Raw genomic sequence first — 104,467 nt, 5'->3', positions numbered from 1 at the left:
AAAACTTCTCTAAAAAATAAAATGTATTAAAATTCATTGCTTTAATAATTTTTTTTAAACAGAAAAAATAAGTGATAATTGAGACAAGACCAAAGGTAGAAACATGGGTGTTGATTAGATGAAGTGTTGGAATGAGGCTCAGACTTCCCTGGCAGTCCAGTGGCTAACACTCCACACTCCCAGTGCAGGGGGCCTGGGTTCCATCCCTGGTCAGAGAACTAGATCCCACACATTGCAGCTAAAGATTCTGCACACTGCAACTAAGACCCAACATGACCAAATAAATAAATATTAAAATTAAAAAAAAGAATGAGGCTTGGACTTCCCTGGTGGCGCAGTGGGTAAGAATCTGCCTGCCGATGTAGGGGACACTGGTTCGACCCCTGGTCCTGGAGGATTCCGCATGCCGCAGAGCAGCTAAGCCCCTGTGCCACAACTACGGAGCCTGTGCTCCGGAACCCATGGAGCCACAACTAGAGAAAGCCTGCGTGCAGCAACAAAGACCCAGCACATCCAAAAATAAATAAATAAAATTATTAACAAAAATAAAAATGGAGTGACTGTGGCTCAAGCATTCAAATAGAGCCAGGTGGCCACTGTGGATGGATGTCGTTTCAGATACGTTCCTCCATCACAGAGAACTTGAATTTTCAAACTCAAGAGAAACTGGATGTAGAGGAAAAAATGCTGCTGCCACTAAGTCATGTCAGTCGTGTCCGACTCTGTGCGACCCCATAGACGGCAGCCCACCAGGCTCTCCCGTCCCTGGGATTCTCCAGGCAAGAACACTGGAGTGGGTTGCCATTTCCTTCTCCAATGCATGAAAGTGAAAAGTGAAAGTGAAGTCGCTCCGTCGTGTTCGACTCCTAGTGACCCCATGAACTGCAGTCTACCAGGCTCCTCCATCCATGGGATTTTCCAGGCAAGAGTACTGGAGTGGGGTGCCATTGCCTTCTCTGAGAAGAAAGAATGGAGGACCCTAAAGCTGAGAGAGAGAAAGCGCACCACATAGAAGGGCCTGGTGGGTTTCCTTCATGTCACCTTCACCTGCACTTGTCAAGAACCAAACTTTCATTTCTTTCAGCTCTGAAGTTTTCACCTACTTTGCAGTGCTCATGAGCCTCTCCTAATATAATCTGCAAGAAGTTGCTTCTCTGTCTAAATTGTATCCCTGGTGGCTCATATGGTAAAGAATCCTCCTGCAATGCGAGAGACCTAGGTTCGATCCCTGGGTTGGGAAGATCCCCCTGGAGGAGGGCATGGCAACCCACTCCAGTATTCTTGCCTGGAGAATCCCCACGGACAGAGGAGCCTGGCAGGTTGCAGTCCATGGGGGTCGCGATGAGTCAGACACGACTGAGCAACTAAGCACAGCACTGTCTAAATTAACCAACGCCAACTTTTGTGGTTTGCACACATGATCCCTGACTAATAGAGCATGCCATCGGGTTGAGTTTTAATTCTGTATTCAGGCTGAATCATTTAGAGATGCAGTAAAGCATAGGAAGGGGTTGACGGCACTTACCCTGCAGAGAGCTAAAACTGGATTGCCAAAATCCAGTGTCCACCGATTAGTATGGAAAACTCGCTCTTTACTGACTGTCTCTAACTCTCTGGGTTAGAGTTTTACCCTATAGCATTGCCATGAGCAATATTATAGAAAAAGAGATGAACAAAGATGCATGAGAGAACATTTTTTTTCTTCTTTGAAGCCAGAGAGAGACAAGCACCATATTATTTCATTTATATGTGGAATCTAAAAAAGCTAAACTCTTAGAAACAGAGAGTAGATTGGTGGTTACCAGGGACTGAGAGAGTGGGGGAAATGAGCAATGTTGATCAAAGGGTACACATTTTCAGTTCTGGATAAACAAATTCTGGAGATCTAATATTGTGTAGTTGTAAATTGATAAGAAAGTCAGTCTTAAATGCTCTCAACACACACAGACACAAACGGTAACTTTGCAAGGTGATCAAGGTGTTAAGTAACCTTATTACGGTAATCATTTCACATAATATATGTATGTATTGAATCATCACATTGTATACCTAATCTTACATAGTTACAGATCATTTATATCTCAGGAAAACTGGAAAAAAATGAAACATATGTAAAAACAGCAAATAGATTAATCACATACATAAAATAAATCTCATCCCCTCAAAAAAAAATTCCCTTTAACTTCCAAGATGAGGTTTGACCAAGTATCTGAGCACCATGGCCCAGCCAAGTTGACCCATAAAATTAACCCATAAATAAGGTAATCAAAATTCAGACTGCAGGGACTTCCCTGCAGTCCAGTGGTTAAGACTTCACCTTACAAAACAGAGGGTGTGAGTTCAAATCCTGGATGAGGAGCTAAGATCCCCTATGCCTCGGGACCAAGAAAAGTTTTTTAGATACTGACTAGGAGGCAGAGTTTCAGGAGGAAGGGAGAATATCGTCCCCTGTGGTTTTGCAGACTTTCAAGATTCTATTTACAAGAACAGCAACACAAACAACCATTTGCGGAACACTTGTAAGGAACAGTACTCAGTGCCAATTGACTTACACCCTTTTTAAGGTCCTCGGGTAATCTCTGGGTACATTCAGCTTTGAGCCTCTCTGACCCACCCTGTTCATATGTCATCACAAAGGTACATTCGCGTGATTTCCCTGCACTGAGTCTTCCCGCCCTGTTCGCATTTTCTTTTTCTTTCTCTTTCAGTTCAGCTCAGCCGCTCAGTCATGTCCAACTCTTTGCGACCCCATGGGCTGCAGCACACCAGGCTTCCCTGTCCTGCACTACCTCCCAGAGTTTGCTCAAACTCATGTCCATTGAGTTGGTGATGTCATTCAACCTCTCATCCTCGGTCACCCCCTTCTCCTCCTGCCCTCAATCTTTTCCAGCCCAGTTCATGCAATGGGAAAAAAAAAAAAAATCCCATTGGCAGAGGACATCTATTTCCTAAACACCTGTGATCTTCCTTAAGAATTCATTGATGGTCAAAGAATATATTTGCAGCAAGCATGTCATCAAAGGGATATATTTACTAATCCAGACTGTGCCACTTATGACAGGCAATTTCCTTGATCTCTCTAAGCCTCGGTTTCCTCATCTATAAGGACAAGGACTTCCCTGGTGGTTCCGTGGCTCAGATTCTGCCCTCCCAAACGCAGGGGGCCCAGGTTCAATCCCTGGTCTGGGAACTAATTCCACATGTCGCAACTAAGAGTTCACATGCCACAATTAAGCCCTGGCAAAGCCAGATAAATCAATATTTAATCAAATAAAATGAGAATATTGCTAAAAATAAAATAAGCACGGTAGACGTCTCATGGCTCACCGTGCACATAAAACGATATACTCCATTCCCATTATTCACCATAGTTATGCTCAAAAAAGTTGCCATGAATGCTGAGTTAGTGACTCCTGACTCAAGCCTCCAGAGCGAAATACGGGGTGACACGTTCACAACATGGGCACCAACTGAACAATACACAGCTTGGGTTTATGTGTTTCTGTTTAAAGACAGCTTATTCCATACATATTGTTGGTTCACTCACGCTGAACTCACAGCCAACAGCAGCGTAACTGAAGCCTGAAGGAATCTCATCTCACACGTGTATTTTCTCCAGGTAATGCATCACAGCCTTCGTGGGCTTAAGACACCAGAGTGTGTCAGCACTATACTCAGAAGCGTTTTAAACAAAAAAACACCAAGAAGAAAACACAACATACACACTGCGAAAGGAACCATTTATAGTAGGAAGGCTGAAGCAGAAAGGTGGAGTTCGGTTGTCTTCTTTCTCAACACTGAGATCCCCAAATGTATCATTGCTCTGCTTTTCTGTGAAGGACTCTAAAAAGGCAATGCGTGCCTATTGACTTGGTAGTTCTTAATACATTCCAGCAAGCAAGTACATCTACAAATGTGGGATCCATGAATGATGAGACCCACAGAGGATGCAACTGTATCACGCATGCTTCCTACCACTAGAAAGTAATCAATAAATATTAGCTATTTTTGTTACTATTGAAATAATTAGGACCTAGATAGATAGGCACTTCCCTCCTCATAGTATTGATGTCTGCAGGCTTCCACATATACACAGATATGTCAGTCAGTCAGTTCAGTCACTCAGTCATGTCTGACTCTTTGTGACCCCATGGACCACAGCACACCAGGCTTCCCTGTCCATCACCTACTCCCAGAGCTTACTCAAACTCATGTCCATCGAGTTGTTGATGCCATCCAGCCATCTCATCCTCTGTCTTCCCCTTCTCCTCCTGCCTTCAATCTTTCCCAGCATCAGGGTCTTTTCCAAAGAGTCAGTTCTTCACATCAGGTGGCCAAAGTATTGGAGCTTCAACTTCAGCATCAGTCCTTCCACTGAATATTTAGGACTGATTTCCTTTACGATGGACTGGTTGGATCTCTTTGCAGGTCAAGGGCCTCTCAAGAGTCTTCTCCAACACCACAGTTCAAAAGCATCAATTCTTCGGTGCTCAGCTTTCTTTATAGTCCAACTCTCACATCCATACATGACTACTGGAAAAACCATAGTCTTGACTAGATGGACCTTTGTGGGGAAAGTAATGTCTCTGCTTTTCAATATGCTGTCTAGGTTGGTCATAGCTTTTCTTCCAAGAAGCAAGCATCTTTTAATTTCATGGCTACAATCACCATATGTACCAAATCATATTTTAAAATGTATTCTTACTGACAAATATCATATGATGTCACTTACAGGTGGAATATATACATATATAAAAAACGAGCTTATTTACAGAACAGAAATAGACCCACAGACATAGAGGTTGGGATTAACAGAAACACAGTAATCCATACAAAATAGACAAAGCAAGGACCTACTGTATAACACAGGGAACTATGCTCAATATTCTGTTACAACCTATAAGGGAAAAGAATCCAGTCCATATATATATATATATATCTGAAATGGAATATATATGTATTTATATGAACCACTGTGCTACTCACCTGAAACTGACCCAACGTTGTAAATCGACTATACTTTAATTAAATACAAAAACAACAAACTAGTTAATTAATTAAATACTGTGGAGCATGGTTTTTTAAAAAAGAAAGTCTGGAAACAGACTTTCTTCTTTGTGGACCCGGAAGGCTCGTAGTTTTTCATGAGGGATAGGTGATCCTCTAAAAAGAATTCTTCTGATTTGTCTTTCTAGTCTGGAATCGTTGGTAGAAAGAATAGTCTTCGAAATGGGTTTAACGCTCTCAATGGAGATGGGCAGAACCTGCAGTGAGTGAATCCAGGTGCTAGTGATTATCCTTAAGGTGCAAAGAGAGCGCGGTAATTACGCCAGGCAACAGGGAATCACTTAACTAACTAGAGCTTAGGGAATGGTGGACCCTTAGAGACCTCTGGGGGTGATAATCTAAACAAAGGTTTTTCAGAAATAAAAACAACAGCTCGCTAAAAGACCTATGACATGGAAGATCCAAAGGGCCAAACTTGAGCCCCCATGCTAGGATCAAAGCCTTTCACCTAATTTCTCAGCATGAGTCAGTTCATAGACTCAAAGCCTCTTGAATGAAGGGGAGGCTCCATCACCATGAAGACACACAGTGATGCGAATCCATAGGCGTACACTGTAATCCTCCTTGGAAGACTTCCCCAGAGGGGCAACAGTGTTTGGTGCACAGGAGAAAGTTGCTGTTGTTCAGTCACTAAGTTGCGTCTGACTCTTTGCGACCCCATGGGCTACAGCATGCCAGGCTCCTCTGTCCTAATTCATTATCTCCCGAAGTTGGCTCAAACTCACGTCTACTGAGTCGGGGTGATGCCATCCAGCCATCATATCCTCTGCCACCCCCTTCTTTTGCCCTCAGTCTTTCCCAGCATCAGGGTCTTTTCCAGTGAGTCGGCTGTTTGCCATCAGGTGGCCAAAGTGTTAGATAATGGGAAATACCTAAACTTTTCAGGAGCTACTGAATACTGGTTTTGAGCGAGGGTTCATTTTCAATTGAATACAAAAACAACAAACTAGTTAATTAAATACTGTAGATCATGGTTTTTTTTAAAAAAAAAAGTCTGGAAACAGCATCTTTGTGGACCCAGAAGGCTCGTTGTAGTTTTTCATGAGGAACAGGCGATCCTCTAAAAAAAATCTTCCATTAAAAATGGAAGATCCAGTAATTAGAACGGATGATTCTAGGAACACGAGATTGAATCCTGACCCAAGTTCCCCATGCTCTTGGCTCAGTGTGATGCCAAGTATCCCCTGTAATGATTTTTCCAGTTACCGGGAGTAGTAAGGACTTTCCTGGTGGCTCAGCTGGTAAAGAGTCACCTGCAATACAGGAGACCCAGGTTCAGTCCCTGGGTTGGGAAGATCCCCTGCAGAAGGGAGTGGCATACTTGCCTGGAGAGTTCCATGTATACTTGCCTGGAGAGCTCCATGTATACTTGCCTGGAGAGTTCCATGTATACTTGCCTGGAGAGTTCCATGGCCAGAGGAGCCTGGAGGGCTGCAGCTCATGGAACCGCAAACAGCTGAACTTGACTGAGCCACTAACACACTGGTGTCATGTGACTTACTTCACTCAGCGTGAAGCCTCTGGGTTCATCCATGTTGTCCCAAATGGCATGAGTTCCTTCTTTTTTAAGGCTGAATATTATTGCATTATATACAGCTGAGCACAGCACACAGGTACAGTTATATGCATATAATGATATTTATCATTTTCTTTATCCATTGATTCATCATTGGAGACATTGTTTCTGAGTCTTGGCTGTTGTGAATAGTGCTGCAATGAACTTGGGGTGAGGCACAGACATCTCTCCAGGGTAGTGACTTTATTGCCTTTGGCTATATAGAACTCCGGGAGTTGGTGAAGGACAGGGAGGCCTGGCATGCTGCGATTCATGGGGTCACAAAGAGTCGGACACAACTGAGCGACTGAGCTGAACTGAACTGAACTGATATACCCAGAAGTAAGATTGGTGGAGCATACGGCAGTTCTATTTTTAGTTTTTAAAGAAACCTCCAAACTCTTCTCCACAATGTCTGAAATAGACATTTTTTCAAAGACTTACAAATGGCCAACAAATATGTGAGAAGGTATTCAACATCACTCATCATCAAGGAAATTCAAATCAATACCACAATTAGGTATCATCTCTCATGGGTGGGAATGTTATCATCAAAATGTCAAAGGTTAAGTATTGGCCAGAGTGGGGAGGAAAGGGAACCCTCCCATGTTCTCCTCAAGAAATCCACTAGGGGTCAGGCTTGAGCCCATCACCGTTCCAGCTCCATGTAAAAGAGAAAACTACTTCACTGTTGGAGTAAAGCATGATTTTGTGAACTTGGGAGGCCCTTTCCAAGAAGGTCATGTAGTATGGAATCAGACAACGTGAGACTGGAATTCCCAACCCACATTTTCCCAGTGGTTACACTTCAGACAAATTGTGTGTTTTCAACCTTGATTTCTCCATCCACAAATTGGGTTCATACTGTTGCTTACCTTACAGAGACTTTGATTGGATTATATAATATGGTGATGATTTTTACATACTGATTTTATTATTAGCTGTCATAACGGTTTTTCTAACAGTGTGTAAATGTTAGTTATTCAGTCGTGTCCAACTCTTTGCAACCTCATGGACTGTAACCCATCAGGCTCCTCTGTCCATGGGATTCTCCAGGCAAGAATACTGGAGTGGGTTGCCATTCCCTTCTCCAGAGGATCTTCCTGGCCCAGGGATCGAACCTACATCTCCTGCAGATTTTCCTAGCAGTAGCAAAGATTAAAGAAAACAATTATTGAGCACTTACTCTGTGCCAGGGAATTGTTTTAATTGCATTACACAGAAGAACCCTTATAATACAACAATCTTATAAATTAGGTGCTATATTGTTTTTTTAAATATTTATTTTATTTCATTTATTTATTCGGCTGTGCCTGGTCTTAGTTGCAGAACATAGAACCTTCGATGCAGCATGTGGGTGTAACTCCCTGACCAGGGGTTGCACCCAGGCCCCTGCACTGAGAGCGCAGAGTCTTAATCACTGGGCCCCTAGGGAAGTCCTTAGGTGCTGTTGTTATTCCATCTTATATGTCAGCAAAGTGAGGCATGAAGCAGTCTAGGTTCAAATGGAGGATCCAGGAGCTGAATCCAGGCAATCTGACAACAGGAACAGAGTTCTCAATCTCAATCATTACTTCAGTTCAGTTGCTCAGTCGTGTTTCACTCTTTGCAACCCCATGGACTGCAGCACGCCAGGACTCCCGTCCATCACCAACTCCCGGAGTTTACTCAGACTCATGTCCATTGAGTCAGTGATTCCACCCAACCATCTCATCCTCTGTCATCTCCTTTTCCTGCTGCCTTCAATCTTTCCCAGCATCAGGGTCTTTTCCAAAGAGTCAGTTCTTCGCATCAGGGTGCCAAAGTATCAGAGCTTCAGCTTCAGCGTCAGTCCTTCTAATGAACATTGAGGACTTAACAATGACGATTTTGCTCAGGGGCACGGGTTGGTCTGCTTGTTGCACGTTAGCTTATAAATCCCTCCCACCAAGCCTTTGAGAGGGGCACACCCATTCATTTGGAGAATCCCCTGATGATCCAGTGGTTAGGACATTGTACGGCCACTGCACAGGGGGACAGGTTTGATTCCTGATCAGGGAATTAAGATCCCACAAGCCAAAAAACAGACAAGCAGAAAAACCCAAAGTCTGAAACAATGGTTGCTGAGCACGTATTATTATTTATCTCAGGCTGTTTCATTCTACTGGATATAAAGTATTGATCAGGAGAAAGACTGCCTCCTGAGTCCACACTCTGGTGGAGGAGAGAGATAGCAAGCATTAAGCACATGGGGTCCTGTATAAGGATATCTGGGCATGAATGTAGAGAATCAGGCCAGGTGGAGATAAGCCCTGTGCAAATCACTAACTCAGGCTAAGAGAGAAGGAGAGATCGAGCTCTGGGATCCAGAATTTTAGACAGAAAGACTAAGGAGGCTTAAAAAAAAAAAATAAGGAAGTACAGTTGATTTACAGCATTGTACCAGTCTCTGCCAGAGAAGGCAACGGCACCCCACTCCTGTACTCTTGCCTGGAAAATCCCATGGACGGAGGAGCCTGGTAGGCTGCAGTCCATGGGGTCTCGAAGAGTCGGACACGACTGAACGACTTCTCTTTCACTTTTCACTTTCATGCATTGGAGAAGGAAATGGCAACCCACTCCAGTGTTGTTGCCTGGAGAATCCCAGGGACAGGGGAGCCTGGTGGGCTGCCGTCTATGGGGTCACACAGAGTCGGACAAGACTGAAGCGACTTAGCAGCAGCAGCAGCAGCAACCTGTCTCAGCTGTGCCGCAAAGTGACTCAGTTTGACACATATATACACTATTTTTCTTTTTTTCTTTACATTATTTTTCAAAACTTTTTTTTCCATTGTGGTTTATCCCAAGAGGTTGGATATAGTTCCCTGTGCTCTACAGTAGGGATCTTGTTTATCCATTTCTTTCCTTTGTTTAAAAAATTTTTTTTAAATTGGAGTATAGTTGATTTACCCTGTTGTGGTCATTTCAGGTGTACAGCACAGTGATACGACTTTATATATCTGTGTATATGTATTCTTTTATATACATGTAAATATAAGATATTTTTTCCTTCAGATTCTTTTCCATCACAGGTTATTACAAGACATTGAGTATAATTCCCCACGCTATACAGTCAGACCACGTTGTTTATGAACTTATATATTATATATGGCAGTGTGTTTCTGCCAGGCCCAAACTCTGAACATATCTCTCCCTCCCCTTTCCCATTTGGTAACCATAAGTCTGTTTTCTGGGTCTGTGGGTCTATTTCTGTTTCAGAAATAAGAAGGCTTTTCTGAGCAGCTGGCCTTAAATCGTGGAGATCTGAAGAAAGGGACTGAAGTCTTGCCCGAAGCATTGGAGAAACAGAGTCTCTGGAAGACCGACCGGCAGATATAAAAGATGGTGTGTTTAGGACGTTTGAGGAGTAGCAGGGGGCAGCTTGCTTTGAGAGAGGGTTTGGGAGGTCAGATCAGGCAGGGGCTTTGGTGTTCTTTCTGAAGTCGTGGAAGGTTATCATCCTAGAAGGAACTGGATCTCGGGACTTCCCTGGTAATCCAGTGGGTAAGATGCCACATTCCCAATGCAGGGGCCAGGGTTCGATCCTTGGTTGGGGAACTAGATCCCAAATGCTACAACTAAGAGTTTGAATGCAGTAACTAAGACCTGGCACAGTGAAATAAATACTAAAAAAAAATTACGGGAGACAGAGGTAAAAATCAGGGAAACTGGTTAGGTGGCTGTCGTGATTCAGAGGGATAACGACTGTGGCTGGATTAGAGACACAGCATTGGCAGAAGTGGGAGGTGGCTGGACTTGGGATAGATTTCAGGGGTAGCATCTGCAGGACTGGCTGGAAGATTGGCTATAGAGAGTGGAAGAGAGGACGCTAGGGTGGCTCCAGTGGGACCCATGCATCCCGGGGAACGGTTGTATCATGTACAGAGATATTTGGTGGGAAAAATGAAAAATACTTTCATGACCCCAATTTTTAAAAAGGATTTATTTATTTGTTTGGCTATGTGAGATCTTTAATTTGAGGCATGTGGGATCTAGTTCCCTGACTTGGGATAGAACTCCAGGCCGCCCCCCTCCCCTGCATTGGGAGCCCAGAGTCTTCACCACTGGACCACTAGGGAAGCCCCTGATAACCCCAATTTTATAGATGAGAAAAAACAGATTAGAACAGGTGAATCCAATTTTCTCAGAGTGTCCCTGTGAGAAAGAGGTAGATATTACCTTCAAGCCCAGACATTTCTGGCCCTGAACCAAATGCTCACCCAGTATCTCTTCAATCAGTGAATTCTCACATCTCTAGTTCTCTCTCTCTCTTTTTGTTTTGCTTGGTTCTGGGCTCATGGCTCATGGGATCTCAGTTCCCTGGCCAGGGACTGAACCATTGGACCACCAGGGAATTTCCCCTAGTTCTCTCTTGAAATTATCAACTGCATGAGAGCTGCAGGTTAACATTAAGTTCCAGTTGTCTACATGAGGGTATGGGTCAACTTTTCCAGGAATCAAGACATCTTTGCTCTTTTACGTTGACTGACAATTCAGGCCCATAACCTCAGATTCTCCCACGGTATCAGTGAGGCTGAGACCAACAATCTCACTTTGCAGAGATAAATCAGGGTATTAAGGACTGGGTGGTGTCTCCCCCCAAATGCACATGTGTCCCCAAAGAGACACCAGAGATCTCTTTTCTTTGCCCTCTCTCTCTCTACCCACCCACCCTGCCCCGTCATATGAGCACAGGGCAAAGACCTTAAATTCAGCAAGAAGGTAGCCTCCACAAGCCAGGAAAACAGGCTTCTCCAGAAATACAATTCACCAGCACCTTGGTCGTGGACTTCTAGTCCTCAGAACCACGAGCAAATAAAGGCATGAGGTTTAAGCCACCCTGTCCATGGTGTTTTGTTATGGCTGCCCCAGCAGAAGTATACAGCAGGTTTCAGGATTCACGTATCTTATTTACAATGACTCAACTCTTAAAAAACAACAGACACCAGTGAAGGCTGAACACCTGTTCTTCCTCGTGTGCTGTGCATCTATGAAATACAGATCTTAAACAACCCTTATAAAAAATAGTTGTTACTTAGCTAACAAATCAGCGTCCCCAACAAGTCAGTGGGAAATTCAGGATTCAAAAGTTAGTGTCCCTCTGACATGAGTGCTCATGTATTTTCTGCTAATTCTAGAGTTGGTATTGCAAGAATCTAAATCCAGTGCCACGTATCTTTCCATTTTGGCAGAAGATAAAGCTGAGCCTCACATCACCGCCTTGCTGCTAGAATCATTGTCAATTTCTGTTTCCCTGTGGTTAGAGGCATCCATGTTGAATCTCTAGGATTTCAAGTCCAGCGCTGCCTTCTTTATTTTTTTAGAGTTATTTCTTTCTTTCTGGCGGTGCTGAGTCTTCGCTGCTGGCCCCACTTCTCAGTGGGCGGGCTTCTCACTGGGGCGGCTTCTCTTGTTGCAGAGCATGGGTTTAGGTATAAGGGCTTCAGTAGCTGTGGCGCATGGGCCTAGTTGCTCTGCGGCATGCGGAATCTTCCCAGGCCAGGGATCAAACCTGTGGCCCCCCAACTGGCAGGCAGATCCTCAACCACTGGCCCACCAGGGAAGATCCCCCCGTGCAGCCTCTTGGTATGCTCATGACTTTGGTCAAGTTTTCCTTCCATCCTCACCCCATCCCTCCCAGTACTGCTGGCTAGACACCCACTTTGGTTTTGAAAAATAGTTTATCACAGTTGGTTGAGTGCCTCGGGGCATAATGACTCTTCAGTTGAGCAGGAGAGGAATAATGGGTTCTCTTTAACGTCCACTTCGGCCCATCTAGAGCGTAGGATGTTCTCGGCCCTGCTCATAGCGTCCCGTCCATGACTTTAGGGTGTGGGGTGGGATGGATCCCTAGAACGTGCCTCACCAACTGAGCACACCTTCATTGCCGCCTCCGAAGCCTCATAAATATTCAGGAGTATAACCTCCCATTATCTTGGGGAGAAGTTAGAATTAAGAGTGTTTTTAAAAATTCACCCGAAAAAGAGAGAGACAATGTCAAAGATCCACAAGCTATCTTCCCTAGTCAATGACAGATATTATCTGCCAGAAATATGAACCTATTAAATAATAGGCATGCTGCTGTGTTGCTTCAGTCGTGTCCGACTTTGTGTGACCCCAGAGATGGCAGCCCACCAGGCTTTGCCATCCCTGGGACTCTCCAGGCAAGAACACTGGAGTGGGCTGCCATTTCCTTCTCCAATGCATGAAAGTGAAAAGTGAAAGTGAAGTCGCTCAGTCGTGTCCGACTCTTAGCGACCCCATGGACTGCAGCCTACCAGGCTCTTCCATCCATGGGATTTTCCATAGAAAATAACAATTATAATAGGTATAGAAAATAATTACTGAAGAATTGATGCTTGCAAACTGTGGTGTTGGAGAAGACTCTTGAGAGTCCCTTGGACACCAAGGAGATCAAATCAGTCCATCCTAAAGGAAATCAGTTCTGAATATTCATTGGAAGAACTGATGCTGAAGTTGAAGCTCCAATACTTTGGCCACCTGATGCGAAGAGCTGACTCATTTGAAAAGACCCTGATGCTGGGAGGGATTGGGGGCAGGAGGAGAAGGGGACGACAGAGGATGAGATGATTGGATGGCATCACCGGCTCAATGGCCTTGAGTTTGAGTAAACTCTGGGAGTAGGTGATGGACAGGGAGGCCTGGCGTGCTGCAGTCCATGGGGTGGCAAAAAGTTGGATTCAACTTAGTGACTGATCAACAATAACAATAGAAAATAATAATTATAATCGATATAGAAAACTGACCTCACATTCCACTGATTTTCTTGGTAGGTATCCGAACAGTAAGGGTAATAGACTATATGGTGTGATGGAATTACTCAAAGGAAGAAAAAGCATTCACTGGGCTCTCAAATCAGATGTAGGTACCCCAGATGTTTTAGAGATCTGGTGTGCAAGCTCAGAAAGCAAAAGTAATTTTGCAGAGTCTCTCAACTAGCAAGCGTCTGAGATGAAGTAAGTTCATGGGTAGAGAGTAAGAGTTGAACCTGTGACTCTGGAGAGACCAGGCTTCCTATGAAGGGACTGAAAGGTCACTGTGAACAATGGGGTGTGAAAGAGCAAGATGGCTTGACATCAAGGTGAGTGCGTGCATGCTCAGTCGGTCTGGTCACAGTCGACCCTTCACAACCCCATGGACTGTAGTCTGCCAGGCTCCTCTGTCCTTGGGATTCTCCAAGCAAGAATACTGGAGTGGGTTGCCATGCCCTCCTCTGGGAGCCTGTGTTGAATCTGTGTCCTTCCACACCTGCACCAGCCACGTAACTCTGACAAATGATGTTGCCTCTTGGAGCCTCCGTTTCCCCAGATATCAAACCACGAATCCAATTCCCTTGCCACACAGTTGCGTGAGACTTCTCTCAGCTCGTTCGGGTGAAGCGCTGATACCAGCCATGTTGCTTACTCTTGATTGACAGGTGACCTCATTAACTGCAGAGAGGCCAGGCATCTGTCAGTTCAGCAAAACAGAGAAATAGAAAAAACAAAAACCTATGCATCACACAGGAGTTCCCTGGTGGCTCAGTGATAAATAATCTGCCTGCCAATGCAGGAGACTCGGTTTTGATCCCTAGGTAGGGAAGATCCCCTGGAGAAGGAAATGGCAACCCACTCCAGTATTCTTGCCTGGGAAATCCCATGGACAGAGGAGCCTGGCAGGCTATAGTCCATGGGGCTGCAAAAGAGCTGGACCCAACTTACACAACAGCATCAATGCATCAGACAAGAGAGACTCAAGCTTCTCCATGCCTTTATCAGTTCCCCCACTTCTCTTGTATTCTGTTTTCTCATCTCTTTTTGGAAAGGGCACACCTATGTCTAAGCAGTCCCCCATCTCCATATGTTTTGCAAACGGGGCAGAAGGGAAATAACGTCTGAAAAGGTCTCGGCACAGACAAGATCTGCAGGATGAGCGTTAAGTGCCTCCCTTCCTGACGTTGTCATGATACTTGGCCTCCAGGACAGTTTCTTCCTCATCTTGGATTGCCTCGGGGAGTCCAGCAAGACACCCGCCTCCTTCGGGGAAGTCACTCTTCTAGTGTCTTCTCTCTTATAAAGCACTCTTCCCAGATCCCTCCAGAGATGGCAGGTGGGAGAGGAATTCTAAAGTGGACTAAGATCCATCCTTTCCACATACTGGCTGACCACAAGGCACGATGCCTAGCCTTTCTGAGCCTTACTTATTCAGGAAGCTGAAGATGACTTTCCCTTTCTTACTAGACTTTCTCTCTCTGTGTCTCTATTTTTCCCCAAAGTTCAGGCTGAGAAACTTTGGTTAAATTATTGCAAGAGTTTCTATTAAATCAGGGATAGAAAACAAATACATTTTTCTTTTGGAAATTCTTAATGATATTTCTTATTGGGGTATCGTTGCTTGATATTGTTGTGTTAGACTTTTTTGTTTTTTATAATCAAGGGAGTAGATGATATGAAATGGATAAGGAAGTGTGAAGCAAGCTTTAAAGCAGTGGTTCTCAAACTTTTTCGAACACTGGACTCATCTGGAGGTGAGTTGTTGCAACACAGGCAACCAGTCTCAGCCTCGGTGTTTTGGCAGGTCTGCTGCGGGGGCCAAAGGACCTGCATTTCTAACAAGTTTGCAGGTGAAGATGGTGGAGCTGGTCCAGGGACCACACTTCCAGACTGCTGCTAGAGAGCTTTCTGAGATGGTTGTTCCTGGTTTTTGTAGGCAGCCTGGGATTCGGGGCATGGGAGAAAAGGCTGTGGAGTGAGACTGTGAATAGTCGGAAGAGCAGGGGTAGGAGGAGCAGAAACTGGAGGGCATAAAGCCAGAAGCGACGCGCGCTACTGGGCAGGCCACCTGCGGTTCACTGGGAGTGATGGGAAACCCGGTGAGGTGGCTGTCCCTGGCCCTCTGCCTGCATGGGCTGAAATCAGGTGAGAGCACCAGAGGCATCAGGGAGGGGAGGATAGATGAGGAAGGTGAGACCTAGGAGGTGGGGGTCTGGGGCGAGATGGGCAGGAAACAGATTCTAGCCAATGTTCATGGTATCTTTTAAATAGAGCCTAATGGCTAGTGCCGAATCGAAGATTTCAAGTACCCTGGGTTCAAATCCTGGCTCTTCCTCTTGCTGGCTGGGTGATCATCAGTAGATCACTTTGCTTCTCTTTAAGCCTCAAGCTTCTCATCTGTATAATGGTTATTTAAGCCTCAAGCTTCTCATCTGTATAATGGTTATCATACTTTAGGAAGGAGGAAGCCTGGACGTCCTGTCGAATGGAACGGCACAGATGAACCCGGGGGACGTAACGCCAAGTGGAATAAGCTAGTCACAAAAGGACAAATACAGTGTGTTTCTACTTAGATGAAGTAGCTAAAATAGTCACACGAATAGAATTGGTGAGAGCCAAGGGCTGGGGAGAAGGGGCAATGGGGAGTTTGCTTAATGGGTGAAAGATTTCCATAATGCAAGATGAATACGTTCCAGAGGTCTGCTGGAAAACATGATGTCTATAGCTAGCAGTTATTGGTTTGTGCACTCAAAAGTTTGTACAGAAGGTAGATCTCATGTGAAGGGTTCTTACTACAACGAAAGGGAGAGAAGGAAGGAAAGAAAGAAGGAAGAAAGGGGAGAGAAAGAGGAAGGAAGGAGGAAAGAAAGAATGAATGAAGCTTATTATGTATTGCTTTAGAAAGTTTACCAAGATCTTTTGTTAAGAGAGTAAGCTTCAAATAAACAGTATGTAAGCCAAGTTCTCCTTTGTCTAAAAAGGGAGTAAAATGTTATTGATACATACATCGAATATTCATGACCTATCTCTGTAGGTTTCATAGGAATTACAACATGGTTATCTGTGGGGAGGCTAGAGTTGGGGGTGGCTGAAAAGATGACATGATTTCCCTTTCATAATCCTTTGGAAGTTTGAACTCAGTGTATTCCCTCTCCAGAAAACAAATTCATTAGAGGGCAAATGATCTTTATCTCTTATCATTGTTGTAAGGATTATATAGAAAAGGTAGGTAAAATCGTTGAAACTGTCAATGACCTGCATCTAACCCAAGCCCACCAGGAACACAAGGGTGCTGAACAAACTGGTTTCTCACTCATTGGAACCAGGAAGACCACACGGCCTAGGATATACCATGGGGTGTCTCAGGAAGAGGGTGTTAGGATCTATTCTAGGGTTTGGGCTCCGGGTGGGAGACTGTAGCGGGAGAGTCTTAGATTAAGGAAGCCGGATCTCACCCAAGATCGGATGTGATCAGAAAGTGGAGGCAATGTTACGCTTGCGTATCTCGGTTAATCTTCTCTGGAGTGAAGACAGAACCGCATGGGAAAGGTGTAATTGACAAAGAGGCAGCGGTCACTGTTTTTGGACAAAGGGAGGAAGGGTCTGGTAGTCTGTGACCCGGTGAGCATGCGTTAGTCTGTACTTCCACACAGTGCCCAAGAGCTCTTGCCTTATCTCATTTTCTCATGATCTCAGAGTACGCCTGAGTGATTGATGCCTGGTTGGAGAAGCATAGGGCTAGCAAGCCCCGAGTGCTCAGTCAGCCTTCAGATGTCAGGGGGCTGGGGTCGGGGGGAGAGGGCTGCCTTTAGCTTCCTCTTTCTCAGAACACACTGGGCATACTGGAATTCCTCAGTCGATTGGTGGTGGCATTTATTCTCATCATCAGCTGGAGCAAGAGAAGGAGAAAGAGTGGGGAGGGAAGGGGGAGAGAAGAAGGAAAGGGGAGGAGAAGGGGATCTGATGATAAAAATGGTAATGTCTGCCCAGGCATACAATGTGATGAGGGCATAAAGCACAACCACAGAAGATCTGTGAGGATTTAGTTTTGTTCATCAGTATTAGCAGATGAAACGTCAAAGGATTGTTTCCAGGTTTGTAAAACAAATAACTTATTTCCTGAAATCAGACAGAGCTGGGCAAGAGTTCAGGCTGCATTGCATTTTTTTTTTTTTTGACTGTGTGGGAAAGGTTTAAGTGAAAGTCTCTTTCTGCTCTTTCATCTGTAAAATGAGGAGAAGGCCATGAAGATTAAAAACTGTAGAGATAAGAGGGTGTAAAAGTTAACTGCCGTGGCTGAACAAAGCAGAAAACTCACCCAGCTACTGTTAGCATTTATAACGAAATTTAAATACCCATAGAAAGAAAAGAAAATGTAGTCACTCAGCCATGTCCGACTCTTTGCAACCCCATGGACTGTAGCCAGGCTCCTCTGTCCATGGAATTCTCCAGGCAAGAACACTGGAGTGGGTTGCCCTGCCCTCCTCCGGGGAACCCAGGGATGGAAACTCGGTCTCCCACATTGCAGGTAAATTCTTTACCATCTGAGCCACAAGGAAAGCCGCTAAGTACCCATGGTTTTATCCTAAAATGACCCTTATCTGCCCAGAGTGGAGCTTCAGCTTTGGGGTGGCACCACCTGGAAAAGGTTCAGAATTGGAAACAGCAACCCCATAGAGGCAGGACTATTTCAGAGGCTCATTTTCTGCAGCCAGAGTATGTGGACTGCTTCTTAGTTCTCTGGCTTTTTTTTTTTTTTTTTAAATTGGAGGCTAATTACATTACAATATTGTGGTGGTTTTTGCCATACATTCACATGAGTCAGCCATGGGTGTACATGTGTTCCCCATCCTGACTCTTCCTCCCACCTCCCTCCCCATCCCATCCCTCAGGGTCATCCCAGGGCACCAGCCCTGAGCACCCTGCCTCATGCATCGAACCTGGACTAGCAATCTATTTCACAAGTTCTCTGGCTTTTGAACAGTGATTTCCCCCGCCCCCTCTCTAAGCCTCCACTGCAGAGATCATCATTAATACTCTGCAATCTATAAATATTACTGTCCTGGCATGTGCGAGGGTTGGAAAAGAATTTCCAGACCCGAGGCACAATGAGAGGAGAATAGAGTTTATTATAGTGGGAGATGCTGGTGGGCTAGTGGCCAATTTTTATAGCCTCAAGATAGAAAATTCCAACAGGAGGGGTGGCATTGAGTGAGTGGTTAGCATGCTATAAGGTAGGTACTTTACCTAATATGGGGTCAAGGAGCTGGTCAGTTTAGGTGAGTAGGCTCATGGCAACAGTTGCTAGGGGGCTTGGTTAATTCTGGAAATTTTTGTCCTGTGACCTTGGTATAAGGCTCCACATCTGTGACCCTAGTACAGGGCTCCACAATAACACATAATAATACCAATCTTACAGTAGTGTTGTAAGCATGATTTCTGTCAGATAATTAGCAGAAGGCATTAAGCACAGGAAACCACCCAGAACAATCATTTATCTAATCACGACTTTGAAAACGTAGACAACTTCTCAGCTACTTTCTGAAGAGCAGGTCTGCTACTGGCTAACACAGATGACGTATTCACCATGCCGTAGCCCCTGAGGTAGAGAGTCTCGCACAGACCTGTAAGTTAGCATCACCATATCAAAGATCAGGAGAGTGAAGTATATCGGTTAAGTCACTTGCACAGGTAGGTGACAATTCCAAGATAATATCAATATTGTGTCCAGAACGCAGTCTCCGTAGCAGGACTTCCTGGGTTGGAACCTTGTTCCCACCAGTCAGTGGTCATATAACTTCCAGTAGTTTCCCGTTGCCTATGATTTCACCTCCGTAAACTTTGGTGGGGCAGGGAGGAGAAGAGTGTTCTCAATTATAATCTCTCCTTCATAGAGTTGTTATGAAGAGCATCTGAGGACAATGGCTGGAACATAGGAACGGCCAATCAAATATAAGCTAATGTTGTTGGTTAACACGTCTGTGTATCTCCTTTCTAGTCTTTAATTGGGTCCAATCTGACTTTAGCGCTACCCTGCTAGCTCAGCTGGTAAAGAATCCGCCTGCAATGCAGGAGGCCTGGGTTCGATCCCTGGGTTGGGAAGATCCCCTGCAGAAGGGAACAGCTACCCACTCCAGTATTCTGGCCTGGAGAATTCCATGGACTGTATAGTTCATGGGGTTGCAGAGTCGAGCATGACTGAGTGACTTTCACTTTCAACCTGACTTTTATGACAGTGGAAATGCCGCTGAGACACTTCCTGAAACAGGCTCAGGGATGATAAAAGAGCAAAATGACGTGAGAAACGAAACGAAACGAAATCAAACAAAATCACCAAGGCTCCTATAAATATTCAGCCTCTGGCACTGAACAGACAAACAGGTTGTTTTCCTGCAATGCTGGCATGTGGGCAAAAGCTAGATGTTCCATCCAGCTTTCAGACCTGTGGAATTTCAACCAATGGGTCAAAGTTGAGTGACCTTGGATGGGGTGGATTTATCCTGACTTACACAAAGAAAGACCTGAGGAATAGTGAGTGCTCATACCTGAATTAATGGACTGTCCATCCTGGAATGTGAAGTCAAGTGGGCCTTAGAAAGCATCACTATGAACAAAGCTAGTGGAGGTGATGGAATTCCAGTTGAGCTATTTCAAATCCTGAAAGATGATGCTGTGAAAGTGCTGCACTCAATATGCCAGCAAATTTGGAAAACTCAGCAGTGGCCACAGGACTGGAAAAGGTCAGTTTTCATTCCAATCCCAAAGAAAGGCAATGCCAAAGAATGCTCAAACCACCGCACAATTGCACTCATCTCACATGCTAGTAAAGTAATGCTCAAAATTCTCCAAGCCAGGTTTCAGCAACATCTGAACCGTGAACTCCCTGATGTTCAAGCTGGTTTTAGAAAAGGCAGAGGAGCCAGAGATCAAATTGCCAACATCCGCTGGATCATTGAAAAAGCAAGAGAGTTCCAGAAAAACATCTATTTATGCTTTATTGACTATGCCAAAGCCTTTGACTGTGTGGATCACAATAAACTGTGGAAAATTCTGAGAGAGATGGGAATACCAGACCACCTGACCTGCCTCTTGAGAAACCTGTATGCGGGTCAGGAAGCAACAGTTAGAACTGGACATGGAACAACAGATTGGTTCCAAATAGGAAAAGGAGTACGTCAAGGCTGTATATTGTCACCCTGCTTATTTAACTTATATGCAGAGTACATTATGAGAAACACTGGGCTGGAAGAAGCACAAGCTGGAATCAAGATTGCCGGGAAAAATATCAATCACCTCAGATATGCAGATGACACCACCCTTAAGGCAGAAAGTGAAGAGGAACTCAGAAGCCTCTTGATGAAAGTGAAAGAGGAGAGTGAAAAAGTTGGCTTAAGGCTCAACATTCAGAAAACTAAGGTCATGGCATCTGGTCCCATCACTTCATGGGAAATAGATGGGGAAACAGTGGAAACAGTGTCAGACTTTATTTCTCTGGGCTCCAAAATCACTGCAGATGGTGATCGAAGCCATGAAATTAAAAGACACTTAGTCCTTGGAAGAAAGTTATGACCAACCTAGATAGCATATTGAAAAGCAGAGACATTACTTTGCCAACCAAGGTCCCTCTAGTCAAGGCTATGGTTTTTCCTGTGGTCATGTATGGATATGAGAGTTGGACTGTGAAGAAAGGTGAGCGCCAAAGAATTGATGCTTTTGAACTGTGGTGTTGGAGAAGACTCTTGAGAGTCCCCTGGACTGCAAGGAGATCCAGCCAGTCCATTCTGAAGGAGATCAGCCCTGGGATTTCTTTGGAAGGAATGATGCTAAAGCTGAAGCTCCAGTACTTTGGCCACCTTATGCGAAGAGTTGACCCATTGGAAAATACTCTGATGCTGGGAGGGATTGCGGGCAGGAGGAGAAAGGGACGACAGAGGATGAGATGGCTGGATGGCATCACGGACTCGATGGACGTGAGTCTGAGTGAACTCCGGGAGTTGGTGATGGACAAGGAGGCCTGGCGTGCTGCGATTCATGGGGTCGCAAAGAGTCGGACACGACTGAGCGACTGAACTGAACTGAACTGAACTTGGGTGGACATAAACCCCCCGTCCAAGTTAGAAGCAACCATAAGTCATCCAAAATGTGACAGTTTTTCTGTAACAGGAGATCAGTTGGCTGCATCAACTTCAAGGTACCTGTAATCGCCATTTGTCTGGGAATAGAGTATTTTAGGAGGTGGTCTAAATTTTGCCTTTTTTTTTTTCCTCTTTCAGACTTGATTGTCCGTATCTCTCCTCCATTCCCAGGTAAGGAGACATCTTTTTTTTTTTTTTTTTGTTAGCATCTCAAATGCGAGGCCCCATCTCACCCCACCCAGGAAACAATGTTACGTTTCGAAAGTTCCTGGCACTTACTCCCCAGCTGTTGTACTCTCATTCACTGTTCTTCTTTTTTTCATTCATTCTTTCTTTAGCTAATTATTTTGGCCTACACTGCCCACGGCAGAAGGACCTTAGTTCCCTGTAGGGGGATTGAACCCATGCCCCCTGCCGTGGAAACACTGAGTCTTAACCACTGGAAACCCAGGGAAATTCCTCATTCACTGTTTTTCTGGCATAAAAGGCTCTCCCTGATCATGGTAGCCAAACCATATATTTCAAGACCCAGTTAAGTCAGCCCTCCAAGATCCTCTCCCATGCTCCTCTGGAAAAGTACTCTCTTCTCCACTGAAATTAACATCAGCATTTGTGGATTTTATCATTTGTAGGTTAAGTTTCTTCTCTGGACCAGTCCTGACCTGTCAGTTGATACCATGGGTCTATCGTTGAACAATATATATGTGGTCACATCTGACAAATGAGAGAGACACTGAACGAGTCACTCCATGTTAAATAAATACGAGACCTTATAAGAAGTATAAGGGAGCTTGTAAGGAAGTTCTGTGCAAGTGGATCCGGTACAGACTGGATGTTCAAGGGAGTTCCTTGGAGATTTACATTTAGGATGAACGTCAGGGGAGGGTAAACAGGCAGAGGGTGTGTGATGTTCTTGCCAGTCAGAGATCACATCTATAAATCCCCAAGACAAGAAAGACGGCGGTACACTTGGGAGACCTTACAAAGCTTGAGCAGAGAGAGCCCAAGGAAGGGTGGTCCAAGGTGAGGCTGGAGGTGCAGTTGGGAACCGGGTCAAGTAGGATGTCATAAGCCACTTCAATGTTGTTTCTTATCCTAAGAGTAATGGAGCGACTTCACGGCTAAGACTCCATGCTCCCAATGCAGGGGGCCCAGGTTCGATCCCTAGTCGGGGAACTACATCCCACATACTGTGCCTAAGAGCTCACATGCTGCAATGAAGACCCAGTGCAGCCAAATAAATAAATAATTTTTTTTTAAGAGTAATGGAATATGAACAGAGCTGTGGCAGAGTCAGGTTGGTATTCAAGAATGAAGATAGTTGCTGCAGTGTGAAGAAGAGCTGGGCCAAATCAGTTAGAAGCATCCAGAAATAAGTCACTGAGTAGTCAAGACAAGTGGTCAGCTTTGAGAGATACCTAGGGACAAACTGTGACAGGCTAAGAGGTTTCTTTTCCTAGGAGAGAGAAAAACGATGCTAAGAAAGACTCCAGAATTGCGTCTTGGGTCCTGTGCACAGTGGGTAGAGGACTTCCATGAAAAGGAAGCCAGGGGCTCCAGTCTGCTCCCAGGCCCGGGATGAAACAGGCTTCCTCTGATACTCACTTGGCTATTTTTGTGCCAGACCCCGAGGAGGCAGGGAGAGAGACGAGCCACGTGTGAATGTGAGGGAGGTGGGTGCCATCAAGTGTGACAGACTGAGTCAGAAAGTCAGTTCCCTTTAGTCAGCGTGTTTGTTTCCTCTTTCCCAGTGTTTCATAACTATTCCTGTAACTTTCCATTCGTGTACGATGACATCATCTACTACAACTGCATCTCCGTCCGCAGTGACTATGCCTGGTGCTCTATCGACAAGATATTCCAAGGTAGATGGCGGTACTGCACCGCGGAAGGTGAGCATCCCTAGGGTGCGTTTAGATGACTAGGAGCCAGGAAGCAGCTGGCTACATGGTTTTTGCTGTCAGATAAACCTGCGTCCAAATCCTGACTCTTTACAGGGTGGTGGTTGTTGTTTAGTTGCTAAGTCGTGTCTGATTCTTTGTGACCCCGTGGACTGTGGCCCGCCAGGTTCCTCTGTCCGTGGGATTTCCCCAGGCAAGAACACTAGAGTGGATCACCGCTTCTGTCTCCAGGGGATCTTCCCAGCCTAGGGACTGAACCTGTCTCCTGTCCTTCCGCATCGACAGGCGGGCTCTTTATCACTGAGCCAGCCCAGAAGCCCTTGATGAGGTTTCACCGCCTTGAAAACAGTTCTGTGTGGTAGAGAAAGCGTGTGTTGTGAGCGCAGCGAGGGTTAAGGCTAAGACTCTTTATGCTCATGTTTCTCCTTCTGCTCCACCCTTTCTTTGCAGATCCCCCAAGCTGTACCTTCCCTTTCTTGTTCAGAAATAAATACTTCTATAAGTGCACCAAGGAAGGCTATGTTTTGAGTCGGAGTTGGTGTTCACTGACAAGAGATTATAACAAAGACGGAAAATGGAAACAGTGCTCCCCTTACCAGTAAGCTGGTTGCGGAAGGGTGCAGTGGGGGGTCTTATAGATATCTTAAAGGGGATCCTCTGGGTTAATGGAAAGGGAAGCTGGAGGTCGAGATTTTCTTGTGATGGCTTAGATCAGGGGTCAGCAAACATTCCCTGTCAAGAACCTACTAGTCAGTAATTTAGGCTGTACAAGCCGTACTCAGTTCTGCCGTGGAGCACAGAAACAGCCACAGGTAATAAAAATAACAACAAATATGGGTGTGTTTCCATAAGATTTTATTTATAGGCTGTAAATTTGAGTCTCAACAAAATTAAAAATAAACTATAAACAAGAAGGGACTTTGCTGACAGTCCAGCGGTTAAGACTCTGAGATTCCACTCCAGGGTGTGTGGGTTCGATCCCTGGTCAGGGAAATGAGATCCCGCATGCCCCAAGGCATGGCCAAAAAATAAATACATAAATGAATCTCATATAATTTTCAGGAGTCACAAAATAGCAGTTACCTTGTGATTTTTGTTTTCCTTTCAACCTTTTAAAAAATATATATTATCTCTGGTTCTTTATTATATTACCTTTTCCTTCATTGGAAGTACAACCATTGTTGTCAACCACTCAAAAATGAGAAAACTGCTAGTTCACAAGCCATCCAGAAACAGATAGTGGGTTGGATTTGGCCTGCCAGCTCTAGTTTGCTGCCCCTGGCTAGGATGATTTGTCTGTGATCTCATTCAAACGAAGAATTGAAAATTTTCAAGTTTCCATTGAAAAGAAGATAGGAGAAGAAGTGTGGTCAACAGACAGGAGAGCTTACGCATTTCTGGGCTTTCCAGGTGGCTCCACGGTAAAGAATCTGCCTGCAGTGCTGGAGACGCAGGAGACACGGGTTTGATCCCTCGGTCGGGGGAATGTCAATACACTCCAGTATTCTTACCTGGACAACCTCATGGACAGAGGAGCCTGGTGGGCTACAGTCCTTGGGGTCACAAAGAGTCGGACACGACTGAGCACACACATACCACACCAAAGAGCCACTAATTTGGAAATGCCTTTGGGGTCATTGTCAACAATACCAGTAACAGGAAGACAAAGAGCCCGGGCATTCCCTATCCACATTGAAATTCTAGTAAAGGATGGGGCTGAACTTTCTTTTCGAGCTTCCGGAAAAGTCGAAGCCCCGCTGGCACCCAGGCATAGAAACGATACTGTTTTGCATGTGCAAGGGGCTCCACTTCCTCCCCCAGCTGATTTGGATTGATCCTTGAACCTTCCCTGGAGCTCGGTCAATAGTCGTCAATTCCTGGGTTGATCTGCAGACTTGCTGCTTGGTCAGATGCCAGGAAGCTTCCGTGGTTTCTAAACTTGGCCTTCAATTGGATGTTACCTCATCTGAGAGCTCTTCATTACCTTATAAAAGGGTATCAGTGGTGCCTGGCTATAGCTCTCCAATTCCATCATTTCAACAACTTCCTTAACATTGAAAATGATCAATTTAGGAAACGTGTTCAGATAATGGGTTACATGTATATACGCTCAGCCACTTCTGTTGTGGCCAATGCTTTGCCACCCTATAGACCGTAACCTGCCAGGCTTCTCTGTCCATGGGATTTCCAAGGCAAGAACAGTGGAGTGGGTAGTCATTCCCTTCTCTGAGGGATCTTCCTGACCCAGGGATCGAACCTGGGTCTCCTGCATTGCAGGCGGATTCTTTACTGCTAAACCACCAGTAAACACAATCTATGCAAGTCAGCAACTTAGAATGATCAATAGTGGCATATTGGATTTGAGAGTGAGAGAGAAATACACCTTCCCTTTGTTGTTGTTTAGTTGCTAAGTTGGTTCTCTTTTTCGACCCCGAGGAGTGTAGCCCACCAGGCTCCTCTGTCATGGGATTTTCCAGACAAGGGACCTTCCTGACCCAGGGATTGAACCCACATCGCCTGTATTGCTAGGCGGATTCCTTACCGCTGAGCCATGCTGTTCTACTTATTCATAGATCTTAGATATATCTCTAGATCCGTAGATCTTAGAGATAGACCAGATCTCCCATCAGGGAGAAGCAAGGATTATCCTATCTTGAGGGTGACAGGCTGAGATACTGATGGTAATCTCTCTTTTTTCACCCACAGTCAATAAGTCTTGGTGTTCTCAAAGAGGCAGAAGTTACAGGATTCTTCAGCTGCCTCTCAAAATGCATCCTTTCCCTGGTCATTCTGACCAATAAAGATTTCCTCTGTCTTCCGTGTGAATGGCTCTTTTTCTCCAAAATAGATACAACCAAAGCTCAGTGGTGGTCAGTGCACTGCTGGCTGGGGCTGGGGTGGGAGACCAGCGGTATATTTATGGAGAAGAACTTGCATTCAAATAAAAATCCTGATGAATTGCTCACAGCATAATCTTTGGCAAGTTAACTAAATTCTTAGAGAAACCCACTTCCCCTTAACACAATTTTAAAATTATGGTATACACTTTTAGCTTTTTGAGATAAAATTTATGATATACAATTAACCATGTTAAAGTGAACAATTCGGTGGCATTTCGTACAGTGACAATGCTACGCAATCATCATCTCTGTCTAGTTCCAAAACATTTTCACTATCCCGAGAGGAAACCTTGTACCCACGAGCAGTCATTCTCCAATCTCTCATCCCTCCAGCCCCTGGGAACCATTACCCCTAACCCTCTCCTGGATATTTCAGGTAATATGCGACCATCAGTGTGATGGGACTATCAGCGGCTTCTTTCACTTAGCATGATGTTGTTGAGGCTCACCCCACATTGTCACACGTGTCAATATATTTCATTTCTTTCCATGGTTGAGAAATATTCCACTGTCTGGATATACCGTGTTTTATTTATCCATGGTTGCTGTTGTTCCATCCATCAAGTCGTGTCTGACTCTCTGTGACCCCCACGGACTGCAGCACACTGGGCTTCCCTGTCCTTCACTGTCTCCCAGAGTTTGCCCAAACTCATGTCCACTGAGTCGGTGATGCTTCTAACCATCTCATGTAGATTTTATAAAGCACATGCGTCATATGTATAGAGCTAGGTGAATTTCCATTAAACACTCCGTGTAACTGACAACTGTATTAAAAAAAAAATCATTTCTAGCCCTGCTTCATTCCCTTTCCCAGGCACTACCCACCCAAATGGCACCAATAGACTTGCCAGTTGAAGCAGGGTTGCCATAAATCTTCAATTTGTTGAAAAAAAAAAAAAAGAGGGGACTTCCCTCTTGATTCAGTGGTGAAGACTCTGCACTTCCACTGCTGGGGACCAGGTTTCCATCCCTGGTCAAGGAACTAGATCCCACATGTGGCAGCTAAGACGCAGCACAACCAAATAAAATTTTTTTAAATGGGGAAGAAACAATGGAAAATAACCTCAATAAACAAAGAAGCAAAGAAACAAGACAGGACTAAGGAAACAGAAAACTGTTGAAAGGCTGCAAGATCAAATGTGTTAGTGATAACAGTCAAGGAAAATAAGTTAAATACCCGAAATTTTTTTTAAAAAAGAGAATTATTTGAAAAGAACAAATCATTATATGGTGCTTCCAGGAAGCACTTCGAAAAGGGGCAGGGATGGGATGGGACACAGGATATGGCTGTGCAGGCAGCAGAGAGGATTGCAGGAAAGCCTTGTGAGAAAGCAGGTGTCCCTGATCACTAGACGATTCACCACGTGGCTGTTGCCCAGCGCTGCTGACCATCTCTGCAAACCTAGTAAAATAGTAACACGATGGCCTTTTGGTTCTCAGAAATCAATACCACTCTGTGTCTGATGAGGGCTGTGTGAATGTCGTTAAGGTTAATGAAGTGGAGAGGAGGGGAGCTTAATGCTTTGTTCTCTCAGATGCCCCCTAGAACATTCTGTTCAAAGCAGAGATGGGACTCCTTCTGAAAGTACCATTACATGGCCATCACAGGTGCTCTGGGGGCGAAGGATGGCCTAGGGCCATCTCTCCATTCCACCCACTTACTGCTCAAAAGTTTGCTCTCACCTAGAATTCTCTGGTAGGGCTATCTGCATATTCTGCAAATTTCCAGGCAAAGCGACTGCCGCACAAAGCTATACCAAAATCTCTGGATTTCTTTCACATGCCGTGTATCGTGTGTTCCCTTTCGTGTGGCTAAATGATTGTGCAGAATAAAATAGGCAGTGTTCAGTTGCTCAGTCATGTCTGGCTCTTTTGCGACCCCACTGACTGTAGCCCGCCAGGCTCCTCTGTCCGTGGAATTTCCCAGGCAAGAATACAAGAGTGGGTTGCCATTTCCTCCTCCAGGGGATCTTCCAGACCCAGGGATTGAACCCATAGCTCCTGCATTTTCTGCATTGCAGGCGGCTTCGTTATTGCTGATTCACCTGAGAAGCCTGTACAGAATAGGAGAGAAGTTCTAAATTCTGTTTTGAGAACATCCGAGATGGCTAAGATTCTGAGACAGTCTCAGCTTTGCACAATGAACTTGATGGGCACCACCTTATAGGGAAGAGTCACGTAGCCCTGGAAGAGCGGTGTAGCATGGAATCAAAGAGCTCTGTATTAGATCTAAACATAAGGCCAGATACTATAAAACTTAGAAAAACAGGCAGAACACTCTCTGGCATAAATTGCAGCAAGAATTTTTCTGATCCACATCCTCGAGTAATGAAAATAAAAACACAAATAAACAAATGGAGCCTAATAAAACTTAGATCTTTTGCACAGCAAAGGAAACCATAAACAAAACGAAAAGACAGCCCTCAGAATGGGAGATGATATTTTCAAAGGAAGCAACCATCAAGGGATTAATCTCAAAAATATACAAACAGCTCAATATCAAAAAACCCAATCAAAAAACTGGGTGAAAGATCTAAATATTTCTCCAAAGAAGACATGCAGATGGTGAAAAGCCACGTGAAAAGATGCTCAATATCACTATTACAGAAAAGCAAACCAAAACTACAATGAGGTATCATCTCACACTGGTCAGAATGCCCATTATCAAAAAAATCTACAAACAATAAATGCTGGAATGCATGCTAAGTCACTTCAGTCATATCCAACTCTTTGCGACCCAATGGATTGCAGCCCACCAAGCTCCTCTCTCCATGGGATTCTCTGTGCGAGAATACTGGAGTGGGTTGCCATTTCCAAATGCTGGAGAGGGTGTGGAGAAAAGGGAATCCTCCTACACTGTTGGTGGGAATGCAAACTGGTACTGCCACTATGGTGAAGAGTATCAGTTCAGTTCAGTCGTGTCCGACTCTTTGTGACCCCATGAATCGCAGCACACCAGGCCTCCCTGTCCATCACCAACTCCCGGAGTTCACTCAAACTCACGTCCATCGAGTCCATGATGCCATCCAGACATCTCATCCTCTGTCGTCCCCTTCTCCTCCTGCCCCCAATCCCTCCCAGCATCAGAGTCTTTTCCAATGAGTCAACTCTTCACATGAGGTGGCCAAAGTACTGGAGTTTCAGCTTTAGAATCATTCCTTCCAAAGAACACCCAGGACTGATCTCCTTTAGGATAGACTGGTTGGATCTCCTTGCAGTCCAAGTGACTCTCAAGAGTCTTCTCTAACACCATAGTTCAAAAGCATCAATTCTTTGGCGCTCAGCCTTCTTCACAGTCCAACTCTCACATCCATACATGACCACAGGAAAAACCATAGCCTTGACTAGATGGACCTTTGTTGGCAAAGTAATGTCTCTGCTTTTCAATATGCTCCCTAGGTTGGTCATAACTTTCCTGCCAAGGAGTAAGTGTCTTTTAATTTCATGGCTGCAATCACCATCCGCAGTGATTTTGGAGCCCAGAAAAATAGTCTGACACTGTTTCCACTGTTTCCCCATCTATTTCCCATGAAGTGATGGGACCAGATGCCATGATCTTCATTTTCTGAATGTTGAGCTTTAAGCCAACTTTTTCACTCTCCTCTTTCACTTTCATCAAGAGGCTTTTGAGTTCCTCTTCACTTTCTGCCATAAGGGTGGTGTCATCTGCACATCTGAGGTGATTGAGATTTCTCCCAGCAATCTTGATTCCAGCTTGTGCTTCTTCCAGCCCAGCGTTTCTCATGATGTACTCTGCATGTAAGTTAAATAAGCAGGGTGACAATATACAGCCTTGACGTACTCCTTTTTCTATTTGGAACCAGCCTGTTGTTCCATGTCCAGTTCTAACTGTTGCTTCCTGACCTGCATACAGGTTTCTCAAGAGGCAGGTTAGGTGGTCTGGTATTCCCATCTCTTTCAGAATTTTCCACAGTTTATTGTGATCCACCCAGTCAAAGGCTTTGGCATAGTCAATAAAACAGAAATAGATATTTTTCTGGAACTCTCTAAGTTGCTTTAAAAAATGAGAATGGAGCTACCATGCTGCTGCTGCTAAGTCGCTTCAGTCATGTGTGACTCTGTGCGACCCCAGAGACGGCAGCCCACCAGGCTCCCCGTCCCCGGGATTCTCCAGGTGAGAACACTAGAGTGGGTTGCCATTTCTTTCTCCAATGCATGAAAATGAAAAGTGAAAGTGAAGTTGCTCAGTTATGATCCAGCAATTCCACTCCTTGGCTTAGATTTGGACAAAATCATAATTCAAGACATAGGCAACCCCTATTTTCAGGGCAGCACCTTTCACACTAGAATGAATGTGAAAGGTGGAAATAGTGTCCTTTTGGAAGGTGGCATCTATTATAAATATACTTCCAAATGATAGTTTAGTCCTTTCTCTCTGCCTCCGGCACACTGGCGCTTACCCTCTTAGCCTGCATAACTTGTCCTCTTTCTTGAGAATATCAGCTTTCACACCCTTTCCTCTAAGAAACTGAAGGCTTCCCTGGTGGCTCAGCGGTAAAAAATGCCCTGCCAATGCAGGAGACGCGGGTTCGATCCCTGGGTCTGGAATATTCCTCCGGAGAAGGAAATGGCAACCTGCTCCAGTATTCTTTCTTGGCAAATCCCATGAACAGAGGACCCTGGCAGGCTGTAGTCCATGGGGTGGTAAAAGAGTCACGACTTAGTGAACAGCAAAGAAACTTGATTTTCAACCAGGAACACTTTGGTTGTCACAACTGAAGCAAGGGGCGCTACCGCCATCTAGTGGGTAGAGGCCAGGGATGCTGCTAAGCATCCGGGCCCAGTTCAGCTCAGTCGCTCAGTCGTGTTCGACTCTTTAGGACCCCCATGGATCACAGCACATCAGGCTTCCCTGTCCGTCACCAGCTCCCAGAGCTTGCTCAAACTCACGTCCATTGAGTCGGTGATGCCATCCAACCATCTCATCCTCTGTCATCCCCTTCTCCTCCTGCCCTCAATCTTTCCCAGCATCAGGGTCTTTCCCAATGAGTCAGTTCTTCACATCAGGTGGCCAAAGTATTGGAGCTTCAGCTTCAGCTTCAGGCCTTCCAGTGAATATTCAGGGCTGATTTCCTTTAGGATGGACTGGTTTGATCTCCTTGCAGTCCAAGGGGATGTCCACCTTGCCCAGACTGAGGTCTAAGACAGTCTAGCTCTAGCATCTCTCTCACAAGGCTTGGGTAACGGAGCCCCCTGGGGCCTTCCTCAGGCCCTTCGATGCTCTGATCTGCTACTTTGAAACTGCCTACATTCTCACTTTCGCCCCTAGAAGTTGAGGGAGAACAGGAACATATTTCATATCGATTTCGTATCCCTGAAGCACATGTGTGACATTGACTTGCACAATTTCCTTTATAGAATAAAAGAAAAAATTGGCTTTTGCTTGCATATCACATACTCTCGGCACTATCCGTGGAAACTCTCGACCGAAGAAAAACGCCTGCAAGGTTGTGTGTTGTTTTGTTTGGGGAGCTTACTGAGGACTATAGCCTGGGAGACAGCATTTCAGATAGCTTTGAGGAACTGCTCTAAAGAGGTAAGGGAGGAAGCAGGATATACAGCAGGGTGTTTTTATTTTGTTTGTGTACTTGTTTTTGTTGGAAGGAAAAAAAATGTAGTTGAACATCAAGAGAGTACTGTGAATTACAAAGAGCAGATTTCACAAGTTATTAAGTTTAGGGCTTTTTCATGTCTGAGAAGATGCAAGAATCTGGATTCATTGAAATTATTCCTCAGATGTGCAGTCTTAACTACTGAGGGTCAGTGTCCAAAGCAGAGAATTCTTCCTACTTTTCTCCACCCTGAATTCCCCTGGAGGTGCACTATCGGCGCACAGTCCTCATGGCTGAAGACTTGATCCTTGTAGAACTGGGATGGTGGGCAGCCTTCTTTGTTTACAGCGCCCTCTGTTGGTCATAAGTGGACTAACGTTTGGGAGGGATTGGGGCTGCCCTTGTGCCTCAGACGGTAAAGCGTCTGCCTACAATGTGGGAGACCCGGGTTTGATCCCCGGGTTGGGAAGTTCCCCTGAAGAAGGAAATGACAACCCACTCCAGTATTCTTGCCTGGAAAATCCCATGGACGGAGGAGCCCGGTAGGCTACAGCCCATGGGGTCGAAAGAGTCAGACACGATTGAGTGACTTCACTTTTGGACTTCAATCTAGTGACCAGTTAGTCCTACAACTCTAAGAAATATCTTTCCTAGGTCAGACGAGATTTTGGTCATAGGACACTCTATATGCTATTTTTGAATTAAGCCCTGTTGATAACCTAAAGTTCTCTGGATTGTCTGTCTTAATATTCTGTTATGAGTCCAGTAATGTTTGCCCTTGTTTCTACCCATACTAGAGTTGCACCATTACAATTATTCTATATAATTATATATGTGATTAATTGCCTTAAGACATTTAGCCATCATTCATTTTGTCAGAGGCCTACATGTTGGGTAAAACAAGAAACAACAATCTTATAAAGTAGACAGGATATAAGTCATAAAGTTAGAGATGTTAATAAGGTCACAGTATGCTAGAGAAATGGAGAAGGCAATGGCACCCCACTCCAGTGTTCTTGCCTGGAAAAATCCCATGAATGGAGGAGCCTGGTGGGCTACAGTTCATGGGGTCGCTAAGAGTTGGACACGACTGGGCAACTTCACTTTCACTTTTCACTTTCATGCACTGGAGAAGGAAATGGCAACTCACTCCAGTGTTCTTGCCTGGAGAATCCCAGAGACGGGGGAGCCTGGTGGGCTGCGGTCTGTGGGGTCGCACAGAGTCGGACACGACTGAAGCGACTTAGCAGCATACTAGAGAAAGACACCAAGCATAAATAATTTGAAAACTACAAAGAGAACAAATTAAAACACTGATTGTTATAACCAGTTCTGGGTGGTGCAGCGGTAAAGAATCCGCCTGCCAATGCAGGAGACGCAAGAGATGCAGGTTCAACCCCTGGGTCTGGAAGATCCCCTGGAGACGGAAATGGCAACCCACTCCACTATTCTTGTCTGGAGAATCCCATGGACAGAAGAGTTTGGCAGGCTACACTCCATGGGGTCACAAAGAGTTGGACAAAACTGAGCACAAATCTGAATTGCAGTAAGCCATCGAGTCCAGAGAGGACTCAGCTGGAGAAGCCAAAATCTGGAGGGATCAGGTAGAGAGAAAAAGATAAATATTTCATCTCTGTTTGCAAAGATATAGTCTGCCATCTTGCTGTAGTATGTAATTAGCATAAAAGGCAAGGCTTTCTGGAAAACAAAGATGAAAAGCCAGCAATATTTCAGACAATCAAGGATACAGTTATGAGACATATTTCCCATGTCATTCAGTCACATGTGCTTAGTCACTCAGTCGTGTCCGACTGTCTGCAACCCCATGGACTGCAGACCACCAGGCTCCTCTGCCCATGAGGATTCTCCAGACAAGAATACTGGAGTGGGTTGCCATGTGCTCCTCCAGGGGATCTTCCCAACCTAGGGATCGAACCCAGGTCTCCCACATTGCAAACAGATTCTTTCCTGTCTGAGCCACCAGGGAAGCGCATTCAGTCCCATGCATATAATGAATTCCTGTTGATTTAGATGAAGCCAGCAAGTTTTCCATTAGAGTTTCATAATTTTTTATCTCATTCAACAGTATGATCTGAAAGTCATCAGAAACATGTGTCCGAAAGTCTTTTTATGAACATTCTTGAAGATCTTCATTTGGTAAAAACCTCAGAGTAAAACAATAACTATAAATGACTGAAAACATTGATCTGCTGCCTAAACGATACTAAAAAATGGAATTACCCAACCATATTTTCTTCAATTCGCTTTTATTAGTACCTGAATATAAGTCTCCAGTTTTAACTTTTTATTGTGTGGGCTCAGCTAACCCTGTCGCTTTCCTTATACGTGCTCAGTTCTGTCCGACTCTTTGCGACCCCATGGACTGTAGCCAGGCTTCTCTCTCCATGGGATTTCCTGGGCAAGAATACTGGAGTGGGTTGCCATTTCCTCCTTCAGGGGATCTTCTAGACCCAGAGATCGAACCAGTGTCTCTTGCATCTCCTGCATTGGCAGGCAAATTCTTTATCACTGAGCCACCTTGGAAGCCCACACTGAAGATTCCTTTAGTATTTTTAATTAATGTTGCCTGAGGGGCAGACTTATAAGCCCTGTTTTATAACATCAGGCAGGGGAGCATTCCCCCACATAATGTCTATCCCACAATATAATTAGAGATCCAGGTAAAAAGTATCCATTTTACATTAGCAATGTAACAATCTCACATAATGCCCTTTCAAATACACCAATCATTATAAATATTTTTCTCAGTCCTATTAACACTTATACCCTTACCTTTAGCCAATCAACAAGTCTTGGTCTTACAAAGAGTCCCAGAAAGTTTCCTTTAAAAAGAAAAAAGATTTTTTTTTTAATGTGGACCATTTTTAAAGTCTTTATTGAATTTGTTACAATACTGTTTCTGTTTTCTGTTTTATTTTGTTGGCCTCTAGGCATGTGGGGTCTCAGCACGCCAACCAGGACTTGAACCTGCACCCCCAGCATTGGAAGGTGAAGTTTTAACCACTGGATCACCATGGAAGTCGCAAGAAACTTTCCTTTTTAGTCCCTCAGCCATTTTATTCATTTCGGGGTGTAAGGCTTTAAGGTCCCCAGTGAGGGAGTCAAGCAAAGGGAATCAGAACCTTTTGTCAATCTTGAACTTGATTAACTGATTGAACAATTGCCCCAAAACAATTGCCGGGCTGGTATCCCAGTGTAATTTTCTTTCAGCTTAAAAAAAAATTTTTTTTTAAACTGGTTATAAATAGAACAGACTTGTTTGGGGCCTGATGGCTCAGACGGTAAAGCGTCTGTCTACAATGCGGGAGACCCGGGTTCGATCCCTGGGTTGGGAAGATCCCCTGGAGAAGGAAATGGCAATCCACTCCAGGACTGTTGCCTGGAAAATCCAATGAACAGAAGAGCCTGGTAGGCTACAGTCCATGGGGTCGCAAAGAGTCGGACACGACTGAGCGACTTCACTTCACTTCACTTCAATGTTGGGGTACCAAGAGAGGGTCCTTTTTGAAACCAACTCCCCCTGTTGAGTTTATGATTAATCTCTCAATCCAAAATTTTATTCCCTTTCTTATCCCACCCCTGTCCTCCTCAGGACTGAAGTATCCAGAAAAGGGGGCTATTAACACTGCTCCCTGTGGGACCCTCCTGAGTACAAAGCCTCTCCTTGATTACAGTTTCTAGTTTGTAGAAAGGACTTTAGTCTCCTAGCTCTTCCCAAATTCCAAAGAGCTGATTGAAAGAGCTGCTAGTTAGGGAAGTAAGGGAATGCAGAAACAGAGGGAAAGCAAAGAGTTCAGCCGTTTCATTCCTTTTTATGGCTCAGTAATACTCCAGTATGCATCCGTACACCAATCTTTACCCATTCCTCTGTTGACGGACATCATGTTGCTTCTGTGTCCTGACTATTATGAGTGGTGCTGCAACGAACATTTGGATGCATGCATCTTTTCGATTGAATTTTTTGTAAGTAAATTTCAGCTCTCCGTATCTTTGGGCGTCCTTCAGTGATAACTGTCGGTGCAGTGTGTGGACTCAAGTGTCACCTAGGAATAACTGTAACCCAGTACAGATCATAGAGTCTGGAGACTAAGTGGCTGCCTATGTCTCACCCAATAATTGATTGAAAGTGAAAGTCGGGTCTGACTCTTTGTGGCCCCATGGACTATACAGTCCACGGAATTCTCCAGGCCAGAATACTGGAGAGGGTAGCCGTTCCCTTCTCCAGGGGAATCTTCCCAACCCAGGGATCAAATCTAGGTCTCCCACACTGCAGGTGGATTCTTTACCAGCTGAGCCACAGGGAAGCCCAAGAATACTGGAGTGGGTAGTCTATCCCTTCTCCAGCCTATCTTCCTGACCCAGGAATTGAACCAGGGTCTCCTGCATTGCAGGCAGATTCTTTACCAACTGAGCTATCAGGGAAGTCCCCAATCATGAATTAGCTATCATCATTCTAATAAAATTAAACATTCCAATAAGATTAACAGTTTTATTAGTGTTCCATGACTATGAAGTGGGAGAAGAACACAATTTCCTCATTTAATCTGCATATTCAGTGTTAAAACTAAAGAGGAGTAGCGTGTGAAATGATCTGAGTATTGTTGACACGTGTTCACTGCCAATAATTATTGGTCACTCACAGTATCATTTTGATTCTTGTCACTAACTAGAATTATTTAACAATTATTTAGCAACCACAAGGAATGAAAATATAACTTTCACTCTCCCTATTGTTGATTGTGTGAACACGTGAAGGCTTTGGTCCTCAGAGAGATAGAAGGCAGGTACAATGAGGTAACAATGGCTATTATGAATTTTCAATGTGGCAGACATGAAAATTCTCTTAGCCCAGCCCCTGAAACGTGAAATCACTTAATACATGCTCATTATGTTAATGATTGGACCTCCTGGGGGCTCAGTGGTAGAGAATCCCCCCTTTCCAAAGCAGGAGACAGGTTCTATACCTGTGTTGGGAAAATGCCCTAGAGAAGGAAATGGCAACCCACTCCAGTATTCTTGCCTGGAGAACCCCACAGACAGAGGAGCCTGGCAGGCTACAGTCCACGGGGTCACAGAAAGAGTCAGACACGACTTACTGACTAAGCAACAAGAGAAAATGTTTGTGGTTAAACGGCAAACAAGAACTGCCTCCTGTAGTCCACGTAGTTATAATATAAATTCAGCCCCACAGCCTGTGAGTCTAAAGCAAGTTCTTGACTCCTATGTTCAAAGAGAGAGATTTCAGGGACTGCCCTGGTGGTCCAGCGGGTTAAAACTCTAAGCTTCCGAAGCAGGAGATGTAGATTCGATGCCTGCTCAGGGAATTAATATCCCATGGGCTACGCAGTACAGCCAGAGATTTTCTAAAAATTTTTAATTAGATTGCTATAAAAAAGAGAGAGAGAGAGATCGTTGTCCACCTGAAGCTAGCACAACATAGTTTCTTAGGCAGCTATAGTGCGGTGTTAGTCGCTCAGTCGAGTCTGTCTGACTCCTTGCAACCCCATGGACAGTAACTCCCCAGGGGCCTCTGTCCATGTCTCCAGGCAAGAATCCTGGAGTGGGTTGCCATTCCCTTCTCCAGGGGATCTGCCCTACCCCAGTACAAAATAAAAATTTTAGGGGGAAAAAAAAGAGAAATCTTACCAGAAATACACAAAAAATTCTTGTATATAATTCGCACAGATTCACCAGTGGTAACGTTTTCCAACATTTGCTAGATTTTGTTCTCATTTCTTTCACTCTCATGGATAATATTAACATTTTTAACCGTTTGAGAAAAAGGTACCGATACCATTTCCTTTTATCCCTCCGCACTTCAGAGAATATTTTCTAAGACCACAGATATTTCCTTTATAATCTCAGAAAAATGATAGAAATCAAGGAATTTCGTACTGATGCAATGTTACTATCTAATCGACATTGTGCATTCAAATGTGGCCAGCTATCTCAATAATAAAATTTGGCCCAGGACTCAGTCTAGGATTTAGTTTACATTCTCCCTTCTCCTTTCCCTGGACCATAGCCTCAGCTTTTCTTTTCTTAGGGTTTTATTTTTTAAGTAACAATTTGATAATTTGAATGGTACCAGACAATTATTTTGTACACCTTCCTCAATTAGAGTTTCACAGTATGTTCTCACTAATGCCTTCAGGGCTAGACTTCACGTTGTAAGTATGCCCCCAACAAAGGAAGGAGCAAGCAAGAGACGTCTCTGGCAGGCCAGTGGGTGAGACGCCAAGCTTCCAAATCAAGGAGCACGGAATCCAATCCTTAATCAGGGAACAAGGATGCCACATACCTCCTGGCATGGCCAAAAACAAACAAAAAAGGAAGAAGGGGAGAGAGTAAATTTACTGTGGGGAAATCTAACAAATATTAGCTCAGCCAAGTGATCAAGGTCAATGGTGAGTTGTCAGGTTGATAGTGAAAGCTCTTGAAATGCTGGGACTATAATAGTATTTTACCTCCATGATCATCATCTCCAAAACCCAGAAACCCAGTCTAATTATCAGAAAAACATGGAGTACACCCCAAGAAAGGGACCTTCTCCAAAATATCTGACCAGTCATCCTCAAAACTGTCAAGGTCATCAAAGACAAGGAAAGTCTGAGAAACTGTCACAGCCAAGAGAAAGCTAAGCAGACATGAAGACCCAGTGTAATGTCGTGTCTGGGATGGGACCCTGGGCCAGAGAAAGGATACTAGGTAAAAACTCAGGGAGTCTGAATAAAATATGGACTATCAGAAATTTTTATACTATCTTTATCATTTTCCTTCCATCTAAAAATGTTGTATAAAATAATAATAAAGCTTATTTGAAATATTTTTTCAGGCTATGCTCATGGTCCAGTGGTTAGGATTCTGCCTGCCAATGCAGGGACACAGGAAGTTTCCACGTGCCATGGGGCAGCTGAGCCCCTGGGCCACATATTCAGCCCAGCTGCCCAGAGCCGGCGCTGCAACTAGAGAGTAACCCCTGCTGGCTGCAATGAGAGAAAGCCTGCACACGGCAATGAAGACTCAGAAGCCAAAAAAATAAATACACCTATTTTAAAAAAACAACACTTATCAAAGTGATTCATTAAAAAAGTAATAAAATAAAATATATTTTCTTAATTCACCACATGTCTGCACCCTCCATCTTATTATTAAACTCCTGGTTTCCTCTCATGACGTCAAATTCAGGTTAATCTAGAATGTTCCCTGAATGACTTCACGATTGCCCAATATTGTCAGTCTTGTGACCCTCTCTTTTCACCTGTAGGCACAGTCCTCAGTGAACTGGGAAAGATTAATGATTGATGTTGACTATAAAACGGGTCTCCCAGTTCAACAGTGACTGTACTAAGGCTGAAACACCCACGAGAAGTAGAAAGGTCTCATTGTCGTGACAGCAGAGTGTGTGTGGTTTGACGGGATACCCTTCCCGAGCATGGAATTCCCATCTGAACACCTGAGACAGGTGCAGGAGAATTGTATTATTAAAGATGAGGATGTCTTACTGCTGACTTACCCCAATCAGGTAAGGAAGCAGGACCAGATGCTGAGAAAGACTTCCTCATTCATTCAGCAGACAGGCGGAACTTTTCCTGTATGCGACAATACATTGGGGGAATAGAAACGGGCACTGATATCGCTGAAGAGCTGACTCATTGGACATGACCCTGACGCTGGGAAAGATTGAGGGCAGGAGGAGAAGGGGGCAACAGAGGATGAGATGGCTGGATGGCATCACTGACTCAATGGACATGAGTTTGAGCAAACTCTGGGGCATAGCTGAGGACAGGGAAGCCTGGCGTGCTGCAGTACACGGGGTCACAAAGAGTCGGACATGATGGAACGACCTAACAACAGCAACAGCCACTGGCTTTCAGAGAAAAGGATCTAGACAGGCAGTTACACAATAAGCTGAGTGCTCAGAGGGATAATCTAAGGCATCAGGGGAGCCCACGGGAGTGAACCACAAGGCAGATTCAGGTGTTTGCAGAGAGGACTGGAAGGAGTCTGGCCAGGGAAGAAATGGGGGAGGGAGGTAATTATGCGAGATGATGTATATGTTAATTAGTGTGAGTGTGGTGGTCATTTCACAATCTGGTGTTACTGTTGTTTTGTCGATAAGTCATATCCAATTCTTTTGGGACCCCATGGACTGCAGCCCGCCAGGTCCTCTGTCTTTGGGATTCTCCAGGCAAAAATACTGGAATGGGTTGTCATTTCCTTCTCCAGGGGGTCTTCCCCACCCAGGGATCGAACCTCCTACATTGGCAGGTGGATTCTTTACCACTGAGCCACCGAGAATCCCTCACAATGTGTACATATATCAAATGAACATGTATACCTTAAAGATATACATTCTTTTTTTTTTCAAGAATTTTGATTTTTACCTTTTGATTATTACTATTACTTATTTTTGGCTGCACTGGATCTTCATGGCTGAGCGGGCTACTCTCTAGCCGCAGTGGGCAGCTTCTCCTGTTGTGGAGCCCAGCAGGTGTAGCGTGGGGTTCAGTCACTATGGTAACGTGCTTAGCTGCCCTTAGCAGGTGGAATCTTCCTGGGCCAAGGATGGAACCGGTGTCCCCTGCACTGGCAGGCAGATTCTTAACCACCAGGGGAGGACTACATTCTTTTTTAAATTAACTTTAAACTATATTTATTTTCCTTGATATATATATATATTTTAAATATATCATATGCATTTCTTTTTTTAATATAAATAAATTTATTTTAATTGGAGGCTAATTACTTTACAATATTGTATTGGTTTTGCCATACATCAACGTGAATCTGCCACAGGTGTACACGTTTCTATGTAAAGTATATCTTCATTCAGTTTCTCTTAACATTTCCGCTTTGTATTAAAGAGACCATAAGCTCCCTGCTAGCAAGAACAAGGCTTAGCAAGTTACTTGTATAATATAATGGGGCAACAGAGGGTTTAGTATTGCCAGGTTGACCCTACTGCTTTTGAACTGACAATGTTAAAGACCTACATTTTCATTTGTTAGTTATAATCGAGGGAGGAGGGCAGGGGGTAAAACATAATTATCTCAGCGAAAAACAAAAAAGTGGAAGAAATGACATCTATATTGAGATTGAAAGGAATGAATGTGAAACTATTTTGTGAAAAAGGATAGTTTCTGATAAAGGTATCAGTGTGGATTGTGGTCAGGAATTGGAAAAAAAGCCTGACAAATCCAAGGACAACAAGGATGTGAATCGTATATCCGTGAGGGGTGGGGTCGTTGAGGGACTGTGATTAGGCAAGAAGGAAGGCTGATGACCTTAGATGTCGTGTGGTAGTGAAAAGTCAAGAGCAATGGGGACATAACGTATCACAGGATTTAATAAATAACCAAACGGTGGAAGCAGCCCAAATGTCCACTGACAGATGAAACAAAATGTGGTAGCTACATATACTAGAACACTGTCAACCTTAAAAAGGAATGAAGTTCTGACTCACGCGACAGCATGGATAAACTATGAAGACATTACCCTAGGCGAAATAAGTGAGACAGTGTACGATTCACTTAAGTGAGGTTATCAGAATCCAAAAGTAGAATGGTTGCTGGAGACTGGCAGGCACTGGAAAGAGGGGGAAATGGGAAGTTGTTACATAATGGTTCCAAAGTTTCAGTTTTGCAGGATGAGAAAGTTCTGGAGGTTGGTTACACAACAGTGCAAATATACTTAGCCCAGCTGACATGGACTCCTGAAAATGGTTAAGATGGTGCCTTGGATGATCTGTACACTTTATGAGGATTTTTTAAAGTCAGATTGGAATGGCTGGCCAGAGAAGGAAATGGTGACCCCCTCCCGTATTCTTGCCTGGAGAATCTCATGGACAGAGGTGTCTGGAGGGTACAGTCCATGGGGTCGCAAAGAGCTGGACATGATTGAGCGACCAAGCACAGAATGACTGACCATGATTCTCCTTTCTTTATCTCGGAACAAACTGGTTGATGGAAACTGTCTGCCTGATTCATTCTAAGGGGGATCCCACGTGGATCCGATCTGTGTCCACTGGGGAGCGCTCCCCTTGGGTAGAGGCTTTCAGAGGGTATAATCTCCTAAAAGATAAGGAAGGCCCACGTTTCATCACTTCTTACCTCCCCGTCCAACTCTTCCCCAGGTCTTTCTTCAAGTCCAAGGCCAAGGTCAGTGCACGTAGTCAAGATAGGCTTGATCAATACTCATTGAACTTTAACTTCCCTAGCAACCAGTTGAAGATCTGATTGAAATGCAATTGTATTCAGTAGGTATGTGCTGCTCCTGAGATTCTGCTTGTACACAGCACAGCCACACTAAGTACAAAGGTATAGATCATTCCAGAGGTTCTATAAGCCAAATGTAAACCAGAGACAAAGAGAAACCATAATGTCCAAACCTTAGAAACCCAAGTTAAAGCCTAACAAGAATTCATAACTGCATTATACCCTACATAACACTCCTTTGAGAAATAATGTTCAACTGACCGCACAATTGCACTCATTTCACATGCTAGTAAAGTAATGCTCAAAGTTCTCCAAGGCAGGGGTCAACAGTACGTGAACCAAGAACTTCCCAATGTTCAAGCTGGATTTAGAAAAGGCAGAGAAACCAGAGATCAAGGTACCAACATCTGTTGGATCATAGAAAAAGCAAGAGAATTCCAGGAACACATCTACTTCTGCTTCATGGACTACACTAAAGCCTTTGACTGTGTGGATCGCAACAAACTGAAAAATTCTTCAAGAGATGGGAATACCAGACCACCTGACCCGCCTCCTGAGAAATCTGTATGCAGGTCAAGAAACAACAGTTAGAACTGGACATGGAGCCACAGACTGGTTCCAGATCGGGAAAGGAGTATGTCAAGGCTGAATATTGTCACCCGGCTTATTTAACTTATATGCAGAGTACATCATGGGAAATGCCAGGCTGGATGAAGAACAGCTGGAATCAAGATTGCCAGGAGAAATAATAATAAACTCAGATATGCACATGACAGCATTCTTACGGCAGAAATCAAAGAGGACTCAAAGAGCCTCTTGCTGAAAGTGAAAGAGGAGAATGAAAATGCTGGCTTAAAACTCAATGTTCAAAAAAGGAAGATCATGGCATCTGGTCCCATCAGTTCAGTTTAGTTCAGTCGCTCAGTCATGTCTGACTGTTTTTGACCCCATGGACTGCAGCATGCCAACCCTCCCTGTCCATCACCAACTCCCAGAATTTACTCAAATTCATGTCCATTGAGTGGTGGCCAAAGTATTGGAGTTCAGCTTCAACATCAGTCCTTCCAATGAATATTTAAGACTGATTTCCTTTAGGATGGACTGGTTGAATCTCCTTGTTGCCCAAGGGTCTCTCAAGAGTCTTCCCCAACACCACAGTCAAAAGCATCAATTCTTTGGCACTCAGCTTTCTTTATAGTCCAACTCTCACATCCATACATGACTACTGGAAAAACCATAGCCTTGACTAGGCAGGACTTTGTTGGCAAAGTAATGTCTCTGGTTTTTAATATGCTGTCTAGGTTGGTCATAATTTTTCATCCAAGGAGTAAGTGTTTTTCAATTTCATGGCTGCAGTCACCATCTGCAGTGATTTTGGAGGCCCCTAAAATAAAGTCAGCCACTGTTTCCACTGTTTCCCCATCTATTTCCCATTAAGTGATGCCATGATCTCTGTTTTCTGAATGTTGAGCTTTAAGCCAACTTTTCACTCTCTTTCACTTTCATCAAGAGGCTCTTAGTTCTTCTTCACTTTCTGCCATAAGGGTGGTGTCATCTGCATATCTGAGGTTGTTGATCTTTCTCCCGGCAATCTTGATTCCAGCTTGTGTTTCTTCCAGTCCAGCGTTTCTCATGATGTACTCTGCATAGAAGTTAAGTAAGCCAGGTGACAATATACAGCCTTGACATACTCCTTTCCCAATTTGGAACCAGTCTGTTGTTCCATGTCCAGTTCTAACTGTTGCTTCTTGACCTGCATACAGATTTCTCAGGAGGCAGGTCAGGTGAGGTCTGGGGAGGTCAGGGGAGGATGAGATGCTGGATGGTATCATCGACTCGATGGACATGAGTTTTGGTAAACTCCAGGAGTTGGTGATGGACAGGGAGGCCTGGCGTGCTGTGATTCACGGAGTCACAAAGAGTCGGACATGACTGAGCGACTGAACTGAACTGAAGCTTTTGCAACATTTGCTAGATTACGCTCTCATTTCTTTCACTCTCATATACAATATAAACTTTTTCAGCCATCTGAAAGTAAGTTACAGAAATCCTTTGCTTTTATCCCTCAAAACTTCACTGTATGAGGCTTCTCTGGTGGCTCAGTGGTTGAATCCACCTGTCAGTGCAGGAGACAGGGGTTCCTTCCTGGTCTGTGAAGATCCCACATGTCCCAGAGCAACTAAGCCCATGCGCCACAACTATTGAGCCTGTGCTCCAGAGCCCAGGAGCCACAACTACTGAAGCCCATTTGCCCGAGAGCCCTGCTCCACAGGAGAAACCACAGCAATGAGAAACCTGCTCACCCCAGTCAGACAGTAGCCCTGCTCACCACAACTAGAGAAAAAGCCTGGGCAGCGACTAAGACCCAGCAGAGTTAAAAACAAACAAATACAATTATTTTAAAAAACTTTATATTTTCTAAGATCAAGAATATTTCCTTTATGAACACAAAAATGACAGAAATCAGGGAAGTTAGTATTGATGCAGTTATTATCTAATCCACAGTGTGCATTCAAATGTGGTCAACTGTCCAGTAATAAAATAATAGCATTTTCTGTGGTTTAGGAGTCAACCCAGGATTTAGTTTACATTCTCCCTTCTAATTTCTCTGGACCATATTGTAGTTTTTCTTTTCTTATGTTGTTTTTAAATAACAATTTGATAATTTGAATGGTACTAGACAATTATTCAGAGAAGGCAATGGCACCCCACTCCAGTACTCTTGCCTGGAAAATCCCATGGACGGAGGAGTCTGGTCGGCTGCAGTCCATGAGGTCGCTAAGAGTCAGACACGACTGAGCGACTTCACTTTCACTTTCCACTTTCGTGCATTAGAGAAGGAAATGGCAACCCACTCCAGTGTTCTTGCCTGGAGAATCCCAGGGACAGGGGAGCCTGGTGGGCTGCCGTCTATGGGGTCGCACAGGGTCAGACACGACTGAAGCAACTACTCAGCAGCAGCAGCAGACAATTATTTTTTAAGGATTCCTCAATTAGAGTTCACCGGAGATGTTCTCATTAATACCTTCAGGTCTAGACTTCATCTTTTAAATATGCCCACATAAAAGGAAGGAAGGAAAGGACTTCCCTGGCAGTCCAGTGGTTAAGACTCTGAGCTTCCAAAGAAAGGGGTTCAATCTCTGATCAGAGAACTAAGGTCCCACATGCCATCAGGCCTGGTCAAAAAAAATTGAAAAAAAAAAAGGAAGAAGGTGAGAGTAAATTTACCCAGGGGAAATCTCAGTTCAGTTCAGTCACTCAGTCATGTCTGACTCTTTGTGACCCCATGAATTGCAGCATGCCAGGCCTCCCTGTCCATCACCAACTCCCAGAGTTCACTCAAACTCACGTCCATCGAGTCGGTGATGCCATCCAGCCATCTTATCCTCTGTCATCCCCTTTTCCTCCTGCCCCCAATCCCTCCCAGCATCAGAGTCTTTTCCAATGAGTCAACTCTTCGCATGAGGTGGCCAAAGTACTGGAGTTTCAGCATCATTCCTTCCAAAGAATAGCCAGGACTGATCTCCTTTAGAATGGACTGGTTGGATCTCCTTGAAGTCCAAATGACTCTCAAGAGTCTTCCCCAACACCACAGTTCAAAAGCATCAGTTCTTTGGCACTCAGCTTTCTTCACAGTCCAACTCTCACATCCATACATGACTACTGGAAAAACCATAGCCTTGACTAGATGGACCTTTGTTGGCAAAGTAATGTCTCTGCTTTTGAATATGCTATCTAGGTTGGTCATAACTTTCTTCCAAGGAGTAAGCGTCTTTTAATTTCATGGCTTCAATCACCATCTGCAGTGATTTTGGAGCCCCAAAAAACAAAGCCTGACACTGTTTCCACTGTTTCCCCATCTATTTCCCATGAAGTGATGGGACCAGATGCCATGACCTTAGTTTTCTGAATGTTGAGCTTTAAGCCAACTTTTTTCACTCTCCTCTTTCACTTTCATCAAGAAGATTTTGAGTTCCTCTTCATTTTCTGCCATAAAGGTGGTGTCATCTGCATATCTGAGGTTATTGATATTTCTCCTGGCAATCTTGATTCCAGCTTGTGCTTCTTCCAGCCCAGCGTTCCTCATGATGTACTCTGCATATAAGTTAAATAAGCAGGGTGACAATATACAGCCTTGACACACTCCTTTTCCTATTTGGAACCAGTCTGTTGTTCTATGTCCAGTTCTAACTGTTGCTTCCTGACCTGCATATAGGTTTCTCAAGAGGCAGGTCAGATATTTCCATCTCTTTCAGAATTCTCCAGTTTATTGTGATCCACATAGTCAAAGGATTTGGCAGGGTCAATAAAGCAGAAATAGATGTTTTCTGGAACTCTCTTGCTTTTTCCATGATCCAGCGGATGTTGGTAATTTGATCTCTGGCTCATCTGCCTTTTTAAAACCAGCCTGAACATCTGGAAGTTCACGGTTCACATACTGCTGAAGTCTGGCTTGGAGAATTTTGAGCATTACTTTACTAGTATGTGAGATGAGTGCAATTGTGCAGTAGTTTGAGCATTTTTTGGCATTGCCTTTCTTTGGGATTGGAATGAAAACTGACCTTTTCCAGTCCTGTGGCCACTGCTGAGTTTTCCAAATTTGCTGGCATATTGGGTGCAGCACTTTCACAGCATCATCTTTCAAGATTTGAAATAGCTCAACTGGAATGCCATCACCTCCACTAGCTTTGTTCATAGTGATGCTTTCTAAGGCCCACTTGACTTCATATTCCAGGATGTCTGGCTCTAGGTGAGTGATCACACCATCGTGATTATCTTGGTCCTGAAGATCTTTTTTGTACAGTTCTTCTGTGTATTCTTGCCACCTCTGCTTAATATCTTCTGCTTCTGTTAGGTCCAAACCATTTCTGTCCTTTATCAAACCTATCTTTGCATGAAATGTTCCCTTGGTATCTCTGATTTTCTTGAAGAGATCTCTAGTCTTTCCCATTTTGTTGTTTTCCTCTATTTCTTTGCATTGATCACTGAGGAAGGCTTTCTTATCTCTCCTTGCTATTCTTTGGAACTCTGCATTCAGATGCTTATATCTTTCCTTTTCTGCTTTGCTTTTCGCTTTCTCTTCTTTTCAAGGAAACAGGATCAGATACTGACAAATAACTATTTGTAAGGCCTTCCCAGATGGCTATTTTGTTCTTTTGCATTTCTTTTCCATGGGGATGGCCTTGATCCCTGTCTCCTGTACAATGTCACGAACCTCCGTCCATAGTTCATCAGGCACTCTATCTATCAGATCTAGTCCCTTAAATCTATTTCTCACTTCCACTGTATAACCATAAAGTTAACAAACATTACTTCTGATGTTGATCAAAATCAACATCAAAAATGAGATGTCAGTGAAAGTGAAAGTCACTCAGTCCTGGCTGACTCTTTCGACCCCATGGACTAGGAATTCTCCAGGCCAGAATATTGGAGTGGGTAGCCATTCACTTCTTCAGCGGATCTTCCCGACACAGGGATCGAACCAGGGTCTCCTGCATTGCAGGTAGATTCTTTACCAACTGAGCTATGAGGGAAAGCCCAATGTGGCTCAGCTGGTAAAGAATCCACCTGCAATGCAGGAGACCTGGGTTTGGCACACCCCAAGAGAGGGACCTTCCCTCAAATACGTGACCAGTAATCAATCCTCAAAACTGTCAAAGTCATCAAAGATAAGGAAAGTCTGAGAAACTGTCACAGCCAAGAGAGACCTATGGAGACATGAAGACCAAATGTAACGTCATGTCTGGGATGGGATCTTGGACTGGAGAAAGGATATTGGGTAAAAACTAAGTCCGAATAATGTATGGACTATGAGAAATCTTCACACTATCTTTACAATTTTCCTATACATCTAAAAGTGTTGGAAAAAAATAACAAAGCTTATTTAAAATATTTTTTTAGGATTTCCCTGGTGGTCCACTGGTTAGGATTCTGCCTGCCAATGCAAGGGACTCAGGTTCGATACCTGGTCCGGAAAGTTTCCACGTGCCAAAGTACAACTTAGCCCCTGTGCCACATATTCAGCCCAGCTGCCTAGACCCCTCAGCTTGGCAACAAGAGAGTAACCCCTGCTTGCTGCAGCTAGAAAAAGCCCACATACAGCAACGAAGCCCTGGGGCAGCCAATAAATAATAAACTTAAAGATATACATTTTTAATCTACAACATGTCTACACCCTCCATCTTGTTACTAAACTTCTGGTTCCCTCCTGTGGGGTCAAACTCAGGTCACACCAGAATGTTCTCTGAATGACTTCACGGTTGCGCAATATTATCAATCTTGTAACCCTCTCTTTTTATGGGCAGGCACACTCATCAACAGCCTGGGAGAGATTAATGATTGTTCGATGTTGACTATAAAACGTATCTCCCAGTCCAGTAGTGACTATGGCTAAAAGGCTCACAAGAGGTAGAAAGAGCCCATCATCATGACAGGAAAGTCTTTGTGGTTTGAAGGGATACCCTTCCCAAGCCTGGATTACTCACCTGAACTCCTGAGAGAGGTGCAGGAGAGTTTCCTTGTTAAAGATGAAGATGTCTTACTGCTGACTTTCCCCAAATCAGGTAAGGAAGCAGGATCAGATACTGACAGGCTGTGGCTGTGGCCCTCATTCTTCAGTAGACAGATGGAAGGCTTTCTGTATGCTGACAATGCATTAGGGGAATAGAAATGTGCACTGATACCACTGGTGTCCAGAGAAAAGGGTTGAGCCAGGCAGTTGTACAGTCAGCTGAGTGCTCAGAGGGTGTAGTCAAAGGCATCAGAGGAAACCATGGGAATGAAACCTAAGGCAGATTCAGCTGTTTGTCGAGAGGAGTGGAAGAAGATGGAGTGAAGTCTGTTGAGGAAATGGGTTGCTATTGTTCAGTCACTCAGTACTGTCTGACTCTTTGTGAAACCGCATAAACTATAGCCCACCAGGCTCCTTTGTCCATGGGATTCTCCAAGTAAGAATACTGGAGAGGGCTGCCATCTCCTTCTCCAGGGGATCCTCCTGACCCAGGGCTTGAGTCCTAATCTCTCTGTCTCCTGCACTGGCAGGTGGATTCTTACCACTGAGCCCCCAGGGAAGTCCTAGAAGAAGGAGGGGAGGGAGGTAACTCTGTGAGATGTCTATGTTAATTAGCTTGACAGTGGTAGTCTTTTCACAATGTGACACGTGACAAATGAACATGTACACCTTAAAAATACACATTCTTTTTTAAATAGAATTTTGCTTCTTGCTTTTATAATTACTATTGATTTATTTCGGACTGTGTCAGGTCTTCTCTGCTGCATGGGCCTTCTCTAGCTGCAGTGTGAGGGCTTCGCTAGAGGCAACTTCTCTTGTGGAGCCCGGGTTCTAGGGCTTCAGTAGTTCAGTGACTCACGGCTCAGTAGTTACAGCTCATGGGCTTAGTTACCCCACTGCCTGTGGGATCTTCCCGGGTCAGAGATTGAACCCATGTCTCCTGCTCTGGCAGGTGGATTATTTACCACTGAGCCCCTAGGGATGCCCTATTTCTGCTTTATATGAAAGAGATGATAAGCTCCCTGCTAGCAGAAACAAGTCTTATCCAGTTACTTGTATAATATAATGGAGCAATGGACAGTTTAGTCTTGCCATGTTGACCCCACTGTTTTTGAACTGAGGGTGTAAACATATACATCCTTAACTTGTTAGTAATAAGTCAATAAAACAAGGTGGGAGGGCTGAGGTGAGGAATAAAACATAACTACCGCAGCCAAGAAGCAAGATAGAAGAAATGGCACTAACTGAGATCAAAAAGAGTGAACGTGGGGCGTCCCTGTTTGATCCCTGGTCAGGGAAGATTCCACATCCTGTGGAGCAACTAAGCCTGTACACCGCAACCACTGAGCCAGTGCTCCAGGGCACACAGGCCACAGCTGCTGAGGCCCATGTGCCTGGAGCCTGTGCTTCACAAGAAAAGAAGCCACTGCAATGAGAAGGCTTCTCAGTAGCCCCTGCTCACTGCAACTAGAGAAAGTCTGAGTGCAACAATGAAAACATAGCACAGGCATTAATGATAAAATAAATAAATATTTTTTTAGATAAAGGAAAGAATTAGCAGCAGGAAAATAAAATAATTTTTTTTAAAGAGTGAATGTGAAATTATCTTGTGGAAAGAGATACTTTCCAGGACTTCCCTGATGGTCCAGTGGTTAACAATCTGCCTGCCTTGCAGGGGACATGGGTTCAATCCCTGGTCCAGGAAGATCCTCCATGCTGTGGAGCAATTATGCCCGTGTGCCACAACTACCATAGCCTGCAGGCTCTAGAGCCCATGTTCTGCAACAAGAGAAGTCACGGCAATGAGAAGCCCGAGCATCACAACTAGAGAGTAGTCCCCTGCTCACCCCAACTGGAGAAAGCCCAAGTGCAGCGAGACCCAGCCAAAAATAACTGCATAAATAAATATAACTTTTCAAAAAGGAGAGATTTTCCAGGAAAGCTATCAGCATATCAGCATGGATAGTGATCAGGAATTGGAAAAGAACTTGGCAAATCCACTGAACTGAAAGGATGTGGATCATACATCTAAGAGTGGCAAGGTCATAGAGGGACTGTGATTGGGCAAGAAGCAAGGCTGAAGTCATCGGAAGTGCAGTGGTAATGATGAGCCAAGGGCAATGGGAATCTCTTAAAAGGCCAAGAGCAACAGGAACATGTTCAAGGGATTTAAGCAAATAGCCGAAGCATAGAAGCAACCCAAAGGTCCATTGACAGATGAATGGGTAAAGAAAATTTATTATTCACATATTGAGAATATTATTCAGCCTTAGAAAGGAATGGATTTCTGACACTTGCTACAACATGGATAAACTATGAAGACACAGTATGTATGGAGTGAAGTGAAAGTGTTAGTTGTTCAGTTGTGTCTGACTCTTCATGATCCCAGAGACTGTAGCCCTCCAGGCTTCCCTGTCCATGGGTTTCTTCAAGCAAGAACACTGGAGTCTGTAGCCTTTCCTTCTCCAGGGGATCTTCTGACCCAGGGATCGAACCTGGGTCTTCTGCATTGCAGGCAGATGTTTTATCATCTGACCCACCAAGCTCTACATGGTATGTATGACTCCACTCAAATGAGGTATCAGAAACAGAACATAGAATGGTTGCCAGGGACTGGAAGGAGAAGAAAATGGGAACTTGTTACTTAATGGGCACAGAGGTTCAGCTGTGCAAGATGGAAAAGTTCTGCAGATTGTTTGCACAACCATGTACATATACTTAACCCTAAAGAGCTGTACAGGGCTGCCTGGTGGCTCAGTGGTAAAGAGTCCGCCTGCCTAGGCAGGAGAAGTGGGTACAATCCCTGTGTTGGAAAGATCCCCTGGAGAAGGAAATGGCAACCCACTCCGGTATTCTTGCCTGGGAAATCCCAAGGACAGAGGAGCCTGGAGGGCTATAGTCCATGGGGTTGCAAAAAGAGCTGGACATGACTGAATGACTAAACAACTCAACTGTACATTTAAAGATGGTTAAGATGGTACCTTTTATGATCTGTATACATTATAAGAATTTTTTTAAGTCAGATTAAAATGATTGATCATATTTTTCCTTTCTTTATCTAGGAACAAACTGGTTGATTGAAACTGTCTGCTTGATTTACTCCAAGGGGGATCCCAAGTGGGTCCAGTCTGAGCCCATTTGGGACCGCTCCCCCTGGGTAGAGACTAAGGTTGGGTATGAATTACTAAAGGAGAAGGAAGGCCCACGTCTCATCAGTTCTCACCTGCCCATCCAACTCTTCCCCAAGTCTTTCTTCAAATCCAAGGCCAAGGTCAGTGTACAGCAGTCAAGACAGTCTTCATCAGGGCTTCCCTGGTGGGCCAGTGGTGCTCTGTCGCTTAAGTCATGTCCGACTCTTTGTAACCCCATGGACCGTAACCCACCAGTCTCTGCTGTCCATGAGATTCTCTAGGCAAGAATACTGGAGTGGGTTGCCATGCCCTCCTCCAGGGGATCTTCCCAAGCCAGGGATTAAACCCACATCTCTGGCATCTCTTGCATTGACAAGAAGATTCTTTAGTCTATAGTATCCCAGAGGGAAAGAACAATGCTTTCCTCTTACGAAGATCATGGCATCCGGTCCCATCACTTCATGGGAAATAGGTGGGGAAACAGTGGAAACAGTGTCAGACTATTTTTCTGGGCTCCAAAATCACTGCAGATGGTGATTGCAGCCATGAAATTAAAAGACACTTACTCCTTGGAAGAAAAGTTATGACCAACCTAGATAGCATATTCAAAAGCAGAGACATTACTTTGCCGACTAAGGTCTGTCTAGTCAAGGCTATGGTTTTTCCTGTGGTCATGTATGGATGTGAGAGTTGGACTGTGAAGAAGGCTGAGTGCTGAAGAATTGATGCTTTTGAACTGTGGTTTTGGAGAAGACTCTTGAGAGTCCCTTGGACTGCAAGGAGATCCAACCAGTCCATTCTGAAGGAGATCAGCCCTGGGATTTCTTTGGAAGGAATGATGCTAAAGCTGAAACTCTAGTACTTTGGCCACCTCATGTGAAGAGGTGACTCATTGGAGAAGACTCTGATGCTGGGAGGGACTGGGGGCAGGAGCAGAAGGGGACGACCGAGGATGAGATGGCTGGATGGCATCACGGACTTGATAGATGTGAGTCTGAGTGAACTCCAGGAGATGGTGATGAACAGGGAGGCCTGGCGTGCTGCGATTCATGGGGTCGCACAGAGTCGGACATGACTGAGCAACTGAACTGAACTGAACTGAATTGGTCCAGTGACTAGTTCACTGGAATTTTAAAATACACATTTGATTAATGAATATAATAACTAGTTTATTAAAATAATCCATGATATTTAAAGGGCACTCTCTAGGAACTGGTTTTTTTTCCCATTTTTATGATGATTAAGAAGGTTAGAAAATGGCTATTGATTTTTCATGATCCAATTTTTCTCTTTAAGATGATCTACCTCATCAGAAATCCCAGAGATGTTTTTGTGTCTGGTTATTTTTTCTGGAAGAGTGCAAAATTTGTTAAGAGACCACAGTCACTGGAACAATACTTTGAATGGTTTGTCGAAGGAAATGGTGAGTGAATATAAAATATGAAAGCTCGGAGTTGTCAGAGTCCTTCAGCAGACCTCTTTTTATTTTTTTACCCAACTTGATGTCTCTACATCTAACCAATGCATGGGTTTAGGGTTCCGTCACCACTGGAACCAAAATTTTCTGAATCCACATATTATCTTGTAAAGCAGAAGGACTTCAACCAGCCCTTTTGTTTGCCCCATCAGAAACTATCCTAGCTATCTTCTGAATCTGCATGACCTAATACTAACACAAAGCGTTCACATTCTTCTCCTGTACCCTCCTAAATTTGTGAAAGTCAGGAGACTTTCTGAAAGTCAACTTTCATTGGCTTCCTGGACAATACAATCCTGACTTTCCACCGTTTATGGGTGCATCTTTCAAAAAGTCCCTTAATTCTCTTGTCCTCTGTGTCTAAAAACTATGCATTACCCCAGGACCTTTATGGGCTTCCCAGTTTTCTCAGTGGGTAAAGAATCTGGCTGTAATACAGGAGATGCAGGAGATACAGGTTCTGTCCCTGGGTCGGGAAGATCTCCTGGAGGAGGGCATGACAACCCTCTCCAGTATTCTTGCCAGGAAAATCCCATAGAGAGGAGCCTGGAACGCTCCAGTCACTGGGATCGCAGAGAGTCAGACACAACTGTAGTGACTTAGCATGCGTTCACTCAGGACCTCTATTTTTTTGAATTAATTATTCATTTGTCTGGCTGCATCGGGTCTTAGATGTGGAAGGTGAATTCTTCCATCTTAGTTGTGGCTTGGGGGCTCTTTCATTGCAGCATGGGGGATCTAGTTCCCTGACCAGGGGTAGAACCCTGACCCCCTGAATTGGAGCACAGAGTCTTAGCCACTGTACCACCAGGGAAACCTCTCTGTACTTTTAATTATGCAGAGCTTCTAGGCATTCTCAGATACTTGAAATGTTGCAGTTTTTCCCAAAACTATGTGATGAGTCTAGTACCTCACCTGTGATACGTCTCCCGGTTTCAGAACTGTTTCTTAACAGCCCATGGGCATCTTCACTAGAGAGGGCCATTGTTGTTTAGTCGTTCAGTCACGTCTGATCCTTTTCATAAACTATAGAAAACAGCATCTCTCCCATCTCTATAGTTTCATCTTTTTCCCCCCTTAGTACTCATCACCAGTGAGTATGTATTCTATTTATTTGTTTCTGCCACATGTCTCTCCACAAAGATGCAACGTCTTTGAGTTTTTCATTGTTGACTCCAGGCCCTAGAGCGGTGCTTGCCACTTGTGTGTGCGTGCTCAGTTGATCAGTCATCTCTGACTCATTGCAACTCCCTGGACTATAGCCTGCCAGGCTCCTCTGTCCATGGAATTGTCCAAGAATATCGGAGTGGGTTACTGTTCCCTCCTCCAGGGGATTTTCCTGACCCAGGGATCGAACCCACATCTCTAGCCCTCTTGCATTGGCAGGCAGATTCTTTACCACTGCTGCCCCCTGGGAAGCCCCATTATCATCAGTGTGAGATGACAAATAAATAATCAAATGCAACATGAAATAAAGCAATGAGATCTTAGTAATGTCATTAAGAGATCTATTAATGTCACTCTTTGATGCTCACAGAGGGCATCCTGCCATCAGTGGACATTCCCTCTGCTCCCTGTCTGTCAACATTCTGCCGGAACTCGACATCTTTTCTGCTTCTTGGGCAGCTAGGGACACACTGGTCACCAAGACAGTTGATGGTGCTGCTGTCGACACGGGAGAATCTAGTGATGTCCTTGGTCTATGGGAGTCACGCTACAGACTCTCTATTGTCCTCATCTGCATGCTCGGCAGCCCTTCCAGGCTATGACACGATCATCACTTCTATATTGAACAGTTCAGGTTCCCTCACTTTCTTTTTTTCGCCCTCAACACTGAAGTCCAATCTTCAAACACTGGAAGTCATAGTTTTTATTGAGCTGATCCTGAGTGAACTCTTCAGCCATATCTCCTGATTTGCTTCAGGCTACTCTTTCAGAAAAAGAGTAATAAGACTTCCCTGGTGGTCCAGTGGTTCAGAATCTGCCTGCCAAAGCGGGTGACATGGATTCGATCCCTGGTCTCGGAAAATCCCACAAGCCATGGGGCAACTAGGTGGGTGCACTGCAACTACTGAAGCCAGTATTCCCTTTCTGATTTGGTCTCCCGAGGAATCATGATTCCAACAGCAACAATGAAGGGGGATGACAGGGACGGGGGGAAAACACAAGTGTTGTGAGAATGTACCTACCAAGCAAAAATATCTAAATGCTGAACAGATAAGAGGCCCCCCCCCAAAAAAAACAGCCACTTCTCAGACCACATGGTTCACTGGACACGATCTCCTCACAGACCCTTGAAAACTGTATACAAAACCTGCTGCAAAGGCATTAGGCTTGTTAAAGGGCAAATGCATGGTGTTGGATACCGGTTATAACAAGCGTAAATGTGCCTGGCATTATGCTAGCAATTATGCCCACAGAGTGAACGTAGTGTATGAATCCCTGCTTTCATTCCATGTGTCATCTACTCACTCTTTCTGCCTCCCCTCCATGCAGTGGTATTTGGATCGTGGTTTGACCACATTCGGGGCTGGATGTCCATGAGAGACAAGGAGAACTCCCTGATACTGAGTTATGAAGAGATGAAATGGGTAACTATTGCTCTTACAGTCAGCACACTCTCTCTCACCACCATCTGCACTCCCCCCACCTTCCCTCCATTCCCCTGGGTCTCCCTTTCACTTTCTCAAAGTTTAGCCTATAGTCAATAGGAGTGAGAATAGCAACCTGGTCTTCATTGCCTCGTTTCTGGTTGACACTTCAAAGCTCCATGCGCTCTTTCTTCACATGTTTTTCTTTGTTTCACCATAAGGTGAAGGGCTTTTTTACAAAAGAATTTTACTTATGTATTGGCTGTGCTGGGTCTTCTTGGCTGTCCTCAGGCTTTCTCTAGGTATGATGAGACGGGGGTACTCTTGTTGCAGTGCCCGGATTCTAGAGCACAGGCTTAAAAGTTATGCCACATGAGCTGAGTTGCTCCGAGCCAGGTGGGATCTTCCCAGACCAGGGGTCGAACCCATGTTTCCTGAACTGACAGGCAGAATCTTTAACACTGAGCCCAGGGGAGCCCCTTTGTTTTCTTTTTGTTAGGATTTTTGTTCTGTTCTGTCCATGTTGTTCTTGTTGTTGTTGTTGTTTTTACAGGTGTGTGATTTCTTTTATTTAATTAATTTATTTCAATTGGAAGCTAATTATCTTACAATATTGTAGTGGTTTTTGCCATACATTGACATGAATCAGCCATGGGTGTACACGTGTTCCCCATCCTGAACCCCCCTCCCACCTCCTTCCCCATCCCATCCCTCAGGGTCATTCCAGTGCACCAGCCCTGAGCACCCTGTTTCATGCATTGAACCTGGACTGGTGACCTATTTCACAAATGGTAATATATATGTTTCAATGCTATTCTCTCAAATCATCCCACCCTGGTCTTCTCCCACAGAGTCCAAAAGTCTGTTCTTTACATCTGTGTCTCTTTTGCTCTCTCGCATATACCATCTTTCTAAATTCCATATATATGCATGAATATACTGTATTGGTGTTTTTCTTTCTGACTTATTTCACTCTGTATAATAGGCTCCAGTTTCATCCACCTCATTAGAACTGATTCAAATGTATTCTTTTTAATAGCTGAGTAATATTCCATTGTGTATATGTACCACAGCTTTCATATCCATTCACCTGCCAGTCAACGTCTAGGTTTCTTCCATGTCCTAGCTATTGTAAACAGTGCGGCGATGAACATTAGGGTACATGTGTCTCTTTCAGTTCTGGTTTCCTTGGTGTGTATGCCCAGCAGTGGGATTGCTGGGTCATATGCAAGTTCTGTTTCCAGTGTTTTAAGGAATCTCCATAGTGGCTGTACTAGTTTGCATTCCCACCAACAGTGTAAGAGTGTTCCCTTTTCTCCACACCCTCTCCAGCATTTATTGTTTGTAGGCTTTTTGATACCAGCCTTCTGACCAGCGTGAGATGGTACCTCAATGTAGTTTTAATTTGCATTTCTCTGATAATGAGTGATATTGAGCATCTTCTTAGATGTTTGTTAGCCATCTGTATGTCTTCTTTGGAGAAATGTCTGTTTAGTTCTTTGGCCCATTTTTTGATTGGGTCATTTATTTTTCTGGAATTGAGCTGCATGAGCTGCTTGTCTATTTTTGAGATTAATTCTTTGGCAGTTGCTTCATTTGGTATTATTTTCTCTCATTCTGAAGGCTGTCTTTTCACCTTGTTTATAGTTTCCTTCGTTGTGCAAAAGCTTTTTAAGTTTAATTAGGTCCCATTTGTTTATTTTTGCATTTATTTCCATTACTCTGGGAGGTGGGTCATAGAGGATCCTGCTGTGATTTATGTCAGAAAGTGCTTTGCCTAAGTTTTCCTCTAGCAGTTTTATAGTTTCTGGTCTTCCATTTAAATCTTTGATCCATTTTTAGTTTATTTTTGTGTATGGTGTTAGAAAGAGTTCTAGTTTCATTCTTTTACAAGTGGTCGGGCAGTTATCCCAGCATCAGTTGTTACAGAGATTGTCTTTTCTCCATTATATATTTTTGCTTCCTTTGTCAAAGATAAGGTGTCCATAGGTATGTGGATTTATCTTTGGGCTTTCTATTTTGTTCCATTGATCTATATTTCTGTCTTTGTGCCAGTACCATACTGTGTTGATGATGGTAGCTTTGTCAGTATAGTCTGAAGTCAGGCAGGTTGATTCCTCCAGTTCCATTCTTCTTTCTTAAGATTTCTTTGGCTATTCAAGGTTTTTTGTATTTCCATACAAATTGTGAAATTATTTGTTCTAGTTCTCTGAAAAATACCATTGGTAGCTTCATAGGGATTATCTATGGATAATCTATCTATCTATAGATTGCTTTGGGTAGTATACTCATTTTCACTGTATAGGTTCTTCTGATCCATGAGCATGGTATATTTCTCTATCTATTTGTGTCATCTTTGATTTCTTTCATCAGTGTCTTCTAGTTTTCTATATATAGGTCTTTTGTTCTTTAGGTAGCTTTATTCCTAAGTATTTTATCCTTTTCATCATAATGGTGAATGGAATTATTTCCTCAATTTCTCTTTCTTTATTCTCATTGTTAGTGTATAGGAATGCAAGGGATTTCTGTGTGTGAATTTTTTATCCTGCAACTTTACTATATTCACTGATTAGCTCTAGTAATTTTCTGGTGGAGTCTTTAGGGTTTTCTATGTAGAGGATCATGTCATCTGCAAACAGTGAAAGTTTTACTTCTTCTTTTCCAATGGATTCCTTTCATTTCTCTTTCTTTTCTGATTGCTATGGCTAAAACTTCCAAAACTATGTTGAATAGTAATGGTGAGAGTGGGCATCCTTGTCTTATTCCTGCCTTATGGGAAATGCTTTCAATTTTTCACCACTGAGGATAATGTTTGCTGTGGGTTTATCATATATGGCTTTTATTATGTTGAGGTATGTTCCTTCTATGCCTGCTTCCTGGAGGGTTTTATCATAAATGGATGTTGAATTTTGTCAAAGGTTTTCTCTTCATCTATTGAGATAATCACATGGCTTTTATCTTTAATTTGTTAATGTGGTGAATTACATTGATTTGCCAATATTGAGGAATCCTTGCATCCCTGGGATAAAGCCCACTTGGTCATGATGTATGATCTGTTTAATATATTGTTGGATTCTGTTTGCTAGAATTTTGTTAAGGATTTTTGAATCTCTGTTCATCAGTGATATTGGCCTGTAGTTCTTTTTTTGTGGCAACTTTGTCTGGTTTTGGTATTAAGGTGATGGTCCCCTCATGGAATGAGATTGGCAGTTTACCTTCCGCTGCAATTTTCTGGAAGAAATTGAGTACGATAGGTGTTAGCTCTTCTCTAAATCTTAGGTAGAATTCACCTGTGAAGCCATCTGGTCCTGGGCTTTGTTTGTTGGAAGATTTTTATTACAGTTTCGATTTCTATGTTTGTGATGGGTCTGTTAAGATTTTCTATTTCTTCCTGTTTCAGTTTCAGAAGGTTATCCTTTTCTAAGAATTCATCCATTTCTTCCAAGTTGTCCATTTTATTGGCATTTAGTTGCTGATAGTACTCTCTTATGATCCTTTGTATTTCTGTGTTGTCTGTTGTGATTTCTCCATTTTCATTTCTAGTTTTGTTGATTTGATTCTTCTCCCTTTTTTTCTTGATGAGTCTGGCTAATGGTTTGTCTATTATATTTATCTTCTCAAAGAACCAGCTTTTAGTTTTGTTGATTTTTGCTATAGTATCCTAGGTTTCTTTTTCATTTATTTCTGCTCTAATTTTTATGATTTCTTTCCTTCTACTAACACTGGGGTTCTTCATTTCTTCTTTTTCTAGTTGCTTTAGGTGTAAAGTTAGGTTATTTATTTGATTTTTCTCTTGTTTCTTGCAGTAAGCTTATATTGTTATGAACTGTCCCCTTAGCACTGCTTTTACTGAATCCCATAGGTTTTGGGTTGTTGTGTTTTCATTTTCATTCGTTTCTATGCATATTTTGATTTCTTGTTTGATTTCTTCTGTGTTTTGTTGGTTATTCAGAAGTGTGTTGTTTAGCCTCCGTATGTGTGTATTTTTAGTAGTTTCTTTTCCTGTAGTTGATGTCTAATCTTACTGCATCGTGATCAGAAAATATGCTTGAAATGATTTCAATGTTTTTGACTTTACCAAGGCTAGATTTATGGCCAGGATGTGATCTATCCTCGAGAATGTTCCATGTGCACTTGAGGTAAAGGTGAAATTCATTATTTTGGGGTGAAATGTCCTAGATTTCAATTAGGTCTAACTGGTCTATTGTATCATTTAAAGTTTGTGTTTATAAACCTTTTCTGTGTTTTCTGTCTAGAGAAGATCCTTTAACATTTATTGAAGAGCTGGTTTGGTGGTGCTGAATTCTCTCAGCTTTTGCTTATCTGTAAAGCTTTTGATTTCTCCTTCATATTTGAATGAGATCCTTGCTGGGTATAGTAATCTGGGTTGTAGGTTTTTCTCTTTCATCACTTTAAGCATGTCCTGCCAGTCCCTTCTGGCCTGAAGAATTTCTGTTGAAAGATCAGCTGTTATCCTTATGGGAATCCCCTGTGTGCTATTTGTTGCTTTACCCTTGCTGCTTTTAATATTTGCTCTTTGTGTTTGATCTTTGTTAATTTGATTAATATGTGTCTTGGGGGTGTTTCACCTTGATTTTATCCTGTTTGGGACCCTCTGGGTTTCTTGGACTTGGGTGGCTATTTCCTCCCCCATTTTAGGGAAGTTTTCAACTATTATCTCCTCAAGTATTTTCTCATGGCCTTTCTTTTGGTCTTCTTCTTCTGGGACTCCTATGATTTGAATGTTGGGGTGTTTAACATTGTCCCAGAGGTCTCCCAGGTTGTCCTCATTTCCTTTAATTCTTTGTTCTGTTTTCCTCTCTGTTTCATGTATTTCCACCATTCCATCTCCCATTTCACTTATCCTATCTTCTGTCTTAGTTACTCTACTGTTGGTTCCCTCCAGAGTGCTTTTGATCTCAGTTATTGCATTATTCACTATTGACTGACTTTTTAATTTCTTCTAGGTCCTTGTTAAACATTTCTTGCATCTTCTCAATCCTTGTCTCTATTCTATTTATCTGTAACTGCATTTTGTTTTCAAGATTTTGGATCATCTTTACTATCATTATTCTGAATTCCTTTTCAGGCAGACTCCCTATCTCTTCCTCTTTTGTTTGGTTTAGTGGGCATTTATCATGTTCTTTACCTGCTGAATATTGCTCTGCCTTTACGTTTTGTCTAGATAGCTCTGTTTGGGGTGGACTTTCTGTATTCTGGAAGTTTGTGGTTCCTCTTTATTGTGGAGGTTGCTCCCTGTGGGTGGGGTTAGACTAGTGGCTTGTCAAGGTTTCCTGGTTAGGGAAGCTTGCATCAGTGTTCTGGTGGGTAGAGCTGGATCTCTTCTCTCTGGAGTGCAATGAAGCATCCAGTAGTGAGTTTGGAGGTGTCTATGATAGGTTTTGGAGAAGGCAATGGCACACCACTCCAGTAGTCTTGCCTGGCAAATCCCATGGATGGAGGAGCTGGTGGGCTGCAGTCCATGGGGTCGCTAAGAGTCGGACATGACTGAGCGACTTCCCTTTCACTTTTCACTTTCATGCATTGGAGAAGGAAATGGCAACTCACTCCAGTGTTCTTGCCTGGAGAATCCCAGGGACAGGGGAGCCTGGTGGGCGGCCATCTCTGGGGTCGCACAGAGTTGGACACGCCTGATGTGACTTAGCAGCAGCAGCATGATAGGTTTGATGTGACTTTGGGCAGTCTCTACTTTAATGCTCAGGGCTATGTTCCTGTGTTGCTGGAGAATTAGCATGGTATGTCTCACTCTGGAACTTGTTGGCTGTTGAGTGGAACTTGGTTTCAGTGTAAGTATGGAGGGTTTTGGATGAGCTCTTGTCGATTAATATTCCCTGGAGTTAGGAGTTCTCTGGTGTTCTCAAGTTTTGGATTTCAGCCTCCTGACTCTGGCTTTCAGTCTCATTCTTTGAGTAGCCTCAAGATTTCTCCATCCATACAGCACTGATGATAAAACATGTAGGTTAATGGTGAAAAGATTCTCTACAGTGAGGGACAGCCAGAGAAAGTCACAGAGTTACATAAAGAAGAGAAGAGGGAGGAGGGAGATAGAGGTAACCAAGAGGAGAAGAGGGACAGTCAAAAGGAGGGAGACCAATCTAGTTCAGTAATCAGTTCCCTGAGTGTTCTCTACAGCCTGGAACACCCAGAGAGATTCACAGAGTTAAGTAGAGAAGAGAAGGGGGAGGGAGGAGATACAGGTGACCTGGGGGAGAAAAGGGAGAGTCTAAAGGGGAGAGAGCAATCAAGCCAGTAATCACATCCCTAAGTAAAAATAAGTACTGAAGACTAGATTCTTAATGGTACAAAATTGATAACAAATACCAAGAAGCAAAGATGAAAAAATCTAGAGTAAATGTTAAACTCTCAAAAATACAAAACAATATCAATCACAAAAATTATAAAAAATATATATGTGAAATTTGCTTTAAAAATAGGGTCTTTTTTGCAAGGTAATAGTAAGTTATAAAAATGAAAATTAAAGGAGTAGTAAAGAAGTTAAAAATAAAAAAACTAAATAATGATAATAGTAAAAATATATCTAGGAATTTCTCTGGAGCTGTTGAGGACAGCGTGGGGTCAGTTCAGTTGCAGGTAGTTCCTTGTTCCAGCTTATACTTCTTCTCAAGGTCTATGCTGCTGCTGAGTCACTTCAGTCGTGTCCAACTCTGTGCGACCCCATAGACGGCAGCCCACCAGACTCCCCCGTCCCTGGGATTCTCCAGGCAAGAACACTGAAGTGGGTTGCCATTTCCTTCTCCAATGCATGAAAGTGAAAAGTCAAAAGTGAAGTCGCTCAGCTGTGTCCGACCCTCAGCGACCCCATGGACTACAGCCTACCAGGCTCCTCTGTCCATGGGATTTTCCAAGCAGGAGTACTGGAGTGGCGTGCCATTGCCTTCTCCTCTCAAGGTCTATAGGCCCCTTCCAATGCTTGCTGCTGCTGCTGCTGCTGCTGCTAAGTCGCTTCAGTTGTGTCCGACTCTGTGGGACCCCATAGACGGCAGCCCACCAGGCTCCCCCATCCCTGGGATTCTCTAGGCAAGAATACTGAAGTGGGTTGCCATTTCCCTCTCCAATGCATGAAAGTGAAAAGTCAAAGTGAAGTCACTCAGTCGTGTCCAACTCTTAGCGACCCCATGGACTGCAGCCCACCAGGTTCCTCCATCCATGGGATTTGCCAGGCAAGAGTACTGGAGTGGGGTGCCATTGCCTTCTCCATTCCAATGCTTAGTCAATGCTAACTACAGAGTTTTAATTTGTTGCACCTGTCACTTCCAGAGCAGCTCCCTCTTTGCTTATTTTTGCTTCCTCTGTTTGCAAGTTTCTTCACTGTCTGATTTCCACCCTGCCACAAGGGGGCGAAGGTGGTCACTTATTTAGCTCACTTGTTCAGTTGTGCTGTAGGGTTTGAGGACTACTGCAAACAATTTTCACTGGCATGTGTGGGGAGTGCTCGCAGTGTATGGACCACACTGGGTTTGCCTCAGCTCAGTCCCTTGTGGCTCTTGTGTTCTTTGTAGCTCAGCTGGTAAAGAATCTGCCTGCAACATGGGAGATGTGGGTTCAATCCCTGGGTTGGGAAGATCCCCTGGAAAAGGGAAAGGCTACCCACTCCAGTATTCTGGCCTGGAGAATTCCATGGACTGTATAATCCATTGGGTCGCAAAGAATCAGACACAACTGAGCTACGTTCACTTTCACTTTCACTTTCATGGCCCCTGTGCTTTCTCGCTCTACACTGCTTAGGCTCCAGGTTGCTCTGAAGGGGAACTGTCCAAAGCAGGCCCTGGGTTGTGTGCACTTCCCAGGTCTAAACTGCTCAGGTTCAGGTTCTTGAGTACTCCACAAAGGCAGAGACTTGGTTGGGCCTGCATTTTGTGACCTTCCTAGGTCCGAGGAGCCCAGACAACCAGGTGCTTTTCAAGCACACTCTCCCAGGTGTGTAGTGGATTTTATCACCTCCCCGGTCCCAGCCGCTCAGTTTCCTGAGTGTGTCGCAAAAGAGGTGTGCCTTGTGTCTCCTCTGGGGGGCTGATCTCAGGCTGCGACCCTCCTGGCAGATGTCAACCATCCAGGATCCCAGGAAGACTTAGTTAGCAACTGGGAGCCTGCTCACAGTTTGGTATAGGATGCCGTCTCTGGGGCCAAGATTGCCCCCTGCCTTCCAGCTCTGGCTGTCGCCCACCTGTCTCTCTGCCTTCGGCATGGAGATGGGCCAGTCTGCAGCCAGCTAGCTCTCCTATTGTATTCACTCAATCCTTTGTTCTGGGAGCCGACCAGGCTGTGACTTAGGTTAGAGCTTTTTGAGGGAAAGTTCTCTCTCTCTCTCTCTCTCTTTTTTTCCTCTCTCTCTGGCTATCCCACAGTTTGGGTTGCTATCTCATGTTAGCTCCTTCAGATTGTCCTCTGGGCATTCAGGCCCGGTCCTTACCCTAAGCATGCATCCTGTGCCTCCCCCACTTACTGGTGCCAGACGCGAGCATCTAGGCTATTTCTATGCTGGGAGTTGTGCTTAAGGCACTTATTCTGTGGGCTTTTTTTTTATCCCCCCTCCCGGTTATGTTGCCCTCTGAGATTCCAAAACTCCCCACAGACCCGCTGGTGAGAGGGTTTCCTGGTGTTTGGAAACTTCTCCTTCACGATTCCCTCCCTGGGACAGGTCTCTGTCCCTAACAATTTTGTCTCTCTTTTTGTCTTTTATATTTTGTCCTACCTCCTTTTGAAGGGAATGGACTGCCTTTCTGGGTGACTGGAGTATTCTGCCAGAGCTCAGAAGTTGTTTTGTAGAAGCTGCTCAGCATTCAAATGATTTTTTGATGGATTTGCGGGGGAGAAAGTGGTCTCCCCGTCCTATTCCTCCACCATCTTAGGACTACCCCAAGTGTGTGATTACTTGTTAGACCATACTGAAGGCTCATGGCATAAAGAAAACCTTTAAAGCATTATACCTCTAAGAGGAAAGTCTGATTTAAAGCAAAGCCGTTCTGGTTATAAAATCCTTTTTCTTATCATAATCTCCCAAGATCATATGTGAAGTATTGAGATAATAAATAAGAAGATATGGTAAAGCTCTCTTGTTTTGTTCAAATGTTAGTTGGGAAAAACAGCATTATTTGGGCACATAACCAAGGCTTGAAATCAACTCCTTAAATTTTTGTCAATTTCTCCCTGAAACTCTCTTCCCTAACCCTGATTATAACTCCAGAAGCCCTTCTTAAGTCTCTTTAACAAACCCAGCACTTCAGTGTTTCAATGTGTCCTGAATTCAACTATACTGGGAAATCCATCATGGTCTTTCGATCTACTTTTTTCAACCTTTCTCTGAATCATTTTTAAATTTTTCAAAAGTTTTATTGACATATAGTTGCTTTACAGTGTGTGTAGCTTCTAGTGTAAAGTGAATCAGCTATACCTATGCATATATCCCCTCTTTTTTATTATTATTATTATTTCCTTCCCATTTAAGTCACCACAGAGCTTGACTAGAGTTCTCTGTGCATACAGTAGGTTCTCATAGGTCACCTATTCTTTACTTAGTATTGATAGTGTCTATGTGTCAATGTCAATCGCCCAGTTCATCCACTCTGGACTCTCCCAACTCTATCCCTACTCACGTCTCTACATTTCTTTCCTCTTTTCCTCTCCTCTCTCCCCCTCCTCTTTCAACTGTCTCCTCCCCCTCATCTTTTTTCCTATGTTCTTGCTCTTTCACATAATCTCTCAGATTTTCTCTTCTTCTAGAACACAAGGAGCACTGTGGAGAAGATCTGCCAATTCCTGGGCAAGAAACTAGAATCAGAAGAACTGAACTCAGTCCTCAGAAACAGTTCTTTCCAGGCCATGAAAGAAAACAATATGTCCAATTATTCCCTCCTGAAGGGTCAGTATTTTGAGGAGAATGGACAACTTTTGAGAAAAGGTAAAGAAAACATTCTGCCTTCAAAATGGATCAGAATATGTAGAGATTATTCTTGGCTTATAATAGGGCACTAACCACTGGGAGTAGGGAAAGTTTGAATTTATCAATTTAAATTGCTCATCAGTTGAGATGATCTCTTGTGAGCCCTTATCAGGGCATCTCTTTTTAGAGTACTGATGTGGGCTGCAGGTGCTTGAGAAAGTTATTTAAGATTAATTTGTTTTGGTGTGGACCATTTTGAAGTGTTTATTGAACTTGTTACAATATTGTTTCTGTTTTATGTCTTGGTTGTTTGGCTGCAAAATAAATAATGGCATGACCAAATAAATAATAAACAATTTTTAAAAAGACAGAGAAGAGTAGTTAGACATCTAATACAATAATGCAGGTGAGAAATGATGTTGGCTTGGACGGAGGTGGTAGAAATAGAAGTTGTGAAAAGTGACTAGACACTGCTTATTACAGACCCCATGGACATCTGTCCATGAGATTCTCCAGGCAAGAATAATCGAGTGGGTTGCCATGCCCTCCTCCAGGGGATCTTCCCAACCCAGGGACTGAACCTGGGTCTCCTGTGTTGCAGGCAGATTCTTTACCATTTGAGCCACCAGGGAAGATCTGTTATAGAAAATAAAGCAGTGTTATTGGTGATGAATTTCATTCAAGATGAGAGAAGAGAAAGCAGGAAATTGTTCCAAGCAGGCCAGTGTGTAAATGAGTATGACCATTAGGCATATGAAAACAACAAACCATTGGTCATTCTGCTGTATTAACTGGAACTTCCATGTCAAACAGACAGAAGGAAATAGATCGAGGGATTCCCTGATGGTTTAGTGGTTAAGAATCTGCCTGACAACGCAGGGGACACAGGTTCGATTAGTTGCCCATTGGCTGTGGGCTACTAAGCCCATGCGCCACACCTGCTGAGGCCGAGCTCTAGAGCACATGCTTGGCAACAAGAGAAGCCGTGCACTCAAACTAGAGAGTGGCCCGTGCTCACTGCAACTGGGGAAAGCCGATGCACAGCAGCAAAGACTCAGCACAGCCACAAATAAATAAATTTAAAAATATATATAAAATAAACCATGTAAGAATGTGTTGTGTACTACTTAATAGCAATGCATTAAAATAAATAGATCTAGAAGACATGTATTGGAGTCTTGAGACCTACCCCTAGATCTGACGTGAGTCTCTATTTTGTGTTTGTCAGGCGTGGCTGGGGACTGGAAAAATTACCTCACAGTGGCCCAAGCTGAAACCTTTGATACACTATTCCAGGAGAAGATGGCAGACCTTCCTCAAGATCTGTTCCTGTGGAAATAATGATCAAAAGCTTCTGGATCTTATATGGACAATGATAATTGCTCTCCTGTCCTCATATATGTGAAGGACTGGAAGTAATTGCATAAAACCTGTTATTTCATCCTGGTGCTTCAATTGATCCAATGTCTGCATCTTTGAGGACCTGACTATTAAAATTATCAGAGTACCCCTATTTGGCTTCTTGGTATCCCAGCTTTCAAAAATTGTTTATAGTGTTTCATTTCATTCATACAGAGTGGTCAAGAAATAACACAAGAAGTGTTGTTGTTGTTCGGTCACTAAGCTGTGTCCGACACTTTGTGACCCCATGAACCACAGCACGCCAGGGTCCTCTGTCACCGACTATCTACGAGTTGGCTCAAATGCATGTCCATTGAGTCTGTGATGCAATCTAACCATCTCATCCTCTGATGCCCCTTCCTCCTTTTGCCCTAATCTTTCCCAGCAGCAGAGTCTTTTCCAGTGATCGGCTCTTCACATCAGGTGTTCAAAGTATTGGAGCTTCAACTTCAGCATCAGTCCTTCCAATGAGTATTCAGGGTTGATTTCCTTAGGATTGACTGGATTGATCTCCTTCTGTCCAAGGGACTCTCAAGAGTCTTCTGCAGCACAGAAGCACCACAATTTGAAAACATCAATTCTTTGGGGCTCAGCCTTCTTTATGGTCCAACTCTCACATCCGTAGAGTCAAAACTATGGTGTTTCTAGTAGTCCTATATGGATATGGAAGAGAAGCCCTGGATGGTCCTAATTTTAGCTGACTGAAGCCCACCAGGAAATGATATCAACCTAAATGTTTCTTTAATTACTTCTGGAGTCAATATTTCAGAAGCAGGCATTCTTCTTTTTGCTTGTTATGTGAATGTGGGAAGCCTTGAATCCTAGAGTCCTCCACTGGGTAATAGAAGGTGGGACCCATAAAATAACAATTGCTATTATAGATTTTCAATGTGGCCAAAAAGAGAATTCTCACAGCCCAACCACTAAAACCTGGAAGCATTTCATAAATTCTAAGTATGTTAATGATGAAATGGCAAATAAGAACTGGATCCTGCCATGTAGTTTCACCCCCATACCTGTGAGTCTAAAGCAAGTTCTTGTCTCTTATGCTTAAAAAGAGAGATTTCAGGGACTTCCCTAGTGGTCCAGTGGTTAAAACTCTGTGCTTCCAATGCAGGGTGTGTGGGTTTGATCCCTGCACAGGGAACTAAGATCCCACAGGCTACACAGAGTGGCCAAAAAAAAAAAAAAAGAACAAATATATTTCTTTAAAAAGTAGGTTGCTATAAAAAAAAAGTGTGAAAGATTTAAATCCATGGTATCCCAATTTCACTGTAGCTTATTGTCACTACATCTATTTATTTAGTTTTTATTTTGATTTTTTAAGGGCTTCCCTGAAATCTCAGTTGGTAAAGAACCGCCCTGCAATGCGGCAGAAGCCTGTTCAATTTCTGGGTCAGGAAGATCCCCTGGAAAAGGAATAGGCCACCCACTCCTATTCTGCCCTACAGAATCCCAAGGCCCATGGGGTTGCAAAAAGTTGGACACGACTGAGCAACTTTTTTTGTTTTTAATTATCTTCAAACTTAGGGGAATCTTGCAAGCAATACACACAAAATTCTTGTGTATAATTCACACAGATTTACCAACACTAACCTGTTGTAACATTTGCTAGACTACGCTCTCATTTCTTTCACTCTAATATACAATATAAACGTTTTCAGCCATTTGAGAGTAAGTTGCAGAAATCCTTTCCTTTTATCCTTCAAAACTTCAGTGTATGGGGCTTCTCTGGTGGCTCAGTAGTTAAGAATCCACTTGTCAATGCAGGAGACATGGGTTCCTCCCTGGTCTGCGAAATCCCACATGTCACAGAGCAACTTAGGCCGTGTGTCACAACTATTGAGCCTGTGCTCCAGAGCCCGGGAGCCACAACTCTGAAGCCCTCGGGCCCGAGAGCCCTGCTCCACAGGAGAAACCATAGCAATGAGATGCCTGCTCACCTCAATTAGAGAGTAGCCCCACTCACCACAACTAGAGAAAAAGCCTGGGCAGTGACTAAGACACGGCAGAGTTAAAAATAAATAAATACAATTATTTTTAAAAAGCTTTATATTTTCTAAGATCAAAAATATTTCACTTATAATCACACAAAAATGACAGAAATCAGGGAAGTTTGTGTTGATGCAATGTTATTATCTAATCCACAGCGTGCATTCAAATGTGGTCAACTCTCCCAATAATGAAATAATAGCCTTTTCTGTGGTCTAGAAGTCAATCCAGGGTTTAGTTTACATTCTCCTCTATCTGGAACATATCCTCAGCTTTTCTTTTCTTTTTTAAATAACATTTGATCATTTAAATGGTGCCAGACAATAGTTTCAGAGAAGATCCTCAATAAGAGTTTACACAATGTGTTCTCATGAATACCTTCACATCTAGACTTCATGTTTTAAATATGCCCATATAAAAAGGAGGGAAGGTAAGGAGTTCCCTGGCACTCCAGTGGTTAAGACTCTGAGCTTCCAAAGCAAGGGGTATGGGTTCAATCTCTGATCAGAGAACTAAGATCCCACATGACATGAGGCATGGCCAAAACATTTAGAAAAAAAAAAGATGGGGAGAGTAAATTTACCATGGGAAAATCCAACAAACATTACTTCTGCCAGGCGATCAAAGTCAACATCAACAATGAGATGTTAGGTTGATAGTAAATACCCTCTGAGTGTTGTGACTGTACTAGCATTTTTCCTCCATGGTCTTCCTCTCCAAAACCCAGAAACCCAGTCTAATTATGAGAAAAACATCGGGCACACCCCAAGAGAGGGACCTTTTCGAAAATACCTGACCGGTAATCAATCCTCAAAACTGTCAAAGTCATCAAAGACAAGGAAAGTCTGAGAAACTGTCACAGCCGAGACCTAAGGAGACATGAAGATCCGATGTAACGTCGTGTCTGAGATGGGACCTTGGGCCAAAGAAAGGATATTAGGTAAAAACTAAGGAAGTCTGAATAAAGTATGGACTATGAGAATTCTTTACAATTTTCCTATATATTTAAAAGTGTTGAAAAAATCACAAAGCTTATTTAATATATATATTTTTAAGACTTCCCTGGTGGTCCAGCGGTTAGGATTCTGCCTGCCAGTGCAAGGGACACAGGTTCAATACCTGGTCTGGGAAGTTTTTACATGCCATGGCAGAACTTAGCCTCTGTGCCACATACTCAGCCCAGCTGCCTAGAACCCCCGCTTGGCAACAAGAGAGTAACCCCTGCTTGCTGCAGCTAGAAAAAGCTCACACACAGCAATGAAGACCTAACCCAGCCAATATATACATAATTCTTAAAGATATACATCTTTAATCCACCACATGTCTACACCCTCCATCTTGTTACTAAACTCCTGGTTCCCTCCCATGAAGTCAAACTCAGGTTACCCCAGAATGTTCTCTGAATGACTTCACGGTTGCCCAATATTATCAGTCTTGTGACCCTATCTTTTTATGGGCAGGCACACTCATTAACAACCTGGGAGAGATTAATGATTGTTCCGTGTTGACTATAAAACGGGTCTCCCCGTCCAGTAGTGACTACGGCTAAAAGGCTCGCGAGAGGTAGACAGAGCTCATCATCATGACGGGAAAGTTTGTGTGGTTTGAAGGGATACCCTTCCCAAGTGTGGATTACTCACCTGAACTCCTGAGAGAGGTGCAGGAGAGTTTCCGTGTTAAAGATGAAGATGTCTTACTGCTGACTTTCCCCAAATCAGGTAAGGAAGCAGGATCAGATACTGACAGGCTGTGGCTGTGGCCCTCATTCTTCAGTAGACAGATGGAAGGCTTTCTGTATGCTGGCAATGCATTAGGGGGATAGAAACGTGCACTGATACCACTGGTGTCCAGAGAAAAGGGTTGAGCCAGGCAGTTACATAGTCAGCTGAGTGCTCAGAGGATGTAGTCAAAGGCATCGGAGGAAACCATGGGAATGAAGCCTAAGGCAGATTCGGCTGTTTGTAGAGAGGAGTGGAAGAAGATGGAGAGTGAAGTCTGTAGAGGAAATGGGTGCTATTGTTTAGTTGCTCGGTCTTGTCTGCCTCATTGTGAAACCCCATAAACTATAGCCCACCAGGCTCCTCTGTCCATGGGATTCTCCAGGTAAGAATACTGGAGAGGGCTGCCATCTCCTTCTCCAGGGGATCTTCCTGACCCAGGGCTTGAGTCCTAATCTCTCTGTCTCCTGCACTGGCATGTGGATTCTTTACCACTGAGCCCCCAGGGAAGTCCTAGAAGAAGTAGGCTGCTGTTGCTGCTAAGTCGCTTCAGTCGTGTCCGACTCTGTGGGACCCCACAGACAGCAGCCCACCAGGCTCCCCCGTCCCTGGGATTCTCCAGGCAAGAACACTGGAGTGGCTTGCCATTTCCTTCTCCAGTGCATGAAAGTAAAAAGTGAAAGTAAAGTCACTCAGTCGTGTCCAACCGACTCTTCACAACCCCATGGACTGCAGCCCACCAGGCTCCTCCGTCCATGGGATTTTCCAGGCAAGAGTACTGGAGTGGGTTGCCATTGCCTTCTCCAGAAGTAGGAGAGGGAGGTAATTCTGTGAGATGATGTAATAGTTAATTAGCTTGATAGTGATAGTCTTTTCACAATGTGACATGTAACAAACGAACACGAACACCTTAGATATTCACATTCCTTTTTAAATAGAATGTAGCTTCTTGCTTTTATTATTGCTATTGATTCATTTCAGACTGTGTTAGGTCTTCACTGCTCCGTGGGCCTTCTCTAGTTGCAGTGTGAGGGCTTCTCTAGAGGTAACTTCTCTTGTTGTGGAGCCGGGTTCCAGGGTTTCAGTAGTTGTGACTTATTGCTTAGTAGTTACAGCACATGGGCTTAGTTGCCCCGCTGCCTGTGGGATCTTCCCGGGTCAGGGACCGAACCCATTTCATCTGCATTAGCAGACAGATTCTTTACCACTGAGACCCCGGGGATGCCCTATTTCTGCTTTATATGAAAGAGACAATAAGCTCCCTGCTAGCAGAAACAAACATTATCCTGTTATTTGTATAATATAATGGAGCAATGAGAGTTTAGTCTTGCCAAGTTGCCCCTACTGTTTTTGAACTGAGGGTGTTAAATATATATGTCCTTAATTTGTTAGCGATAAGTCAATAAAACAAGGTGGGAGGGGTGGGGTGGGGAACAAAACATAACTACCACAGCCAAAAAGCAGAATAGAAGAAATGGCACTAAATTGAGATCAGAAAGAGTGAGCGTGGGGCTTCCCTGGATGTCTAGAGGTTACGAATCCGCCTGCCAATGGAAGGAGGAAAGGTTCGATCCCCGGTCAGGGAAGATTCCACATCCTGTGGCGCAACTAAGCCTGTACGCCGCAACCACTGAGCCAGTGCTCCAGGGCACACAGGCCACAGCTGCTGAGCCCCATGTGCCTGGAGCCTGTGCCCCGCAACAAATGAAGCCACCACGATGAGAAGGCTTCTCGGTAGCCCCTGCTCACTGCAACTAGAGGGCCCACGTGCAGCAATGAAGACTCAGCACAGCCCTAAATAATACAATTAATAAATAACTTTTTTTTTTAAAAAAGAAAGAATTAGCAGCAGGAAAATAGAATGTTTTTCTTTTTTGAAAACATAGTGAATGTGAAATTATTTCAGGAAAAGAGATATTCTCCAGGACTTCCTTGATGGTCCAGCGGTTAACAATCTGCCTGCCGATGCGGGGGACATGGGTTCAATCCCTGGTCCAGGAAGATCCTCCATGCTGCGGAGCAATTATGCCCATGTGCCACAACTACCGTAGCCTGCAGGCTCTCGAGCCCATGCTCTGCAACGAGAGAAGTCACTGCAATGAGAAGCCCGAGCATCACAGCTAGAGAGTAGCCCCCTGCTCACCCCAACTGGAGAAAGCCCAAGTGCAGCAAGACCCAGCCAAAAATAAATGCATAAATAAATATAACTTTTCAAAAAGGAGAGATTTTCCAGGAAAGGTATCAGCATGGATAGTGATCAGGAACTGGAAAAAGAACTTGATAAATTTACTGAACTGAAAGGATATGGATCATAGATCTATGAGGGGTGGGGTCATAGAGGGACTGTGATTGGGCAAGAAGCAAGGCTGGAGTCATCGGAAGTGCTGTGGTAATGATAAACCAAGGGCAATGGGAATCTGTTCACAGTCCAAGAGCAATGGGAACAGGTTCAAAGGTTTTAAGCAATAGCCGATGCATAGAAGCAACCCAAAGGTCCATTAACAGATGAATGGGTAAGCATAATTTACTACCTACATATTTAGAATATCATTCAGCCTTAGAAAGGAATGGAGTTCTGACACTTGCTACAACACCGATAAACTATGAAGACACAGTATGTATGGACTGAAGTGAAAGCCTTAGTCCCCCAGTTGTGTCTGAGTCTTCGTGATCCCATAGACTCTAGCCCTTCAGGCTCCTCTGTCCACAGGATTCTCCAGGCAAGAACGCTGTAGTTGTAGCCATTCCCTTCTCCAGCAGATCTTCCCAACCCAGGGATTGAACCTGGGTCTCCTGCATTGCAGGCAGATTTTTTATCATCTGAGCCACCAAGCTCTGCCTGGTTTGTATGACTCCACTTAAATGAGGTATCAGAAACAGAAAGTAAAATGGTTACCAGGGACTGGAAGGAGTAGAAAATGAGAAGTTGTTACTTAACGGGCACAGACGTTGAGCTGTGAAAGATGGAAAAATTCTGGAGATCGTTTGCACAACCATGTAAATATACTTAACCCTAGAGAGCTGTACAGGGCTGCCTGGTGGCTCAATGGTAAAGAGTCCTCCTGCCTATGCAGGAGATGTGGGTGCAATCCCTGGGTCGGGAAGATCCTCTGGAGAAGGAAATGGCAACCCACTCCAGTATTCTTTTTTTCTTTATTTTTTAAATTAATTTATTTAGTTTAATTGGAGGCTGATTATAATATTGTAGTGGTTTTGCCATACATTGACATGAATCTGCCACGGGTGTACATGTGTCCCCAATCCTGAACCCCCTTTCCACCTCCCTCCCCATCCCATTCCTCTGGGTCATCCCAGTGCACCAGCCCTGAGCACCCTGTCTCATGCATCGAACTTGGACTGGCAATCTATTTCACATATGTTAATATACATGTTTCAATGCTATTCTCTCAAATCATCCCATCCTCGCCTTCTCCCACAGAGTCCAAAAGTCTGTTCTTTACATCTGTGTCTCTTTTGCTCTCTGGTATATAGGGTCATTGTTACCATCTTTCTAAATTCCATATCTATGCATTAATATACTGTATTGGTGTTTTTCTTTCTAACTTACTTCACTCTGTTTAATAGACTCCAGTTTCATCCACCTCATTAGAACTGATTCAAATGCATTCTTTTTAATAGCTGCCACTCCGGTATTCTTGCCTGGGAAATCCCAAGGACAGAGGAGCCTGGAGGGCTATAGTCCATGGGGTTGCAAAAAGAGTTGGATATAACTGACTGGCTAAACAACAACTGAACTGTAATGTAAAGATGGTTAAGATGGTACCTTTTATGATCTGTATACATTATAAGAATTTTTTTAAGTCAGATTAAAATGATTGATCATATTTTTCCTTTCTTTATCTAGGAACAAACTGGTTGATTGAAACTGTCTGCTTGATTTACTCCAAGGGGGATCCCAAGTGGGTCCAATCTGAGCCCATTTGGGACCGCTCCCCCTGGGTAGAGACTAAGGCTGGGTATGAATTACTAAAGGAGAAGGAAGGCCCACGTCTCATCAGTTCTCACCTGCCCATCCAACTCTTCCCCAAGTCTTTCTTCAAATCCAAGGCCAAGGTCAGTGTACAGCAGTCAAGACAGTCTTCATCAGGGCTTCCCTGGTGGGCCAGTGGTGCTCTGTCGCTTAAGCCATGTCCAACTCTTTGCAGCCCCATGGACTGTAAGCCACCAGGCTCCTCTGTCCCTGGGATTCTCCAGACAAGAATACTGGAGTGGGTTGCCCTGCCCTCCTCCAGGGGATCTTCCCAAGCCAGGGATCGAAGCTGCAGCTCCTGTGTCTCCTGCATTGCAAATGGATTATTTACTGTTGAGCCAGCAGGGAAGCCCCAGTGCAGGGGACACAAGTTCAGTCCCTGGTCAGGGAAGATCTGCATGCCGTGGGGTGCAGCCCAAAACCAAAAATATAAAATAAAGATAGGCTTGAGCAATGCTTGTTAAACTTTAATTTGCCTAGGAATCTCTTGGAGATCTGATTGAAATGCAATTGTATTCAGGTGGTATGGGGTAGGACCTGGGAGTCTGTATTTGATGGTGGCACAACCACGCTGCTGCTGCTGCTAAGTCGCTTCAGTCGTGTCCGACTCTGTGCCACCCCAGAGACGGCAGCCCGCCAGGCTCCCCCGTCCCTGTACTGAAATACAAATGTGTAGACCATTCTGTAGGTTATGCTAGCCAGGTGTAAGCCAGAGAGCAGGGGAAACGATAATGCCAAAATCTTAGAGAAGCACGTTGAAAGTCGAACTAGAATTTATAACTGTATTATACCCTGAATAATCCTCCTTTGTTGCTCTAAATAATAAGAATAATAATTAGCCAGTCTTAATTAAATAAATACCTCCTGCCATTTATGTAGAAGCACCAGAGAGTCGCTCACATGAGAAGCAGCATACTTACATCAGCGCCTAAATTCAGGGTGATTACTTCATGACTGGTTTTTCTAACCACTCTGTGTTCCTATATCTGGCTGATAGTTTGGTTGGTTGGCTTGTTTGGCTGTACCACACAGCAGGTGGGATCCTATTTCACTGACTCGGGATCAAACCCACACCCCCTGCTGTGGAAGCACAGAACCTTAACCACTGGACCCCCAGGGAATTCTTTGGCTTTTTCTCCATTTTTATGAAAATCAAGAAGGTTGGGGAAAAAAAGGTTAGAAAATGACTTGATTTTTCCTTATCCTATTTTTCTCTTTCAGATGATCTACCTCGTCCGAAATCCCAGAGATGTTTTTGTGTCTGGTTATTTTTTCTGGAGGAGCGCAAAATTTGTTAAGAGACCACAGTCACTGGAACAATACTTTGAATGGTTCATCCAAGGAAACAGTGAGTGAATGTGAAATATGAAAGCGAGGGGTTGCCAGAGTCCTTCATCAGACCTCTTTTTTTCTTTTAAACGCAACCTGATGTCTCTACATCTTCCCAAGCCATGAGTATCTCCATCACCACCGGAAGCCAGATTTTCTAAATCCACATACTGTCTTGTAGAGCAGCAGAACCTCAACCAGCCTTTTTGCCCCAACTATCCTCGCTATTTTCTGAGTCTTCAGGATCTGTCTAATATTAGCACCAAGCACTCATATTCTTTCCTCTACTCTCCTAATCTATGACTTTCTGAAACTCAGCTTTCATTGGCTTTCTGGACAAGACCATCCTGACTTTTCACCATTTTTCAGATTCATCTTCTTTATTCCTTTATGTATTTATTTTTGGCCACATTGGGTCTTCACTGCTGGGCGGGTTTTTCTCTAGTTGCTGAGAGTAAGGGCTACAGTTCACTGCAGTGCGTGGGCTTCTGGTTGCAGTGGCTTCTCCTGGTGTGGAGCTGGGGCTCTAGGGTGCTCCAGCCTCAGTAGGTGTGGCACGTGGGCTGAGTAATTGCAACTCCCGAGATGAAGATCAAAGATCCCAGACCCAGCCCAGACAAACAAATATTTTTTTAAAAAAGAAAGAAAAGCTCAGACACAGTAGTGTTAGTCGCTCAGCTGTGTCCAACTCTTTGCGACCCCATGGACTGTGGCCTGCCAGGCTCCTCTGGCCATAGAATTCTCCCGGCGAGAAAACTGGAGTGGGTTCCCAAACAGCTAACAGGAGCGAGACTCCACCCATTAGCTGATGGTTGGATTAAAGCTTTACTGAGAGAGGCTCTGTCCACCAGAGCAAGACACAGAGATGAATGAATGATACACTGGAAGGAATCAGTAGCAGAATAACTGAGGCAGAATGAATGAATAAGTGACCTGGAGGACAGAATGGTGGAAATCACTGCCACAGAACAGAATATAGACAAAAGAATGAAAAAAAGAAAATGAAGACAGCCCAAGAAGCCTCTGGGACAACATTAAAGGCACCAACATTTGCATTATAGGGGTCCCAGAAGAAAAAGAGAGAAAAGACCCAAGAAAATATTTAAAGAGATAATAGCTGAAAACTTCATAAATAGTCAACCAAGTCCAGGAAGCTCAGAGTTCTAGCAGGATAAACCCAAAGAGGAACCCACCGAGACACATGGTAATCAAACTGACAAAAATTAAGGACAAAGATCAAATATTAAAAGCAACAAGGGAAAATGACAAATGACATATAAGGGAGATCCCATCAGGTTTATCAGCTGATCCCTCAACAGAAACTCTACAAGCCAGAAGGGAATGGCATGGTATATTTAAAGTGACGAAAGGAAAGAACTGACCACCAAGAACACTCTACCCAACAAGACACTCATTCAGACTTGATGGAGAAATCAAGAGCTTTCCAGACAAGCAGAAGTTAAGAGAATTCAGCGCCACCAAACCAACTTTACAACAAATGCTAAAGGAACTTTTCTAGGCAGGCAACACAAGAGAAGGGAAAGACCTAAACAAAACACACCCAAAACAATTAAGAAAATGGTAACAGGATCATACATATCAATAATTAACTTACATGTAAATGGGTTAAATGCACCAACCAAAAGATATAGACTGACTGATCGGATGAAAACGTGTATATATGCACTTCCACTTACCACATCACTCTACTTAACCACCCAAATTGTACATAATTATTTTATATGGTTGAGTTAATCACATTTCCATTATGGATTGCGATTTTAATTGTCTTTTAATTTTTGTCTGGCTATTGATTGTGAAAAACTAATAACTATCTTTTATTATTGCGATTATGCAACTATTACTCACTTAATACCATTGCATCATGATTGATTAACAGAAAATAATAGAATTCTATATCACCAAAACTACCATTTAATAGAAAAACCTGTCATCACTTTTTTAAATCAAGATACATATTAGAATTTTCTTGAAATTTTTTGAAAAATACAAATGCCCAAGTTTTGCCTTTTTTCTCCAAAGCTCCAGATATGTTTCTAATAAGCAACCATATTTAAAAACAACTGGATTTTATGCTGATCTTTTATCTAGCTTGTTTCACTTTTTCTATTTCATATTTGGTGATCCCATTTCATTTAGTTTATGTTTTCCAATTTCTCCATTTCTTCCTTTTTTTTTGATGTTCTTTCTCAAGCCTTTATCAAGTATAGTAGAGAAGCTTTCATATACATATATGTGTGTATATAAAATATGTATAATGTATATTTTAGAAACTTATGAATTTTTGCCTACCTATAAAACTTATAACATTTTGATCCCACTAGTATGAATAGAATGCTCAATTTCTAATTAAAAAAAAAGACTGCTGCTAAGTTGCTTCAGTCGTGTCTGACTCTGTGCAACCCCATAGATGGCAGCCCACCAGGCTCCCCCGTCCCTGGGATTCTCCAGGCAAGAACACTGGAGTGGGTTGCCATTTCCTTCCCCAATGGGTGAAAGTGAAGAGTCAAAGTGAAGCCGCTCAGTCGTGTCTGACTCTTCATGACCCCATGGACTGCAGCCCACCAGGCTCCTCCGCCCATGGGATTCTCCAGGCAAGAGTACTGGAGTGGGGTGCCATCGCCTTCTCCGAATGCAAAAAGCAACAAAGGTTTACCGTAGGGCACAGGGAACTGTAGTCAATATCTTGTAATAACCTATAATGGAAAATAATATATGCATATTGCTGTTGTTCAGTCACTAAGTCGTCTCTGACTCTTTTCGATCCCATGGACTGCAGCATGCCAGGATCTTCTGTCCTCCACTATCTCACAGAGTTTGCTCAGATTCGTGTCCATTGAGTCGGTAATGCTATCTGACCATCTCATCCTCTGCCGCCCCCTTCTCCTTTTGCCTTCAATCTTTCCCAGCATCAAGTTATTTTCCAGTGAGTCGGCTCTTTGCCTCAAGTGGCCAAAGGATTGTAGCTTCAGCTTCAGCATCAGTCCTTCCAGAGAATATTCAGGGTTAATTTCCTTAGGATTGACTGGTTTGATCTCCTTGCTGTCCAATATGTATAACTGAATCATCTTGCTATGCACCTGAAACATTGTAAGTCAACTGTGCTTCAATAAAATATATATATATAACATACAGGGAAAGAAAAAATACAGGGAAAGGACATGTTCAAGAAGACATGCCTGAGAATTTCCTCACTGATGAAATCTGTCTGAAGAACCACAAAGCCTTGCAAAGAATTATTACAAATAAATCACCTAGCCTCTAAGAAAGCTGTAGTAGAAAAAAGGAAAGAAAACCTTAAACCAGAGGAAGACACTTTCTCAAAGAATAATGATTCCAAAAGCAACATTGAAGGCAAGATGATGGGGTTGGGGGGCAGTGGAGCAGCAGGGAGGAAGCAAGAGGTGTGGGAATGGTGAGAACACACCTAACTACTAAACATTCGAAAGGCAGAACATATTAGGGGCAACCAGAACGCTGCTTCTCAGGTCACATGGCTCTCTGGACAAGATCCCCTTACAGCATGTAAAGCTGTATACAAAACCTGCTCCAAGTGAACTAGCCTTGTCTTATTTTATCAGGTTTCTAAATTTTTTGTTTCTTTATTTTTGGCTACGCTGGGTCTCCATTGCTTTGCTCGGGCTTTGGTTGTGGCGAGAGGGGCGGCTCTCTAGCTGCAGTGTGAGAGCCCCTCATTGCGGTGCCTTGTCTTTGTTGTGGAGCATGGGCTCTAGGCGTGTGTGCTTTGGGAGTTGTGGCCCACAGCCTCAGTTGCTCCGAGCCATAGAGAATCTTCCTGGTCCAGGGATCGAACCCTCGTCCCCTGCACTGGCAGGCTGATTCTTATCCACTGCGCCACCAAGGAAGTCCTAGGCTATTTAAAGGGCTAATGCCTGATGCTGGATACTAGTTACAACAAGCATAAAGGTGCCCTGCGCTGTGCTAGCATTTATGTCCACAGAGTGAATGTATATATGAATCCCTGCTTTCATTCCGTGTGTCATCTACTCACCCTTCTTACCTCCCCTGTACGCAGTGCCATTTGGATCATGGTTCGACCACACTCGGGGCTGGATGTCCATGAGAGACAAGGAGAACTTCCTGGTACTGAGCTACGAAGAGATGAAATGGGTAACGATTGCTCTTATAATCAGCACCCCCTTTCTCATCTTCACTCGCTCTAACTTCCCTCCCTTCTTTAGCCTGTGCATGGTCATTAGAAGTGAGAACTTAGCCACCCGGTCCTCATTGCCCTGCTTACGGTCAAACGCCATGCTCTCCTTCATCATGTCTTCTTCATCTCACCTTACAACATCCAAGAGCTGACTCACTGGAAAAGACCCTGATGCTGGGAAAGATTAGAGGCAGGAGGAGAAGGGGATGACAGAGGATGAGATGGTTGGATGGCATCACCGACTCAATGGACATGAGTTTGAGCAAGCTCCGGGAGTTGGTGATGGACAGGGAAGCCTGGCGTGCTGCTGTCCATGGGGTCGCAAAGAGTCGGACACGACTGAGCGACTGAACTGAACTGAACTGAACAATATCCAAAGGGCTTTTTCCATATACTGAGGCTACTGAGGCAGAGTACAGTGGATTGTGCTCACACTGGTCACTGGTTCTATCATTTCTAGAGGTATATCCCTTGGTGCTGCTGATAACCTAGTAGTGAGAGGGGTCTGAGAAAGAAGATGGGAATGCGTAGAAGCAAGCTGGGTTCCAGAGATGGTAGGAGAAAAATTAAGTCAAAAAATCAATCAGTATGATTACTCTGAGGCCAAGTACTGAACTGAGCAGTGGTAGGCAGGAAAAGCTGGCCTACGAAACTCAAAACCAATAAAGGTGATAAAACCACAGAGAGAAGAACTTTAACCTTTAGTGGTATCTTGGAGAAAAGAAAAATAACACAAACACTGGCTTTTGCTTCTATCTGAGAAACATTACTTTCCATCGTCTTCTTCCAGCTACTTCTATTTAATCCTCTATGGCGTCCACACGAATTTCCTTTTTACCAAGGAGTCTTTTGTAAATAACAATTTACTCCAGTAAATTGTTTTCTTTTCTCTCTCTCTCTCTCTCTTTTTTTTTTTCTGGGGGAGGGGGTGATTTTTGTTTGCTTGTTCAGTATTGCTTTCTTCCTTTTTCCTTCTTTTTCTTTTTTCGATGTTTTTTGTTCTTTTATGTTTTACTGCTGTGTGTTTTCTTGTTAGATCATAGTGAAGGCTCATGGAATAAAGAAAAAAAAATTAAAGCATTTTAGCTCTAAGAGGAAAGTCTCTGATTCAAAGCAAGGCCTTTCTGGTTATAAAACCTATTTTCTTTTAATCTCCCAGCATCATGGGCCAAGAACTAATTATTGAGATAATAAATAAGAAGACATGGTAAAGCTCTCTTGTGTTATTCAAATGCTAGTTGTGAAAAACAGCATTATTTGGGCACATAGCCAAGGCTTGAAATCAATTCCTTAAATTTTTGTCAAATTCTTCCTGAAACTCTCCTGTCTAATCCTGCTCAGAATTGTCTAGAAGCCTCTTTGGAAAACTCAGTATGTTAGGGTTAAGGTGTCCTGAATTCAACTATACTGAGAAATCCATCATGGTCCTTCCATCCTTTTTTCCCCAACTGTTCTCCAAGTCATTTTTTGTTTGTGTGTCTGTTTACTTTATTTCTTAAAACTTTTAGCTCAGTGGTAAAGAATTTGCCTGCCAATGCAGAAGCCCCAGGAGACACGGGTTCCATCCCTGAGTTGGGAAGATGCCCTAGAGGAGGAAACGGTAACTCACTCCAAGGCTCTTGCCTGGAAAATCCCGTAGACAGAAGAGTCTGGCGGGCTACAGTCCATGGGGTCACAGAGAGTCAGACACAGCTGAGTACACACAGGCACACTTGCTTTCCAGTGTTTGCTGCACAGCAAAGTGAATCAGCTAAGCGTTTACACATACCCCCTTTTTTGGACTTCCTTCCCATGTAGGTCACCACAGAGCATTGGCTAGAGTCTCTGTGCCCTACAGCAGGTTCTCATAGGTCACCTATTCTTTACTTAGTATTGATAGTGTCTACGTGTCAATGTCAGTCTCCCAGTTCACCCACTCTGGACTCCCCCAACGCTAGCCCTACTCACATCTTTACACTTCTTTCCTTTTTTTCCTCTCCTCTCTCTCCCTCCTCTTTCTGCTGTCTCCTCCCCCTCATCTCCTTTTCTATGTTCTTGCTCTTTCACATAATCTCTCAGATTTTCTCTTCTTCTAGGACACGAAGAACACTGTGGAGAAGATCTGCCAATTCCTGGGCAAGAAACTAGAACCAGAAGAACTGAACTCAGTCCTCAAAAACAGTTCTTTCCAAGTCATGAAAGAAAACAATATGTCCAATTTTTCCCTCCTGAAGGGTCAGTATTTAGAGGAAAATGGACTTCTTTTGAGGAAAGGTAAAAGAAAACATTCTGCCTTCAGAAAATGTAGAAGTTATTCTTATGCTTACAACAGGGCACTAACCATTGGGAGTAGGGACTGTTTGAATTTATCAACTTATACTGTTCATCACTTGAAAATGTCTCTTGTGAGCCCTTATGAGAGCGTTTCTTTTTATAGTACTAAGGTGGGCTGCATGGTGATCAGTCTTATATGCAAGGCCATTCAAACTCTCTCTCTCTCAGAATTTAACATGGGAGATATTTCTTCTGCAAACAGTAACCAGGTTAATCCACTATTCTTGCTAACTCGCTAGCTGTGACTGACCCAGAAAATAAGGACAGGATTGGGAAAGTTCATGTTTGTGTTACTCCTGGTGATTGAACATAGAGAAATATCCTCAACAACAACACAAATTTATGAAGAACAGCTCAGTTGGCAAAAAGGAAAGACGAAAGACTTTTCACTTAGCTGAGAGCCTGTCTTGTTATCAGACATTATAAAGCCCCCCTATGATGAGATATTAATCATGTCCGTATCCTTGAACTCAAGATGAATGAACAGAATACACAGCATAGAGGGGGAGGAGCCTGTTTTCCCAGAATCTTCGAGTTCAAATAGATCGAGGATGTGATTCAGGCCAGGAAGAAATAAAATGGACTTCCTGGTGGTCCAGTGACTAATACTCCATCTCCCAATACAGAGTGTGGGGTTCCTTCCCTGGTCAGGCAACTAGACCCCACATGCTGCAATTAAGGCTTCAAACGCCACAGCTAAAGACCCCGCACGAGACAACAAAAATCAAAGATCTCCAGTGCCACAACTAAGACATGGCACAGCCAAATAAATACAAATAAACAATTTTTTAAAAACCAGAAAGACCAGTTAGATTTCTAATACAATAATCCAGGTGAGAAATGATGTTAACTTGGATGTAGGTGGTAGAAATAGAGGTTGCGAAAAGTGGCTAAATATTGGTTATATCAGAAAATAGAGTTACATTATTGCTGACAAATTATACACTGGGGGAGAAGAAAACAAGGGAAATTGTTTCAAGCAGGCAGACGTCTAAATGGGTATGGCTGCCAGGCAGTAAAAAGCAGCAAACCATTGGTCATTCTGCTTTATTAGCTATAATTTCCATGTCAAGCAGACAAGAAATAGATCAGGGCTTCATTGGTGGTCCAGGCATTAAGAATCAGCCTCTAGCGCAGGGGACGTGGGTACAGTCCCACATGCCTTGGGACACTGTAACGACTGAGCTCCTGACCCACAAGAGAAGCCACGGCAACGAGAAGTCCTAGCACAACTGGAGAGGAGCCCCCAGCTCCCGCAGCTAGAGAAAGCCAGTAATAGCAACAGTGACCCAGTACAGCCATAAATAAATAGATGAATAATTTTTAAAATAAATAAAATAAAAGGTGTAAGAGTGTATCGTGTACTACTTAATAGCAACACACTTTTAAAAAGAAAAGAAATAGATCCGGGAAGACATGTAGTGGAGTCTTGAGACCGGACCCTAGATCTGATCAGAGTCTCTATTTTATGTTTATCAGGGATGACTGGGGACTGGAAAAATTACTTCACGGTGGCCCAAGCTGAAACCTTTGATAAACTATTCCAGGAGAAGATGGCAGACCTTCCTCAAGAGCTGTTCCCGTGGGAATAATGCTCTAAATCTTCCGGATCTTACACAGATATTGATATTTGTTCTTCTGTCCTTATACATGTGAGTGACTGGGGGTAATTGCATAAAACCTGTTATTTCATCGTGGTGTTTTGAATGATCAAATCTCTGCATTTGACAACTTGACTGTTAAAATTTATCAGGGTACCCCTAATTCACTTTGTGGCATCTGACTTTTTAAAAATGTTTATCATATTTCATTTCATTCCTATAGAGTGGTAAAGAAATAATATAACTATTACCCCCCAATTATGTCAATTTTTAAATAAAACGGAGAAATAAAATTACAAAGCAGATGAGGCACTTTCTGTTTCCATTGCCTGTATCTCTACAATTTACTATTATGATGACCTTGAAGTCATCATATCATTTCCAACCAGGCATTATTATCTTAGTAGGTGGTGTTTGACCATAAACAATATATTGAATTTATGGAGGCTTTTTAAACCTAGAAAAATGGTGTCATGCATAATGCATTCATCAACTTGCCTTTCAACTCAGTATTTTCTGTTTGGGTGTCACTGCTTGTTGATTGTATAACTCATTCATTATTAGGTATTGAGATTTACAATTTAGTCACCTATCTTCCCTCAGATTAATTTAAAACATGGCTTTAGCCTCACATATGGCCTAACCTTGGAGAATGTTAGATAAATGGATTTTTAAAATGTGATATATACAAACAATGGGATATTATTACTGAGTCTTAAAGAAGAAAGATGTTCTGTGAAATACGGATGAGCTCGGAGGGCATTCGTATTAGTGAAACAAGTCAGGCAGAAGAACAAATAGGGCGTGAGTCCACTTACATAAGGAACATAAAAGAGTCAGACTCATAGAGAAAGAAAGCAGAATGGTGGTTGCCAAGGGCTGGGGGCAGGGGACAGGGGAGTGTCATTCATCAGGTTCTGTCTCAGTCATACAAGATACAAGACTAGGTTCTAGAGACTTACTCTACAATGTTGTGCCTACAGTTAACAATACTGGGTTGTGCACTTAACACTTTGTTAGAGGACTTCCCTGGTGGTCCAGTGGTTAAAAATCCGCCTGCCCACACCGGGGACACAGGTTCAATTCCTGGTCTGGGAACTAAGATCCCACATGCCGCAGGGCAACTGAGCCTGTGCTCCGAAACTACTGAGCCTGTGCTCCAGAGCCCGGAAGCCACAACTACTAAAGCCCTCAGGCCCTAGAGGCCATGCTCCACAGCAAGAGAAGCCACCACAATGAGAAGCCCGCACACAACAGCTAAAGAGCCCACGCAGCAACGAAGACCCCCACAGCCAAAAAAAGAAAGATAAAAATAGATAAAATTTGTTAAAAAAAATTTTTTTAATCTATCAGTATACTTCACTATACCCACAGACTCAAGTAAGAAAATCACATAAGTGTATCAACTGATGCAGAAAAATCATTTAATAAAATTTGATATATATCCTTTTCTTCTAATGTTTGAGAACCAGCAGTTTTTTACTTTATTTTATTAAATTTTTGGCCTTACTGTGCAGCATGCTGGATCTTATATCCCCCCACTAGGATCAAACCTGCAGTGAAAGCACCAAGTCCCAACCACTAGACGGCCAGGGAAGTCCTCCAGTACAGATCTTTTTACCTCCTTGAGTAGGTGTATTCCCAAGTATTTTATTCTTTTGCTACAATTGTAAATGGAATTGATGGCTTAATTTCTCTTTCTGATAGTTTGTTGTTAGTGTATAAAAACACAACAGATTTCTGTATATTAATTTTGTATCCTTCACCTTCACCAGATTCGTTCATGAGTTCTAGTAGGTTTTTGTTGGCACCTTTAAGATTTTCTTTGTACAGAATCATGTCCTCTGCAAACACTGACAGTTTTACTTCTTCCTTCCCATTTAGATTCCTTTCATTTCACTGTGGGGCTTCCCAAGTGGCTCAGATGCTAAAGAGTCTGCCTGCAATGTAGGAGACCTGGGTTCAGTCCCTTGGTAGGGGGGATCCCCTGTAGAAGGAAATGGCAGCCCGCTTCAGTATGCTTTCCTAGAGAATTCCATGGACAGAGGAGCCTGGTGGGCTACAGTCCATAGAATGGGAAAGAATCGGACACGACTGACTGACTGGCACTTCCACTATGTCACTGTGGGTGAAGCCAGATCCTGGGACTTGGGTTAGCCTACTGGCAGGCAGCGTTGTGTCCTGGGGTCTGGTGGCAGGGCCCAGGGGTTGCAGAGCAGGTGTAGGGCCACTGGTGGGTGGGGTCAGTTCTGTCATAGTTAGCTGCAGGACCTGGGGTGTCTCGATGTTCCGTTGACCTGCTAGCAGATAGGACCTGGGCCCAGCCAGTCCCTGGGGAAAGATGTGGCCTGCTAGTGGGTGGGCCTGGTCTGCAGACTGCGGGCCTGACGTCTCCTTGCTCCTGTCTGGCCTCCTGGTGGGTGGAGCTGTGCTAGAGGCTCTTGTTGTTCAGTTGCTCGGTCGTGTGGGAAATTTTCAAGACCTGCCAACCGGAAGTTACCACCTCCCTTCCTCCTGAGCTGAATGGGGAATTCCAGATGCTTCCATCATCGTGGATGCTGAGGACACAGCCTGAGATTGTGGAGGGAGGTGGAATAGAGCCTGGGAGCGCTTGCTAGGGGGTGGCAAAGATTCCTGGATTCAGAAGTGGGTGGGGGGATCCCACCCTCCCTCCCCCATGCCCAGAGTGAGTCTGAATCTTATCTCCCCCCTCTTCTGTCCCCGAATGCTCACAGAGACTTCCCCCACCTGGGCTCCTTCTCCTGGAATAAAGAGAAGATTAGACTCCTCCCTGCCCTCCCCTACAATGTCAGGGTTTGAGTGGGGTGGGGTTCCAGGGAGTGGTGTGTGTACATCCCCACCAGGGTCTGTTGGATAATCAAGAGGGTTCTCGTTACACCCTGGCATTCTCTCTCCCCCTCCCCGGTCCCCCAGCACTTCCCCCCAGAGCCTGTCACATGAGCGTTCCCCTCCCAAATCTGATCTAATTCTCTCTCTGCTCTGCTGGGGCCGGCCTGGCCTTAAGAGGATTGGAACATTTGCTAAATGGGACCAGGCCAGGGTCAGAGGACCGACTGTGGGGGGAACTCAGGAGGCAGGGCTGCCGCAGGGAGGCGATAAAGGAAGAGGTTGATTGGGAGACAAGACGACTAGAGAGGAGATGAGATATTCCTACAGCATTTGGTAAAATCAAAGAAGGGCATAACAAACACTCCTTAGCTCGGTAGGAAACAGTGCTTACAAGATGACCTTGAACTTTATGAATTTTCAAATTATCAAGCCCAAAACAACATCCAGATAAGTTGTTAGGAATTTTTTTTTAATTGAGCCAGGTCCCTAAATACAAAATAAATCTATTGTGTAGATATACAGGATCCTATATACAGAATAAAGATTTTTTTTAATTTTTAATTTTTTCAATTTTAATTGGAGGCTAATTACTTTACAATATTGTGGTGGTTTTGCCATACATTCACATGAATCAGCCATGGTTGTACATGTGTTCCCCCATCCTGACCCTCCCTCCCACCTCCCTCCTCATCCCATCCTTCAGGGTCATCCCAGTGCACCAGGCCTGAGCACCCTGCCTCATGCATCAAACCTGGACTGGCAATCTGTTTCACATATGATAATACACATGTTTCAATGCTATTCTCTCAAATCATCCCACCCTCACCTTCTCCCACAGAGTCCAACCGTCTGTTCTTTACATCTGTGTCTTTTTTGCTGTCTCGCATATAGGGTCATCATTACCATCTTTCTAAATTCCATATATATGCATTAATGTACTGTATTGGTGTTTTTCTTTCTGACTTACTTTGCTCTGTATAACAGACTCCAGTTTCATCCACCTCATTAGAACCAATTCAAATGCATTCTTTTTAATAGCTGAGTAATATTCCATTGTGTATATGTACCACAGCTTTCTTATCTATTTGTCAGCCAATGGACATCTAGGCAGAACACAGATTTTGAAATAAAAATTTAAATTAATCTAAAATATCAGGTAATCACAAGACAAAGCACTAGAAATAAACCTACAGAAATAATAACACTTAGTGGAGGCTTTTCGTAAACTACCAAATGAATAATTAATAAGTAATATACCTAGATTGGAAGGCTCAGTATTGTAAAGACACCAATTAGCTCCAAAACTACTTATGGATTTAATGCCCCCTTTTTTTATTTGCAAACATTTGAAACTACAGGTAAGGATAGAGACAAGCAAAAACAGAAATCTCTAGACATCAAGGGAAGGTAAAGATTTAAGGCAATTTTAATTAAATTCCTTATGAGGCTGATGAAAGTCCTATAGCAAGTTCCCACAACAGTGAAACAGACGCTGTGAACAATAATTCCACCTCTGACTTGGAAATTCACAGAAATACCCACGTGCACCTCAAATACTAACGAGGGCGGGGACATTCAGAGCTTTGAGACCTGAGATGGCCTCAGTGACACACAAAAAGACGCCCCCTCCCCAGGCTGGACCAAGGGAGGTGCGGTCCCCTTGCGGACAGTAAACCAGCTGCGAGGACCAAGCCAGCACACCTTCCCGCGTCCCCACGCTCACCACGAGCAGACTCGCAAGGCCCTCAGCCCCTCTGGCCCCACGGGGTCTGCAGGACTGTGTGGGGACAGATGACCACGATCCTATAAATTCGTGAACTGCCGGGGGCCTGTGTCATTCTCATCCGCAAAGCTATTTCCCGTTTGGTACCCAGACGTCGGGGACGAGAGCTCCTGGGATGAGAACATCAGGGAACAGTCAGGAAGCAGAAAAGGACCTGGGCGGTAGTTTGGGGCGTCGGGGTCCTGAGGCCAGCCCGGGGCTGGGGCCGGGACCGGGCTTGGAGCAGCCGGGCCGTACACGTGGACGCCCTGTGCCGGGACCCACATGGCCGGCTGGTGGCTGGAGACGCCGGGCTCGGGCGCTGGGAGCACCCCCGCGGGGCTGGGGGCAGGAAGACGGCTGTAGAGTCCCGGGCTGTCTGGGAAACTGGGGCTCGCAGCTGCGGCAGCAGATTCCGGGGCGGGGGCGGGGGTCCAGGGGGCTCCAGGGTCCGTGGGCGCATGGCCGGCCCTCTGGTATCCGCCCTGGGCCTGTCGTCGTTCCAGACGGGAGCGCTGGGCCCGGCGGTTCTTGAACCACACCTGGGAGGGGGCAGACGGGACCAGGAGGAGGGGGTGTGAGAGGCGAGGGGCCCCCCTGTATCGCCTCTGCTCGGGAGGTGGAGGGGTGAGGCTGTCCAGCTGAGAATCCTGCCTCCCCTCTCCCTCCGCCCCCCAGACCCAATTGGAGGCTCTTGGGGTTCAGGAGGCAGCGGGAAGGGGCGCAGAGGGCAGGGGCAGGGCTTGGGCACCCACGGGGCAGGAAGGGGTCTGCCCGAGAGGCTCCGCGGGGTCAGAGGCCCTGAGGGCTGGGCACCGGGACACCCGGGGCGGTGGGGGGCGTCAGGCAGGCCGGATGCGGCTGGCGCGGTGATACAGCACACGGTTGACCCGGGGTCCAGCCCTGGGTCCGCAGCGGGGAGACCCCTTGCTTGCTGCGGGACCCGGGGCAGCCCTGGCCCCTCTGGCCTCGCGGTCCGCAGCGGTGGCTCCGGGAGGGCGGAGGGGTGGCCCCGGGGCGGGCGGGCTCAGACCTGCACTCTGTGCTCGTCCAGGTGGAGCCTGGCCGCCAGGCGCAGGCGGTCCTGGTAGCTCGGGTACTCGTTCTTCAGGAAGGCTTCTTTGAGCTCCTCCAACTGCTCTTTGCTGTACACCGTGCGCTCCTGCCGCTGCCTGTTTGGGGGCGCGGACCTCCGCGTGGGGCCTGACCAAGGGGGAAACAGGGTCCCATCAGCCCAGAAACAGCCCCCAGCCTGCCTGGTGCCCTCCCCCTCCCTGGACCAGACCCAGGTGAGTGGGTGGGACTCAGGCCCGAGGGCGGGAGGAGAAGCCTGGGGCATCCGGAGTGAGGTTGTTGGTCAGACCCTGGCTGTCTGCCCTCCAGCCCTAACCCCTGCACCTCTCTGGGACTCAGTGAGCACAGCTTGGAAATGGGCTCGATCTCAGCCCATGGAGTATTTATTCCAGGGCCCTGCCCTGGGAAGGCAGGCAGGACAGGCTCCTTGGTGACCCTTGGTGCTCTCCCCAACCCCCTACCGTCTCCCAACCAAGGGGGAGCCACCCTGACAGGGGACCCCCGAGGACCAGGCTCCCTGCTCCTCTTCCCCAGTAATGTGGTTCCACCCCCAAACTCCACTAAGTCCCAGGAGGCCAGACTCACTCATGATGGACTCGGGTGCTTGCATCCTCCTGCTGTTCTGCCGTCGGAGTCTGAGGCTCTGCTCACAGGCCTGGGACAGACATCCCGGTTTTATGCCATGCCCACCTTAGGCACACCCTAAGGGTCCTGAAACCCACCCTCTCTTGCCCCACCCTCAGCCTCCCTGCCTTGCAAGAGAGTCACTAATAATTTGTTAATCCTTTTATTGTTGAGCAACTACTCAGTTCAGTTCAGTTCAGTCACTCAGTTGTGTCTGACTCTTTGCGACCCCATGAATCGCAGCACGCCAGGCCTCCCTGTCCATCACCAACTCCCGGAGTTCACTCAGACTCCTGTCCATTGAGTCAGTGATGCCATCCAGCCATCTCATCCTCTGTCGTCCCCTTCTCCTCCTGCCCCCAATCCATCCCAGCATCAGAGTCTTTTCCAATGAGTCAACTCTTCACATGATGTGCCCAAAGTACTGGAGTTTCAGCTTTAGCATCATTCCCTCCAAAGAAATCCCAGGGCTGATTTCCTTCAGAATGGACTGGTTGGATCTCCTTGCAGTCCAAGGGACTCTCAAGAGTCTTCTCCAACACCACAGTTCAAAAGCATCAATTCTTCGGCGCTCAGCTTTCTTCACAGTCCAACTCTTACATCCACACATGACCACAGGAAAAACCATAGCCTTGACTAGATGGACTTTTGTTGGCAAAGTAATGTCTCTGCTTTTCAACATGCTGTCTAGGTTGCTCATAACTTTCCTTCCAAGGAGTAAGCATCCTTTAATTTCATGGCTGCAGTCACCATCTGCAGTGATTTTGGAGCCCAAAAAACTAAAGTCTGACACTGTTTCCACTGTTTCTCCATCTATTTCCCATGAAATGATGGGGCCAGATGCCATGATCTTCGTTTTTTGAAAGTTGAGCTTTAAGCCAACTTTTTCACTCTCCTCTTTCACTTTCATCAAGAGGCTTTTGAGTTCCTCTTCACTTTCTGCCATAAGGGTGGTGTCATCTGCATATCTGAGGTTATTGATATTTCTCCCTGCAATCTTGATTCCAGCTTGTGCTTCTTCCAACCCAGCATTTCTCATGATGTACTCTGCATAGAAGTTAAATAAGTAGGGTGACAATATACAGCCTTTACGTACTCCTTTTCCTATTTGGAACCAGTCTGTTGTTCCATGTCTGGTTCTAACTGTTGCTTCCTGACCTGCATATAGGTTTCTCAAGACGCAAGTCAGGTGGTCTGGTATTCCCATCTCTTTCAGAATTTCCCACAGTTTATGGTGATCCACACAGTCAAAGGCTTTGGCATAGTCAATAAAGCAGAAATAGATGTTTTTCTGGAACTCTCTTGCTTTTTCCATGATCCAGCAGATGTTGGCCATTTGATCTCTGGTTCCTCTGCCTTTTCTAAAACCAGCTTGAACATCTGGAAGTTCTAGGTTCATATATTGCTGAAGCCTGGCTTGGAGAATTTTGAGCATTACTTTACTAGCGTGTGAGATGAGTGCAATTGTGTGGTAGTTTGAGCATTCTCTGGCATTGCCTTTCTTTGGGATTGGAATGAAAACTGACCTTTTCCAGAGCTGAGTTTTCCAAATTTGCTGGCATATTGAATGCAGCACTTTCACAGCATCATCTTTCAGGATTTGAAATAGCTCAACTGGAACTCCATCACCTCCACTAGCTTTGTTCATAGTGATGCTTCCTAAGGCCCACTTGACTTCACATTCCAGGATGTCTGGCTCTAGGTGAGTGATCATATCATTGTGATTATCTTGGTCCTGAAGATCTTTTTTGTACAGTTCTTCTGTGTATTCTCGCCATCTCTTCTTAATATCTTCTGCTTCTGTTAGGTCCATACCATTTCTGTCCTTTATTGAGCCCATCTTTGCATGAAATGTTCCCTTGGTATCTCTAATTTTCTTGAAGAGATCTCTAGTCTTTCCCTTTCTGTTGTTTGCCTCTATTTCTTTGCATTGATCACTGAGGAAGGCTTTCTTATCTCTTCTTGCTATTCTTTGGAACTCCGCATTCAGATGCTTATATCTTTCCTTTTCTCCTTTGCTTTTCACTTCTCTTCTTTTCGCAGCTATTTGTAAGGCCTCCTCAGACAGCCATTTTGCTGTTTTGCATTTCTTTTCCATGGGGATGGTCTTGATCCCTGTCTCCTGTACAATGTCACAAACCTCTGTCCAAAATTCATCAGGCACTCTATCCATCAAATCTAGTCCCTTAAATCTATTTCTCACTTCCACTGTATAATCATAAGGGACTTGATTTAGGTCATACCTGAATGGTCTAGTGGTTTTCCCTACTTTCTTCAATTTAAGTCTGAATTTGGCAATAAGGAAAGTCAGCTTAAAACTCAACATTCAAAAAACTAGGATCATGGCATCGAGTCTCATCACTTCTTGGCAAACAGATGGGGAAAAAGTGGAAACAGTGACAGACTTTATCTTCTTGGGCTTCAAAATCACTGTGGTCGGTAACTGCAGCCACGAAATTAAAGGACCCTTGCTCCTTGGAAAGAAAGCTATGACAAACCTAGATAGCATATTAAAAAGCAGAGACACCACTTTGCCAGCAAAGGTCTATCTAGTCAAAGCTATGGTTTTTCCAGTAGTCATGTACGGATGTGAGAGTTGGACCATAAAGAAGGCTGAGCACGGAAAAACTGATGCTTTCAAATTGTTCTGGAGAAGACTCTTGAGAGTCCCTTGGGACAGCAAAGAGATCAAACCAGTCAATTGTAAAGGAAATCAGCTTTGAATGTTCATTGAGAGGACTGATGCTGAAGCTGAAGCTCCACTACTTTGGTGGATGCAAAGAGCTGACTCGTTGGAAAAGACCCTGATGCTAGGAAAGATTGAAGACAGGAAGAAAAGAGGGCAACAGAGGATGAGATGGTTAGGTGGCATCATTGAATCAATGGACATGAGTTTTACTAAACTCCAGGAGATAGTGAAGGACAGGGAAGTCTGGTGTGCTGCAGCCGATGGAGTCACAAAGAGTCAAACATGACTTAGGGACCAAACCATTAGTGGGTCCTGTCCTGGAAGCCGCCAAGAACCCTCCGTATTAAGACACCTTGGGGGAGCTTCCCCGGTGGTCTGTTGCTAAGACTCTGTTCTTCCAGTGCAGGGGGCCCGGGTTCAATCCCTGGTCAGGGAACTAGTCCCACATGCCACAACGAAAATAGATGACCCCCTATGCTACAACTAAGACCGGGGCAGCCAAATAAATAAATATATATATTTTAAAAATACAGCTTGGCTCCTGCCCTCTGTAGATGAATGAACTGGATCTGGTTTGTCTGTTGGAGCTTGGGTCTTAGGAGCCTAGCTTTGTGTTTCTCTAGGCTGCATAGACCTGGGGTCTAAGCATCACACTGAACTTGGGGCAGGGGTCTCCTGGGACTGGGGGCAGAGGAGAATACAGCTCGCAGTGCTCATCCCCTGGGACTTTTATTATCATCACAGTGCAAGATGACAACTAATTAAGTGATCGAGTATGACATGAAACAAAGCAAAGAGATCTTGTTATTTGATTTACATCACTCTCTGATGCTCATGGGGCAACCCGCCATAGTGGGTATTTACTATGCCCCCTGTTTGGCAGTCTTCTGCCATAACCGGACATCTTTTCTGCTTCTGGAGCAGCTGGGAACCCTTGGTCACCAACACAGTTGACAGCATTGCTGTCAACAAGAGAGAACCTAGTAACGTCCTTGGTCTATGTGACTCTAGGCTGCCTTCTCCCTAGTTTTTAAAAAAATTTTACTGAAGTGTAGTTGATTCAAATTGCCATGTTAATTTCTGCTATACAGCACAGTGATTGTTATACATCAGTGCAGTTCAGTTCAGTCGCTCAGTCATGTCCGACTCTTTGCAACCGCATGGACTGCAGCACACCAGGCCTCCCTGTCCGTCACCAAATTCCGGAGTTTACTCAAAACAGTTATACACATATAGACATTATTTTTCATGTCATTTTCCATCCTGGCTTATCACAGGATTCTGAATACAGTCCCCTGTGCTCTACAGTAAGACTTTGCTGTTTTTGTGTTCTATCTATAATAGTTTGCATTCACTAATCTCAAACTCCCAATCCTTCCCTCACTCACCCTCCCCCCATCATGGGCTCCCTCCCTGTGAAAGGAAATTAAATGGAACGTTGTGATGTTTAAATGAGCAAAGACTGAGAAGGAGCTTCATGCCTGGGACAGGTAGCTGAGGGGATGGGGAATCTGGCTTTCCCATGTTTGGGGAGAGTAGGTTGATTATTGAGACAGACTTGGTGATTGCTGTCAATACCCTCAGCCAAAGACCGTCAGAAAGCCCCACTGTTTGTGCAAACTGATTGTTTCATTGGGCTGCTCGGGTGGCTCAGTGGTAAAGAATCTGCCTGCCAAGCAGGAGATGCAGATTCAGTCCCTGAGTCGGGAAGATTCCCTGGAGAAGGGCGTGGAAACCCACTCCAGTATTCCTGCCTGGAGAATCCCATGGACAGAGGAGCCTGGTGGATACAGTCCGCAGGGTCATAAAAAAGTCAGACAGGACTTAGTGACTAACAACCAACAACCAAACAGTTGTCTCATTGCAACAAGGGAGAACACATCATGAGAACCTTAGGGGCATCTCAGTAAGAGGCTGTTTGAAAGGACCTAGCAGGGACGTCCGTGGTGGTGCAGATGGTAAAGAATCTGCCTGCATGTGGGAGGTGAAGGTAAAGTTGGTCCGTCGTGTCTGACTCTTTGCAACCCCATGGACTGTAGCCTACCAGGCTTCTCCATCCATAGGATTCTCCAGGCAAGAGTATTGGAGTAGGTTACCATTTCCTTCTGCAGGGGATCTTCCCAACCCAGGGATTGAACCTGGGTCTCCTGCATTGGAGGCAGACGCTCAAACTTCTGAGCCATCAGGGAAGCCCAGGTTCAATCCCCAGGTCCGAAAGATCCCCTGGAGAAGGGAATGGCAACCCACTCCTGTATTCTTGCCTGGAGAATCCCACGGACAGAGGAACCTGGCGGGCTACAGTCCATAGTGTCCCACAGAGTCGGACACGATTGAAGCCGCTTAGCACACACACACTGTAAGAGACAGCCCACCCTGGCCCCTACCCTGGCCTCAGTCCCAGAGCTTGGTTTGTTTTAGTGGCTAGAAGGGGCCAGCAAGGCAGAAAGAGAAGAGTGGAGGGGTAAACCAGCACCAGATTGTGCCAGCCTTGGAGAAGCCCTAAAATTGTTCCCAGAAAACAGAGAAAGGGAAAGTGAGAGTTATAGAGATAGAAAGACAAACTGATATGAGAAGCAGAGACAAACACAAAAATATTAATATACATAAGAGAAAGGGAGGGACTTCTCTGATGGTTAAGAATCCACCTGCAAGGGACACGGGTTTGATCCCTGGTCTGGGAAGATTCCACATGCAACTAAAGCCTGTGCATCACAACTACTGAGCCTGCACTCCCTAGAGGCCGGGCCCTGCAACTAGAGAAGCCCCCGTGGTGAGAGGCCAGCACACCATAATTAGAGAGCAGCTCCCACTCGCTCACCCCAAGTAGAGAAAGCCTGCTTGCAGCAGTGAAGATCCAGCCCAGCCAAAAAATAATATAAATAATTTTGCTTTTAAAAAAAGAGTGAAAGGGAGGAAGAGAGAGAAACAGAGAAATCCAACCACATTTTCCTTATTTGTGGCACTTACGCACTGTTCTAAATGTTTTATATTGGGCTGCACTGTGTGGCATGAGGGATCTGCATTGGGAGAGAGGAGTGGTGACCACTGGACTGCCGGGGAAGTCTCAGTGGCTTGTAATTATTAACCGGGGTCTCAGCTCTCCTTATCCCTTCCTTTGCCATGACAAACTCTATCTTGTACCTTCTCTCCTCCCAGTTGGGTCCACAGGATACAATTACATATATGTTGACTAAATGAAATACAAAATTCAGTCCAGTTCAGTTCAGTCACTCAGTCGTGTCCAACTCTTTGCAACCCCACAAACTGCAGCACGCCAGGCCTCCCTGTCCACCACCAACTCCCGGAGTTCACTCAAACTCACGTCCATCGAGTCAGTGATGCCATCCAGCCATCTCATCCTCTGTCCTCCCCTTCTCCTCCTGCCCTCAATCCCTCCCAGCATCAGAGTCTTTTCCAATGAGTCAACTCTTCGCATGAGGTGGCCAAAGTACTGGAGCTTCAGCTTTAGCATCATTCCTGCCAAAGAAATCCCAGGGCTGATCTCCTTCAGAATGGACTGCTTGGATCACCTTGCAGTCCAAGGGACTCTCAAGAGTCTTCTCCAACACCACAGTTCAAAAGCATCAATTCTTCAGTGCTCAGCTTTCTTCACAGTCCAACTCTCACATCCATACATGACCACAGGAAAAACCATAGCCTTGACTAGATGGACCTTTGTTGGCAAAGTAATGTCTCTGCTTTTCAACATGCTATCTAGGTTGCTCATAACTTTTCTTCCAAGGAGTAAGCGTCTTTTAATTTCATGGCTGCAGTCACCATCTGAAGTGATTTTGGAGCCCAGAAAAATAAAGTCTGACACTGTTTCCACTGTTTCCCCATCTATTTCCCACGAAGTGATGGAACCAGATGCCATGACCTTAGTTTTCTGAAAGTTGAGCTTTAAGCCAACTTTTTCACTCTCCTCTTTCGCTTTCATCAAGAGGCTTTTTAGCTCCTCTTCACTTTCTGCCATGAGGGTGGTGTCATCTGCATATCTGAGGTTATTGATATTTCTCCTGGCAATCTTGATTCCAGCTTGTGCTTTCCAGCTCAGTGTTTCTCATTATGTACTCTGTATATAAGTTAAATAAGCAGGGTGACAATATACAGCCTTGACGTACTCCTTTTCCTATTTGGAACCAGTCTGTTGTTCCATGTCTGGTTCTAACTGTTGCTCAAGAGGCAACAGTTTCTATAGGTTTCTCAAGAGGCAGGTCAGGTGGTCTGGTATTCCCATCTCTTTCAGAATTTTCCACAGTTTATTGTGATCCACCCAGTCAAAGGCTTTGGCATAGTCAATAAAGCAGAAATAGATGTTTTTCTGGAACTCTTTTGCTTTTTCCATGGTCCAGTGGATGTTGGCAATTTGATCTCTGGTTCCTCTGCCTTTTCTAAAACCAGCTTGAACATCAGGGAGTTCACGGTTCACGTGGTGATGAAGCCTGGCTTGGAGAATTTTGAGCATTACTTTACCAGCATGTGAGATGAGTGCAATTGTGCAGTAGTTTGAGCATTTTTGGCATTGCCTTTCTTTGGGATTGGAATGAAAACTGACCTTTTCCAGTTCTGTAGCCACTGCTGAGTTTTCGAAATTTGCTGGCATATTGAGTGCAGCACTTTCACAGCATCATCTTTCAAGATTTGAAATAGCTCAACTGGAATGCCATCACCTCCACTAGCTTTGTTCATAGTGATGCTTTCTAAGGCCCACTTGACTTCACATTCCAGGATGTCTGGCTCTAGGTGAGTGATCACACCATCGTGATTATCTTGGTCCTGAAGATCTTTTTTGTACAGTTCTTCTGTGTATTCTCGCCACCTCTTCCTAATATCTTCTGCTTCTGTTAGGTCCAGACCATTTCTGTCTTTTATTGAGCCCATCTTTGCATGAAATGTTCCCTTGGTATCTCTAATTTTCTTGAAGAGATCTCTAGTCTTTCCCTTTCTGTTGTTTGCCTCTATTTCTTTGCATTGATCGCTGAAGAAGGCTTTCTTATCTCTTCTTGCTATTCTTTGGAACTCTGCATTCAGATGCTTATCTCTTTCCTTTTCTCCTTTGCTTTTCACTTCTCTTCTTTTCACAGCTATTTGTAAGGCCTCCCCAGACAGCCATTTTGCTTTTTTGCATTTCTTTTCCATGGGGATGGTCTTGATCTCTGTCTCCTGTACAATGTCACGAACCTTAGTCCATAGTTCATCAGTCACTCTATCAGATCTAGTCCCTGAAATCTATTTCTCACTTCCACTGTATAATCATAAGGGATTTGATTTAGGTCATACCTGAATGGTCTAGTGGTTTTCCCTACTTTCTTCAATTTAAGTCTGAATTTGGCAATAAGGAGCGGTGGCTGTGTGGGCACGGGAGGGCCGAGAGGAGCTACTCCATGTTCAATACAAAATTAACCTTCCTTAAAACGAAAAAAAAAAAAAAAGCCCCCTCCAGGCCCATATGCGTCACTGTTGAACTTGGTCACATACTTGAAGAAGAAATAAGACCTTGAGTGAACTCCCCTCCTGACATCTGTCTTTTCTTTCCCTGCCTAATCTCCTCCTCCGGTCTGCTTTCTGTTCTGCCTTTTCTACTCCATTTCCACCCTCTCTTGACCTGTTTCCCTCTCCTTCACCTCCTCCAAACTGTGGGGGGCTGAAAGGGTCACCTTTGAAGTCACCAAACAGAGAATGCATTTGCACACTCTGCAACCCCAGGGCCATTCCATTATCTCCCAGACTCTGTTTTTTCACCTATCACTTGAAACCACCAGGATGGCTGGGACAGGACCCCGATCACTTTGGGAAAGTCACTTAACCCCTCCTGATCCGTCAAATAGAGGAGATGCGGGTGGCCCCTACCTCATGAGGTTGTAATGAAGATTTAATAAGTGAGAAATACAGGAGTGCCTGCCACACTGTAAGCCCTTCTTAATGAATTTAGCTGTGGACTGTCTTGGTGGTACAGTGGATAAGAATCCTCCTGCCAGTGCAGGGGACACGGCTTTGATCCCTGGTCCAGGAAGATTCCACGTGCCGTGGGGCACCTAAGCCCGTGGGCCACAACTACTGAGATGGCACACCTACAGCCCACACTCTGCAACAAAAGTCACTGCGATGAGAAGCCTGGGCACCGCAAAGAGAGGGTAGTCCCCTCTGGCTGCAGTGAACACCTGGCATAAACAAAAAAGAATTCAACTGTGATATTATTACTACTGTGTGTCCCAGGCATGGTTTCACATGCAAGGCACAAGGGTGGGTGATGCCATGCCTTAGTTAAAACTCACTCGTCTCCACGAAGTCCCCTTCCCCCAATGGGTCATGGGTCTGAGCCTAATCCCCGCTAATTCCCCTGCCATTCTGCTGAGGCTGGGCCTTCATAAGAGGATTGGAGCATTTGCTAAATTAGTCCTGTTCAGGTACAGAGGAAACAGCCAGGGAGGGGCTCAGAGATCAGGAGAAGCAGGAGGTCGGTCGCAGACATACGGGGGTGAGGAGAGAGACGAAGAGAGGAATATCACTTGAGCTTGAGACCAAAGACGAGAGAGACAGGCGGGAGAGAAGCGAGGAGAGGCAGGGTCAAAACTGGGGAGGAGGGGGAAATGCCAGGAGGGCCCGGAGGGTCTGCCTTCCAGCACGAGCCCTGTACATCTCAGTTCTTATCTCTTCCTGGTTGTGGGACCATAGTGGTTGTGGTGACCTGCCTCCGCCTCGGTTTGCTCATTTGTAAAGTGAAGATGATCATAGCATCTATCTGATAATAATAGCATCTCTCTGGTAGATTGCTTTGAGAATGTGAAGAGTTAGGATTAACTTTCTGCAGTACTGGCAAATAGTACCTGCTGAGTACGTTTTTCTTTTCTTTCCCTTCCAATTTATTGAGGTATAATTCATATATTATAAATGCCACCCATTTTAACCACGCAGTTTGATGAGTTCAGGCAATCATATACAGTCATGGAAATACCCCTGTAGTCAAGATAGAGGATATTTCCAACATCTCAAAAAAGAGCCCCTTTGGGGGACTTCCCTGGTGATCCAGTGGTTAAGACTCCATGCTTCCGAGGCAGGTGATACCAGTTCAATCCCTGGTCGGGGAACTAAGATCCCACATGCTGAGTGGTGTGGCCAAAACAATTTTTAATTTTTGTAAAGGGGAAGCCTTTCTGTCCCTTTGTGGTGAATCTGATCTATTGGTTCCCCAGCTCCTGCTAATCACTAATCACCTTCTGCCACTGGTTTTATCTTTTCTAGAATTTCATGAAACGGAATCATACTATATACACTGCTCAGAACCTGGTTTCTTCCACTCATTATTGACTTATTCATCCAGTTTGATCTGTACACCAGGAGTTCATGGCCTTCCGTTGCTAAAGACATACTCTAGATTCACCAGCTTTTTTTAGCCGTCCACCTATTGATGGACATTTGGACCGTTTCCAGGTGGAGGCCATTATGAATAAAGCTGCTATGAAGGGCACAAGTACAACTTCAGGGGAAATGCTAGGTTAAGATAACATTTAGTGTAATGTCTTCAAGGCAGCCATCCAGACTCTTCCCACCTGTTTGGTTATTGTGAATAGCGCTGCTGCAAACACAAGAGCACACTTTTTTAAACACCTGTTTTCAATTCTTGGCTCAGCTCATAAAGAATCCACCTGCCATGCAGGAGACCCCAGTTCGATTCCTGGGTCGGGAATATCCCCTGGAGAAGGGAACTGCTACCCACTCCAGGATTCTTGGGCTTCCCTAAGTGGCTCAGATGGCAAAGAATCCACCTGCAATGCAGAAGACCTGGGTTTGATCTCTGGGTTGGAAAGATCCCCTGGAGGAGGGCATGACAACCTACTCCAGTATTAGAATCCCATGGACAGAGGAGCCTGGCGGGCTACAGTCCATGGGGTCACAAAAAGTCGGACATGACTGAGCGACTTTCACAATAGACTAAGGAGTGGAATTGCTGGATCCTATCTAATTCCAGAACTTTTTCCATCAACCCAAAGAGAAACTCTCTCACCCATTAAGCAGTTCCTTCCCAACGTCCCCTCCCCCCAGCAAACACAAATCTGTTTTCCATCTCCATGGATTTACCTCTTCTGGACATTTCACATAAAGAGATTCCTTTGATATGGAGCCTTTTATGTCTTGTTTCCCCTGTGAATGTATTTAATACCATTGAGTTGCACACTATAAAATAATAATGGTCACTCTTACGTGACGTGCATTTTACTATACAAATAAACACTTACTGGGCTTTTACCATGGACCAGACTTCAGGGCCAAATACATAACAAAATGACATCATTTAATTCTCTCGAGGTGGGTCTTCTCAACGTCTCACATTACTGGGGGGGAAACTGAAGTTGGGAGGAACGGATTGCCCAAGGTCATAGGACCAGACGTGGCTGAGCCAGGCTCAAACAGCAAGTCTGCCTGACCTCATTAGTTCTGTGTTAAAGACACAGACACATTTTAACCCAGGATCCAGTGAACGAGAGGGGCATTAGAGAGACTGATGACCTGGAGTTGGAGCAACACAAAGGCAAAGGCTAAGAATAAGAGAAGAAGAGGAAAGAAAGAACAAGATAAAAGCCAGCAGAAAGAAATGTGGACCTTGGAGTCTGAGATTTGACAGTCAGGAAGGAAAAGGGGGGTGCAGAAAAAAGAGAGAGAAAAGACAAGAGACAGAAGAGATATGGTGGGACAGTGAAAGTGACCAGAACGGGAGAAGGGATGGAAGGGAAGGTGGCGAGGATGGAAGGCGGAAGGGGGAGGCGTGAGATGAAGCTGCAGAGGCTGGAGCCTGATGGGGAGGGCTCCAAGAATCCTTCTTCCTTCGAGAGCCAACTGCTAAGCACCTCCCAGCACACCACCCCCTTCCCAAGCTACTTTAATCCTCATGTGGACCACTGAGGCAGGAAGCAAGGTCACCAGCCCCTTGCAGCGAGGGGTCATAGCAGGTGGAAGCTGGCCGTCTGAAGCCCGTATTCCTGCCTAATTGGCTTTACAGAGATGTCACAGAAAAGACAGTGAGCAGAGAAACCACATGGACACACCCATGTCCCCAGAGACAGATGTTTTTACCTCCAGGCCCCTCCACGGAAACAAACAATCACCCAGACTTTAAGCAGGATCCAACGTTTTAATCATTTTCACTCCACAGGTGGCCAGCGAAGGGAGACCTGGAGCTCCGGTGAGCGGGCAAGGGGAGGACAGGGGACTTGACATAGAAGGAGGAGGACCTCTTGCTCTGTCCCCACTTCCTTTGACACCCTTCCTGGCTTTAGGAATCCCTAAGGGACAGCTGAAGAAGCAGGCTTCAGGAGACTGACCCAGGAGAAGGAACCTGGAATCTCCTGAAAGATTTGACTCCTTCCTCGGTCCAACTCCTAGAGAACTCTCAGAAGACCCCAGGAAGTTGCGGGGCGGGGGGACGCTCTTAAAGTCTTACTCTTAAAGTCTTACTTGGCCTGTGTCTCTGGCCCCCCCTCCCAGAGTCTATTACTGCCTCTGAATCATTTGCATAAGACACTCCCTCCTCTGTGAATGGAGAACTTGGTGAGGCAGTTCAGTTCAGTTCAGTTCAGTGAGAGACTCTACTCACACCTGAGACCCCAGCCTCCAGCAAAGAGTGTGGGAGCCTCTGCAAAATGCCTAATGGACACTTGCATCCTGGTCCCGGCATTTACACAGATCCAGAGCACAATGCCATCTCCTACCTGCCCCTCCCTGGCAAATTTTTGCCTGGATCGGTGGATTGACATCCATCCCGTATGTCAATATATGTTGTCTTTCTCTGTTTAGATATTGCTTCCCACAGTGGATGCTGGGTCTAATGTCCCAGCATGACTCAGACCCAGGAGAGATGATGCATAAGCCATCTTTGGGGGCTCTAGTGATCTCAGGATGCCGCTCGTGGTTCCTCCTGACCTGGCATCATCTGATGCCACCCAGTCTCACTTTGCATCGTGCCCCTCCTCCTGACCTTGCTTTCCGCCCTGGGGGCCCTGGAGCCAGCTTGTCCTGGCTAGTGAGCACAGACTGTAAGTGTCTCTTCCTAAGTTCAGGGACCTCAGCCTGATGCCTTGACATCAGCCACAGTGGGAGTATTTACACCACAGAAATGGACAACAATGACAAACCAGGATTTCCTCTTCCTTCCAGAGCCTGTTGTTAAGCACCTCCCAGCATACCACTTCTCTCCCACACTACTTTCTTTCACCCCTGGCCTTGTGAAACCCACCAGTGAATGGCTCGTGGCTCCTGCCTCTCCCACCCAAAAATAAAAGAACTCAGATTGAGAAAGTAGGTGTCAAAGTACCAAACTTCCAAGAGTGTTGGAATGCCTGCATCCTTCTTCAGATTCTTACACTGCTTGTCTCTGCAGCCATGGGTCAAACTGTATTCAAAGAAATACAGCGTTGCCCCCGGAAAATTTCCCAGGCCAAGCTCTATTTATAGTCCAACCCCACAATCGAAGCTGAAAACAAAACCTCTAAAAGAGGGAGTGTGAGTGTGGGATGTGGGGCTGCCCCCAAATCCATTTCTTTTGCCCCACCCCTGTCTCATATATTTACAGGTGGGAAGCCTGTCCAACCTCTTCTTCTCTTGGAAATAGCCACAATCATAGCTGGTGTACCCCAAGCAGCAACCGAGATTCTTCCAGTGTTTGGGTGAAGTTCACCTTTTAAAAAATGCTAAAACGAAAGAAAACAAAGGAGACGTGAAACAGGCAGCTTGCCTTCCATTCTTCCACCAGATATGCCCATTTCCAGTGTCATGAATGAACGAATGATGAAATGTCTTTAAGAAGAAACTAACAACAAGGAGAAAATGTGTGTGTGTGTGTGTGTGTGTGTGTGTGTGTGTGTGTAGCCCCCTAAACCTATCATGCAAACCTGACATCTGTGAAATCTGGAAAACTGCCAAATGAATTTCTGAACTTAACAGTATAGCTGGCCTAAAGGTTCCATCCTGGGGCTCCGTAAAGTCTGTCTTTGGAATTTCTAGAAGGATCTCTACCCATGAGCTAAGAAGTGTCCCCAAATGGAAAGTTAAGGAACCAAGCCTCCCTACCTGTTTGTTCAACAGCACTGTGATTTTTTGACCTAAACACGACCCCAGGTCAACTGCAAGTTTGGTTTAATT

At 44.5% G+C, this 104,467-nt stretch overlaps 3 protein-coding genes across 4 annotated transcripts; 2 read left to right on the top strand and 1 right to left on the bottom strand.

Moving 5' to 3' along the window:
- The first annotated feature begins 48,543 nt into the window (after positions 1–48,543).
- Positions 48,544–67,313, top strand: LOC138095841 (sulfotransferase 2A1-like). The gene is made up of 6 exons (XM_068991763.1): positions 48,544–48,723; positions 51,734–51,942; positions 53,099–53,225; positions 55,776–55,870; positions 65,633–65,810; positions 67,021–67,313. The coding sequence occupies exons 1-6, from the start codon at positions 48,588–48,590 to the stop codon at positions 67,131–67,133; spliced, it is 858 nt and encodes a 285-aa protein (XP_068847864.1). The 5' UTR covers positions 48,544–48,587; the 3' UTR covers positions 67,134–67,313.
- A 3,434-nt stretch (positions 67,314–70,747) lies between these two features.
- Positions 70,748–84,628, top strand: LOC138095942 (sulfotransferase 2A1-like). Of its 2 annotated transcripts, none has more exons than XM_068991929.1 (6): positions 70,748–70,903; positions 74,769–74,977; positions 76,116–76,242; positions 80,281–80,375; positions 82,494–82,632; positions 84,211–84,628. In XM_068991929.1, exons 1-6 carry the CDS (start codon positions 70,768–70,770, stop codon positions 84,321–84,323), a joined length of 819 nt encoding a protein of 272 aa, XP_068848030.1. In that variant the 5' UTR covers positions 70,748–70,767; the 3' UTR covers positions 84,324–84,628. The 2 variants fall into 2 exon arrangements, with proteins under 2 accessions (XP_068848030.1, XP_068848028.1); XM_068991927.1 differs by having other exon boundaries at positions 82,494–82,671.
- Positions 84,629–88,927: 4,299 nt separating this feature from the next.
- Positions 88,928–90,628, bottom strand: LOC138096848 (tetra-peptide repeat homeobox-like protein). Its single transcript, XM_068993101.1, has 6 exons — positions 90,604–90,628; positions 89,978–90,147; positions 89,461–89,486; positions 89,239–89,386; positions 89,120–89,181; positions 88,928–89,075 (listed from the first exon to the last, which is right to left on the bottom strand). Exons 1-6 carry the CDS (start codon positions 90,626–90,628, stop codon positions 88,928–88,930), a joined length of 579 nt encoding a protein of 192 aa, XP_068849202.1.
- Between the last annotated feature and the right edge of the window lie 13,839 nt (positions 90,629–104,467).

Source organism: Capricornis sumatraensis, chromosome 20 (assembly GCF_032405125.1).
Source record: "Capricornis sumatraensis isolate serow.1 chromosome 20, serow.2, whole genome shotgun sequence".
NCBI classification, from domain to species: domain Eukaryota; kingdom Metazoa; phylum Chordata; class Mammalia; order Artiodactyla; family Bovidae; genus Capricornis; species Capricornis sumatraensis.
The sequence above is the reverse complement of the archived record's forward strand: the minus strand, read 5'-3'. Positions and strand labels throughout refer to the sequence as shown.

Excerpts from the sequence above, each read along its gene's own strand:
- LOC138095841 (XM_068991763.1), top strand. The coding sequence starts at position 48,588 with ATGACAGGAAAGTCTTTGTGGTTTGAAGGGATACCCTTCCCAAGCCTG. Across the intron at positions 51,943-53,098 it reads TCTTCAAATCCAAGGCCAAG|ATGATCTACCTCATCAGAAA; the intron begins GTCAGTGTACAG and ends TTTCTCTTTAAG. Across the intron at positions 65,811-67,020 it reads TGGACAACTTTTGAGAAAAG|GCGTGGCTGGGGACTGGAAA; the intron begins GTAAAGAAAACA and ends TGTGTTTGTCAG.
- LOC138095942 (XM_068991927.1), top strand. The coding sequence starts at position 70,768 with ATGACGGGAAAGTTTGTGTGGTTTGAAGGGATACCCTTCCCAAGTGTG. Across the intron at positions 70,904-74,768 it reads GCTGACTTTCCCCAAATCAG|GAACAAACTGGTTGATTGAA; the intron begins GTAAGGAAGCAG and ends TTCTTTATCTAG. Across the intron at positions 80,376-82,493 it reads GCTACGAAGAGATGAAATGG|GACACGAAGAACACTGTGGA; the intron begins GTAACGATTGCT and ends CTCTTCTTCTAG.
- LOC138096848 (XM_068993101.1), bottom strand. The coding sequence starts at position 90,628 with ATGCAAGCACCCGAGTCCATCATGA. Across the intron at positions 89,487-89,977 it reads TGGACGAGCACAGAGTGCAG|GTGTGGTTCAAGAACCGCCG; the intron begins GTCTGAGCCCGC and ends GCCCCCTCCCAG. Across the intron at positions 89,076-89,119 it reads CGCCCCAAACTACCGCCCAG|GAGCTCTCGTCCCCGACGTC; the intron begins GTCCTTTTCTGC and ends TTCTCATCCCAG.